Source organism: Palaemon carinicauda, chromosome 9 (assembly GCF_036898095.1).
Source record: "Palaemon carinicauda isolate YSFRI2023 chromosome 9, ASM3689809v2, whole genome shotgun sequence".
Classification (NCBI taxonomy): domain Eukaryota; kingdom Metazoa; phylum Arthropoda; class Malacostraca; order Decapoda; family Palaemonidae; genus Palaemon; species Palaemon carinicauda.
The window spans coordinates 108,708,490-108,852,668 of record NC_090733.1 but is presented as its reverse complement, the minus strand read 5'-3'; the positions used below and the strand labels follow the sequence as shown (position 1 = coordinate 108,852,668).

The window sequence follows — 144,179 nt, the reverse complement described above, 5'->3', positions numbered from 1 at the left end:
TTCACGACAGGCTCTACGAGCCTTCATGAAGCTGTACAGGTCTTTTACTACAGTCGCCAAATGCGTTTTGGCGAGCACCATGTAGTGGTTGGGGACTCTAGTGTCACCGGCCATGACGTCGAGCTGTACCTGGAGGGATATGGATGCGGCGAGCCTTTCCTCCGTGTCATGTTCCGACGAAGGAGATGGTCATTAAGTTTCGGGAGGTCTTTGTTAAACTGACGTCCAGCAACGTCAGGATCTAGTTTCCCTACCACGAATGTATGCTGGACATCTTTCCAGTGTCGAACATCGGGGGGAGTAATCAGGGAGAAGGGTCTGCACTCCTCCAGTGCAGGGCAAGGTTTCCCTTCTTCCACTGCCTTGTGTACCGCAGCGAAGGCCTTTTCCATGAAGGGGAGGATCGCATCGTCTGGTGCGACGTAGGTAGGGTGCTTCTTGCTCAGCGCCGGAAGCTTTGAGCAGGTAAAACCCCTACTTTTAACAGCATTGGCCAGCATAGCCTGGGCCTTCGGGAGATCGAACACAATCACCTCCTTCGGTTCGGTCTTTTCTTTAGAGGCAGGTTCGGATCGAAGTCGGACGTAACAGTCCGGATAAGCCTCAAAACTTGGGAAGAATTCCACTTCTTCCAGGGCAACCGAGCCGACCTTCTCACTGATGAAGATCCTGCCCGTTGTGATTGGCATGTGCTCGGCATACCTCCAGGGGTTGGCGTCCGAACTTGCCGGGAGGTCCTTAACCGAAATCCTTTTCGGCTCCTTTGAACTTCCCATGGTCCTGATGTATTCGTGTGTCTCATGGAGTTTCTTGACCATAAGAGCTTCGAGCATTCGGAACATCTCCTGGGCGCTGGATGGGATGGGGTCCGGGGTGGCGGAGGTAGACGGGAGTGATACATCCGTCAGTGTAGGAGTCGGGGTGGGGGTGGAAGGCGGAGCGACCTCCTGCTCCAACTCTGTGTATTCCACTTAGTCTTCCTCATAGTCCAGTTCTTCGGCCATGAGGTTCCTCTCCGTGGTCTCCAACACTTCCGACATACGTTCCGCGTTGTCGGTATCCAGGCGACACTCTTGCATGGACTGGGCCATGACTACATCGGGTTCCACCGTTATCTGGACGGTGGGGATCTGATCCTTGGGGACCACAGAGTCTGGGGATGCCTTCGGGAAAAGCAAGGCCCTCAAGTCTTCGGTGGCAAGGTATGGTCCAGTGGCGTTCTTCTGGAAGCCACGCACCCACTTGCGTAGCTTCTCTCGAGAAGCGTCCCTAACCTCCGCTGAGGGAGGATTATTGAACGCCTCGACCAGGCGGTCCTTGCAGACTGTACAGTTCTGCGGGTCCCAAAACTTCAGATCGCCTTTCTTGTTGGCGCAAGGGGAGAGGATCCTACACGCCGTGTGCCCGTAGAAGTGCGGGCGCTTCACTGCACAGAAGCCGTGGTCGCACTTCACGTACTCCTCCTGTAAGAGAAAGAGAACATGAGTATGGGGAAGTCATATTAATGACTTATTCTAAAGTTAAATATTAAAAGGTTAATTTTTAACTTAATTTTAACTTAATTTTAAGTGATATAAACATTGTGATGTTTGAGAGTGGAGCGGGAAATGAAGTAGATAGACACATACTCCGTGTAACCCGCCCGGCTGGTTACCGTAACCTTATCCATAGGCAATTTGTTTGTGACCGAGGACACAAGGCAGAATTCTTCATAGATTGCCAGGGAGGCAGGGGGAATTCTAGTAGGAATTACCAAGGATATAAATCTGGGACTGAGACCACTCAGACCATTGAATTGGGGATGTAGAAGATCCCATAGGGTAACGGTTTCCGGCAACCAGCCGTGCTAAGATACACACAGCATGCTGGAAATTTGTGATATGCAAGAAGACAGCACGGCTACTAATAGAACGGTAAGACAATACCTATCTATTTATGTAGTCAAACCATCTGGTTGCAATGTAGGGCTATCAGCATGAGTTGATAGCTAGGAAAAGGGGTGCAAGTCACTTTGGCGCCTCCGGAATGCTCCAGCAGACCGGCGGCACGCCGGAGGCCGCTCCAGCAGAGTTTCTGGCATTAGGGAAGACAAATATAAAAGTCAGGAGTAATGCCAGGATGGCGGCTGCCGGCACAACGGCGTAACGCCGGCGGGAGGTTGCCGGCTTGGTGACAGGGACAAGGGTGAGCTATAGCAGAACCGGACTGCCGGCAATGGATGCCGGCACTCCGGGGGCCGGTCCGATGGACGGACGACCGAAGCTAGGAGGTATGAGGGTAGGCCATCGGCTGTACGGCGACGGGAGGCGGCAGCCCTCCGGCACACGGAGGACTGACGGCCCGTGGGGCAAGGAATGTGTCACCAAGGGGGGAGGTCGGTATCACCGACAGTAGAGGCGGCAAGGGACCGGCACCAGGACAGTGAAAGAGACAGAAGGAGGGATGTAGGGGTACGGACACGAACCCCAAGGCATCCCACCTGAATGGGTGTACCCATGATAGAGGCTAGCCCTATCATCCAGTGGCAGGGGCCGCAGGCAGCCGGGAGCCAGTGTAGCCCAAGGGAGGGCTAGGGAACAGCCAAGAGGGGGGGAGAACCCCTGCGGAAAAAACGCATCCTGTGGCTAACCCCATAGGACACTATGAAGGGTATATGTACCAGAGCGGACTGCACACAGGGACTCAAGGTAGCCCTATCACTCCACCCTAAGGAGGAGTTGTAGGACAGGGGACAGATGGGTATAGGCTAACCTAAGTATAGGCTAGGCCATACAAGAGATAGGTGGGGAGGGGAGAAGAAGAAGGGTCTTCCATAGGGGAGGCTCTGTACCAAAGCGGCCACCAAGGAAGGGAGGACGCTCCCTAGCCTAAGGTAGGCAGCCTGTCTGAGAACGGTGCATGGGTACCGTTTCAGCAAGACACAGGACTAACTCCCCCCAAGCCTAACCTAGAGCAGGGATGTTACACCCTAAACCAGGAAGGTTGGAAGACGTATCGCAATGCAGGGCAGGTCAGATAACCTAGCCTCAGCAATAGAGGAAGGGCAGGCCGTTCCTCATTCTCGGACGCAACCCTAAGGGGGGATCATTCCCTCAGGGAGGACAGAGAAGCGATAAGTACTCTGGTATGAGCTTGATCCCCTTACGTGGTAGGGGGAGCAAGGCTATGCAGAGGGAATGCCCTAAGGCAGGGGGTGAAGGGAGCATATAGGGGGCCTACAATTAGGTTAGGTTAGAGAGGCACACTGTCAAACCTATCCCCTATATGGTCCCTGAAGGCGAAAACACTTGCATCACAGTAAACAGTATCATAAAATAATGCCACTATCTTCATAACTAAACCTAGGATCACTGTAATATATCATGCATGAACACTGATGATAGGCACTCTGGCCTAGGGGCTAGACTAGCGAACTGGTATGGGGTCAGGCGATGACCAAATAAAAGAGCGTCAAAACACGATATATAAAGTTCCTAGCTATGAAGACTAAATAACTAATAGTATCGATTAGTTAATGAGGCCGGAAAAGCTGTTGAGGCTAGCTAAATAAGGCATGCAAAACAACAGCGACGCCATAAAATGGCGGGTCTGGTAGCAGCACAGCTCTGCCAAAAAACATAAAATATCTCGAAAAGTAAAAGTTACTTTACGGTCAGAGCTTATTTAAACAATACTGGAACCTTGTACTCAACTTTCCAGAAGAAGGCGAGGCCAAGGGTAGAGACATGGCTAAGATGCAAGTCGATAAGATAAGCACAGGGAAAAATCCGTCTAGTAAGGCAAGCTACTAAGCGAAGGATGAGGACGGACGTGACGTCATTTAGCAATGGCGCCCGTTTGTTTACGTCTCGAGTACCAAAAGTAGCCACGGACGAGATTAGCTGTGGAACGGCTCCCCAGCTATTCTCCGCCCCTACACATCGAAGTGTTAACTCTATGTGGGGTGCAGATAGCTATGTGGCGCGTTAATACATGCGTCCCCTGTTGTTATACGATGTCTTAAAGGGAAACCTTTAGGATACTCGCTCCAGAAGTTAGAATTCTGTGATAACCTGTGGTTAAATTCTCTGGGAATATCTAGTAGTTTATATACACAAGGAAGCTACCAATAAGGAACCTTCCATCAAGACACCATGGCTTGAGCCCAAAAAAGTATTTATTCTTTACAGTGTATAATCTTTAGGTCCTGCTTCACAGAGAAATTAGAGTAATTTAATGTGTTCGGAGCTTGGCCGGTCACCGGAGGTGCCATGGGCGCTGTCGTTCATGACGCATGTGTTATTTGATTATCAGAACGACATTCCCGGTTGTAATAGCATTAATAAATTATGAAAACTATTTAGGCACAATTATACTAGTAAAGATATATATATTTATGCATACATTTTCCTCTTCCGTATGTCGATTGTATACGTTAAGAGTTTCGGCGATTTAGGTAACCGAGATCTCGCCTGCGCTAGGCTACCTAGCCGATGCGCTTTAGTATACTTTCATACATTATCCCCGTTTACCCTCGTGTTTCGTTTTATCAATTCAACGGGAGATAGTATATCTCCTGAAATTAGGCATATAACTCGATACTCGTCTCCTGTGGAGATTTAAGGGTAATCCCTCCTTCTCTCTGAGTGCTGCCATAGGCGATAACCCTATCTGGTCTTGCCATAGAGTAGTTCACTACGGCTTGACTAGTCTAGGGTGTTCTGTCTCCCACCCTTGCCGGCGAGTATCCTGGCTTTGGTTTTCGACAGAACCTCAGAGTATTCAGTCTTTCTGCCGGCGGCAGAGTAGTCACTCCCCTGCCAGCTTAGAGCTGTCACCATAGGAGGCTAAGCCTCCCTAGGCCACACCTGAAGTGGTAGTATGATGCTGCCACCTTCTCCCCTGCGGTCTAGAAGACTAGTGCTATTTCGGCAGACCCTAGGCTGAAGAATAGATATTCTTCTGCCGCCTAGGATGGCGCCGATACTGAAACAAAGTTTCTCCCTTGTGTGGAAGTGGCAGCAATCTTGCCGCCTTCTTCCACACTCGAGACAGGACCCTTTTCCCTGCCCCTCTCTGTCCTTTAGCGATGGCCTAGCTATTGCAATCCTGTGGCAGTCGTCCTACAATCTCACCCCTTGTCGGATAGATTGTGGTGCCGGCTGGGCTCCTACATAAGCAGCTGTATAGTCACTCAGTCTTTCCATTATGGACACAAGGCTCCGGGAAAGGTTGTGCCGGATGTGACGGCTGCCGGTGGGAGACCCCTCTACTGTTGAGTGTTCTTCAGTTCTCCCTTGGATTTCCATCCACATCCCTGAAGCCGGCTGAGATCAGCAACGGGTCTTGTGGCTGGATGGAAGCTTGAATGATGCATTCTCCCCTTCCATTTGAACCTTCATTCTGGAGGAAGGCAGTAAGGTTAAGTACTTACACCCTTATTTACTGTAAACATACAATTTAGTAAGGCAGCCCTTCACTCCATGCTTTCTCTCTCTCTGTCAGCTAGTGCCGCCAGGTACTAACCCAGCCAGCAGCATGCCGACTGGACCGGTGCCGTCAGGTACTAACCCAACTGGCGGCAAGCCAGCTGGACCGATGCCGCCAGGTACTAGCCACCGTGCCGCCAGGTGCTAGCCTAGCCAGCATCTGAACTACAGTATATGTTTATACAGTAGCCAGTATATTTGCAGTATAGTATATACTTCAGATAGAAAACTATACTATATATTATACAGTAGTATTTTCCAACATCCCTTGTGTATCCTTGCGCAGTCTATTGTTGAGACCAATCCTATATTGAAAGAAAAGATTTCTTTCTATACACTGATAGTTAATCAGTTAACGACTTACCCCACAATATTAAAGAACTTAAGAAGGGTCAGTGTTAGTATACACCTATTCTATCCTTAGAGGTTAGAACCCTTCTCTTTGGGTTTGTCTGACATGGAAACTTTAATTTTGGGGTAGGTCACAGCAATTGGCTGGACGGGAAACACAAGTATGTGGCTTTCCTAATTCTCTTCTAGCTTAACTATCCTAAGCTATAATGGTTAAAATATTAATAATAATATTTTGCACAATTTGTTTATCAGGTGAGATAAACAACTGCATACTCATTTAATTTTCCTCTCTTTACAGGAGGATCAAATGAAGTGCGACGTCATCTTCTGCAACCACAGGAGTAGGGACTTCTGTGGTACGCAAAGCGTACAGGTCTCATGCCCCCTGCACAGCGACTACCGAAACTTTGTGGTACTGGGACCCCCAAGACTGCAACATCTGCCGGACCTTGGTGACCGATGGTTTCGACGACCCTAAGTCAGACTGTACCTACCTAATGAAAGGGTGCGCGACTTGCTGTTCCCAAAAGCGGGTAGCGAATCTGTCGTACCCCAAGTACGACACGGACCTCCCTGCGTCCAGATTGCTATCGAGACGGATGTCAGTGAGGCATTGCAAGGCATGGACATCCACCAGGAGGAAAGGATGTCTGAAGTGTCCACGGACGCTGAAAAGGATCTGCTGAAAGATGATCCCAAGGAGGAGTCTACTCTACCTCCAGATGAAGATGATGAGGTTGAGTCAGAGTCCCTTCCGTCTGTGGCGGCACCGGAGCCGTTACTCTCAACATCTTCCTCTTTTGCCCCTCCATCAGGCGACATGGCCCAGGCCCTGGCCTATCTTCCGACCCTAATGGAGAGCATTCGCTAGCAAGGTGAAGCTTGGGAAGCGAAACTCGAGAAAGAGCTCCGTGAAGCTCGACTCTCCGCCTCCCGAGGGCATACAAGCGACCCAGAGTCCAAGACCTCCCATCCTGCTCCGAAACCAATCCCTGGAGGTATGCGGAGTTTATGCCAATAACCAACGGCAAACTCTACATATCAGAGAAGATGGGAGCCGTCCCCCTAAATGGCATTCAGTTCTGGCCAAGCTTTAATGCTTACCCAGACTGCTTCATCCGACTGAAGCAGGAGCCAGCGTCGAAAGAGGAGACGGAACCCAAGGAGGTCATGGTATTCGACCACGATAAGGCACAGGCTCTCTTGTCAAGCAGCCTGAAGAAGGTGGGCTACACAAACTCTTAAAGTGTCAGCCCTGAGCAAGAAGCATCCTACCCTTCTTGCTCCTGCTTCAATAGCCTTCCCCTTTACATCAAAGGCTTTTAAAGCTGTTGCCAAGGCAGTGGATGCAGGCAAACCATGTCCTACACTGGAAGAGTGTAGACCTCTGTCGTTAGCCCTGCCCATGGTGGAGGATAAGGAGTGGAAAGAAGTCCACCTAACCTTCTCAGTAGGGAAGTTGGATGCAGATATCGTGGGACGACAGTTCAGCGAGAATCTCCCAAAACTGTCAGACTTTCTCTTGCGTAGGGAGCAAGAGACGAAGGAGAGACTGGCGGCATCCCTATCCCTACAGAACTGCATTGAGATGTGTGCAGGCATAAAGAGCACCCCCAGACATGGACATGGTCACGGTCAAAATGCACATGGCCACCTTAGTAAAGACCTGTACGCCTTTATGAAGGCCAGGAGAGTATGTAGAGAGTTCATGTTCACTGCAGCAACAGTGAAACACGAACCCAGGAAGCTGATAGCTTCCAATATCTGGGGTAAGGACCTCTTCCCAAATAAAGTGGTCAAGGAGGTAGTCGATAGAGCCGCCACAGAGAATAGGTACCTTCTCCAGAAGTGGGGCATTTTGTCTAAAAGGAAGTCTTCCCTGGATGCGGGTCCCCAACCTAAAAGGAAGACGAAAAAGCCTAGACTATCCTCTCGGCCAGCCCTACAACATCCCACAGTCACCATGACTGCGATGCCCCAAGTGGTTGCCCAACTACAAACCACATTCCTGGTGTTGCCTCAACAGCTGGTTGCCCAGTCACCAGCATTCAACCCTGGCTTCAAGAGGCAAACCATTACCTTTCGTCCCAAAGGTAGAGGCTCCAGACGGGGCTCCTCAAGACACCCCTCAAGAGGTAAGGGAGGACGCGGTCAGGGAGGTAAATCCTCCGGACAACCGAAGCAGTGAGATGCTTCAGGTAGGAGGGAGGCTTCAACAATTTCAGGATCGTAGGACCTTCGATCCTTGGGCCCACAGCCTAATCAAGAATGGACTTGGATGGAGCTGGAGCAAGCCTCCACCATCTTTTCCTCAATTCTTCCAACACTCCACCCCCTTATTGGAAGAATATACCCTGGAACTATTAAGCAAACGGGTAATAAGGAGGGCAAAGTCCGTCTAATTCCAGGGAAGGCTGTTTTGTGTTCCCAAGAAGGACTCGGACAAACTCGGAGTCATTCTGGACTTGTCGCCACTCAACAAGTTCATCGAGAACGGCAAGTTCAGGATGTTAACCCTTCAACACATAAGGACCCTGTTACCAAAAGGGGCGTACACAGTCTCAATAGATCTGGCAGATGCTTACTGGCATATTCCAGTCAACCGCCCCCTCTTCTCCTACCTAGGATTTGAGCTACAGAAGAAAAAGTAAGTCTTCAGAGCCATACCCTTCGGACTAAACATAGCCCCAAGGATCTTCACGAAACTTGCAGACGCAATCGTTCAACAACTACGCCTAGAAGGTGTTCAGGTAGCAGCGTACCTGGACGACTGGCTGGTGAGGGCAGCATCCAGGACGGCTTGTCTGCAAGCATCCAAGAAAGTGATCCAGTTCCTGGAACCTCTGGGATTCAAGATCAACTTCAAAAAGTCTCGACTCTCTCCAGCTCAGAAGTTTCAATGGCTGGGAAACTATTGGAACTTGAAGTCACATCGCCTCTCCATTCACCGAGGGAAGAGGAGAGAGATTGCGGGGTCTGTCAAGAAACTACTGAAATCCGACAGGATCTCAAGATGCCAACAGGAAAGAGTACTGGGCTTTCTCAAGTTTGCAGCAGTAACAGACCCAGTGGTAAGAGCACAGCTGAAAGAAGCATCAGGAGTCTGGAGAAGATATGCATCAAACGCTCAAAGAGATCTAAAAAGACCGATACCGACCTTACTACAATCACTTCTCAAGCCATGGTCGAAGGCCAAGAACCTAAAGAGGACTGTACCCTTACAACCACCTCCATCGGTAACCATCCACACGGATGCTTCGACGGAAGGATGGGGGGTCATTCCCATCAAAGGAAAGTCCAAGGGACTTGGTCTTCTCTGATCAAGACCTTTCACATCAATATTTTGGAGGCCATGGCAGTCCTCTTGACATTGAAAAAACTCTCTCCTCGCAGATCAGCCCACATCAGGCTGATCTTGGACAGCGAAGTGATAATGAGATGTCAGAACCGATAAGGCTCGAGATCGCCCCATATCAACCATGTGATACTGGCCATCTTCCGTCTAGCGGAAAAGAAGAGATGGCACTTATCAGCAGTTCACCTTCAAGGGTTCCACGATGTAACAGCGGACGCTCTATCCAGGCTCAAGCCGATAGTCAGAATGGTCCCTAGACACACTCATTCTCCTTCATCTTGCAACAAGTCCCGGAACTGCAGATCGACCTCTTTGCGATGAGCAACAATAAGAAACTACAGTACCTCGATAAGTAGCCCCATACGAGGACCCTCTAGCGGAGGCCACGGACGCCATGTCCCTTAATTGGAACAAATGGACCCGGATTTACGTGTTCCCTCCGACCAATCTCCTGCTGAAGGTCCTCAACAGGCTGAAATCCTTCCGAGGAACGGCAGCTCTAGTGGCTTCCAAGTTGCCCAAGAGTAACTGGTTCCCAATGATAATGGAACTGAAGCTGAGGGTGGTCACTCTACCGAACCTAGCACTATCTCAACGGGTTCAGAAGTCAACTGTCTTCGCTTCATCACAGAGAACCCAAAACCTTCATCTCATGATTTTCTCACCTTAGCGGTTAAGAAAAGATTTGGGATCTCAAAAGGCAGTATAGACTTCTTAGAAGAATACAAGTCCAAGTCAACTAGAAGACAATATGAATCGTCTTGGAAAAAGTGGGTTGCTTTCGTTAAAGCAAAAGGACCGAAAGAAATCTCGATAGACTTTTTGTCTGTCCTTCTTTATCCACCTTCATGAACAAGGTTTGGCAGCCAACACGATAACTACGTGTAAGTCGGCCCTGACTAGACCTCTTCTATACGCCTTCCAAGTGGACCTGACGAACGAAATCTTTAACAAGATCCCGAAGGCATGTGCTAGACTTAGGCCTGCAGCTCCTCCGAAGCCCATTTCATGGTCCTTGGACAAGGGTCCTACATTATGCTTCAACCGTGAACAATGAAGATTGTTCTCTTAAGGATCTAACCCAAAAAGTTATTTTCCTGTTCGCTATAGCCTCAGGGGCTAGAGTTAGTGAAATAGTGGCCCTATCCAGAAACGAGGGCCATATTCAGTTCAGAAGTGGGAGAATTGAATCTTTTTCCTGATCCAACCTTTCTCGCCAAAAACGAGCTACCCAGTAAGAGATGGGGTCCCTGGAGAATCTGCCCTCTGAAGGAAGATGTCTCTGTGTCCAGTAGAATATCTAAAGGTCTATCTTCGAAGAACTTCAGACTTCAAGGGAGGACAGCTCTTCAAAGGAGAAACTTCAGGATCAAACTTATCCCTAAAACAACTGAGGGCGAAGCTCACCTACTTTCTTTCGTAGAGCCGATCCTGACAGTACATCCGCAGGTCATGATCCAAGGAAAATTGCTTCATCACTGAACTTTTTTCAGTATATGGATTTTGAGCGTCTTCGCTCATATACAGTACTGGATGGAAGTCATCCAGAGTGTTCTACAAGCATTATGCGAAGCAAGTGCATGAACTGAAGCATTATGTGGTGGGTCAGGTAGTGTATTAAAACCTGCCGTCTAGTACTGCGATGAACAGTGAATTGATTGGGACTATCAAGTAGGGTGAAAAGGTGTTGACACCTTCCAGTGCAATACCTTTCAAGTGGGTGTCACCATGGTGACACTAAAGACTGTCTGTTAAAAGTTGTATGTATAATTCCCGTAATATATATTACACTTTTTATTCTATATTTATTAATTTATCGTAAATAAATGTCTATTAGAAAATAGTGTAATTGCATCTTATTTCGCCCCACAATTAGCGCAATAAAAATAACCAGAGTTCTCTTGCTTATTTACCTAAGTAAACCTCATATTATTGTATATTTACAAACAATGAATACAGGTATAGTTGATACTTATTGTTCCGGCAACATATACAAACCGTGAGACTTTTATATATCTAGTTAATACTTATGTTTGTTCCTACAATATATGTAAACCTTGAGACCCCTTTTCTACTGTCTAGTATGATTCTTTCCTGCAGGGGGCAGGAAGCCCTAACATTGTCTATGATTAGTGGTAATGACGTATAACGGTAACGTCTTATGTCTCAATGGTCCGGATGTCCATAGAAAAATTGTCCCAAGGCTAAGGCACCTATGAAAATCCACAGATACCGTACTTTCTAGTAATTCTCTTCGTAAACTTCCATCAGGACGACATGGCTTGAGCCCAAAAAATGGATTTCGAAGCGAAGCGAAAAATCTATTTTTGGGTGAGATGGCCATGTCATCCTGATGGACCTGCCCTCCTTTTTCCATGGAAAAGGTTTAGGCAAGATCCCTCCCGAAATTACTATATCTGTAGCACCATGCTCAATGTTACAAGGAATGAGCGCCATTTTGGATACTCATAATAGTAAGGGAGGAAGGGTAACCTTGATAACGGCTCCCCTTCAGTTTCGCCACTCTTCCCCCTCGAAACGAACACGCTATTCGGGGTAAAGATTGCCATGTGTCGTATCAAGATATACGTCCCCTGATATTATGCGATATCCTTAAGAGAAATTTTAAGGATACTTGCGCCAGGAGTTAGAATTCTGGAGACCTATGGTCAATTCTATGAGAGTATCACTGTAGCCAAATATCCCTTAGAAAGCTGTCTATAGGAAGCTTCCATCAGGACGACATGGCCATCTCACTCAAAAATAGATTTTTCGCTTTAACTAACGAGAAAAAGGGCAGAGGCGAAAGTAAGAACGGGGACGCCGCTCATATATAAACACTTCTCAATAATAAAAACAAAGGTTACACTGCCCAATCTCGCTAAAACTCATGGATAAAGTACTTAACTTCGATGGGGTATCTTGGGAATCGGCCATCGAGAGAAAGTTGATGATAAATCCAATGGAAAACACGAGAAAAAAACACGTTGGACTTATATGAATCAGGTGCTTGAAAGGAGTGATGGGCAAGCGTGGGTAGAGTTAGTAGTACTGGTCTGCGAGGCAGGGGAGGTTGAACTGCACCTCACTATTGAGGGATTTCGAAGAGGAGAAGTCTAAATGGTACGAGACCTTTGGTATTTCGCCCCAGTCTATACCGACACCATTAGGTGAGCGAGCTAGTTCAACCTAGCATTCCTATACATTTTTTCTCTGGTAATATTAGCAGTTATATTCCTTTGAAATGGTGCATAAGGAGCATTTCACTGGGCGGCACAGGGATTGAGCCCAGAAAATAGATTTTTCGCTTTGCTTCAAAATCCGTTTTGACAGCCATTTTCTAATATGTTCTTTACTTTTGTATTCTGCTGTTATTCTATATATCTCAATATAACGCCACCACGCCTGCCCTAAGTGAAATTGGCAACACTTTATTTCGGTATCAGCAAATACACTTATAGTGACTTATCATTGCCTGTTCGAAATCCGAATAATTCTATGTAGGATTAAAAGTCAAATTTATGCTGTTGCATATTTCAATGACCTTGTGCCACAAGTCACCATAACACTTCTCTATTTTATGAGATAGCAGTACGTAGATCGGCGGTACATATTTCCATTCTTATATCCATTACCTGTAAAATTGATAAAAAATATTTTGGGCAGTATTTAAAAGTTCCTTCAGCAAATATATCTCACTTCGTTACACAGACATTCTAAATTACTATTCGTGGTAAATATACCAATGCCTTTCTCTTCATCATTGGCAAGAAGAAAATTCTTGTTCTTTCGTACTTCATATTCCGAAAGATATGCACGAACTTCATGCCAGTTCATTGGCAGGACCTAAAGGTCAATTCTCTGGAAATATCACTGTAGCCAAATATCCCTTTGAAAGCTACCTAGAGGAACCTTCCATCAGGACGACATGGCTTGAGCCCAAAAATAGATTTTTAGATTTGCTTCAAAATCCATTTTTTAGCTAGATATGAATTTTTTCATTATCGTAAAAAAAATAAACCCTAAAAATAGGGGGGGAAAAAATATGAAACAAAAACTGGAAAAAAAGGCCACATTTGATTGTTTTATAATACCTTCCAGTTATATACCACATTTCAATGCTATATCTTTAAAACTAAGGGAGAAGATGGAATTTTAAGGTCAATAAGTATAGCTTTTAGATACAGACGTTCAGTTTTTCTTTGTATTTTTACAAAGACATTATTAATAACTCATGAATATTATGAATTTTATGTTCATTTTTGGATATTAGCAATCCAAAACAAAAGTTATCTATCATAATTTAATCATAAATGAAGATCCCTTTGCTCAATATTTTGCTTCTTTAGGCGAGACGCTTGCTCCTTCATCATTTCCCTCCTTCACTAACTCTGGTAATTTAGCAGATATTACCCACTAATGAACTCTTATTAGAGCAAATTTTCTTCTTCCTTATGTTAGCAAGATGTTGAAATTGTCTTTTCCTCTTTGGCATGATGAAATTCTTGCCGAAACTGAGAAAGACATAAAAACGAGTGAATGTCAGAGGTCAAGCTCAAACGTGTACTCTATGAGGTTTATGATAGGACTGAAGGCCGAAGGGTGTAATTACCATGTAATACATTGTCTTGTGACTCTTGGAATCTATACAGATGCCATTGCTCACAATTTTGTTTTATATTAACATGTAATAATCAAAATTTACGATAGCAGAAGAAATATTGCATTTTACTGTAGGGAACAATGTTTTTGGTTTGAGTTAATTTTACTAAGTAAGAGGAATTTTGACAAAGTAGTTTGTATATGCATTCTTCATTGCCGTACAAAGCTCAGTGAATTTTTTCAGGATTTTGTTTTTTCTTCCTATACCGCCATATATTGGCATACAGTGAACCCTCGTTTATCGCGGTAGATAGGTTCCAGACCCGGCCGCGATAGGTGAAAATCCGCGAAGTAGTGACACCATATTTACCTATTTATTTCAACATGTATATTCAGACTTTTAAAACCTCCCCTTGTACGTAGTACTGTTAACAAACTACCCTTCAATGTGCAGAACACTTAATGCATGTACTAACGTACCCTAAACTAAAACAGGCACAAATATTAAAGGCGACTTTATATCATGCGTTTCCTAAACACGCCAAAAAGCACGATAAAAAAATGGCAACCAATGTTTTGTTTACGTTTATCTCTGATTATTATGAAGAAACAAACGCATTTACACATTTGTGTATAGGTTAGTTTTTGCATTGACTATATTGATTATTCAGTACAGTATGTTGATTTGGTTATTACTAATGTTTTACTTAATTTTTCTTAGGACTTCCAAATGAAATGTTTTTCTTTATGACGCCGCCTGAAACGACGGCGTCATAAAGTACGCTCAGTAAACAAACTAAGGAATTTAACGTGCATGATGAAAGTGATAAATAATGATATTACAGTAAAAGCTTTTATAAAATATGTTATTACAAAAATTATTTACCGTATCTATATAAAATCATACATACGTAGCAAAGCAGGAAAACAATCTACGAGAGAGAGAGAGAGAGAGAGAGAGAGAGAGAGAGAGAGAGAGAGAGAGAGAGAGAGAGAGAGAGAGAGTTGTTTTACATACGTAAATGTAAATTTTAAACAAAAAAGAATAGCCCCATTTCATGTAAAATAGATTACAAATATTTTACTTTATCATATTACAGTAGTCTGTAAAATACTGTAAAGTTCAGTACAGTATGTTGTTGTTATAGTCGTGGCGATGAAATTCTCACGAAACAAAAACACGCCATTTGATTACAACAGCTGATTCTCTCTCTCTCTCTCTCTCTCTCTCTCTCTCTCTCTCTCTCTCTCTCTCTCTCTCTCTCTCTCTTCGTGTTATACAATACTTACATTTAGATGAAGAAACCAAAATTAGTTTTCTTAGTGTCAATTAAATACGAAACAAAAAAATTAGGCCGAGTCTACATCCATTTCAATCGTAGCTAAAAATACGGCATCCGATTTCATCAGCAAACCACTATTTTTTGGGAAATATCATTTTATTCTAGAAAATTGCCACTCTTTAAATAGTTAATTGCACATTAAGAAAGCGTGTTCTTTTGTTTTTAAATTTCGGGTGTGTTCTAACCCTGGATAGGTACGATGGGTCGTTTGCGACCCCGAGCGTCAAAAAAAAAGAGGTTTTTCTCACGTGACTCACCCCCGTGACTGAATTTGTGGGTGATCGACCTGCAGGAGGTGTCTCCCCTACACGCTCTAGTAGTGTCCAGATGTGCATTGCTGTAGCTGTACTCCTTCCCCGATTTCTGAGACGCGTCGGGGTCGAGCGCGACCGAGTTTACCCTTCTAAGGTAGTTTGCATAATTATCAAAGTTATTACGTATTATGAAATTGTCGTAGAATGGTGCAACTTGTATAGGTTATCAGTTGTGGAAAGTCTTGGTGGATTGTTTGGCTACCATGTGCATGATTTTTTTTTTAGTTAAAATGTCGTTCATCACCACGAGGACCATTTTACCGCGAGTGCCCCTTTTTCATTTTTTTTCATTTTTTTGCCAAGTCATTTTTCCGTAAGATATTGCCAAATAGGGTCGTAAAACTTTTGCTTGTTTAGTGTTGGAAAGTGTGTCTAGATGATCTGGCTACCCATGCATGACTTTGTTTTTGTCAGATACGACGTAGTTATTGGTATATTGGGTATTTAACTGCGGTTACCAATTTCTGTTTTTTTTCAATATTTGTAAAAATTACTACGTAGTAAGGAATTGCCGTATATTATTCATTTTTTTTTCATGTTTATGTGTTAGAAAGTGTGCCTTGATGGTTGGGCTAACACGTGCATGTCTTTTTTTTTATCTGAGATGCCGTATATTAGAATGTCGGGCATTTTACCGCGAGTGTCCCTTTTTCATTTTTTTTCATTTTTTTGCCAAGTCATTTTTCCGTAAGATATTGCGAAATAGTGTCGTAAAACTTTTGCTTTTTTAGTGTTGGAAAGTGTGTCTAGATGATCTGGCTACCCATGCGTGATTTTGTTTTTGTCAGATACGACGTAGTTATTGGTATATTGGGTATTTAACTGCGGTTGCCAATTTCTGTTTTTTTTCAATATTTGTAAAAATTTACTACGTAGTAAGGAATTGCCGTATATTATTAATTTTTTTTTCATGTTTATGTGTTAGAAAGTGTGCCTTGATGGTTGGGCTAACACGTGCATGTCTTTTTTTTTATCTGAGATGCCGTATATTAGAATGTTGGGCATTTTTCCGCGAGTGCCCCTTTTTATTTGTTTTGCATTTTTCTGCTTAGTCATGTTACCGTAAGGAATTGGCAAGTAGTGTCGCAAAACTTATATTTTTATAGTGTTGGAAAGTGTTTCTAGATGATCTGGCTACCCATGCCTATTTTTTTTTTAGCCAGATATGGCGTATATATAAGTATGTGTTCGATTTTCCTGTGATTGCCATTTTTTCGTTTTTTCCCATTTCTTTCAAAATTACTACATACTAAGGAACTATCACAGGGTAATATTTCATTTATAAGTTTATTTGTCGGAAAATGTGCCTTGATGGTTTGCCTAGCACGTGGCTGAAATTTTTTTTTTCTGAAATGCCGTGTATTAGAATGGCCATTTTTCCACGAGTGCCCCTTTTTATTTGTTTTGCATTTTTTTGCTTAGTCATGTTACCGTAAGGAATTGGCAAGTAGTGTCGCAAAACTTATTATTTTATAGTGTTGGAAAGTGTTTCTAGATGATCTGGCTACCCATGCCTATCTTCTTTTTTTAGCCAGATATGGCGTATATATAGGTATGTGTTCGATTTTCCTGTGATTGCCATTTTTTCGTTTTTTCCCATTTCTTTCAAAATTACTACGTACTAAGGAACTCTCACAGAGTAATTATTCATTTAGATGTTTATTTGTCGGAAAATGTGCCTTGATGGTTTGCCTAGCACGTGGCTGAATTTTTTTTTTCTGAAATGCCGTATATTAGAATGTTAGCCATTTTTCCGCGAGTGCCCCTTTTTATTTGTTTTGCATTTTTTTGCTTAGTCATGTTACCGTAAGGAATTGGCAAGTAGTGTCGCAAAACTTATATTTTTATAGTGTTGGAAAGTGTTTCTAGATGATCTGGCTACCCATGCCTATCTTTTTTTTAGCCAGATATGGCGTATATATAGGTATGTGTTCGATTTTCCGGTGATTGCCATTTTTTCGTTTTTTCCCAATTCTTTCAAAATTACTACGTACTAAGGAACTATCACAGAGTAATGATTCCTCTAGATGTTTATTTGTCGGAAAATTTTGTTTACTTTTTTTTTTGATTGAATATCATCAAATTTTTTTAGCTAAAATATTATATTGTTTTACATTTTTTTTTTTTTCGATTTTATTTCCCTTCAAAAAAATTTTTTTGGGTCAGAATTTTAATTTTATAGTCGTAAAATAATCGACAATTATCCAGCAACCCACCGTACAATTTTTATGCATATCCAATAATAATTAGATTAGTAAATAACACCTTGAAATTGACATACCCTTCCTACATTTCAAGTGGCAGATTAGGGAGTCTGAGTCAGTGTGGTTGGCGGCCATTTTGTGGACATATCCGAAGCGTAAGCTGCCCTATCTATATATATTCTTGTTTCCTATAGAATTTGTGATATTTTGGTATATTTTTACCTGCATAAATATCATATTATATATTAAATATATGTATTTTTTTACGAAATTTCTAAGTACTCAAAAAATTACCTTTAGATATGGCCCCTGATATAAATGTAATTTACAAAATAATGAAGATTTTTTTACATATTTCTATTTTAGGATAACATATGTTTATTCCCTAAAAAAATTAGCCACTTCCTATTTCATTTGGGTACCCAAAAAAATTCATGAAATTTGGACAAATTTTTTTGGCCAAAAACAGTTACCCTTTTTTTCTCATTTCAGATCTTCACCTCCATGGGTCTGACTTCATCCAAAATACATCAAGATGTGTCCTAAACATTCAAGAATCAATTCCTAAAAGGATTTGTGTATATATGTATAAACTTTTTTTTTATGAATTTTTATGTCAGGTCTTTTTTTTTTCTACTTAATTTTTTTAAAATATTTATAATAAATAGTTTTTCTGCAGATGAGTAGTATTTATCTTTACAGTTGTTTTAAGCATTCATTGAAGTTTTTTTTGGCAAAAGAAAAAAGGAGGTTACTGCAAAAACTGATTTTTCAAGAATTTTTTTTGGCGTCGGGGTCGTTCGCGTCCGAGTATACCCTTAAAGGGGTGACCGAGGAGCGTACCTATCCAGGGCTAAAAATCGAGTATTGTTGACTTCTTTTTGTTTTACTTTTGGCTGTGATTAGATCAGCTGTCATCTAGCTGCCGCTCTTGAGTGTGTACGAATACACTAACAAAGTATCGTTTATACCATTTCTTAACTTATTCAAACCGTCTACAGTATACAGTTGATATTACATAAGCACCAATGTGTTATAACCTATCAAATTTTTTTGTTTATTACATTTAAACCCCCCTCTATCTCTCTCTCTCTCTCTCTCTCTACCTCTAGCTCTCTCTCTCTACCTCTCTCTCTCTCTGTGGGCTACTTTTCACTACCTCTCATTCCTTACCTCTCTCTATCTCTCTAACAAATGATATCTTTGTTGCTCCTCAAAGTTTCATTTATATTGAAAATCAATCATGATTCAATTTTCCTTACTTTCTCCAATCTCCAATATTTCCGGAAAATCCGCGATATATGTATATACATGGGTTATGAAAAAAATCCGCGAAGTGGTGAATCCGCGATGGTCGAACCGCGAAGTAGCGAGGGTTCACTGTACTGGCCGGCCCTTAAACCATCGCATGTAATTTAACTAGCGTAGTCATCTCAGGATTTCCCTTGAACTAAACACCGCCAGTATTTACTCTGACATTTTGAGCTATTATATAGGTATCAACTGAATAAAACTATTCAGAAGAGTACCTGTTGGCTAACCACATTCTTAAAACTGATTAATAAACTCCACCAGTTTTCAATATAAGAATACATCCCCTATTAAAATGTATAACCTAATTTAAAATAAAAACTACAAACATGACGAGAACTGAAAAGACAACGGAAATATGGCTTATCCAAGGTTAGATAGTTATCATTAACCGCAAGGATAACTTGATACTTAACTAGAAGTGGGGGGAGGGGTTATTTTGCTAGGAATAAAAAAATGGGAGTTTTTATGATAAAACAAAGTTTTATGAATACTTACCTGGCAGTTATATATACATAGCTAATAATCTCTACTTTCGGCAGAATTTTTATATACGCGGCAACCGCCTTGTGGTGGTTGGGTGGTTACACCCGTTAAAGGGTTGTACGAGGAATCATTCCCGTTTTCTGTTCTTCAGTTCATCTATGCCCGACCTGTCTCCTGAGGGGAGGTGGGTGGGCCTTCGAATGTATATATAACTGCCAGGTAAGTATTCATAAAACTTTGTTTTATCATAAAAACTCCATTTTCATGAATAGAACTTACCTGGCAGTTATATATACATAGCTGATTAACACACTTGGAGGAGGGTGATAGACAGTAAACATCGTTGGGGAAACACCCAAAAAAGTTGTAGGATAAAAAACACCTTGATTCCTCACCTGCTAAGGTAGCTGACTTCAAAGGTTCCTGCCTCTTGAGTCGCTTTCCCTAAGGAGTGTCAGCCAGGATGTGACCTGCAGTGCTGAAAACACTCAATCGAGTCTGTCAACGGGGTAAGACCAACAATCTGACTAGACTTCAGGACTACCTATTGCCCAATATAAAAAACTACAATCTTACCAAAACCAACCACCTAACCTTTGCAAAGTAGATAAAAATTATCTAACTAGACTGAGGTGACTGTACACAAGTCGAAGTCCTCAGACAACCATTAAAAACACCAACCCACGCACAAGTATACAAAACTAAGGTTGAGGGGAGGTAGTAACTCCTTTGCCTAATACAGAAGCCGTAGCTACGTATGGGCCCAAGGTATAGCATTTCTCATAATCCACTCTAACCTCACTGAGGTAATGAGAGGCGAACACAGAGTTGCTCCTCCAGAATGTCGCATCCATGATTTGTCTGACCGACATGTTCTTGCGGTAAGCAAGCGAGGTCGCAATGGCTCTCACTTCGTGAGCCTGCACTTTTAAAAGTCCGAAGTGTTCCTCCTCACACAAGAGATGCGCTTCTCTTATAACTTCCCTCTGGAAAAAAGACAAAGCGTTCTTGGAAAGGGGCTTCTGAGGATCTTTCACAGAACACCACAAGGAGCTAGAAGAGCCTCTCACATTTTTTGTGCGAGACAAGTGGGCCTTGAGGGCTCGTACTGGACAGAAGAGCCTCTCTTGCTCCTGACCCACTAGGTTAGTCAAGTTAGGAACCTCAAAGGTCCTTGGCCAGGGCTTTGAAGGGTTCTCGTTCTTGGCGAGGAAGTCTATTCTTAAGGCACAAACTGCCCCATTCAGATTGAAGCCTACCTGCTTTTCAATTGCATGGACTTCACTGACTCTTTTAGCTGTTGCTAAGGCCAAAAGGAAGAGGGTTTTCTTCGTAATATCCCTAAGAGGAGCTTGTGAGATGGGCTCAAATCTCTTGGTGTACAGAAATTCAAGAACCACATCAAGGTTCCAAGAAGGGGGCTTTAACTGGACCTACTTGGTTGTCTCAAAAGACTTCAAGAGGTCATGTAAGTCCTTATCGTGAGAAAAGTCCAAGCCTCTATGCCGACAGACTGAAGCGAGCATACTTTTGTACCCCTTGATTGTGGACACAGCCAGCTTAGCGTCCTGCCTGAGGTACAACAAGAAATCAGCAATCTGGCTCACAGAGGTAGTGGATGAGGAAATCTTGTGCTTCCTACACCAAGCCCTAAAAGTCTCCCACTTGGACTGGTAGACCCTCTGTGAAGAGACCCTCCTCGCTCTGGCGATAGCTTGGGCTGAAAATCCTCTCGATCTGACGAGCTTCTCGATAGTCTGAAGGCAGTCAGATTAAGAGCGAGGGGGTTTTGATGATACCTCTCGAAGTGGGGTTGTCTGAGCAGCTTTGGACTTGCAGGAAGGCTTCTTGGAAAGTCCATCAACAAGTCCACCACCTCCGTGAACCATTCCCTCATCGGCCAGAAAGGAGCTACCAGGATCATTCGTCCCGAATCGAGGAGAGCGAATTTCCTGACTACCAGATTGATGATCTTGAACGGGGGAAAGGCATGTGTGTCCATCCCCGTCCAATCCATCAAAAAGGTGTCCACTGCTTTTGCCTCCTTGTCCGGAACCAGGGAGCAATAGTTGGGGATCGTCTTGGTTAAGTTGGAGGCGAAAAGATCGATGAGGGGTCTCCCCCACAGCCTCCAGAGACTCTGACAGACCTGTTGGTTGAGGGTCCATTCTTTGGGAAGGACCTGCCCTTTCCTGCTGAGCATGTCCGCCCTCACATTTCTCTGTCCCTGTACAAACCTCGTCAGCAGATCTATCTTGTTCTCCTTCGCCCAAAGAAGGAGCTCCATTGCTGTTTCGAACAGAGACAGAGAGTGAGTCCCCCCTTGCTTTCTGATGTAAGCAAGAGCTGTGGTGTTATCCGAGTTGACCTCCACAATCTTCCCAGACACCGAGTCTTTGAAGGCCTTTAGCCCCAGAAAAATGGCCATCAGCTCCTTGTTGTTGATGTGCCATTCCAGCTGATTTCCTTCCCAATAGCCTGAGACCACCTTGCTTCCTAGTGTTGCCCCCCAACCTGACTCTGATGCGTCAAAAAACAACACTAGGTCTGGGTTCTTCTTGTGTAAGGAGATCCCTTCCCCTAACAAGGCTGGATCCAGCCACCACTTCAGAAGATTCTTGACTTCTGCTGGAATGGGGAAGGAAAAGGAGTCTTTCTGCGTCTTTCTGTTCCACGTTTTCGAAAGAAAGTGCTGTAGAGGCCTTAGATGGAGTCTCCCCAGAGAGACAAACTGTTCGAGAGAGGATAGAGTTCCCAGCAAACTCATCCACTCCTTCGCTGAGCACCTCTTCTTGTCCAGGAAACTTCTGACTTTTTCGAGACACTTGGTCTGTCTTTCCTGTGAGGGAGAAGCCCGAAAAAGAACTGAATTCAGAACTATCCCCAAATAGAGAATAGTCTGATTTAGCTTGATCTGAGACTTCTCCCTGTTGATGACCAGGCCTAGCTGTTGAGCCATCATAAAAGTCTTTCGTAAATCCTCCAGACATTTCTCCCTCGATCGTGAACGAATCAGCCAATCGTCCAGATAGAAGGATATCCTTATTCCTTCTTGATGCAGCCAGCCTGACACATTCGCCATTATCCTGGTGAAGACTTGAGGAACCGTGCTGAGACCAAAGCAAAGAGCTCTGAATTGGAAGCACTTGCCCTGCATTACAAATCTCAGGTACTTCCTTGAAGTCGGATGGATGGGGACATGGAAATACATGTCCTGCAAGTCGAGGAACACCATCCAGTCCCCTGGACGTACTGATGCCAGCACCGACTGAGTCGTCTCCATGGAGAACTTTGTCTTCTCCACAAAGACGTTGAGAGAACTGACATCCAGGACGGGTCTCCATCTGCCCGAGTTCTTGGAGACTAGAAACAGGCGATTGTAAAAGCCTGGGGAGGATAGATCCCGAACCGGTTCTATCCCTCCCTTGTATAGCATTTGGTCGACTAGGTCTATTAGGGCCTTCTGTTTCCCTGGATCTGTGTACCGGGCTACTAAGGCCAGCGGAGCATCTGCGAGAGGAGGTTTCTTCAGAAAGGGGATCTTGTATCCTTCCTTGATGACTGAGAGGGACCAGGTGTCCGCCCCTCTCCTCTTCCAAGACTGCCAAAAACCTGACAGTCTTGCGCCTACTGTCTGGAGGAGACGAACTTAATTTTCTGGAGCGAGGTCTGAACAAACCCCTGGTAGATCTTGGTCCTGACTCTTGCCTTCTTCCTCTAAAATCTGGTCTTGAAGAAGTAGTCCTGCCCCGAAAGGGCTGCTGGAATTTCTTTTCCTCTCGTTTCGAAGAAGAAGGAGTGGTTGCCAAGGGCTTACGAGCTGAATGAGATAATAGGTCTTGGGTGGCTTTTTGGGCCAGCGAAAGCGTAATGTCTCTAACCAGGGACTCGTGAAAAAGATGTTGAGACGGGGGCGTAAAGAAGCTCAGACTTCTGCGCAATGGTAACAGACCTTGAAGTAAAAGAGCAAAGCAGGGCTCTCTTCTTTAGGATCCCAGCTGAGAACAGCGCAGCCAACTCATTCGTCCCATCTCTGAGGGCCTTGTCCATACAGGACATAATACTGGTAAGGTCCCAAGTTCCTTCCATCTGGTCAGTTTTCCTTGCCAGAGTCCCCAGCGACCAGTCTAGAAAACTAAAAACCTCAAAGGCTCTAAAAATACCTTTGACGAGATGATCCAGCTCCGACATCGACCACATGACCTTGGCTGAGTTTAGAGCATGCCTTCTAGCCGAGTCCACTAAGCCAGAGAAGTCATCCTTGGAGGAGGAAGGCACTCCCAGACCCAAAGGTTCCCCAGTTTCATTCCACATACCATCTTTTGAAGCAAGACGAGCTGGTGGAAACGAGAAGGAAGTCTTAACTGCTTGTCTCCGCTCCTTCATCCAGTCATCAATCTTCGCAAGAGCCTTCTTTGCGGAAATCGACAGTTTCATCTTGATGAAGGCCGACTGTTTCTTGGCCTTCTTTCTGTTAAATTGGGATTGAGGAGATTGAGGGGCAGCAGGTTGGAATTCCTCTCCTAAAAGTTCAAGAAGGGAGCGAGAGAGAACTTTGTAATCTCCAGCAGCGTCGGCAGGTTTATCATCATCATCAGAGACCTCCTCGAGGTCCTGATCCACATCTGCAACATCCTTCGAACGAGAAGAAGGCTCCTTAGAATCCGACAATGGCAAATCAAAGGAATCGTCCTGCAAAAGATGGCTTGCATCCTGGAGCCCGGCGCTAGAAGAGTCCTTGGAACGAGAGGCAGTATCGTCCCGAAGAGGTAGGCTGGTATCGTCCTGGCGCCGAGAACGAGAGGCGGTATCGTCCTGGCGCCGTGAGCGAGAGGCGGTATCGTCCTGGCGTCGAGAGCGAGAGGCGGTATCGTCCTGGCGTCGTGAACGAGAGGCGGTATCGTCCTGGCGTCGTGAACGAGAGGCGGTATCGTCTTGGCGTCGTGAACGAGAGGCGGTATCGTCCTGGCGTCGTGAACGAGAGGCGGTATCGTCCTGGCGTCGTGAACGAGAGGCGGTATCGTCCTGGCGTCGTGAACGAGAGGCGGTATCGTCCTGGGGTCGTGAACGAGAGGCGGTATCGTCCTGGCGTCGTGAACGAGAGGCGGTATCGTCCTGGGGTCGTGAACGAGAGGCGGTATCGTCCTGGCGTCGTGAACGAGAGGCGGTATCGTCCTGGGGTCGTGAACGAGAGGAGGTATCGTCCTGGCGTCGTGAACGAGAGGCGGTATCGTCCTGGGGTCGTGAACGAGAGGCGGTATCGTCCTGGGGTCGTGAACGAGAGGCGGTATCGTCCTGGGGTCGTGAACGAGAGGCGGTATCGTCCTGGGGTCGTGAACGAGAGGCGGTATCGTCCTGGCGTCGTGAACGAGAGGCGGTATCGTCCTGGCGTCGTGAACGATAGGCGGTATCGTCCTGGCGTCGTGAACGATAGGCGGTATCGTCCTGGGGTCGTGAACGAGAGGCGGTATCGTCCTGGGGTCGTGAACGAGAGGCGGTATCGTCCTGGCGTCGTGAACGGGAGGCGGTATCGTCCTGGCGAAGTGAACGGGAGGAGGTATCGTCCTGGCATCGTGAACGGGAGGCAGTATCGTCCTGGCATCGAGAACGAGAAGCAGTATTGTTCTGGCATCGAGAACGAGAGATAGTATCGTCCTGGTATCGAGAACCAGAAACCGTAACGTCCTGGTATCGAGAAGAAGTATCGCCTTGCGAAAGCGCACATTCATCATCCTGGCGCAGAGAGGGAGAAGTTTTCTTAAGAGAAGAACTCCGTTCTCTCTTAGAAGTAGACTTCTTAATAGGTAACGAGTCGTCCTTACGTCCATCAGACTGGGTGTGAGGGCGGCTAAATGCTTGCACTAACGTAAAAAGTTGTTCCTGCATGACAGACATAAAGGATTTAGCAACATCAGCTGGGTCTTGCGGTCCCGAAGGGGAGGGTTGACGAATAACACTCGTAGAAGGGGGAGGATCTTCGGCTATAAAATCCTGACTTGCAGGCTTAGGCTTCGCCCTTTTCACAGGCACGGAGTCGAAATCGTCCTCCGACGGACAAGGTTCATAGCTGCTAGAACCGGGAGAGAAAGAACGAGACAGTTCGTCGTGGTTCCATCTCCTCTTTGTAGGTCTTGACGCTTCAAACTTCCATTTACGTCTGGGAGAATTCGGAGAAGAAATTAACACATCCGACATGTCTTTTCCGTGACGGTCAAGAACAGCCTGGGAATCGGCAACAGGGCTGTTTGAGGCGACGGCTGACCGAGGGTACGTACCTCTCACCCCCTTTCGGTTGTCGACGTACCTTCTCCCTTGGTCCTGGGAGCTTGGTAGAGGTCTAGGCCTAGGGTAATGACAGGTTCGGTCAGTCGCCACCTCCACTGCACTAACACAAGCACTTTCACTATTCTTACCTTTAAAGGCCTAAAGTTGTTATTTAATGGCCTTCAACTCGGCAGCCAAACTAGCGTACCGAGGGTCATCCGCAGATACGGATCCTGTAGAAGGGGCAGGAGTTACTAACTCAAGGGAAGGATCAACTTCCAAAGAGGAATCAATTATAGGTTCAAAAGATAAATCTACACTAAGTTCATCTTCCTTTCCACTAACAGACTTAGACTTAGACCTAGAAGCTCTCCTAACTCTATCGAGCTCTAGTTTACACACATAGTGCTTCATAATCGACCAATCCTTTTCATCCAAAACTTTACATTCCCCGCACCTATTATTAAGGGCACATTCAAAACCCCTACAATTCAAACACACGGTGTGAGGGTCTACCGCCATTTTCGGTAGTCTCACCTTACATTCTTCATTCGCACAGACACGGTAATGACTTTTTTCACTCATAATGATAACAGCAAAAAAGCAAAGAAATAACAAAAACACGATTGCCAAATCCCCAAATCAGAGTACTTCACCAAATAGCAGACTGGTACAGCGATACAGGGAAAGCGAAGAAAAACTCTTAATGACGGATCAACGTGTTGTCGATCCGGCCGGCAGAGATGAACTGAAGAACAGAAAACGGGAATGATTCCTCGTACCAACCTTTAACGGGTGTAACCACCCAACCACCACAAGGCGGTTGCCGCGTTTAGAAAAATTCTGCCGAAAGTAGAGATTATTAGCTATGTATATATAACTGCCAGGTAAGTTCTATTCATAAAATCGTAATTTTTGGATAGATGTCAGCATTTAAATAGCCATGAACATCAGGAGAGTTTATAATAAATAATTATGATAATGGTGGTGTCTGTCGAAAGAGACACCAGCACAATTTCATGAACTCATCTATATGTAAGCCCAAAAACTGATGAGTCTTTAAAATAAGGCATCTACATAATATGGCAAATGGGGTTGTGATGATTCATAATATGGCAAATGGGGTTGTGACAAAACTGCTAGGAATACGGTACAGTAATGTTTGGAAAAATGGAATGGCTACCCTAAGTTTTCTTTAAGCATTCTGCTAAACCATGGTAAAACCCCAAAGAAAAGAAAAGCATTGATTTCCTTACTTATGATTTAAACTGAAGTGGAAACATTGTATATTGATAATAAAGGATGTGTATAGAAGAAAGAAAAAATAAAGAAAAGGTAGCCAAGCACTATCAATCATCACGAGGGAACATATAATATATGAAAATGTTTCTCTCGACAGCTGACAACAACAAGGGGTTAACTAAAAGAAATAATTGTATCCTGAGTGCTATTTCTTTGGATTTTAAGACATGTGCACTACAATAAATACTATGTACATTTATACAAATACAATCAAAATAATTGTAGGCATAACAAACTTATTAGTACAGTATTTAAATGCATATGCTCATCTCCATGCAGTCTGGTATTCTATAATATGCTCTTATTGATGTACTAAACTTCAACATACAAGTGAGGAAACAATCCTCGGCTATTATATTTGCTTTCATACAAATTTTAAAAATTCAGTATTTCTTGTGCCTTCTTGCAATAGACACACAACACTCATATTTATTCTACAAAAGTGTGGAAACTTGTAAAAAAATTCATGTGAAGCCTTGTAATGTGACAACCTTTTTAGGCACATGCAACATCAAAACATTCACTTAATCTGAGGTATTTGAATCTTTACATATTATTCCTCCCTTTGAAATATCACAGTAAATGGGTATCTAGTAAAGCTACAAGTAAAGTTTGTGGCAACTAATTGACAAATGGAAAGATGATTTGTCTAAATTCTTTGTTGCAGTCTTAAGGGCCACATTAATTGTTACTATGAAAGCTCCTTTTAAATAATTCCAACTACATTTTATGAAAGTAAACAGAATTTGTAACAATTAAAAAATTTAACTAGAGTTTACATTTTAAAAGACAAAATAAAAAGAAACCATAGTACTGTAGCTCTTCTGACTTTAAAATATAATAAACAGATAAGCCACTGGTATCCCAAACTTCATTAGTGTAATATCAACTACAGTACAGTACTAAAAATCTAATATTAAAGTGTGGAATTTTAAAACTGCAAACAAGTGATATTTAATAACATACTGTCCTATTATATCAGTTCATCATTATCAAAGTACAGTAATTTCCTTTTTTGTTTTTTAACAAGGATATCATTTATGATATATTAAAAAATTGTCTTAAATATTGTACTGTTACAGATTTTTTTTTTTTTTTTTTTTTTTTTTTTTGCAAAGGACAATAACTTAGTCCAACATGAATTGTATGTGGGCTTCACATATACACATATGCCTAAACATTGCCGTCCTCTATATCTAAATGGGTTTAAAAATGAAACACTCGTCATCTAAAAAAAAATTTTTCAACGGCAAGAAACTCTGAAATCATTTCAAATCTTTTAGAAAATAAGTTTACTCATTATGAAAATACAGAAGTGCATATGGCTTAAACAAAATCAAACTCATTAAAGTTTGTTCTGTAAATAATTTTAATTGAAAACATCCACTTATAATCATCTGTCTTTCTCTGCATCATTAGAACAATCATCATTCACAGGCTTCTTAGTTTCTAAGTCATAACAGACATGGGAAGTATATACATCATACATAAGGGAAATGGTATTGTCATATAGGACACGATACTTTGTAGGCAGCCAGTAAAAGTTTATCACTTGAGCAGGAGGCCAAATGACCCACTCTGCTGCATAAAGCCTCCAAGATTTCTCTCGGAGGTCTGTAACTAAATCTTCAAAGTCACCTCCCTTGAAGAATCCAAGAGAAACCAAGAAGAATACTAAACATACTGGTGAAAATAGCAACTGATCTACCAGTAACTTCTTTGCAACCACTTTTACAGTTCTTCCTGGAAGTTTTTGATCAAGCAACTTGTACCTGGTGAGAGAATACATATTGTTACTGAAAGTGGTTTGATAATTTCAAGTTGACAAACATTTTATCAAAATGGCTATTCTTAAGAAAATGCTCAATTTTACATGTACCAAAAATTCCACTAAAAAATTCATATTTAACATTTATACTTTCCAACTCAGACTCCAGTTTTGCATGTACCACAAATTCCAAAGTTTATTTGGTAGAAACAACAGCATATATGTAAGGAAAACAATTATAACCTACGCTGCTACCCTCCAAACCTATACCCTTTCAATCAAATGATCACAGGTCTAGAAAAGAAAATTTGTAGGAAAATTCTATAAAATCACTAGATGGCTCTTTAGTACAGTTTAGTACTCCTAACATTAAAAAAAAACAGATTTTGAGCGTAGTGAAAAATCTATTTTTGGGTGAAAGAGCCATGTCGTCCTGATGGAAGTTCCTTCATTAGTAGCTTCCTAAGTTATATGTGACTACAGTGATATATCCCAGAGAATTTACCGAAGATACCCAGAATTCTAACTCCTGGAGCGAGTATCCCTTAAATTTCTCCAAGGGATATCGCGTAAGGACGTATCTTGACACATCTCATAGCTATTTACACCCCAAATAGCCTTTCACTACGAGAGAGAAAGTGGCAAGAAAAAATAGTCGAGTCGTTAAACACTCGACTCTCCTAATGTACTGCAAAATAGTTCGGCCATCCGCCACTACGCGGCGCCACCAAACCATTCTTCCATAGCTTTGTAAGTATTTTTACAGATGCAGTACCATAGGGAGGGATTAAGATCCTTTAACCAAAGGAGGGTGGGTCCATCAGGACGACATGGCGCTTTCACCCAAAAATAGATTTTTAAATATTTAACTTAGCCGGTGAATATATAATAGCTGCAACTCTGCGGCTCGACAGACAACATACTTAAAAAACTCGCGAGCGATCGCTATGCAGGTTGCGGGTGTGCCCACCAGCGCCAACTGTCAGCCAGATACCACTCTCGGATGTAAACAAAACCTTCAATTCTTCTCTGTCGACGTTGACGACAAGACGTACTTTTACTCGCTGTAGAACCTGGAGTTTTCCCATCATATTTGGTGAAGTACTTTAATTTGGTTTGAGCTTTCGCAGTACAGGTGTTTTTCTTCAACATAAACCCTTTAACTCTTTTTTTGATTCGGATTATTTGTTGATGACTTAGATCGTTTTTGGAATTTTCTTTGACTATTTCAAAATGGCTGACCCTTCTCAAGTTCCTAAGTTTCAAAAGTGTAATGCTAGGGACTGTAATAGGCGTCTTCCAAAGGCTTCTCTCGACCCTCACACTGTTTGTTCCAATTGTCGGGGTAAAACCTGTCAATTGGGAGATCGGTGTGAGGAATGCGTGGGCCTTTCGGAATTCGATTGGATCGAATTTGATAAATATACACGCAGACTAGAGAGAGATAGGGTAAGGAGAAGTTCTTCTAGGTCCGTAGATTTTTCCTCTCCACATGCCCCTGAACCTAATCCTTCCCCTGTAGTGGTTGTTCCTAACCCCCCTCCTAGCACTCAGGAACCGTATATGCAAGACATGTTGCGTGCTATTCATGCCTTGGGGGAGAGAGTTGAGGCTTTAGCAAGTGACCGTAATCAACTCATGGCGGACGTGAAGGAACTCAAGTGCCAAAGTGCCACGGCAGAAAGTGGGAAAGTGCCTAGTGTTACGCAAAGTGTTGTGAACAGTGTTGCGACCGAGGGTTCGTCTGTTCGTGCCTGTCCTTGACCTAGTCCGGGACCTCTTGCAAGCTCCCAAGCCCAGGGGAGAAGCAATGTCGTACGACTTATGGGTTCGAGAGGCCTTGATCAGCGAACAGACGTTCCCTCTTTGGTATCAGCGTATCTCGTCAAGATCGCCCCTACCATAAGACGAGAGAGCCCATTTTTACCTTGTCGTCCGAAGGCGTTTCACGTAAGAAACCATGGAGCAAGGTCTCTAGACCTTTGAAACGCAAGTCGGTCCCTTCAGGACAAGTCCAACGTCCCGGATGTAGTCACTGGGACAGTTCGGACCCGTTGCCGTCATCTGATGACTGCTCGCCGCCTAAGAAAGGCAAAGTTGTGCCGTCTCAGTCGCTAACCCCGTCTGTTACCGCACCCGCTTCCGTAGACCCTAAATGGGTGTTACTGCAAGACATGCAGTCTAAGCTTGCGTCCCTTATGGAAGACTACAACGCAGAGAAGGTTTCCGTTGAACCTAGCCGTTTTTCTCATGGAGATACTGGCCGTCAGCCATCCAAGCGTTCTGTTGTGCGTCCTGTTGACGTTGATGTAGCTTTCTCGCGTCAACCAGTTGGGGTTTTACCTCCCCCGATGCGATGCCGTGTGGATTTCCAGCCGCACGTTGACGTTAGGCAACTCACTGATGCGACTGGTGACGTTCAGGACGTTTACCAACCATCAAAGTTGACTTGTTTTGACGCGGTGCGTCAACCTCCGCAACCCAGTATGGTGTTGACTGCACAACCCAGACGGTCTAAACAGTCTTGGGTGGACGCTGTGCGTCCTCGCGCACCTGTTGTTGTTGACAGTTCCCAGACTGTTCAGCAGTTTCAGGACGCTGCGTCCTGCTCCGTCACGTATGCACCAGTGCGGCCGGACGCTGCGGGTCAAACGTTGCCTACCCCTTTGCCGTTTTCTCATCAGTTATCAGATGAGGAACTTTCAGATGAGGACGTTGCTGAACCACAGCCTGAGGATCAGCCTTCAGATTTAGATGAGCCTAAAGCAGTTCCACCATCTATGGACTTTAAAAAAGTCATGCTTGTTTTTAAAGAGTTGTTCCCTGAACACTTTATCTCTGTGGCTCCTCGTTCGCCGCCGTCTGAGTTTGTTTTAGGCGTTCCTGCTGCCATGCCAGCCTTTACGAAACTCGTTCTCTCTCGCTCATCCAAGAGAGTTTTACGGCTGTTAGGCGATTGGTTGGAAACCAAGAGGAGTTTAGGGAAGACGGCCTTTGCCTTCCCCCCATCTAAACTCTCGTCTAGATCGAGCGTCTGGTATGCCACGGGAGAAGTTCTCGGCTTGGGAGTTCCTGCCTCTGCCCAGGGCGACTTCTCAAGTCTTGTAGACTCTCCCCGCCGCCTTGCCATGAGACGCTCGAAGATTAGTTGGTCATCCTCGGACCTGGACCACCTTCTTAAAGGCATCTTTAGGGCGTTTGAAGTTTTTAACTTCCTGGACTGGTGTTTGGGAGCCCTGAGTAGGAAAATCTCATCTGCCGATAGGGATGTTTCCTTACTCATTATGTCCTGCATGGACAAGGCCGTCCGCGATGGATCCAATGAGCTTGCCGCTTCATTCACGTCAGGAGTCCTAAAGAAACGAGAGTCTCTGTGCTCTTTTCTATCAGCAGGAGTGACGCCATGTCAAAGATCTGAGCTACTCTTTGCGCCCTTGTCTAAGTGCTTGTTTCCTGAAGTCTTAGTTAAGGAAATTGCCTTGTCTTTAGTGCAGAAGGACACCCACGATTTAGTTGCGTCCTCGGCTCGCAAAGTTCCCCCTTTGCCTGCCTTGTCTGCTAGACCTAGGATAGACACTCCAGCGTCCAGGTTTATTCCGCCCTTTCGTGGCAGAGCCCCCAGCAGGGGAGGTGCTCGTGCCGAAGGGAAGAGAGGAAAGAGGAAAGGATCCAAGTCCTCGCGGGGCAGAGTCTGACTGCCCGCAACTTCAGACAGCAGTAGGTGCCAGACTCAAGAACTTCTGGCAAGCCTGGGAGAAGAGAGGCGCAGATCAACAATCTGTGAGGTTGCTCAGAGAGGGGTACAAAATCCCTTTTGTACGCAGACCTCCTCTAGCGACGTCCCCCATCGATCTCTCTCCCAGGTACCGAGAGGAAGCAAAGAGACAAGCCCTGAAACTGGAAGTGTCTCTTTTACTAGAGAAGGGAGCGGTGGTCAAAGTCTCGGACCTTCAATCACCGGGGTTTTACAACCGTCTCTTCCTAGTATCAAAGAAGACAGGAGGTTGGAGACCGGTGCTAGACGTCAGTGCTCTGAATGTCTTTGTCACAAAGACGAAGTTCACCATGCAGACCACAAAGTCAGTCTTAGCAGCGGTCAGAAAGGGAGACTGGATGGTCTCTCTCGACCTAAGGGACGCTTACTTCCACATCCCCATTCACTCAGATTCCCAACCTTTTCTGAGATTCGTCTTCGACGTTGTGGTGTACCAGTTTCGGGCCCTGTGCTTTGGCCTAAGCACAGCTCCTCTCGTGTTTACGAGGCTTATGAGGAATGTGGCAAAATTCCTCCATTTATCGGACATCCGAGCCTCCCTTTATTTGGACGACTGGCTTCTCAGAGCCTCTTCCAGTCATCGCTGTCTGAAGGATCTCTATTGGACTCTAGATCTGACCAAGGAATTGGGACTCCTAGTGAACTTGGAAAAGTCCCAACTGATCCCATCCCAAACTATTCTGTATTTAGGGATGGAGATTCACAGTCCAGTTTTTCGGGCTTTTCCGTCGGCCCCCAGAATAGATCAAGCCCTGCTCGTCATCCAGATGTTGAAGAAAGAACGTTGCTCAGTCAGGAATTGGATGAGTCTGGTAGGAACGCTATCATCCCTGGAGCAATTTGTCTCGCTAGGAAGGCTACACCTCCGACCTCTACAATTCCATCTAGCTTTTCACTGGAAAAAGGACAAGACGCTAGAGGCGGTCTCGATCCCGATTTCCGAAAAGATAAAGACTTGTCTGACTTGGTGGAAAGACAATATCAGTCTACGAGAGGGTCTTCCCCTAGCAGTTCAGAAACCCAACCACGTTCTCTTCTCAGACGCATCGGACTTGGGCTGGGGCGCGACGCTGGACGGTCGGGAATGCTCAGGTCTGTGGAACTCGAGTCAGAGGAGCATGCATATCAACAGCAAGGAGCTTTTGGCGGTTCACCTGGCCTTGATAAGCTTCGAGAATCTCCTTCGAGGCAAGGTGGTGGAGGTCAACTCGGACAACACCACGGCCTTGGCGTACATTTCCAAACAGGGAGGTACCCACTCACTGACTCTGTACGAGATCGCAAGGGACCTGCTCATCTGGTCAAAAGATCGAGGCATCTCCCTAGTAACGAGGTTCATCCAGGGCGACTTGAACGTTCTAGCAGATTGTCTCAGTCGGAAAGGTCAAGTAATTCCAACCGAATGGACCCTCCACAAGGATGTGTGCAAGAGACTTTGGGCGACTTGGGGTCAACCCACCATAGATCTCTTTGCAACCTCGTTGACCAAGAGGCTTCCAATCTATTGCTCTCCAGTCCCAGACCCAGCAGCAATACATATAGATGCCTTTCTCCTAGATTGGTCTCACCTAGATCTTTACGCATTCCCACCATTCAAGATTGTCAACAAGGTACTGCAGAAATTCGCCTCTCACGAAGGGACAAGGTTGACGTTAGTTGCTCCCCTCTGGCCCGCGAAAGAATGGTTCACCGAGGTACTTCGATGGCTGGTAGACTTCCCCAGAAGTCTTCCTCTAAGAGTAGACCTTTTACGTCAGCCGCACGTAAAGAAGGTACACCAAAGCCTCCACGCTCTTCGTCTGACTGCCTTCAGACTATCGAAAGACTCTCGAGAGCTAGAGGCTTTTCGAAAGAGGCAGCCAGTGCGATTGCTAGAGCGAGGAGAGCTTCTACCATTAGAGTTTACCAATCGAAGTGGGAAGTCTTACGAGACTGGTGCAAGTCAGTTTCCGTATCCTCGTCCAGTACCTCTGTAGCCCAAATCGCTGATTTTCTCTTATACCTGAGAAAAGTTCGCTCCCTTTCAGCTCCTACGATCAAGGGCTACAGAAGCATGTTGGCCTCGGTCTTCCGGCATAGAGGCTTAGATCTTTCCAACAATGAAGATCTGCAAGACCTCCTTAAGTCTTTTGAGACCTCTAAGGAACGTCGTTTGGCTACACCTGGGTGGAATTTAGACGTGGTCCTAAGATTCCTCATGTCAGACAGGTTTGAGCCTTTACATTCAGCCTCCCTGAAAGATCTCACTCTTAAGACTCTTTTCCTGGTATGCTTGGCCTCGGCTAAAAGAGTCAGTGAGCTTCATGCCTTCAGCAAGAACATCGGGTTTTCGTCAGAAAAAGCCACTTGTTCTCTGCAGCTTGGTTTCCTAGCCAAGAATGAGCTGCCTTCTCGTCCTTGGCCTAAATCTTTCGATATTCCTAGCTTATCGGAGATCATAGGCAATGAACTAGAAAGAGTATTATGCCCTGTTAGAGCTCTTAAGTTCTACTTAGCTCGTACTAAACCTTTACGAGGCAAATCTGAAGCGTTATGGTGTTCGGTTAAGAAACCATCCTTACCTATGTCAAAGAATGCTTTGTCATATTTTATCAGATTGTTAATACGAGAAGCTCATTCACACTTGAGTGAGGAAGACCGATCTTTGCTTAAGGTTAAGACGCACGAGGTTAGAGCTGTAGCAACTTCCGTGGCCTTTAAGCAAAATAGATCTCTGCAAAGTATCATGGACGCGACCTATTGGAGAAGCAAGTCAGTGTTCGCGTCATTTTACTTGAAAGATGTCCAGACTCTTTACGAGAACTGCTACACACTGGGACCATTCGTAGCAGCGAGTGCAGTAGTGGGTGAGGGCTCAACCACTACAATTCCCTAATTCCATATCCTTTTAATCTGTCTCTTGAAATGTTTTTAATGTTTTTATGGGTTGTTCGGAAGGCTAAGAAGCCTTTCGCATCCTGGTTGATTTGGCGGGTGGTCAAAGTCATTTCTTGAGAGCGCCCAGATTAGGGGTTTGATGAGGTCCTGTTGTATGGGTTGCAGCCCTTCATACTTCAGCTCCTGGGAGTCTGTCAGCATCCTAAGAGGATCGCTGGGCTCCGTGAGGAAGACAGACTTACAAGGCAGAGTAATCGTCTAAGTCGACTTCCTTACCAGGTACCTATTTATTTTGGTTTTGTTATATTGATAACTGTCAAAATGAAAAAACTCTTAGCTTATACGATGTAAACATATTTAACTCTGGTCTCTACCCACCTCCTTGGGTGTGAATCAGCTATTATATATTCACCGGCTAAGTTAAATATTTAAAAATGATATTTTAATTATAAAATAAATTTTTGAATATACTTACCCGGTGAATATATAAATTAAACGACCCTCCCTTCCTCCCCAATAGAGACGCAGTGGGACGAGAAGAATTGAAGGTTTTGTTTACATCCGAGAGTGGTATCTGGCCGACAGTTGGCGCTGGTGGGCACACCCGCAACCTGCATAGCGATCGCTCGCGAGTTTTTTAAGTATGTTGTCTGTCGAGCCGCAGAGTTGCAGCTATTATATATTCACCGGGTAAGTATATTCAAAAATTTATTTTATAATTAAAATATCATTTTTCACTACGCTCAAAATCCGTTTTTTGGGCTTAGGCCATGTCATGCTGATGGAAGTTTACCAGAGCATTAATGTATCTGTGGATTTAATTGTGCCGTTATCTCGAGTTGACTATTTCCTAATTGGACATAAAGACCAAAGACACTTGATGTTACCGCAATACATCAAACAACTGAGAATGTCATATGCCAGTTCTTCCTGCCCCCTACAGGGAAAGTCTGTATAGACTCTAGGAAAACACCCGAGGATTGTGAGTTCAAGGAACAATTTAGCAAGCAGAAGTATATTGTCATATATACGTAAAGTGTAGTTTGTACCAGGTGCTGAATAGAGTACTGTACCTCCCAGGTCTGGATCAGTCAGACAAGTTTATGTTCGCGTAGGAATCATAATACAGTAAACAAACATAGTACAACCAAACCTACCTGTTTGCATGACAAGGGAGCTTGTCCCTCAAGATCCAAAAGAGGATCAAGGATGCTCTGAATATAATCAAATAACCTTAAGGCGAAAGAGACGCAAAGATTCCTTCCATAGTTTATTTACAAGAAACACAGGAGTTATGATTCAATCATATAGACATAAAAAGCATAATGGTAATAACAAAATAAATAGGTTTCGTCTGCAAGAGAAACATTGCCACTCTATGAAAAAGGAAATTTCATTATGTATCTTATTACTAAAATCATTACGCATAAATATGCTGGCACTCATGTCAAATATTATGCTTAAGTTCACTTAACTGAGTAAGACAGTTTATAATGTCCATATCGACACAATATCATGATATACCAAAGTCTATCATGTACACCCTTCACTAACAGTCCCAATTAATGCACTGTCCTTCGCAGTAATCAAACTACAGGCTTTATTACACTGCCTGCAGCCACCACATGAAGCTTTATTTCTTGCAGTTGCTTCGCATAGTGCTTGAAAAATACTCTGGAAGACTTCCAACCAGTATAAGCATGCAGATTATCAAACGACATAGTTTGGAAAAAATTAGAGACGAGGCAACCTTTCTCGGATCATGACCTGCGGGTGTACTATCAGGATCTGCTCTGCGAATAAAGTAAGTGATTTTCGCCCTTATCTGTTTCAAAGATAATGTCGAACCAGAAGTCTCTCCCCTAAAAAGCTGGCCTCCCTTAAAGTCTGAAGTTCTACGAAGATAGACCTTTCGGCATTCCACTGGACAGAGGGATGCTTCTTCCTTCAGAGGGCAGATTCTCCAGGGGCCCCATCTTTTAGTGGGTAGCTCGTTCTTGGCGAGAAACGTCGGATCCGTAAAGAGATTCAGTTCACCGTTCGATGTAAACTGTATGTGGCCGTCATCCCTCGAGAGGGCCACTATTTCACTAACTGGCTCCTGAGGCTAATGCGAATAAAAATATCACTTTCTGAGTCAAGTCTTTCAGCGAGCAATCTTCATTGTTCAAGGTCGAAGCCAGATGAAGCACCTTATCCAAGGACCATGAAATAGGCCTAGGAGAGGCTGCAGGCCAAAGTTTAGCACAGGCTTTCGGAATCTTATTGAAGATTTCATTAGAAAAGTCCACTTGGAAGGCATAAAGAATCGGTCTAGCCAAGGCAGATTTGCATGTCGTGATCGTATTAGCCGCTAGTCCGTGAAGATGGATGAAGAAGAACAAGCAGAAATCCGTAGAAATCTCTTGAGGTTTCTTTGCCTTAACAAAGGCCACCCATTTCTTCCAGGAAGATTCGTATTGTCTTCTTGTTGACTTTGACTTGTACTCTTCTAAGAAATTAATACTGTCTGCCGAAATCCTGAACCTTTTCTTAACCGCTAAGGTGAGAAAATCATGAGATGAAGGTTCAGGGTTTTCTCTGATGAAGCGTAGACAGTCGATTTCTGTACTAGCTGAGTCAGAACTGGTTCCGGCAACGGGATCAGCTTCAGGTGTAGTTCTGATATCAACGGAAACCAGACACTGCCTGGCCTCTTGTGGGCCACTATCGCTGCCCTTCCCCGAAAGGATCTCAATTTGTCGAGGGCTTTCAACAATAGGTTTGTTGGTGGGAACAGGTAAATCCTGGACCATCTGTTCCAATCCAGGGACATTGCGTCCGTTGCTTCCGCTAGAGGATCCTCGTACGGGGCTACGTACCGGGCCAACTTCTTGTTGTCGCTCGTTGCGAAGAGATCTACTTGCAATCCTGGGACTTTGCTCAATATAAACGAGAATGATCCTGCGTCTAGGGACCATTCGGACTCTATCGGGTTGAACCTGGATAGAGCGTCCGCTGTCACATTGCGGAATCCTTGAAGGTGGACTGCTGTTAAGGCCATCTCATCTTCTTGGACAGATAAAAGATTGCTAGTATCACATGATTTAACTGAGGCGATCTCGAACCTTGTCGATTTATGCATCTCATAACCACTTCGCTGTCTAGAACCAGACGAATGTGGATTGAGCGGCGAAGTTTCAGTTTCTTCAGGGAAAAAAACACTGCCACAGCTTCCAGGTAATTGATGTGGAAGGACTTGAAGAGAGGGGACCAAGTTCCCTGTACCTTTCGATGATGAGAATGACCCCCCCATCCTTCCTTCGAGGCATCCGTGTGGACGGTGACTGCAGGAGGGGGTGGTTGCAAGGGTACTTTTCTTCTTAAGTTCTTCACTTCCGACCATGGCTTGAGAATCGATCGTAGACGACTTGGTAGTGGTCTTTGTAGATCTCTTTGATCGTTGTAAGCAAATTTTCTCCAGATCCCTGATGCATCTTTTAATTGTGCACTCAAAAGTGGGTCCGTCAAAGAGGCAAACTGGAGAGACCCCAACACACTCTCCTGTTGTCTTCTTGATATTCTTCGAAATTGAAGAAGATTTTTGACGGCCCCTGCTATCTCCTTTCTCTTTGCCATCGGCAACGAGAGGCAATGTGACTGTAAGACCCAGTGAATTCCCAACCACTGGAACTTTTGAGCTGGAGACAGCCGAGACTTCTTCGAGTTTATCTTGAGCCCTAGATACTCTAGGAACTGGATCACTTTTATGGAGGCTTGCACGCATTCTTCCTTGGATGCTGCCCACACCAGCCAGTCGTCCAGGTAGGCCATTACCTGAACACCCTAGAGGCGTAGTTGTCGAGTAACTGCGTTCGCAAGCTTTGTGAATATTCTCGGTGCGATGTTCAAACCGAAGGGCATGGCTCTGAAGACATATCTTCTTCTCTGGAGCTTGAACCCTTGGTAGGGGGAAACCTGACGGTTGATTGGTACATGCCAGTACGCATCCGTCATGTCTATGGAGACTGTGTATGCCCTCTTGGGCAGAAGAGTCCTTATGTGTTGAAGCGTCAGCATTCTGAACTTGTAGTTCACAATGAACTTGTTGAGTGGGGATAAGTCCAGAATGACCCTGAGCTTTTCTGAATCCTTTTTCGGAACACACAATAGCCTTCCTTGAAACTTGATGGACTTTGCTTTCCATATTACTTTCTTGTCCAGTAATTCCTGAACATATTCTTCCAAAACTGGGGTTGAGGGTTGGAAGAAATGAGGAAAGCTTGGTGAAGTTGAGTTCCAACCCCACCCTAGTCCCATCTTGATCAGGCTGTGGGCCCAAGGATCGAAGGTCCACCGATCCTGAAAATGGAGAAGTCTCCCTCCTACCGGCAGTATCTCACTTTGAGTGCTGGCACGAGGATTTACCTCCTTGGCCACATCCACCCTTGTAGCCTCTTCCTCTGAAGGGGCGTCTAGAGGAGCCCCGAGACTTTGGCTTAAAGGAAGCCGATTGCCTTTCAAAAGCTGGGGTGAAGGCTGGTGACTGTGTCGCCAGTGTTTGGGGCACCAGTTGAAAGGTGGTGGTGGGTTGTGCCACTGTGTGGGACACCGTGGCCACAGGAAGCTGTTGCTGTTGCTGTCTTGGATGAGAGGGCAACCGAGGTCGCTTAGACTTGTTCTTCGGCTTGGGACCTCCTTCAGCGGAAGATTTCCTTTTTGAGGACAAGCCCCACTTGGAGAGAAGATTCCTATTCTCCGAGGTAGCCTTATCTATGACCTCTTTGACCACATCACTAGGAAAGAGGTCTTTTCCCCAGATATTAGAAGCTATCAGCTTCCTGGGTTCGTGTTTTACGGAGGCGGAAGCAAACACAAACTCTCTACAGGCCGTCCTAGCTCTGATAAAGTTGTACAGGTCTTTAGTTACTATAGCCAAGTGAGCCTTGGCAAAGACCATGTACATGTCTGGGGTATCAGGAATGCTAGCCATCGTCTCTAGCCTTGTTTGAAGAGACATAGACGCAGCCAGGCGTTCTTTAGTCTCATGTTCTCTTTTTAAGAAAAACTCTGACAGCTTTGGGAGGTCCTCGTTGAACTGCCGTCCAGCGATATCGGCCTCCAGCTTCCCGACTGAGAAGGTAACATGAACGTCCTTCCAGTCTTTATCGTCTGAAGGAAAAACAAGGGAGAAAGGCTTGCTTTCTTCTAGCGTGGGACAGGGTTTACCTGCCCTCGCAGCCTTCAGGGCTGCTTTAAACCCTTTATCCATAAAGGGAAAAGCACGTTGAGGGTCAGCAATGAACGATGGGTATTTCTTGCTCAATGCCGGCACTTTTGAGCTAGTAAATGCCCTCTCTTTTAGCTTTGACGTAAGCATCGCTTGCGCTTTAGCGAGCTCAAAGACAATTACTTCTTTGGGCTCCATCTCTTCTTTAGCTGCCGGTTCATTTTTGAGTCTGACATAACAGTCCGGGTAGACCCCTCTGCTGGGCCAAAACTCAAGTTCTTCCACTGGAACGGTACCCAGTTTCTCCGAGAGGAAGATCTTGCCTGCTGACATAGGCATGTGCTCCGCATACCTCCACGGGTTAACGTCGGAGAACACAGGAAGGTCCTTAATGTTTAGCTTCTTTGGGGTTAGGCACAAAGAAACTAACTGCTCAATCTCTGTCCGGAAAGTAGACTCTTTCTTGGTAGACTTCTGCAAGTCATATACCATGGACATTAAGGACTGAAGAGTACTAGTAATAGTCTCCAAATGAGGCGGTTGCGAGGAGGTTGAGGGTGCTGGATCAGCCACCGCAGCCGAAGAAACCGAAGCCACTTCGACGTTCTCCACATCACTAGCAGGAGGGACAACTGCCTCCTGATCCAACTCTTCCACGAGGAGATTCTTCTCAGTCTCCTCAGAGACGACAGGTTCTCTAGGCTTCTGAACCTGAATCTGCACCAAAGGGATTGGAGGTTTTGTCTTGGGAATGATGGAATCATCACAAGCTCCGGGGAAGAGACAGTCCCTCATCCTAGCATTAGGAAGGTATGGGCCCCGAGGTGTTCTTTTGAAAACCTCTTACCCATTTACGCAGCGTAGCCCTAGCTGCATCCTTAGATTCAGCAGACTTTTGTTCATCAAAAGCCTCCTTTACCAAATTCTCACACACGGTACATACCTCCGGGTCCCAGTACTTGAGAACCCCTTTAGTGATGGAACAGCGGGCATGAGACCTACACATGCCATGTCCGTAGAAGTCCTTGCTGCGGACCCTACAAAAGTTGTTCCCACACTCGGGATGCTCCTCCTGTAAATAAAAGAAAAGCAAATGAGTTTTCTGTGAAATCTTCAGATTTCAGCATAACATCAGTTATTATATTTAGCTTGGATAGGGTAAGCTATAGAAGGAAAGACACCTACATGTGTTTCCCGATCAGCCATTTGCTATGACCCCCCCCCCCATACTGAACTAAAAAATTCATAAAGAATTAAATAAGAGGAAATATCTAAGATATATAGTGTCTTCTTGACACATCCTCTTAAAATGTTCAATATAGTGGATAATTTAAAATGGATATAACCATTACTATAGAAGATAATCATCTCTCTATATGATGGTCTCACAAATTGCTGTACAAGAACCACTTGCAGGCTGGAAAAATTGATAATAATTTTTTCTGGGTACAGCAGTTGCTGGCTGCAGTATGCCGTCAATGTTGCTGTCCCCGCCGACACTGCCGGCCCCGCCGACACTGCCGGCCCCGCCGACACTGCCGGCCCCCCCCCCCCCCGACACTGCCCCCCCCCACCCCACCCACCCCCCCACCCCCCCCCCCCCCCCCCCGACACTGCCGGCCCCGCCGACACTGCCGGCCCCACCGACACTGCCGGCCCCGCCGACACTGCCGGCCCCGCCGACACTGCCGGCCCCGCTGACACTGCCGGCCCCGCCGACAATGCCAGCCCTGCCGACAACGTCAGCATGATGGGCTAGCTAGCTTATGCCGGCAGGCCAACGTCTTGTCGAACCTTCCGGTAACTGCGGGCAATAAAATAATATTATAGGTGTCCGACAATGTCGGTCCTGCCGACAATGTCAGCCTTGCCGGCATTGTCAGCATCTTGGGCTAGTCCAGCATATGCCGGCAGGTCGGCATCTGCCAGACCTGCCGGCAACTGCCGGCTAAATAAATATAATATCGTTATTTTTGGATGGAAGGCATAGGACAGTTGCCAACAAGCTACTCAGTTGCCGGCAGACATGCCTAGGACCTTACCAGCAGCTATCGATCAACGATGTCCAAGGAAAGGGTTAACAGCGAACTGTTAGCCTAGCCATCCAAAACTGTCGGCAGAATTAGCTGCCGACGTAGCCCATGATTGACAGTAGGAGAAAAAGATAAGGATAGAAGATGGCAAGAGATCAACTAAGACATCTACATCCTGAAAGAGTGTGCCAGTGGAAGAGGGAAATAAATTTGGGCTTCCACTCAACCATATCCCATCTTAAGGCATATGGAAGACAGTCCAAGGGAGGACTCTAAGGTACACTCACAGATATGAGGTTATCTGCCAGCAGCGTACTAGCTGCGGACAGAAAAACTCATGCCAGGTCCACAGACATAAGGGTGTTGGTTCACTCAACACGAAAGAGATAGCGGGAAAGGGGTGAATAGTCCATAAGTAAAGTAATACCCTAGGGCATTACCTAACCTCAAGGATTCTGTCCTCATAGTAACCTCAAATAGGGGAATACAATTCCCCAGCTTGGGTTAGGCAATGAGAGAACGTCCGAAAACGAACTCAAAGAGAACAGAATCTTGTACCAGGGATCAAAACAGGGAAGAATCCTATCTTCCAGTTAAGAACCCCTAATACAGGACTGTGCTAGACCATAAGGAGGAAATTGTGAAACAATAACCCACCAAAGTCTAGGGAGGCTAGCCTCCTGAACAGCAACTAGCCCTACTGGAATACCGACAAGCTAACTCAGTTACCGGTATAATTCCAGGTAACTAGATGCTTAACACAGACTTACTCTGATGTCCCGTCCTCAACTCCAAACTCAATGCTGACAAGCTACTCAGTTGCCAGCCCAGAGAAAAGGATAGAGAAGCGAAACGCCCCAGAGAATTTACCCAACCATAGGTAACAGTAAATTCACCGAGGATAGCCTAGGTTAATCAGAGGGAAAGGGAATTACTCTTATATCTCATAAAGATAGTATTGACTTAAAGGGGTATATGAGATAACTATCTCACCCCCAAAGACAATACAGGAGTAAAGGGGACATATAAAGTATACTAAAGCACTAAAGCTATTAAGCTAAGGAGCATAGAGAAACGTTCTACGTAACTCTAGTATACTATTATAGAAGAGGAAAAGGAAATAGTAATATCTTGATTGTATAAGATATTGCCTGAGCTTCAATAAAACTTTACCAGGAAGGTTATATCATGCATGAGGTGTGATGGTGTCTAGGCTACTAGCCTAGCACTCGTGAGGCTCGTATTAATAGCCAAATTCACAACAACAATGACATAATATAAAAATCCCTAGCTAAAAATCTAGATAGCTAAAGTTATTAAAGCAATAAGGCTGGGAATATCGTTCTTGCCAACTAAATGAACAAAAGAACGATCGCGTTCATGACACCATCCGGCTGGCAATGGCTCTTGTTACGTTAATTACAATATCAATCGAAAAGCAAAACTGGCAAGAGCCTACATTTACACAATTAAAAGATATTACTTAACTTTCCAGATGCTGATGAAGTGGGAGAATCGATCATAAGCAAAGAAAATCCTCGAAAATAGCGAGATAACACCGAAAAAATGCTGTCACCAAAGCTACAAAAGAAAGAATGGTTTGGTGGCGATGCGTAGCGGCGGATGGCCGAACTATTTTGCAGTACATTAGGAGAGTCGAGTGTTTAACGACTCTCCTATTTTTTCTTGCCACTTTCCCTCTTGTAGTGAAAGGCTATTTGGGGTGTAAATAGCTATGAGATGTGTCAAGATACGTCCTTACGCGATATCCCTTGGAGAAATTTAAGGGATACCCGCTCCAGGAGTTAGAATTCTGGGTACCTTTGGTAAATTCTCTGGGATATATCACTGTAGTCACAAAATAACTTAGGAAGCTACTAATGAAGGAACTTCCATCAGCATGACATGGCCCAAGCCCAAAAATAATTACAAACCTTTACTTTTGGGATTTTCAGTTCATTATACAGTACTGCTCTTATCCTTTTTATTATCTAATAAGCTATGTAATGCTGTGTAAAGTCCTTAATATGAAAAAAAAAATATTAAAATGTTTTACAGAAAATGTAGGTCTAGGTTTATGCTATAACTTCCTTTAGGCATCTTGTCACTTATTTGGGAAAACTAATTCCATGCTTGAGAAAATTTCCATTTGAAGACCACTCCATCTTACGCACTATAGCTCTCACTTCTTTATTCTATCACTAGGCCAAATTATAATGGCAGAAACAGAACTGTAAGAAGAAATACAGAAGTCTCCTTGTGTAAAAGTAGTGTACTTTTTTAAAAGAATTTGTATATATTAAAAGCATTAGTAATATAGGGAACAACTGAATCTTGATTTTTCATTGCAATGGCTACCTGATCAAAGAACATCATAAAGTTTTAAGAGCCCCAAGGTCTCCACCACCAGAGCCCTAAGTATAGTAAATTCACAAAACAAATTCATGCAACAGTACAGATAAAGATATGTCTCCAGCTTCAGGTCTTCAGAAGAGCTTGGAAAACCTCAATAATGATTTTTAATGAGGCATTTCCTGACTGCTGTGCATACCAGTACTTTTAAACACTGAACATCTTGCAAGTGAGTCCATGACATCTACATTTTCTATAATAGTAACTCCTTGGAACAGATTCAAGGCTTTTCTGGCATGGTCTAAATAGCTTATCTGTGCAGTTCAGATATTACAAATTTCAATATGAAATTGAGATTTAATAAATTAGGAAATTCTTTAATAGAAACAAACCTTCAAGATATTTGGATCCTCAGTCATTAAGGTAATAATCTCAAACAGTAGAAAATTCTTGCTCTTAGTCAAGTACAAGGGAACATCAGCAAAGAGTTTGGAACTATTTCAGATACAACAGGGTAAATCTCACTCATTTTAGACCAGAACTTGGTCAGGGAAAGTGTTTCAAATGGATTTTTTGCATGTCTCTTTCATCAACTCCTAAGAGTTCTTCTTGTGCATAATCTGGGAGAAGGTGCATATTCACAATGAATGGGTCTCTAATAAATTTCTATTCCAATTCCCTCCGTCACACACACTTTCTCCCTCTCTCTCAGTAGATGTAACTAAATATGTTATTTTTATTAGTAAAATAAATTTTTGAATATACTTACCCGATAATCATGTAGCTGTCAACTCCGTTGCCCGACAGAATTCTATGGAGGGATACGCCAGCTATCACAATACTAGAAGGGGGTGTACTTACCAGCGCCACCTGTGGCCAGGTACTATAGTACTTCTTGTTGACACCTCCTCAATTTTTCCTCGGTCCACTGGTTCTCTATGGGGAGGAAGGGAGGGTCGATTAAATCATGATTATCGGGTAAGTATATTCAAAAATTTATTTTACTAATAAAAATAACATTTTTCAATATTAAACTTACCCGATAATCATGTAGCTGATTCACACCCAGGGGGGTGGGTGAAAACCAGTGTACAAGATTAAAGGATAGCTAAGTATCCCATATTTCATATAACAGTTATCTCAAATAACAATGAAATAATAAGTACCTGGTAAGGAAGTCGAATTGAACCGTTACTCTGCCTCTTTTTTAAGTTCGTCTTCCTTACTGAGCGCAGCGTTCCTCTTGGAGGCTGAATCAACCCAAAGGTGCTAAAGTATATAGGGTTGCAACCCCTACTAAAGGACCTCTACAAAACCTCTAACCCAGGCGCTTCTCAAGAATGAATAGACCACCCGCCAAATCAAAAGGATGCGGAAGGCTTCTTAGCCTACCGTAACAACCATAAAAACAACAATAAAAGCATTCAAGAGAAAGGTTAAAAAAGGTTATGGGATTAAGGGAATGTAGTGGCTGAGCCCTCACCTACTACTGCACTCGCTGCTACGAATGGTCCCAGGGTGTAGCAGTTCTCGTAAAGAGACTGGACATCTTTAAGATAAAATGATGCAAACACTGACTTGCTCCTCCAATAGGTTGCATCCATTATGCTCTGCAGAGAACGGTTTTTATTAAAGGCCATCGAAGTAGCTACGGCTCTTACTTCGTGGGTCCTTACCTTCAGCAATGCAAGGTCTTCCTCCTTTAAGTGAGAATGGGCTTCTCTAATCAGAAGCCTTATATAATACGAAACCCCGTTCTTGGACATGGGCCTCGAAGGTTTCTTGATGGCACACCATAAGGCTTCTGACTGTCCTCGAATAGGTTTAGACCTCTTAAGATAATACTTGAGAGCTCTGACAGGGCAAAGAACTCTCTCTAGTTCGTTACCTACCATGTTGGAGAGGCTAGGTATTTCAAACGATCTAGGCCAAGGACGTGAAGGAAGTTCGTTCTTTGCTAGGAATCCGAGCTGAAAAGAACATGTTGCAGATTCGGTCGTGAAACCAATGTTCTTGCTGAAGGCATGAACCTCACTGACTCTCTTAGCTGTTGCAAGGCAGACGAGAAAAAGAGTCTTGAGGGTAAGGTCCTTGAAGGAAGCTGACTGGAGAGGTTCGAACCTAGGTGACATAAGGAACCTTAAGACTACGTCTAGGTTCCAGCCTGGAGTGGATAGACGACGCTCTTTAGACGTCTCAAAAGACTTAAGAATGTCTTGAAGGTCCTTGTTGGAAGAAAGGTCCAAACCTCTGTGGCGGAGAACTGAAGCCAACATACTCCTATACCCTTTAATCGTAGGGGCTGAAAGGGATCTCTCATTCCTAAGATGTAGAAGGAAGTCAGCTATTTGGGTCACAGAGGTATTGGTAGAGGATATTGAATTGGCTCTACACCAGCTCCGGAAGACTTCCCACTTAGATTGGTAGACTCTACGAGTGGAAACCCTTCTTGCTCTGGCAATCGCACTGGCTGCCTCCTTCGAAAAGCCTCTAGCTCTAGCGAATCTTTCGACAGTCTGAAGGCAGTCAGCCGAAGAGCGTGGAGGTTTGGGTGCAACCTGTCTACGTGAGGTTGACGTAGAAGGTCCACTCTTAGAGGTAGAGTCCTGGGGATGTCGACTAGCCATTGAAGTACCTCTGTGAACCATTCTCTTGCAGGCCAAAGGGGAGCAACCAGCGTCAGCCGTGTCCCTTCGTGCGAGATGAATTTCTGCAGAACTTTGTTTATTATCTTGAACGGTGGGAATGCGTAAAGGTCGAGATGGGACCAGTTCAGTAGAAAAGCATCCACATGAACTGCTGCAGGGTCTGGAACAGGGGAACAGTACAGCGGAAGTCTCTTGGTTATGGAGGTGGCAAACAGATCTATGGTAGGTTGACCCCACAAGGTCCAAAGTCTGTTGCACACACTCTTGTGGAGGGTCCATTCCGTGGGAATGACCTGATTCCTTCTGCTTAGGCGATCTGCTGAGACGTTCATATTGCCCTGAATGAACCTCGTGACCAGAGTGAGGTTTAGACCTCTTGACCAAATGAGGAGGTCCCTTGCGATCTCGTATAGGCTCCTCGAATGGGTCCCTCCTTGCTTGGAGATGTAAGCCAAGGCTGTGGTGTTGTCTGAGTTCACCTCCACCACTTTGCCTAGCAGGAGGGACTTGAAGTTCAGCAGGGCTAAATGAACTGCTAGTAGCTCCTTGCAGTTGATGTGGAGTAATCCCTGTTCCTCGTTCCACGTTCCCGAGCATTCCCGTCCGTTCAAGGTCGCACCCCAGCCCGAGTCCGATGCATCTGAGAAGAGATGAAGATTGGGGGTCTGAATAGCCAACGATAGGCCCTCCCTGAGAAGGAGATTGTTCTTCCACCACAGGAGAGTGGTCTTCATCTCTTGGGTGATTGGGATAGAGACTGCTTCGAGAGTCGAACCCTTGTCCCAATGAGCTGCAAGATGGAATTGAAGAGGGCGGAGGTGGAGTCTCCCTAGCTCGACGAACAGGGCCAGTGATGAAAGGGTCCCTGTGAGACTCATCCACTGTCTCACCGAGCAACTGCTCCTCTTCAGCATGCTCATGATGCACTCTAGGGCTTGGCTTATCCTGGGGGCCGATGGAAAAGCCCGAAAATCCTGACTCCGAATCTCCATTCCCAGGTACACAATGGATTGGGAGGGAATGAGCTGAGACTTTTCTATGTTGACTAACAGACCCAGTTCTCTGATTAAGTCCAAAGTCCAGTTGAGATTCTCCAGACAGCGACGACTCGTGGAGGCTCTCAACAGCCAGTCGTCTAAGTAGAGGGAGGCTCTGATGTCCGATAAGTGTAGGAATTTTGCTATATTCCTCATCAGATGAGTGAACACCATAGGAGCTGTGCTTAGGCCAAAACACAGGGCTTGGAATTGGTAGACAACCTTTCCAAAAACGAATCTCAGGAAAGGTTGGGAGTCTGGATGAATAGGAACGTGAAAGTAGGCATCTTTCAAGTCCAACGAGACCATCCAGTCCTCCTGCCTGACCGCTGCTAGGACCGACTTCGTCGTCTCCATCGTGAACGTCTGCTTGGTGACATACGCGTTGAGCGCGCTGACGTCCAGCACCGGTCTCCAACCTCCTGTCTTCTTGGCCACAAGAAAGAGACGGTTGTAGAAGCCCGGGGATTGATGGTCCCGGACTATAACCACTGCCTTCTTCTGCACAAGTAGCGACACCTCCTGGTGCAATGCTAGCCTCTTGTCCTCTTCTTTGTAGTTGGGAGAGAGGTTGATGGGAGATGTGGTCAGAGGTGGTTTGAGGCAGAATGGAATCCTGTAACCGTCCCTCAGCCAACTGACAGACTGGGCGTCTGCACCTCTCTTCTCCCAGGCTTGCCAGAAGATCTTGAGTCTGGCTCCTACTGCTGTCTGGAGATGCGGAGAGTCAGTTTTTCCCTTTAGATGTCTTGGAGCCTTTCCTAGACTTGCTCCTGGAAGAGTCTGGACGGGAGCTTCCTCGGCTGGGGGCTCTACCACGAAAGGGCGGTATGAACCTCGTAGCAGGGGTATCAGCCACTGGGGAGCGATAAGTCCTGGGGACTGAGGTAGCAACCTTAGACTTACGAGCCGATGAGGCTACAAGATCGTGTGTGTCCTTTTGTATCAGGGCAGCAGACAAGTCCTTAACCAGCTCTTCAGGGAAGAGGAACTTCGAGAGCGGAGCAAAAAGGAGTTGTGACCTTTGACAAGGTGTAATGCTGGAGGAAAGGAAAGTACACAGCTGTTCCCTTTTCTTCAGAACCCCTGATACAAACATCGACGCAAGCTCACCAGATCCATCTCTAATGGCCTTATCCATGCAGGACATTAATAGCATGGCAGAATCCTTGTCCGCAGGAGAGGTCTTCTTGCTGAGGGCTCCCAGGCACCAGTCTAGAAAGTTGAACATCTCAAATGCTCTAAATACGCCCTTCAGTAAGTGATCAAGGTCTGAGAAGGTCCAGCAAACCTTAGAGCGCCTCATTGCAGTTCTCCGAAGCGAGTCTACCAGACTTGAGAAGTCAGCCTGGGCAGAGGCAGGTACTCCCAAGCCTGGTGCTTCTCCTGTGGCATACCAAACGCTCGCTTTCGAAGTGAGCTTAGTCAGAGGAAACATGAAAGAAGTTTTGCCAAGGTGTTGCTTAGTCTGCAGCCACTCCCCTAAGATCCTTAACGCTCTCTTAGAGGACCTTGCTAGGACTAGCTTAGTATAGGTGGACTTAGCTTGCTGAATGCCCAGCGAAAACTCAGATGGCGGAGAGCGGGGAATAGCAGAGACAAAGTGGTCTGGGTAAACCTCCCTAAGCAGAGCCAAGACCTTACGAAAGTCAATAGACTGTGGAGAAGGCTTGGATTCATCCACGTCTGACGAGGGATCCAGGTGTGCCTCCTCATCATCAGAAGCCTCATCACCAGAGTGTAGCGAAGAGATCGGACAAGAATGCTGAACAGCAGAGTCAGAACGAGTAGGAACAATATTAGTGGTTTCCTCTTCAAGTATCTGTTGAGGGAAAACCTGAGGCTCAGACTGCAAAGGCTGAACAAAAGACGAAGCAGAAGGAAGGCGCATGGGTGGAGGAGGCTGACTCCTAGCATGAGTGGTTGAACCCAAGGGTTGCGCTTGCTGAGCGGTTGGCGGAAGCGGAGTAGCAAGTTCCTGTTCCTGTGGTGTGAGCGGAGCGCGATGAGGTAGAGGCTGCGCAGAACAAGGTAAATGTCTCGCAAGCTGAGGCTCCTGAGGCGCAAGGCTAAGGAGTTGTGGTGCTAGCCTTGTGGAGGGTTGAGCTCGCTGCAGCGAGAGCTGAGGAGACTGACTCATGGACGGGAGAGGTTGTTGTACCTCAACCGAGTGTTGCATCACTGGTGGAGCAGCAAGTGGAGGCGGAGGAAGAGAGGTATAATCTTCCTGATCCCATTGTAAAGGTTGCCTTAAGGAAGGCGGAGGCTGAACACCACTGGGAACAGCAAACTCAGAACGTGGCTCAACATCGTACGCCTGGCAGGTGGTACTGCGATCAGGCGGAGCGAGCGCAGGCGGAGCGAGCGCAGGCGGAGCGAGCGCAGGCGGAGGGGGTGCAGGCGGTGGAGGCGCAACACTCTCAGCCCGACACTCACGCATCAAGTCCGAAAGCTGTGCTTGCATGGACTGTAGTAGAGTCCACTTGGGGTCGGCAGAAACTACAGTAGGCTGAGGTAAAGCCTTAACAGTCGAGCTCTGTTGTGGCAGAACCTTACTCCTCTTGGGCGGAGTGCAGTCGACTGATGACTGCGGCGAGTCAGAGCTGAGCCAATGACTGCAGCCTGGCTGAGCACTCGCGGACTGGACTCTGCGTTTAAGTGGTCTCGAGACCTGAGTCCAACGTTTCTTCCCTGACAGTTGATCAGCGGACGAGAAAAAGACGGGCTCAATCGTCTGCAGGTGGGAGAGACGGTCTTTGGAAGACACGCCCGCAACCACCGAGGATACTTCTGTGCGCCGAACAAGGCCTGCCGAACCCTTATGCCCTTCGACATTGCTTCTCCCCTGGGCTTGGGAGCTTGCAAGAGGTCCCGGACTGGGAGGACGACTGGCTCGCACAGAAGTATCCTCACGCACCACACTGGCACTGACACTAGCACTTGGCACTGCACTGACACTAGCACTCGTCACAGCACTGGCACTAATTCCACCCACTGCACTCTTGACCTTAAGTTCCTTGACTTCGGCCATCAGAGACTTATGATCACTTACCACTGACTCTACTTTATCGCCTAAGGCCTGAATAGCACGCAAAACAACAGACATATCAGGCGGAGGGCAAATAGTAGGTTCGGGGGTAGCCACTGCAGGGGTAGGAAAAGGTAGGGGATCATGAGGTGAGGAAAAAAGTGAAGAGTGAGAAGAACTCCTCCTAACTCTACCTCTCTCTAACTTAGTTGAATATTTCAAAAGACGGACAAATTCAAGTTCCGAAAGTCCGGCGCATTCCTCACATCGATTTTCTAACTGACAGGGCCTGTCCCTACAGTCAGAACAAGCGGTGTGAGGATCTACCGAGGCCTTCGGAATACGCCTATTGCAAGACCTACATCGTCTATGGGAGGGGGCTTGCGAAATGTCAGACATCTTGAATCCAAAGAGTTAGCCAAAGGGGGTTCCAAAATCAAGCAAAAGATCGTTAACCGTTAATCAGGACTATATAAAAGCTATCTAGCTAATATAAGAAGGTTTCCAGTAAAGCGACAGCCGAAATCTGAGAGAATACTTCACCAATTAGCCGTGAAAATACTCGAAGATCATAAGCGTATCCCAGAACGTCTTGCCGGAAGCACGACAGAGGAAAAATTGAGGAGGTGTCAACAAGAAGTACTATAGTACCTGGCCACAGGTGGCGCTGGTAAGTACACCCCCTTCTAGTATTGTGATAGCTGGCGTATCCCTCCATAGAATTCTGTCGGGCAACGGAGTTGACAGCTACATGATTATCGGGTAAGTTTAATATTGAAAAAAATATTTTTTTGTTTTTGTTAACCATCTAAGTACCCCTAGAAATCTACTTTTGAACCCCTGGGGGCTTACAAACCCCACGTTGAGAACTCCTGTAATACACAAAGGGTTGTAATAGCAAATAAGGAAGAGTGGCTGGAAGAGAATTTTGCCTTTATATGAGTATTGTATATCATTGTTACCTTCAGGATGCAATGAACTATGAACCCTATGTTGAGAGGGCAGCAAAAAAGAGAGAGTATCAATAGCCCGGTTGAGATAAAGTAAAAAGGCTAATTGTATCTTACTAGTAAACAGAGCAAACATCCATGTTGTATGATTAAAGCCTGTACTATTCCAAGCAGCAAACTAATATGGGGTGAAATTCTAAAAAGCTCTTGACTATAGAATGGTAAGATTTTAAGCTAAAGCCGTCAAATCTTACTACTGTATTAAAGAAATTAGAAATAGTGATGGGTAGAGAACAGATAGGTCATTTGATAAAGCTGATAAGTGATGAGAAAGGGAAACAAACGAATAGCCAGGGAAATTACAGAAGATAAAAAGGTGGCAAGTTGATGACCAGAAGTAAGGTTCAGAATAACATGGAAAAAGACACAGATGAAGATAAAACCAGATCATAATTTAGGCTAGAAGTGCACAAGAGAATGAAAAGTGGGTGGAATTCACTTCAGGTCAAACTGTATAAAAAATGTTGATGAGATGATGCGTCGAGTAAGTAACTGGTTCATTAAAAAGAAAACAATCATTCTACAGTAATTGAATTTCTTCATACCAAACTATTTTCCACCACTGACAAGTATTAATGTGATACTTGTTTACTCAACACAATAAACTAGCTTCATGACTCTCTGTAGGCTTGTTCATTGAAAGTTTCTTGTTCAATCTTAATACCATTAAAGATAGAAGAGAGAACTTGTACAGTAATGATTTATACCAACTTTTGACATAAGTGACTCAAATAATTGAAAAAGAGAAAGAAGTTTGCTTCTTCCATGAAAACATACACTGACTCAAATAATTGAAGAAGAGAAACAAGTTTGCCTCTTCCATGAAAACATACAAATCAATTCTAGAGTTATCAGAGCCAATAACTGATTAACATGGCTTGCTACATGATCTATTTTTTATTAATTGTACAATTCCAGACTGAATATCCTTTATAGATCTCATCCAGGTTACTGGACCTTGATAGGTAGTGTTCTTTCACAAAACATGTAATTTGGAGACAGTGATTCTTCATAAAAATAACCCCGACGTCAGGATATAACTTTCATAAGAACAGGCAACAAATTGAATATGCATAATGGCTGCAGCAACAGTATAATTGAATAAAATAAAAATAAAAGTATCATAGTATAAAGATTTAGATACCGGGGAAAATGAAGTAATAAAGAGAATGAGCATCTATTTGTAATGTTAGTTAAAGCATTAGCATTACAAAATAATCAGTAATGGTCAATATCAATTGAAACAGGAAGTGAAATGTACTAAATACAACTATGATAATCCATACTTCTAAACCTATTTGTACGTACCAATGATGGCAAAGGGCACCCACTGTCATACCACTGCACGTTATGTGTCGGGTCCGGGCAGCATCCCAGGACTTTTGCTTTTCTGCTGCTATATTATATTGTTGTTGAAGAACATCACCAGCACCTATAATTAGTACAATACTGTATCAATCATTTACATCACATCAACTGAGTATTTAACACCACATATTACTTAATGTTATAAAGATTATTTTTTATACAAAAATAGCTATCGGCTATTTGTATTCTGCATGCAATAACAGATCCTGGGTTCCTAGGTAGGAAATGGCCTCATTCTTTATGCCATTTTATCCATAAATTGGGAGAAATAATAGGTTTGAAGGGAAAAATTTCATAAAAAACGGGCTGAATGAAAAATGGGAAATTCGTCTTTTTTCAACTGCATTTGGTTTCATGACAAACCACCTGCTTCTAATTCCACCTTGCTTACTCAAAGGGACATAATTATTAGCCAAAATCATGTACAATCTTTGGGACACTGTGTACAATTACAATGACCTTCCCTGGCCTTTGGTCTTTATTAAAAACCTTCAAACCTTTAGGTGAAATGGATCGAGTTTCTAATAACCCCCGAGTGGCTAATCGAGATCTGCAAGATCCACGTGAGACTGATTTGACTCCCTTAAGCCTATTTCTCAGACATGCAAAGAGTTGGGCTTGTGAGATAAAAGCCCTTGATACGTAAAGTAACTTAACAGGTTGAGTTTCTTACATAATGAATTATGATGACCACCTTAAGCTTCATGATAGTCTGGAATGCTGTAACTTGGGAGCACCACACTGCCACTGGATACTTCTGAGAGGGAAAATAGTGGCACAGGAGTGCAATTACCTACCAAATGTGACAGAGGCCATAAGCCTCTGAGAATCTTGAATCATAGAGAATGCTCCCATGGATAAATGAAAGAATGGTAACTTTGATGAAGCTGAAACCTTAGGTTAGATCAGAAGACATGAGTGAGCTAGTTGTCTTAGTTTAGCTCAAAGATTCTGGTTCTTTTGGCACAGTATATCTAATGTATCATCTTACATTAATTACATCAAATAAACTTTCAGCTTCTTATCTTTGTAATTTATACAATTGCCATGTCATATCAAATGTGGATCCATGATTTTACTAGTTTTATCTTGCTATATCCAAAGTAACTTGCCCATAATACTTGTGTTATCTCAAATTAGCTACTCACCTATGACTATTTTCTACGACCAGAAAGAATGAAAAGGTGCTTAATTGGTAACTAAACAATAGGTTACTAGGCAATTCCACTGCTGGATAGTTACGTGCTGCTGCAAAGCAAGCTTCACTCAATCCACATCAAGAATTCTGGAGTGGATGAGGTGGGACCTTTGCATAAATGATTTGGGTTTGTATATCTAGGAAAAATAAATTGTATTAAAAATTTGAAGTTAATTCCTATTTGATACAATCTTCCGAAATTTAAGTTGAGGTCAACCATCCCCCTAAACTAATAGATAAAAATGACACCAAGGAAAAGACAAATATAAAACCCCATATATCAAGACCCTCCCCAAAGAAAAATCTGGGAAATAGTGTTAGAGAAAAAATTGCCAATGGTAATACAGTACTTCATCCAAGGTGGCTTCTGAAAAATAGACAATAGTTTTTTCTCTATTTTGCAATGGAACTGTCAGGGTTTAAGGACCAAATATGAAGAACTTAAGCTCTTCATTCATGAGCACTCCCCTATAATTGTATGTCTACAGGAAAGCAAGCTTGATGCTATTACTCCTTATCCTCGAGAGTATGTTAGCCATATGATAAATGAGCCATGGCGAAAGTCTTATATACGTTCATCGAGATGTTCCCTAAACATCTTTGTCTATCTGTACCCCTCTGCAGGCAGTGGTTGTACAAACAAATATATGGAGAAAATACACAGTTTGCTCTCTTTATTTGCCTCAAAATGGTAACATCTCTTCTGATAATTTAGTAGAAGTGATTCAACAACTCCCTCAACCTTTTCTCTTAATTTAAATGGTAGACCTTTTATCAAATGCAAAGGGTAATAATATATCATCAGTTGTAGAGAATGAAGATGTAGGACTCCTTAATACGGGAGAGCCCACACACTTTTATATCCAGACGGGTACCTTGGCATGTATTGACCTATCAATTGCAAGCTCTGACTGCTTTCTTAATTTAAATGAGAAAATATTAGATGATTGGCATACTAGTGATCATGCACCAATCATTATAAACACCAACAATAATCCAACTTTACAAAAATAGTCACAATGGGACAATGAAAAGACAGATTGGGATAGATTTCTGGAACTAGGCAAAATTGAAGGAAATGAAGAACAATTTGAAAGTGTTGATGATTCCATAGACTTGCTGAAAGGAACTCTCCATACAAGAGGAGTCAATTCGATTTCCAAAACCACAGAGTTATTCAAGCGGCGACCAGTCCCCTGGTGGTTTTCAGAACTAACTGCCCTACACAGAGCCACAAGAAAATCTTTGACCTGATTGCGTAGATGCTGTACAGAAGATAATTTGATAATACTGTATACAAAAAATGCAGAGCACAGTTTTGTCGTCCCATGAAAGAAATTAGGCACCAGTCTTAGTTATCTTTTGTGTCCTCAGTCAACAGCAGAACACCACTATCTTTTGTATGGAGGAAAGTAAAGTAAAAAAAGATAGCAGGAAAATTTACCCCCAACCCACCACCAGTGTTGAGGGTGAATGGTCAGTATGTGACTGGGCAACTGAGGTTAGCAATGCCTTGGCCCATCATTTCTCCAATGTATCATGCAGGTGTGAAATAGCTCCTGGTTACCAGTATAGAAGCATTGAAGAACAGAAAATGCTTAATTTTACAACAGAAAAGGAGGAATCCTACAATGCTCCTTTTACTGAAAGGTAATTTGATTCTGCACTTGCTACAGTACTTGTAGTGATACAGCCCCTGCACCTGATGACATTCCATATACAATAATTAAACATGTACCTGTTAATACTGTGGCCGCTGGGGGCATAGCAACAATTAGAATAGCGCCAACGTATCCTTGCGTATCGTGAGAGGCGAGTCAAAGGGACGGGACGAGGGGGCTGGGAAGCCCCCTCTCCTGTATTTTATATTCCTGTGAGACATCAAAGGGATGGAGCTGGGGGAAGAGTGACGGCTCCCCGCATTCTAGTTTTGGGGTGTCTGAATGTGGGTGGATGTAGTATGATAGAGAGTAAAAGATGTGAGATTGGAAGTATGTTTAGGAATAGAAGGATGGAATAGATTGGCTCTGTGTGAGACAAAGTTAAAAGGGAAGGGTGAAGTGATGTTTGGTGTAAAGACAGACCGAGTATCTGGGATTAAGAGAGGAAGAGCAAGAGAGGGTGTGGCTTTATTGCTGAGTGAATGGATGACAGTAAAGTGGTGGAATGGAAGGAGATATCATCTAGATTAGTGTGGGTAAGAGTTAGGTTGGGTAGGGAATGTTGGGATTTTGTTAGTGTGTATGGGCCAGGTTGTGAGAAAAGTGAAGAGCGGAATGAATTAACTTAAGAGTGTAGGAGGACTAGATAGAAGGAATGGCGCTGGAGAGGTAGAAGGTGTCATTGGGAAGTATAGCATACCAGGTGAAAATGAGAGCGGTGAGAGCCTGGTAGATATGTATGTTGAGCAAGAGATGGTTATAAGTTCTGTTTTTTTAAAAAGAAAGATAACAAGTATATATGGGTAAGAGTGGCAAATGGAAAGGGCATTAATGGATTGTGTTGATAACTAGAAGAATGTTTGGAAGACTGAAAGACCTGCACGTGTTTAGGGGTATGGCTAACGGTATGTCTGATTATTTTTTGGTGGAAAGAAAATTAGTTATAGCAAAAGAGTGAGGGAATAGAGTGGGGGGATGTAAAAGGGAGGTAGTGAAGGTTGTATAGTTAATAAAACCTGAGGTAAAAAGTGAATATCAAGAAAGGTTAGAAAGGGGATATGACAGAGTGAAAGTGAGAGAAACTGGTAATTTAGAGGAGGAGTGGAAGTTAGTATAAGAAAATTTTGTTAGGGATTGCAAGTGATCTGTGTGGCAAGAGGATTGTTGGAGGAAGCATGAGGAAGGGTAGTGAATGGTAGAATGAAGAAGTGAAGACAAAAGTGGAAGAGAAAAAGAGGGCCTTTGAAGAATGGCTGCAGAATAATAGTGTAAAGAAGTATGAAAGATATAGAGGGGAAAATGTGGAAGTAAAACGTAAGGTAGCCGAGTTAAAAAGGGCGGCTGACTGGAGGTGGGGTCAGGGATTGGGTTGTTCATTTGAAGAGAATAAGAAGTTTTGGAAAGATGTGAAGAGAGTAAGGAAGGGTGGTTCGAGAATTGAAGAGACAGTGTAAGATGGAAATAGAAGGTTGTTAAAAGGAGAGGAGGCGAGGAAAAGGTGGGCGGAATATTTTGAAAGTTTACTGAATGTTGAGGATAATAGGGAGGAAGATATAATTGCTGTTGCATGTGTTGAGGTGCCAGTGATGGGAGATGAAAATGTTACAAGAGAGGAAGCGAGGAGAGCACTAGATGGAATGAGAGTAGAAAAAGCACCTGGTACGGATGGTGTGAGTGCCGAGATGTTAAAGGAATGGTTGAATGGTTGGTGAGATTGTTTAATATGTGTTTTATGTTGTCAATGGTACCAGTATACTGTACTGGGTGTGTGCATGTATTGTACCACTATATAAGGGTAAGGGAAATGTGCACGAGTGTTGTATTTCAAGGGGTATTATTTTATTGAGTGTGGTTGGAAAAGTGTATGGTAGAGTACCGATTAATAAGATTAAGGATAAAACAGAGAATGCAATCTTAGAAGTACAGGGTGGTTTTAAAAGAGGTAGGGGATATATGAATCAGATTTTTACAGTTAGGCAGATATGCAAGAAATATTTAGTAACAGGCAAGGAGGTGTATGTTGCGTTTATGGATCTGGAGAAAGCGTATGATAGAGTTGATAGGGAAGGGATGTAAAATGTGATGAGGTTGTATGGAATTGGTGGATGGTTGTTGCAATTAGTGAAAAGTTTCTACAAAGGTAGTAAAGCATGTGTTCGGATTGGAAATGAAGTGAGCGAGTAGTTTCCAGTGAGAGTGGGGCTGAGACAGGGATGTGTGATGTTGCCATGGTTGTTCAACTTGTTAGTTGATGGAGTGGTGAGAGAGGTGAATGCTCCAGTGCTTGGTTGAGGATTGAAACTGATAGATAAGGTTGATCATGAATGGGAGGTAAATCAGTTGTTGTTTCCAGATGATACTGTACTAGTTGCAGAATCGGAAGAGAAACTTGGTCGATTAGTGACAGAGTTTGGAAGGGTATGTGAGAGAAGGAAGTTGAGAGTTAATGTGGGTAAGACTAAGGTTATGAGATGCACGAGAAGGGAGGGTGGTGCGAGGTTGATTGTCATGTTGAATGTAGAGTTACTCGAGGAAGTAGATCAGTTTAAATACATGGGGTCTGTTGTTGCAGCAAATGGTGGAGTGGAAGCAGATGTACATTAGAGAGTGAAGGAAGAATGCAAAGTGTTGGGAGCAGTGAAGGGAGTGGTAAAGAATAGAGGGTTAGACATGAATGTAAAGAGAGTTCTGTATGAGAAAGTGATTTTATCAACTGTGATGTAATGGATTGGAGTTGTGAGGGATGAAAGTGACGGAGAAACAGAAATTGAATGTTTGAGATGAAGTTTCTGAGGAGTATGACTAGTGTATCTCGATTAGGGTTAGGAACGAAGTAGAGAGGGTGACACCGGGTGTAAGAAATGCTTTACCAGCTAGAGTGGATATGAATGTGTTGAGGTGGTTGGCCATGTTGAGAGAATGGAAAGTGACTGTTAAAGAACATGATGAATGCAAGAGTTGATGGGAGATAGGAGGATAAATGTGAGAGAGGCAAGAGAGCATGCTAGAAATGGGAATGAATGGCGAACGATTGTGACGCAGTTTCAGTAGGCTCTGCTGCTTCCTTGGGCGCCTTGGTAACCGCGGCGGTAGAAGCAGTAGGGGATTCAGGGTATGAAACTTCATATGTGGTGGGTAACGGGGGAGGGTTCCGTTTTGTTCATTTGTTTGATGTCAGCTACCCCCAAAAATTGGGGGAAGTGCCTTTGTAAATAGAATAGATAGATTATTAATAGAATATGGGATGATCACGGTTATCCAAGTGTTTGGGAACTAGCCATTATTTTAGCATTTTTAAAAACCTGGTAAGGATAGTTTTTAGCAACAAACTATCCACCAATTGCATTGACATCTTGTTTATATAAGATCATGGAGAAGATGGTCAATGTAAGACTAGTGTGGTATATGGAGAAGATTTGGAAAAATGCACTCAACGACCGATGTGTTGGTACAACTTGAGTCCTCTATTTATGAAGCCTTTGCTTCCAAACAGCACCATGTAACAGTTTTTACCTTGAAAAGGCATCCTTAAACCCATTCATAATATGGGATTGAGAAGTGAGCTACCATTGTTCATTGAAGCATTTGTTTCACATAGATTTTTTTTAAGTTGAAGTAGGTTGTTTAATTTTGGAGTATCCTTCGCCTAGAAGAGCTGCTTACCATAGCTAATGTTTTAAATAGTGGCCTGTGAAGGTGGTCTGCCTCTTCTAGACCCCTGCACTAAGTATTTAGGTCACCAAGTGGTTCTTGCGATGCTTCCCCTGGGGATTTATATGCTCTCATAATAGTTTCTTGCAAGCAAAATAAAATAGTATTCTTAGAGATTTTCTTTTTGGAACAACCAGTACTCACGAACAGATGATGAATTGTAGGACTGAGAGGGGCTGCCCTCTTCAGGTATTTCCTGATTGTACTTACGGGATAGAGTAAATGATTATACAAATTATCAATTACCTTTTTGAGAGACATGATTGTGAAAGTCAAATCTAGAGTGAAGTATAGCCGGATTTTGTGTTTTACCCACAAACTCAGGAACAAAAGAGACTGGTAATTCTCTCCACCCCTTGGAATGTGAAGTAAGATAGGATAAGCCATATAATTCACTTACCCTCTTTGCTGAGTCTAGGACAAGAAGGAAGAAAGTCCTTAGGGTAAGATCCCTGTCTAGAGCTTTATGTAAGGGTTCGTAAGGGGACATCTTAAGAACCTTAATCCCATTCCAAGAGAGACGTTCAAGTTCCCGAGGAAGGCAGGTCTGTTGAAAACTGATGAGAGTGGAGATTTCCCAAGTAGAGGAGAGATCAAGTCCCTTCAGTTTAAATACCTAGCTCAAAGCTGAGCAATAGCCTTTTATTGCAGTGACTGAGAAGGACTTGTCGTTCCTCAGGAACACTAAAGTCAGCATTCAGGGGAATAGTGGGCTTGAATGGAGCAATGGAAGACTGGTTAGCCTTATTAATAACTGCAGCTACTTCTGAAAGTAGGAACATTGTGGGGAAGCCCACCGAGTTAGATTTACTTAGACACAGGGCATCTCTGGAGGACAGCTACTGTATTTGGTACATCTGGCCAAATCAGTATCATGTCTCTTGAGGATGCAGTTGCCCCACAGGGAAACTGTCTGGTGGAGTAGAAACTCCAGAGCTATGACTCCCAATCTCGAAAGATCTTCAAACTGAGTGACAACGTTCTTGTTCTTCATATTTTGTCATTGTGAAACTGGACAGGGCTCTTGATCAGTGCAGTGATCCAGCCAAGAGCAGGCCTGAATGGCAGACATGGCTGCAACTTTCATGTTCTGCATTTTGAATTCAGAGAAAGTGGAAGGTAGATTGGCTAACTTGCCGCTTGGTACATTGGGTACCATACCAGATTGGCAATGTCAGGGTCAACAGGTAGGGAATGATCATTCTGATGTGGTTCCTGTTTGGGCGCATAGTGAGGTTCCATCTTAAGAACAGCACATAAGTCCTAACTTTCCCAGATATCATTACGCGAATGATGAGATGAGGGGATGGAGAAAGACTGGGAGGAATCATATTCGCTCCTCTGGTAATGTTCTCTACCTCCGTAAGCATGAGAGGGAGTAACATGGAATTTTATCAGAGCTTGACATATGAGAAGAATAGTACAGTATCTTTCAGAGGAAGGCCACTTATGACGCCTCCTATGAGGACCATGTTTGCGATGTTTTTCAGTTTTGTCATTGATATGATGTCTCGAAGTTGGATGCATAGCATCCAAGCGAAGTAAATGAGTTCTAGAGGTAAAGGTTACCCAGTAATCAACCTAGGTTAACATAAATACATAATTGTGAGTAACCTAAGCACGTCTATGAGATTGGGCACGAATAGCATGATCAGATCTTGTATCTCTAGACTGTGGAATGATGTCAGAAGAAATGATAGGGGAATTCTAGGCCGAGCATGGAGAATTCTTTCGAGAGAGCGATGCCAAGGAACCGTGGGTGTACGAGGCAAACTAGAGTTGCATGAACGAGTGGGTGAAAGATAAGGATCTTCGAACAGGGCCGCCTCAGTACGGGGGGACACAGCAGTCTTGATTCGAGTGTGGCATTTTCAGGTAAGAACGAGGAGAGACTTTTGATGCTTTCTAGAGTGATAACTCAAGAAGCGTAAAGTCATCCTACTGGAACTCTGCCATCAAGGGCTCGCCACTAATCATGATAGTGGGAGGCGAAGGAGATCTACGTAAATCAGTGTAATCAGGCACTAAGGACACACGGACTGGATCGCTCGGGTTCTGAGTCATGACATGAATAAAATTGCCATCAATATCAAAAGTGATCATATCTTGGCTGTTATCCTCAGTTACTGGAGTCCATGATGGCTCCGTTAAAGGAGGAACGGGATAGGGAATATTGTGTCACAGAAACGAGCTTAATTATTATTATTATTAATAATTGCTAAGCTACAACCCTAGTTGGAAAAGCAGAATGCTATAAGCCCAGTGGCTCCCACAGGAGAAATAGCCCAGTGAGGAAAGGAAACAAGGAAAAATAAAATATTTTAAGAACTGTAACAACATTAAAATAAATAATTCCTATCTAAACTATAAATACTTTAACACAACAAGAGGAAGAGAAATTAGATAAAATAGTGTGCCCAAGTGTACCCTCAAGCAAGAGAACTCTAACCCAAGACAGTGGGAGACCATGGTTTAGAGGCTATGGCACTACCCAAAACTAGAGAACAATGGTTTGATTTTGGAGTGTCCTTCTCCTAGAAGAGTTGCTTACCATAGCTAAAGAGTCTCTTCTACCCTTACCAAGAGGAAAGTAGCTATTGAACAATTGCAGTGCAGTTGTTAACCCCTTGGGTGAAGAAGAATTGTTTGGTAATCTCAGTGTTGTCAGGTGTATGAGGACAGAGGAGAATCTGTGAAGAATAGGCCAGACTATTTGGTGTATGTGTAAGCAAAGGGAAAGAACTGTAACCAGAGAGAAGGATCCAATGTAGCACTGTCTGGCCAGTCAAAAGACCCCATAACACTCTAGTGGTAGTATCTCAACGTGCGGCTGGTGACCTGGCCAACCTACTACCTACTTGACATCTTGCTAGCCAAGAAAGAGGACGAGGAAGGAGAACAATTTCCTTCATCGTATTTCTTATGGCAGGAATATTTCTTCCACTGGGAGAACACGGCCACTCCCTGCAATACTTGCATGGAGATTCTATGGAACACCTCTCACCACCGCAGTTCGGGATAAGAGGATGTGGATCTATCTTAACCTGACTCATGAAAGTGCTACGAGGGCGACCATCACGACCAGGGCAAGTCCACATTACACTATCATCACTAGACATAATGCACAAAAAAGCACAAAAACCAATGCAAGGTTATTAGTGTGGAGTGAGTTGTGATCTTAGAGTAGCAAGAGATGACAGCCTCTTAACAGCACGACCAGAAGGGTGGAGCTTGCCTCGCAGCACAACGTAACTCTGACCAGCAGTCTTTCTGGTCATAGAAAATTGACATAGGAGTAAATCTGTATAAATTACTTGGAAGTTTGTATCCATATAGGAATAAATAAATATATAAGGAAGCCATACACAAGGGAATATAATATAAGTTGAGTGACACGTGATGGCCAAGTGCTAGTGTGGAAGGGTCACAAGGCCAGATTCAATATGAAATGCTTATGTCACTGTCTTATTTTCAAAATTAGCAGTCTGTGATACAAAACTATTTTAATGTCTTTCATAAATTACCATTATCGTTATCAGTACAAGTACTAAATTAAATTTAAATATAACACTGTCTAACTCATCTCTTTCCTTATAACTTTTAATGGTGATACATAAATTACAAATAATGGATGATAGGTGGTAGAAATGGTAAAAGAAATATCTAAATTGGTAGAATATGGGAAACTGTACGATACATTGATGAAAGGCATTAAAAGTCAGGAATTTTATAGATTTCTAATAAATCTAATCCAACAATGCAAATTATAAACAGCATCATCATCCTAGTTTTGTAGGTTCTCCACAAGAATTTCAGAAGTTCAAACTTGGAGAAAATGCTTTATGTTTATCGTGCTAATATGAGTCTTATTTCATTTTATCTTCATTTTTTGTATGTAAAGATTATTCTTTAGAATTACTTTACCAGTACTGGTTTGAATTCCATATTGCGGCCTTTGGGGTTCTACCACTGTATTCTTCTTTACAAATAAGAATTGTAAATTTGCATAACCTTTAGTGGCAAATAAACCATCAAATTTGTAAAGGGTAAGGAAAAAGGGAGGAAATATATACCATTAATGAATAAGTAGAGCAGCATTATATTTTAACAAGGTGATGGCAGCTGAAAATGGAAAGCAGTAATAATATTACTGTACCTCTTTAAAACAGCTTGGTAACCATTATTTTAATGCACTCAATACTAGTTTACTTTACTGCCGTTGGCAGATAAAATTGAATAATAGTTTGTTTGGCATCAAGTGCACAAATATTTAATGTACAAACTTGTAAATCTTAGGTGATAAGGAATTAAAATTATTATTTTTTACTAATGTATGTCAAACATAGAATTTATCAAAGAAAAACGCTTGAATAGTCACTTTACCTGACAACGTTAAGGATATTACAACATTTGTCATAAAAAGATGCTTGTTGAAAGCAGCATTTACTCTACTCCGAAGACGTGTGGGAATGCCCGTTGGCTTCAATAAAAATTTTTTTAAAGCCGAAAATCCTGGAGACATGTCTGCAGCGGAAAAAATCATTAATGTAATGATGTAAAAATAACAATTGTCTTGATATACTGTCTAGAAAGTAATGACTTACGCAGCATTACAGTCATAAGCAAAGGTAACCTTGCTTAGGAAAATGGAATAAAATGACAAATTCATAGATAATTTGTATTTTTCCTAACCATACAAACCTTAGCTATTTAATTAGGGTATTACTTTCGGCGTAGCTGAAATGACGAGCCATTAGATTTTTAACGAGGGTTTACAGTACTACAGGTACCCCCTCGCTAGCTAGCTACCCCTCCCCCCCTCACACACCAGTGAGTAGCTCACTTTGCTTAGAGGTAGGACTTCCCGGGGGACAGGGCTGGCGGGCAAGTTTGATTAAATAGCTAAGGTTTGTATGGTTAGGAAAAATACAAATTATCTACGAATTTGTCATTTGTTCCGTAACCGAAATACAAACCATGCTATTTAATTAGGGTGACTTAACCCTTACGTAGGGTGATAAGTCCCAGCCGTACTGGCTTTAGCTTTTGCCTGGGGACTCGGTATCTGAGTGTTAGAACTCAAGATAAGGAGTCCCTGCACCTCACAAGTGCCTTGCTCTGCAAGGACCGCGGCCTATGTAAGCTAGTGTGTGAAGGAGTGAAGTGTGACTCGTCCTAGGAAGTTGACCTGGAGTCCTTTAGATGGAAATCTAGGTTAGGACGATCCCAATACCACCACGTAAGGGTATGGGGACGTGACAGTATTAACTTAATACTAGGAAAACAAGGAAACATGGTTTACCTGCAGTGGTTTGAGGTCAGCTGTGCAGAGAACCCAGGATGCTGCTTTACCCAAGAGAGAGGAGAACGAAGAAAAGAATACGGGCCAGGCATACCTTTTCATTCATGCAGACTAAAACCAGGTAACAATGCCCTCAACCTTCTGCTACTTGTCCATTAGGGAGCCTGAGGTTTAAACCAGCTGTTGTGCAGCCACCACAGGGCCGATAGAGAATGTATCGAGCCTCCTGTGGGTCACGTCTTGCAGGTAGTGGGCTGTGAAGGTCGTTTGATGCTTCCAAACCCCTGCTTGTAGAACCTGCATCACAGAGTAATCTCTCTTGAATGCCAGGGACGTAGCAATGCCCCTGACATCATGTGCCCTAGGGCGACGTGACAGAGGAGGGTCAGGATTCAGGGAATGGTAGATAACCCTGCGAATCCAAGCTGAGATTGTATTCTTAGTGACCCTCCTCTTCGTTCTTCCTGTGCTCACGAACAATGCTTGCACCCGAGGACGAATTGCAGCTGTTCTCTTAAGATAGAGCCTCAGACTCCTTACTGGGCACAGTAGAAGATAGGAGATAGTCTGGGTCATCTGTTACAGAACGGAGACTCGAAATCCGGAAGGAGTCGAACAGGGGGTCCGGCACTCCTGGATTCTGAGTCTTGGCTACAAACTCCGGGACGAATCTGAACGTTACCTTCCCCATCCCCTTGAATGGGCGATGTCATACGAGAGACCATGAAGTTCGCCGACTCGCTTGGCCGAGGCCAGAGCAAGCAGGAACACCCTCTTCCAAGTCAGGTGGCGATCAGAAGCCTGGCGTAGTGGTTCGAAAGGAGGTCTCTTAAGAGATCTGAGGACTCGAACCACGTTCCATGGAGGAGGTCTCACTTCCGACTGGGGGCAGGTAAGTTCATAACTTCGTATGAGTAGAGAAAGTTCCAGCGAAGAGGAAATGTCCATTCCTTTGAGCCTGAAGGCAAGACTTAAGGCTGAGCGATAGCCTTTCACTGCCGAGACTGAAAGGCGCATTTCTTCCCACAAATACACGAGAAACTCCGCTATTGCTGGAATAGTGGCATCGAGTGGAGAGATACCCCTTCCACGACACCAACCACAGAAGACTCTCCACTTTGCCTGGTAGACCCCTACGGATGACTTTCGCAGGTGTCGAGACATCCTTTCCGCAACTTGTTGCGAAAAGCCTCTCTCTGTGAGGAGACGCTGGATAGTCTCCAGGCGTGAAGTTGTAGCGATGCTATGGCTTTGTGGAAGATGTTGGCATGTGGTTGTCTGAGTAGCTCGTGTCGAGGAGGAAGTTCTCTCGGGAGTTTCGTCAGGAGCTGCAGAAGGTCCGGGAACCACTCTGCGTGATGCTATAGCGGAGCTATTAAGGTCATCGAAAGGTTTACTGTACCGATATTCTGGTCTTCTTGAGTACTCTTCTCATCAGAGAGAACGGGGAAAGGCGTAGACTTCGATGTTGTCCAACCGTTGTTGAAAGGCATCTTGCCAGAGTGCCTTGGGGTACGGGACTGGGGAGCAGTACAGCGGGAGCTTGAAATTCAAGGCTGTCGTGAACAGATCCACCGTCGGGGAACCCCACAAAGTCAGGACTTTGTTGGCTACTAGACGATCTAAAGACCACTTGGTACTCACTATCTGAGTTGCCCTGCTCAGACTGTCGGCGAGCACATTCCTCTTGCCTGGAATGAAGCGAGCTGATAGTGGAATCGAGTGGACTTCGGTCCATCTCGGTATCTCTACTGCAAGATGGGATAGCTGCTGTGAAAAGGTACCTCCCTGCTTGTTGATGTAAGCCACTACCGTGGTGTTGTCGCTCATCACCACCACGGAGTGACCCGCCAGGTATTGTTGGAACTGCTGAAGTGCCAGATACACAGCCTTCATTTCTAGCAGGTTTATGTGGAGGCACTTTTCTAATTCTGACCATAGGCCTGAAGTCCTGTGGTTCAGAACGTTGGGCCCCCACCCTTTTTTTTGAGGCGTCCGAAAACAGCATCAAATCCGGGGGGGAGGACGAGAAGATCCACTCCCTTTTGTAGGTTTTCCTCTGTTATCCACCACTGAAGATTCGTCCGTTCCGCAGGACCCATTGGGACCAAGATGTCCGGGGAATCGTGTCCTTGATTCCACCGGGACTTGAGTCGCCATTGCAGGGATCTCATCCTGAGGCGACCATTTGGAACTAGACGGGCCAGAGAAGAAAGGTGACCGAGGAGATGTAACCACGATTGGGCTGGGAGTTCTTCTCGTCTGAGGAAAGGAACTGCGACCCTCCTCAGCCTTGCTATCCTGTCGTCTGATGGGAAGGCTTTGTGGAGATTGGTGTCCAAGATCATAACTAGATATACCAGTCGTTGAGTTGGAAGCAGGGAAGACTTCTCGAGATTTACCATGATCCCTAGATCTTGGCAAAGTCCCAGAAGCTTGTCTTGGTGTCGAAGAAGGGTCAACTCCGAGTCTGCCAGGATCAGCCAGTCGTCCAGATAGCGGAGGAGACGGATGCCGATCCTGTGTGCCCAGGAAGAAATCAGTGTGAACACCCTGGTGAACACCTGAGGTGCTGTGGAGAGACCGAAACACAGCACCTTGAACTGGTAGATCTTGTTGTCTAGGCTGAATCTTAAGTACTTCCTTGAAGATGGATGGACTGGGATCTGGAAGTACGCGTCCTTCAGGTCCAGTGTACACATGAAGTCTTGTGGTCTCACCGCAAGTCTGACCGTGTCCGCCGTCTCCATGCTGAACGGGGTTTGTTTGACAAACCTGTTCAGGGCTGAGAGGTCGATGACTGGTCTCCAGAATCCAGACGCCTTCTTTACAAGAAAGTCGACTGAAGAAGCCTGGGGAACCGTCGACGATCTCCTGGAGAGCGCCCTTCCTTAAAATGGTCTGGACTTCTGCCCATAGGGCTTGGCTCCTTGCCGATCCCATGGCAAAGGAGCTCAACGACACTGGATCCGCTGTCAGGGGAGGTAGAGAAGTTATGAACGGGACGCGATATCCCTGACTGATTACGGAAATCGTCCAGGAATTGGCCCCGAGTTGCTGCCACCTGTCTGTGCAACTTTGAAGGCATTCCCCCACTGGTGGGCATGCAGGGGGACTGCCAATCCTAGCGTTTGCGGCCTTGGCCGCTCCCTCTAGGATCCTTTCCTCCCCTGGAGGACTTTTTGCCTTCGCTGCCACAACCAGTTTCGTTGTCTTGGACGGGCAAGGTTGTTGAGGTGCCGGAGGTTTAGAGGGCTTTGATGTAAGAGCCCTATGAAGGAGGGAGTCCTGGTTGGACTTCCTCCACCTCTCGGCTGCCTGTTCCAAGTCTTTAGGCTCGAACAGGTTCTTCCCTAGAAGGGAAGAATGTCTGAGCCTGCTGACCTTGACGGCTGGGACCTTCGCATGGAACCTCTCTGCTACCGCATCACGACGTTTCAGGATTGAGTTGGCCCACAAGTTCGAGACTTTGTGGGCCAGAAAGTCAATGGTGCGGGTGCCCGAGAGGAGGAAGGTCTTCGGGGCCTTCCTGGTGCTCTCCTTAGACAAATCTTCGGATCGCAACAGGATGCCAAGAGATCCCAGCCAGATGTCAAGCCACGAAGTAGCCTGCATGGCACACTTCGCGACCTTCTCCTGGCTTATGATCTCTGTCGCCGAGAAAGTCACTTGCCAGCTAGAGAGTCTCTCAAGAGGGACTCCCTTGGTAAGCTCTTCCACAGAGTGGTGCAGGGGAAGAGCTAAACAAGCCTCCTCCGTGATCTCGAAGTACCTCCTCTGTTGGACGCGAGGAGGCGGGAGGAGTTTGTTGGAGGAGGCGAGCTCGGAGAGCTGGCTCTCGACCTTATCCCTGGCACTCTTCATCCCTCGGGACCAGGGCAAAGCTGCACTGGCCTTAGCAGGTTTCTGAGTGCCAAAGACTCGGTCCAGGACTGTGTCCTTGCCCTCGCAAGGAGGAATCTCAGGATTGGGAATCCTGTTGAGATGCCTCATCAGGGTCAGGACTTGCCAGAAGGCATGCTCTGACTCTTGTGGCTCCCCTCCTGGAGAACTGGCAGCGAAGTCTCCCGTCCCCAAAGGTTCTTCTTGGGGGGACACGTGGACGTTCTCCGCGGGTCTTGTAGGTTCTGGACGGATCCTTGAGGATGACTTGGGGACTGTCTTGGAATCCTTGGGTTCCCTCCTGGGAGGAATACAGGACTCCAACATCGACGTCTGAGGTCTCTTCTTTGCTCCAACCTGGGACGATTCTCCAGCGCGAGGTGGGGTGTCTCCCATTGGTGCGATGGGAGACCGCCTCACCTAGTAAGACTCCCCTGAGGATGGAAAATGCTCGTCCACGGGAGAGGGAGAAAACGTCTGGGGGGGAGAGGATGCCTTCCTCAAGGATGTCCGAGGAGCCAGCTTGACCCTCAGAGAAGTTACCACGGTTTCTACTCCTCTCTTTCTCTTCAGTGGGGTCGGAGCTGCCATAGTTTTGAGACCCATCTCAGCGAAGGCAGGTTTGACAGCCTGTACGACAGCTCTGATGAGGGATCCAAACTATGGCAGCTTACTGACAGCAGCGCTGTCAGAGACTCCCTCTGAAGGGAGGGGCATCGGGCAATCCTTTGGAGTAGACACGACTGCTGGACCTGCCTGGAAGGAAAGGGAAGAAGAGGAACATTGGTTCCTGAATCCATCTGGTGATTTCCCTCCCTCCTGCGAGCACGCTTGCGGGGGGGGGAGACGTAAGGATGACCTGGTTGCTCCCGTTCCTGTAGGCTCGCGCGGTAGCTTGTGTTGTGCCTCCCGATGAGAAACGCGCTGGGGATCGCGCTGGCGCTCGCGCGATAGTACCCTACTAGGATCGCGTTCTGGCGATTGGTCGCGCGTGCGAGCGGGGATGATGGCGAGAGCGCGCGGGGATGATGGCGAGGGCGCGCGGGGATGATGGCGAGGGCGCGCGGGGATGATGGCGAGGGCGCGCGGGGATGATGGCGAGGGCGCGCGGGGATGATGGCGAGGGCGCGCGGGGATGATGGCGAGGGCGCGCGGGGATGATGGCGAGGGCGCGTGGGGATGATGGCGAGGGCGCGCGGGGATGATGGCGAGGGCGCGCGGGCGAGCGATGGCGCGCGGGCAAGCGATGGAGCGTAGGGCGTGAAGGCGAGTGACTGCGCACAGGTGAAGGTGCGCGCGGGCGCGTAGGAGATCTCAGAGATGGCAAGAGGGCCCGTTGGCGCACTGGCGAGCGATGGCGCACAGGCGATGGAGCGCGCGGGCGCTCAGGAGATCGATGGCGCGCAGTTGCACGATCTGGAGAAGCAGGAAGCGCAGGCGGGAGTGCAAGCGCTTGCACGCGCGATGGAGATTGTTCGCGAGCACGTGGGCGCTCAGGATCTCGGCGAGCTCTAGGTAAGCGCCCACGCGCAGGAGTGTTACCCCTAGCGCGTGGGCGTGCAGGAGGGCACACAGCAGGAACTGGTGTCTGCGCGCGATGGCGCGTAGGCAATGGCTGACGAGCTGGCAGGGTCCTATGGCGCGTAGGCGAACGCTGAAAAGAAGGAGAAACTCGGTTCTTAATTCTTGCGCCCAGATCCGGAGATTGTGGGCGCGCAGGCGAATGATGGAGTGCAGGCGAACGCTGGCGAGCAGGAGATCGTAGGCGCGTAGGGCACGCATCAAGATGAGGGCGCGCAGATGTACGCTGGCGAGGAGAAGATCGCTGGCGAACAGGAGAGCGCTGGCGAGCAAGTGAGCACTGGCGAGCAGGAGAGCGCTGGCGAGCAGGAGAGCGCTGGCGAGCAGGAGAGCGATGGCGAGTAGTCTCAGCTGCAGATGATGTTCTGAGCAGAGAGGACTTCACCGCAGGCGAGCGCTTGTGCGCAAGCGCGCAGGAGAATGTTGGAGCGCAGGGGATACCTGGCGCTTGAAGGACTTGCTCACATTGTGAGAAAGCCCCTTTTGCCCCGAAGGGACCGGTGCCCGTTGGAAAACGGGATGTGTGGGCGCCCAAAGCGCGTCAGCAGCCAGGAACGGAGACGGCAGGTCCGAAGGTCTGGCAGGCGAAGGAGAACGATCAGCAGAGGGGTCCGAGGATGCAACTGCAACGGTCGTTGCACAGCGAGGAGGATCCTCTGTGGGGGATTGCGACGGAGAAGAGCCGAAGAGGCGCCTCCTAACTCCCTTGTGAGGAGAAGGAAGGCCTCTACGGCGAAGAGGAGGGCGAGCCTTCCGACAGATACGTCCTCTGGGGGCGGCAGGCAGACCATCGTCAGTCCTCCAAAGAGGAGTCTCTGTCAGTGAACTCCCCCGAGGGGGAGATTCACCTGTAGGAGAGACCGTTGGACTTAGCTCCTCCCTCAAAGGATGTTTGGAGGGAGAAACTAAGCCTTCAGCTGCATCGGGAACCAAGGCCGGGGTTTGACCTAACTCGTCGGAGGCCCCTGCACAACAACGTCGACGATAGACAGAGGGTCAACCTCTGCTACCACCGGCGACTGTTTGACAGCAGCCCCCAACTGGATTAAGTCAAACAAGGCTTCCCTGGAGGGCGAGCCCTTAAGCACCAAGGAAGCCCAAAGCTGCAACAAATTATCATTAGCAACAGTGTTAGTAGATAAATCCTCCCCCGGGGGAGGAGTAGGAGCTGCCTCGCTATGGTAGGCAACTGCCTCTCCCGAACCCCGAGGTCGGTCAACAAAAGAACGGCCTATGCTACCGCTCGAGCGGGAGCTTCGTAGCAGATTCGGGCTACGGAAGAAGAGTCCTTGGAATTTTCTTTCTTCAAGGAAACCCTTGAAGGAGAAAGATCCCTTTTGGACTTCTTCTTCCGGCACCGGTAAAACCTCTCCCACTGGGAGGTAGACCACTCCCTACACACTTTGTCTCTATCACACCGTTGGCCCCTGCAGAACGGACATAAGGTGTGAGGGTCCGTTTCGACCGCCGACATAATGTACCACAAGGGCGGTCAGGTAATACGGAACCCTTCCGCATGATGGTAGAGGCCAACTTCCAAGCACACACTGCAAAGAAAAAGCAAAAAAGATTAAGGCTGTCAATAAGCGAGGGTGGGAGCAGACACGTCTGTTCATCACCTGAGCCAAAAGCAAAGTGAGCTACTCACCGGTGTGTGAGGGGGGGAGGGGTAGCTAGCTACCCCCTCGCTAGTAAACCCTCGTTAAAGATTTAATGGCTCGTCATTTCAGCTATGCCGAAAGTAATACCCTAATTAAATAGCGTGGTTTGTATTTCGGTTACGGAACAAGTTCTTTTTACCGCACAGCAGTACAGTATATAAAAACTATTATAAAACATGACAAATTTGAAAGTAGAGGTAATTTGTAATTTTCCTAAAGAAATGAGGGAATATACTTTGGGAGAAGCTGAAAGACTAGCCATAACACTTTTAGTGAGGCAGAACTACCCAAAACTAGTTACGGTGAGGGGTAGAGGGTAGTACCGGCTACCCCGCTCATGCACACACACCTGTGTTCTTTCATCACTTTTGATTGCAGGCAGGACTTGCAAGGGATAGGTGCTGGCAGAACAAATTTGTATAAAGAGCTCAAGGTTTGTACTGTATTGTTAGGAAAAATACAAATTACTTTCAAATTTCTCATTTGTTCCTTTACTAAATACAAACCCTGTTGCTCTTTACTCTATAGGGAAGACTCATCCTAAGGTAGGTGGAAGTCCTAACCAACTGGCTGATTTTTGACCCGAGGTGTTCCTCCATGCTACGCACGAGCTCATTACGGACTTGCCCTGACCCCTCACTAAACTTCATGCATGTGCACGCGTAGCGACATGAGCAACCTGTGTGATTGTGTAATAACTAAACAATATGACTTGTCCAAGTAAGAATTCTTGGTGTCCTAGGACTTCCTTGAATAAACCAATGGACATTGCCCAATTCCCACCTCGCTAGGGGAAATGGGGATATAATAAATATATGAACATATATGAGGTTACACAAGGAAAATGGTTATTACCTGCAGACAGCAGAGGCCAGCTTAAAGCATACCGTAGGGCTGTGCCCCAAGAGAGGGGAAGATGAAAAAAAGAAGAAGCCAGTTACTCATCATTCATCCCACATTTAATCCTGGGTAATGTCTGCCTTCAACTATCTGCTACTTGTTAACTCAAGGAGCTTGAGTGGTCGTCTGACGCTTCCACACGTCTGCTTGTAGAACCTGCAAGACAAGAGTAATTCTTCTTATATGCTAGGTACGTTTTTATGCCCCTAACATCATGAGCTCTTGGTTTCCAGACTTGCAGAGGAGAGGATTCAAGGCTTGATCTATGACCTTACAAATCCAGACTTAAGATTGTATTCTTTGTGACCCTCCTCTTAACCTTCCCTATGGTGACAAACATTCTGTCCACTCGAGGATGAGCTCCTGAAGTTCGTTTGAGGTAACACCTCAAGTGACCTCACTGGGCATAGTAGCAGTTGATCTGAGTCATCAGTTACATTACAGACTCTCAAACCGGAAGGGACGAAGCCAGCCATTACCTGTCCCCATCCCCTTGAATGGGAGATGATGTAGGAAAGACCGTGCAATTCACCAACTCTCTTTCCCGAGGCCAGGGAGAGCAGGAAGACCATTTTAAGCGTCACATGAAGATCTGGTGCCTGAACCAGTGGCTCGTAGGGCGCTCCTTTCAGGGATCGCAGTTCACGTACAAGTTCCATGGTGGCGGTCTAACTTCCGCCTGAGGACAGGTACGTTCGAAACTCCGTATGAGGAGAGACAATTCCAACGAAGAGGAAATATCAACTCTATTCAGTCTAAAGGTGAGGCTCAAGGCCGAGCAGTTGCCTTTCATCGCCGAGACTGATAGGAAATTTCCTTCCGGAGGTAAAGGAGAAACTGGGCTATCTCTGGGATAGTGGCATCAAGAGGAATGATACCACTTCCACGACACCAACCACAGAAGAGTGTCCACTGTTCCTGGTAGACTGCGGCTGAAGATTCCCAGAGGTAATCAGCCATCCTTTTCACAACAGGTTGCGAAAAGCCTCTCTTCGAGAGGAGACGCTGGGTAACGTCCAAGCATGAAGTCATAGGGATTCTACGGCTTTGTCATAAATATTCATGTGTGGTTGTCTGAGTAAATTGTGATGTGGAGGAAGGTCCCTCGATACCTTTGTAAGCAGATGTAAAAGGTCCGGAAATCATTCGGCATGGTGCCACATCGGAGCTATGATGGTCATTGACAGTTTTTTGGATGACCTTACCTTGTTGAGTAATACTCTTAATAGGCAAAAGGGGGAATGCATAGACATGTATGTTGTCCCACTGTTGTTGGAAAGCATATTTCCAAAGTCCTTGGGGATCTGGTATAAGCAAGCAGTATATCGGAAGCTTGTTGTTCAGATATATTATGAACAGGTCTGATGTCGGCAAACCCCACAAAGTCAGAACTCTGTTGGCTACCTGATGATTCAAAGATCACTCGTAGCCAACTATAGTATCTGAGACGCTCTGCTCAGATTGTCTGAGAGAATATTTCTCTTGCCCAGGATGAGACAGGCTGATAGGGCCAGGGCGTTGTCTTACGTCCATCTTTGCATTTCCATAGCTAGAAGACATAGATGCTGCGAAAAGGTACCTCCTTGTTTGTTTATATACGCCACTACCCTGGTGTTGTCGCTCATCAACACCACAGGCTGTCCTGAAAAATTCTGTTGGAACTGTTGGAGGGCCAGAAAGGCTGCCCTCATTTCCAGGTTTATGTGGCAATATCGCTTGGACTCAAACCAGAGTCCGGAGGCCGTGTGATGAAACATGTGAGCTCCCCACCCTTTTTAGATGCGTCTGTAATGAGCATCACTTCTGGAGGGGGGGAGGAGGATCTACCCATCTGAAGAGGTTAGCATCTGATAACCACTACCTTAGGTGTCTCTTGCTCAGGCCCTATTCAGACCTTGGGTCCTTGTGCTGAGCCTAACTGATCTTTATCTGCCACTGGAGACAGTATGTGTAGCCATCCATTGGTCACCAGGCGCTCCAAGGAGGACAGGTGTCGTATAAGAAGAACCTACCTATGTGCTGCTAGCAAGTCTTGAAGCTTGAAGGGGCCTTCTCCAGTCTCTCTATTCTGCTGTCGGGTGGATTGATTGATTTGTGAAGTTTTTGGCCCGGAGCCAAGCGCCGTAGCTGCAAGGCCATTCAGCGCGTATGTATCTTAGCATAAAATATTAATATATAGATTAAAGTAAAATATGACAAATTTGTAGATAATTTGTATTTTTCCTAACTATATAAACCTTAGGTATTTATTTGGGGTTATACTTTTGGCGGAGCTGAAATGACGAGCCATTAAAATTTAGCGAGGGTTAACTACCCACACCTGGGATTTAGTCACTTTGCTTGGAGGTAGGACTTCAAGGGGGATAGGGATGGCGGGCAAGTTTGTATAAATAGCTAAGGTTTGTATAGTTAGGAGAAATACAAATTATCTACGAATTTGTCATTTGTTTCGTAACTGGAATACAAACCACGCTATTTATTAGGGGTGACTCACCCATTAGGAAGGGTGGAAGTCCCTGCCAATCTGGCTGTTGGCTTTGCCCGGGGTCTCCTCATCTGAGTATGTTAGTACTCAAAAATAAGGAGTCCCTGCCCTCGCTAAAACCTTGCTACGCAAGGTCCACTGCCTACGCAAGCTGTGTGTTGAGACTTGCAGAAGTGTGACTGTCTAGGTAAAGTTATTCCGAGTATATGTAGGAAAACCCTGATGTAACCAAGACTTTTCCAATACCACCTCGCCAGGGTATGGGGACGCAACAGTATTAGCTTAATACTAGGTACACAAGGGAGCATGGTTTAGCTGCAGTGGTTTGAGGTCAGCTTATGCAGAGAACCCAGGATGCTGCTTTCCCCACGAGAGGGTAGGATGAAGAAAAGAATAAGAGCCAGTCAAATCTTTTCATTCACGCAGACTAAAACCGGGTAACAGTGCCCTCAACCTTCTGCTACTTGTCCAATAAGGAGCTTGAGGTATACAACCAACTGTTGTGCAGCCACCACCGGAGCGATAGAGATCGTATCGAGTTCCTGTGGGTCACATCTTAAAGGAGAAAGGTTGTGAAAGTCACCTGGAGCTTTCACATCCTTTCTTGTAAAACCTGCGTCACAGAATAATCTGCTAAGAAAGACTAGGGGCATAGTTATGCCCCTGACACTGTGAGTCGTCATGTTGAGATGATGTTTCGGTGATCCTCCTCTAGTCTCTCCCAGTGCGGATGACAAGAGAAGGGACCCGGGTGGGCTGTTGCCGTTTTCTTTAGGTAAAGTTTCATACCTTACCCTGGGTACAGTAACGGATGATCTGGATCGTCCGTTACCGAGTGGAGACTTGTGTAGGATCCGTCACCTCTGGAGATTGTGTCTGGCGACATACTCAGGGACGAAACTGAAAATTGTCTTTCGCCCTTCTCAATAAAGGCGATGTCGAAAGAGAGACCATTAAGTTCCTTGACTCGTATGGTTGCTGTCCGAGTGTGTAGGAACACTGTGTTCTTAAATCAGGAGAAAATTTGTTGCCTGGTGAAGTGGAACATAAGGAGGTCTCTTTAGGGATCGGAGAATTTGAACCATGTTCCGAGAGGAAGGTCTCAATTTCGACTGGGAAAAGGCAAGTTGTATGTCCGTATGAGTTGGGAAAAGTCTATCGATGAGAGGGTGTCCCTTTCTTTCAGTTTGAAGGTGAAGGATCAAGGTTGTGATCATCTTTACCTGTTGAAACTGAATAAGGGATCTTTTCCTCTTGTATATACTCGAGGATTCCGCTATTGCTGGAATTGAGGTATCGAGTGGAGGAGACACTTTCACATGACACCAACCACACAAGATGTTATACTGCCTTGTAGACTGATGCTGAAGAATTCCTCAGATATCTAGACAATCTTTTCGCAAAAGAGGTATTGGGTAGTCTCCAGGCGTACAATCATAGCAAAGCTATAGCTTGTGGTAGGTGTCGAAGTGGGTTGTCTGTGATGTGGAGAGGGTTCTCTTGGAGACTAGCAGGAGCTGCAAAAGGTTTGGAAACCGTTCTGCATAATGCCATAGCGGAGCTAGGAGAGTCCTTGAGAGGTTGACCGATGTTCTAGCCTTCGAGTGCCCTTCTCCAGATAAAACAGGGACGAAACGTAAACGTCACTGTTGTACCCAACGTTGTTGCCAGAGAGCCTTGGGGTCTAGGGCTGGGGAGTAATGGCAGCCTGAGATTCAGGAGCGTTGTGAACAGATCCCAGGTTGGAGGACCCCGTAAAGTCGAGACTTTGTCAGCTACAAGGCGATCCAAAGTCCATTCGGTATACCTTATCAGAGATGCTGTGCACAGATTGTCGGCGAGCATGATCTTCTAGTCTGGAATGAAGCGGGCTGATAGTGGTACCGAACGGACTTTGGCCCATCTTAGTGTTTATACTGTTAGATGGGAAGAGGTTACGAGCAAGTTCCTTCTTGCTTGTCGATGTGAGTCTCTATGTGGTGTGTGGTGTGTCGTCCATCACATCACTGAGTGGTCTGTTAGGAACCGATGAGGCTGCTGAAGGACCGGAAAGTTGGCCTTCATTTCTTAAGAAATTGAAGTGAAGGTACTTTCGGACTCTGTCCAGAGGGCTGAAGTCGTGTGGTGCAGCACTAAGGTCCCTCCTCTCCTCTTTTGATATGTTCTAAGCACAACCTCAAGTCTGAGGGGTGGGGAAGGATGAGAAGGTTATGCCGCTCTGTAGATTCTCGACGACACCCATCCCTTGAGGTTTGTCCAAACTTCTAGTCCCATGGGGGTCAGAATGTTTGGGGGATCGAGGGTCTGATTCCAGTCCGACTCAATTCCCTTTGGAATGGGAGTCGTTCTCGTTTCCAGAAGGTTTTGTGGAGATTGGTGTCTAGAATTATTCCCAGATACCCCAGTCTTCTGGGAGGGAAGTAGGGAAGACTACCGCAGGTTTACCCTGATCATTGGATCTTGGTAAAAAGACTTCAGAAATTCCGGTGTTAATGCAAGATTGCCACTGAGTCTGCTAAGGTCAGTCATTCGTCCCGAAACAGAGGAGACAGAAGCCGATCCTGTGAGACCAGGATGGGTGTAGTGGAAAGACCGAAGCACAGTGCCTTGAACTGGTGTTTCTTGTTTGTCTAGACTGAATCTTCCAACCTTCCTAGATGGATGGTTCGGACCTGCGAGTAAGTGTCCTTTAGGTCCAGTGTGAAAATGACGACCTGAGGTCTTAGCCCTTGTTCAAACTCCAACATGGTGTGGACATCGACCCAAAGGGACAGTTCCTCGCGGATCCTTTTGCATGGAAGATTGTCGATGCTGGAGTCTTGACTCGTGTCGTAATGGATCAGGCACGATACCCAGTGTAAGAATACTTCTCTAAGAGAGAGTTCCTTTAACTAACAGAAGGAAGGCAACGCTTAGCCTTACCATGCGCCCTGATGGGATTGATGCTATTCCTTAGAATAGAATCAATCTGGCGAATGTTAATCAATGGTTAATTAACCGTTGGGTATCGGGGTTACTGTGCAGTTGGAGAGTGCTCACAAGTAGTTCCCTGTCGACAAGCCGTTGTTGAGGGTTGTCGAACGTTTGCCGATCACTTTAGAGTGATGGCGAACGGCCAGTAGCAAGAAGTATGTTGTATACGTACCTTCTGATCTAGAAAACTACTGTACAGGAAGAAGTTGACTAGTAAGACTAGTAAGTTCAAGTCACGAACTGCTGGCGAATTGCCGATTACCAATGAATTGGTGGTCTGTGAGCCGATGGTGAGTTAGAGATCAACAAACTGATTATGGTTCCCCCCTGGTTGGTCAGAGATGAGCAAGCTGAAGATGGGCTGGTCAGAGATCAGCAAGCTAAGTTCAATGATCGAAGAAAGATGAGCTGCCCATCGGTGATTTAGTGATCACCAAGCTGATGACTGGTTATTGACTAGCAATCAGTGATTGGAAACGCTAGCAATCAGTGATTGGAAACGCTAGCAATCGGAGATCGTTAGTCATTGGAGGAACTAGAGGTCAAAGATCAGCATTGAGCTAGCAATTGGTGATCTGGTGATCGGCGACCTAGCGATCAGTAAACCGTGAACTAGCCATCAGCAAACAGTGATCTAGAGATCAGACTGTTGATGCTTTCCTGTTTGCTGACGGTGGTCTGTCAAGGGAAAAATAAACTTCAGAAGAGACAGGGACCAAGGATTCCCCATTTCGATTCCCCTTGTAAGATGGAATCTTTGGGATCTTGAATCCTTCTGTGAAGCCTTATTCCTCTTTTCCCAGTGGAAATGTTGTGTTTGCGGGGAGGAATGGGGGAATGGTGACCTATCCAAAAAGTTTTATTCCTTTTTACTGCCTATTGCGCGAGTTTGTAGGAGAGTACTGGAGCGATGGCACACAGGATGATGCTGGTGCTCAAATTCTGCCTGGAGAGCAGGCAAGCACTGGCTCTTAGGCAAGAGCTGGTGCATTGGATATGCGAGCCCTGATTCTTTGGCAAAAGCTGGCGCATTGGATCTGAGACCACAACTGCGCAGGAGGGCGCAGGAAAGTGCGGAAGAGCGCTGGCGCAAAGTGAGTCACTGTGTAGTTTTGTGCATTCTCCCTAGAATGCACTGAAGCATGTAACTGGTTGTGCAAGGGCGGGTGAAATGGCGCGTGCGTGAGAGTACTACGTGGAGACTACTGGCGGGCGCGTGCGGAAGACCATTGGCGCAGGAGATCATCGGCGCCCGCATGCAGAAGACCGTTTGCGCGCGCGCGAAAGATCATTGACGTGCGTGCACGCGGAAGGCCATCAGCGCTCGCGCGGGAGACCATTGGCACCCAGGCATGGAATACCGTTGGCGCGGGCGGAAGACCGTCGGCAGATAATGTTGACTGCTCAAGGCTGAACGGTAGCCTTTCACTGCTGATACTGATCAGAGTTTTTCCTACCTAAAGTACAAGAAAATCACTGAGAAGAGTGATACCCCAATTATGACGCCAACCCCAAAAGATGTCCCATTTTGCCTGATAGACGGCAGAAGATGACTCTCAGAAGTATCCTGACATACTTCTCGCAACTGGTTGCAAAAAGCCTCTAGCTGCGAGTTCTTGCTAGATAACCTGCATGCTTGGAGCCATAGCAAAGCTATTGCTTTGTGGAAAATCTTTTTTTAAGTGTGGTTGTCTGAGTAAATTGGGAAGTGGAGGGAGCTCCCTCAGTGCTTCTGTGAGCAGATGGGGGTCTGAGAACCACTCTGCATGCTGCCACATTGGAGCTATTAGGGTCATCAAGAGATCTTGCGATGCCCTTCCTTGTTCAGTAGCTTCCTTACTAAACAGAAGGAGGGGGAACGTGGAGATGTCCATGTTGTCCCACTGGTGTTGGGAGGTATCCTGCCAGACTGCTTGGGGATCCGGTACTGAAGAGTAATATACTGGAAGCTTTCGGTTGAGGGACGTTGTGAACAGGTCGATCATTAGCGTATCTCACAAAGTCAAAACTTTGTTGGCTATCTGATGTTTCAAAGACCACTTGGAGCCAACTATCTCCATAGCAAGATGGCAGAGGGGCTGTGAAAAATTACCTCCTTGCTTGTTTATATATGCAACTACTGTACGGTGGTATTGTTGCTAATCAACACCACGCTGTGTCCTGAAATGAGTTGATTGAATTGCTTAAGGGCAGGAGGTTCATGTGACACTTACTCAGTTGGACCAGAGCCCGGAGGTCGTGTGGTGCAACAAGTGAACCCCCACACTTCATTTGATGCATCTGTGAAGAGCATCAATTCTGGGGGATGAGAGAGGTCTACTTCCCTGAGCAGGTTGATGTCTCACACCCACAGCTCAGGTCTCTTTTGCTCTTACCCTATTGGAACCAAAAGGTTTGGTGGGTTGCTCTTACCCTATTGGAACCAAAAGGTTTGGTGGGTCTTTGTCCTAAGACCAGAATGTCTTCAGCTGTCACTGGAGAGAACAAGTTTGCAGACAGCCATTAGGGACCCATCACTCCAAGGAGGATAGGTGCCCCAGCATCCTTAGACACCTATGTGCTGGTAGCATGTCTTGCGACAGGCTCTCTATTCTTTATTTTGACAGAAAGACTTTGCTTAGTTTGGTGCCTATTGTCATCTCTAGATATATCAGATCTTGAGAGCATTGCAGTGAGGACCTCTTGTGAGTTACCAAGATCCCCAGATCATGTGCAAACCTTGAGAATTCTGTCTTGATGGAGGAGTGGGTGTCCCTCGAGTCTGCAAAACTTAGCCAATCATCTAGATAATGAAGGAGATGAATGCCGTTCTTGTGCGCCCAGGTAGACACTAGAAAGAACACCTGTATGAACAAATGAGGTGCTATGGACAGGCTGAAACACAGCACCTTGAATTGATATACAGTATCTTGTTGTTTAGAGTGAAACTCAGGTACTTCCTTGACGATGGATGAATGGGGATCTGGAAGTACACATCCTTGAGATCCAGCGTTATCATGAAGTCTTTCAGTCTGACAGCCTGTCTGGGCCGTCTTCATCTTGAACGGGGTTTGTTGGACAAACTCATTCAAGTCTGAGAGGTCTATGACTGCTTTCCAGCCTCCAGATGCCTTCTTTACAAAGAAAAAGTCAATTGTAAAAGCCTGAGGACTTGTCTAAGACCTCTTGGAGAGCATCCTAATTCAACATGGTCTGGACTTTGACCTGAGGAGCCTGTTCCTTCATGGATCCCATCATGTAGGAACTTTACACCGCTGACTGTAGGGTTAGAGAAGGGAGAGAGTGAACGGGATGTGGTATCCCGCTCTGAGGATGGAGAACAACCAAGGTTTGGCTCCGTGGAACGTCCACATATGCCACCTGCTCTTTAGGCTTCCTCCCACCAGTGGTCTGGTAGGAGGAATGGCCCCTAGTGGATCAGCCACGCTTTCTTTCCTTCACTCCTCTACCTTTAGAGCCTCTTGCTTGAAAGGGCTGCTTAGGTCCTTGTTTCTTTGAAGCTGCCTGCATAGGTCGTTGAGACCCTTTCTTATGTCCTGGACATTTCATCAGGGACAATTGCTGCGATGGTAGTGCCGAGGAGTAAGGGAGAGAAGTCATGGCCCAATAAAGGAGGAGGTCCTAGCTCGCCTTCCTCTATCTCTAGACATCTACCTTGATGTCCTCCATGTAGAAGAGGGAGGGAATGTCCATCGAGGAGTTGCGAAGCTTCATAGCTTCCCGCCTAGGCACCTGCTTCTGGGATTTTTGAGACAGCTGCGTCCCATAGTCTCAAAACCAAGTTGATCCAATGGTTGAGGATGTTGTGGGTGGAGAATTCCACCATCCTGGCGCCTGAAAGAAGGAAAGCGGACAATTGCCGCCTCCTTCTGGTCAGTGGAAAATTCTTCATTCTTGAACAGGTACCACATCGACCGCACCCATTAAGCTCCATGTTTGCGGCATCAATCGCAGAGAAAGCCACAGACAAGTAAGTAAGCTTATTCAGAGACATATTCTGGGTTAAAGCCAGGAATGCTGGATCTAAGGGAAAAGTGATGGATTGTCGTCGACGATCTCATAATGCTTCCTCTATTGTACATAAAGTAAAAGAAACAAGATGAGTTCACAAACCTGAGGGACTGCAAGACTCTTTCCAAGGGGGTGTAAGCCCTCTTCTTGGCCCCCTTGACCCTCCTTGATCAAGGCAAGGCTACCTTAGCCTTAGTGGCCTTGAGGGTGTTGTAGAAACAGGTCCAAGGCTGTGTTTTTTCCCTCAGCTAGAACTTGATACGGGTTCCCCAAAAGACTTGATCTTCCAGATACATGAGAGAACCTGCAGAAAGGTATAATTGGAGTCCTTCTGCTCCAAGGGGGAAATCTTCATCCTGGCAAATGCAGGCAACATTCCATTAAAGTGTTCTGAGCCATCGCCAAATGGATCTTCCGCCCCCGAACTCACAACCATAGGAGCCCAGGGTCAGTTAAGGTCATCAAACTGTTCTCTGAACAGAAGCCTGACACCTTAGAGGGAGGCTGCTGTGCTCTGGTCTTACGGAGGCAGACCTGGAATCCAAGACCCTTCCTTAGATATGGCTGCTCAGATGCCGGGTACCAGTTCTTCGGAATGGACTTAGTATCCTTCTGCTCGCATGACTGGACGTTAAAGTCCGTGAAGAGAGGAGGATTCTTGTTCTTCACTGGTTCCTTGGATCTTATATCTTTAAGGAAGGCCACGTCAGCGGAGAGAGACACTCCTATGGCTGAGGTCGGCGCTGCTTCTCCAGGGGAAGCAACGAAAACCTCGGCACCGCAAGGTTGTCCGAAATCAAAGGCCACCACTCTTACTCGACTGATCGAGCAGTCAGGGTGACAGAAACAAGTTGACAGCAATGTTTCTTTGCCTTTGAGGATGAACTCAAAGGGGAAGAATTCCTCTTGGCATTCTTCTTCCACTGGTACCGTATTGCTGCCACTGGGAGGGAGTCCACTCCCTACACTCATTTAAATGGAGTTTTTATGATAAAACAAAGTTTTATGAATACTTACCTGGAAATTGTATATACACTATATAGCTATAGTCCCTGACGTCCGGCAGAATTTTTCAAAACAAGCGGCAACCGCCGTGTGGGGGTTGTGCGGTTAGGTGGTTAACAATCCTTACAGGGTGGTACTTGGAATCATTCCCATTTTCTGTTCCTCAGATCATCTTTGCCCAACCTGTCTCCTGAGGGGAGGAGGGTGGGACTTAAAATATACATATAACTGCCAGGAAAGTAGTATTCCTAAAACTTTGTTTTATCATAAAAACTCAATTTTTATGAATAGAACTTACCTGGCAGTTATATATATATATATATACAGTATATAGCTGATTCACACATTTGGAGGAGGGTGACAGACAGCTAACATCGTTGGGAAAACAAAAATAAGTTGTAGGAAAAAACACCTTGATTCCTTACCTGCTAAAGTAGCTGACTTCGAAGGTTCCTGCCTCTTCAGTCGCTTTCCCTTAGGAGTGTCAGCCAGGTGTGGACCAGTCATGCTGAAACAGCTCAATCGAGTCTGTCAAACAGGGTGAGACCAACAACTTGACTTGACTTCAGCACTACTTAAGGGATTTTGACGTAGGAAAAATCTATTTCTGGGCGAGGGACCTGTGCCGCCCAGTGAATAAGCTCCATTTAGCACTTATTCCTAGGTAATTTACTGCTAAATATACCAGAGAAAAAATGTAAAGGAGTGCTAGGTTAACTAGCTCGCTCACCTATTGGTGTCGGTATAAAATTGGGCGTATAATCCAGAGGTCCCGCACTATTTAGATTCATCCACGACAGAAACCCCAATAGAGGAGAGCCGTTCAACCTCACTCGGTACTACTAACACTGCATCCGCTCAGAACCCAACTCCTTAGCACCCAAAGTTTGGGGACTCCAAGGGAGAGGAGCTGGGAGGGTTCACTGGGCGGCACAGGTCCCTCGCCCAGAAATAGATTTTTCCTACGTCAAAATCTCTTTTCTGGGCTCGAACCTGTGCCGCCCAGTGAATCTATACAAGAGAAATGTCACCAAACTTGCAAAATAAAGGAAAAAACATAAGCGTAAGGGAAATACAGGATGCTTTAATCAGAGATGAGTACCAAAAAACAATTATAAGGGTATCTTAAATATGAACATAAATCCACTTGGTAGACAATTGACAAATAAGGTAGGTATAATAATGCCGTGAGTGATAATATATACAGATACTCAGGAGTTTTAAAAATTTACAAATATAATAACAGTATTCAGGTGCGAGACCAACGAATACAATAGGGTATAAATGAGGCAGGTAAGAGGGAGAGATAAAGAGACAAGGCATTAACCTGTGAGTTACCTGGGAGTAACTACGCTCCCTGCAGCTACTGTAGAAAATTTTAGGGCTTCCAAATGTTTAAGGTAGTGTTTCTTGAACACTGACGGTGATTTCCACCCTGTATACCTGGAAAGGTCCGTAAAATTCATGTGGTGAAAAAAGTTCACCGAAGTAGCAACCGCTCTGATATCATGTGCAAGAGGAAAAGAGTCAGGGCTAGCTTGTTTAATAAAATACAAAATTTGTTGCCTGATCCCTTTAATAGTAATGGTACCGCCTTGTTCTCTAACGAATAGAGGCCCCGAGGAGTTAGAGGAGGTCCGGGATAAATAAGACCTAAGAGTAGTAACAGGGCACAGAGACGGGTCTTGCGTGAGGGGAACAATTTTCCAGGAGGACCATCTGTTCTGAGGGTCTTCGTTCTTAGCCAAAAAGAATTTGTTAGGTGAAAGAAGGACCTCTCCCGAAGGCAGGAACTCAATATGACCCGGGTCTCTCGACAAGGCTGCCAGTTCAGAAATTCTTGCCCCGGAAGCCAAGCTCACCAGGAAAAGTGTTTTCCTGAGAAGGGGAATGTAATCGCAAGAACTGTTAAGGGTATCAGAAGCCAATTTGAGTACATCATTAAGGAACCAGGTCACCGGGGTAGGACGAGTAACCGGTTTCAGTCTGGCACAGGCTTTCGGAATTGAAGCTAACAAAGAGTCGGTTAAGTCTATGTTAAAACCCACTAGGAAGATCTTTTTCAAAGCAGATTTAATAGTGATGATAGTATTGGCTGCCAGACCTGATTCTAATAAAGATCTAAAGAAAGTGACTGTAAGGTTCAAGTTCATACAGTTCACGTCTGAGTCTATCAAAAATTTTGCCAATTTTTTAACTGCAGAGTCATACTGGCGGATGGTGGAATCCCGTTTATCCGATTCTAGGAACAGGGTGTTTTGAGGATCAATATTGGCACCATGCATGGCCGCAAACTTCATAAAGTCCATAAAGTTAGGGCGCTCTGAATGTTTGAGGAAGCGTACACAACGCGTGTTTGTACTATCTGAGACAGAACCGGATTGGGTATCGGGTGAGGGTATAGTCTCAACTCTCGCAGGAGAGGATACCAGTTGCTCTTGGGCCAGTTGGGTGCGACCAAGGCTACTTGTCCCTTGAAGGATCTCAGCTTGTCTAGAACTTTCAGCAAAAGATTCACCGGGGGAAAGAGATAAATCTTTTCCCAGATGTCCCAATTCTGAGACATGGCGTCTGTGGCGTAAGCCTGAGGGTCTAGATTGGGAGCCACATATACTCTCAATTTGTGGTTGGACTCCGTGGCGAAGAGGTCCACTTGGAGACCGGGAACCTGAGAGAGAATCCACCGAAATGACTTTAGATCGAGTGACCATTCCGATTCTAGAGGGGAGGTCCGGGACAGGGCGTCTGCCACTACATTCCGGACTCCCGCCAGGTGGACAGCTGAAAGATGCCAACGATTCAAGGCTGCTAGGAGAATATGGCTACTAGAACATGGTTCAGAGGCCCTGACTTTGACCCGCCTCTGTTGAGGCAGCGGACCACCACTTCGCTGTCGAGGACCAGACGAAGGTGTTGTCTCTTGGGAAGAGCGAGACGTTTCAGGGTTAGAAGAACTGCCATGGCCTCCAGCACATTGATGTGAAATTGGCGGAACAAGGGGGACCAAAGACCTTGAACTTTCCTGAGCTGAGAATAGCCGCCCCAACCTGATAAGGATGCGTCCGTGTGAATGATTAACTTCGGAGGCGGAAATCGAAGGGGAACTGACTTTGACAGACTGTTTGCTCTTGTCCAAGGAAGAAGTCTTTCCCGTAGAATGGGAGGAAGGCGGACTTTCCTGTCCCGGAGCTTCCGGTTCGCCCTCGAACGCCAGAAACGATTGATATCTTTCAATTTTGCCTTCAGAAGAAGATCCGTCACTGAGGCAAACTGAAGGGACCCCAGAATCCTCTCTTGGAGTCGTCTGGAACTTACTTTGTCTTTGAGAAAGCGTTTGGTGTTCCTTGCAATCTCTAACCTCTTGGGTTTGGGAAGACACAGAGTATGAGATATAAGATCCCATTGCAGGCCGAGCCATTGGAACTTCGATTTTGGAAGAAGACGGGACTTCTTGAAGTTGATCTGGAAGCCTAGAGATTGAAGATAATGGATGACTTTGTGAGTGGCTTTTAGGCAATTTTGGGAGGTCTGACCAAATGAGCCAGTCGTCCAGATAGGCTACTACTTGAATCCCTTGATTTCTGAGTTCCTGAACAGCGACTTCTGCTAACTTTGTGAAGATCCTTGGGGCGATGTTGAGCCCGAAAGGCATCACCTTGAAGGAGTAACTTTTGTCCCCTAAGCGAAAGCCTAGATACGGACGGAAGTGTCTCGCTATCGGGACGTGATAATAGGCGTCTGTAAGATCGATAGAGGTGGTGACGGCCCCACGGGGAAGTAAGGTCCGCACCTGCGAGACGGTAAGCATTCGAAACTTGTCGCATTGAATGGACAAGTTGAGAAGGGATAGGTCTAGAATCACTCTTCTCTTGTCTGAATCCTTCTTCGGGACACTGAACAGCCGACCTTGAAACTTCAGGTGTTTCGTTTCTTGTATGGCGTTCTTTTGTAAAAGATCCTGGACAAATTCGACCAGGTCCGGAGTGGAATGTTGATGAAATTTGTTCGGAGGAGGAGGTCCTTGAATCCAACTCCACCCCAGTCCCTTGGAGATGATACTGAAAGCCCAGGGACTGAACCTCCATTTGTTGCGGAAGGCATAGAGCCTCCCCCCTACCTGCTGCACCTCAGTATTGGTTTGAGGAGTTGCCTCCACGTCCGCCTCGGAAGTTCTTTCCCCTGCGAAAAGCTCTTCCCCTGCCTTTGTTCTGGTTAGAACCACGGTGGTAGCCTCTACCTCTACCATAACTCTGGGAAGAGCTATGAGCCTCATAAGACTGGTTAAAGGCAGGAGAAGTGGCGGAGGCACCGGAAAGCTGGCTCTTAGGGAGCAGAACGGTGACATAGTCGTCCGAAGGAGCCTGAGAGGTGGAAGGCTGTGCAGGGGCAACAGGAGATGGGGGAAGAGGCAGCCGGAAATTGGACGAACCACTCTGCTGTTGCCTGAACTGGGTGGAGGTATATGGACGGAGCTTCTTCCTACCCCGGGCTTGGTAATTTGCAGGGTCATATTTACGTTTAGGAGTCAAACCCCAACGGGCTTTAAGGCTCTGGTTGACTCTAGTGGCCTCCGCCAAGACTTCCTCTACAAGAACCTCAGGGAAGAGATTTGGACCCCAACAGGAGGACCGGATAAGCTTATTAGGTTCATGCCTAATAGTCGCCTCTGCCAGGACATGTTTGCGACACCTGCGTTTAGCAGTAGCGAAGTCATACAGGTCATAGTATAATGACTGCAACGTAGCCTTGTTGAGAGACTTAAAAATACTCTCAGTATCGTAAGTCAAGGCTATCGACTCCGTGGAAGTGGCCAAGTTCAGAGTACGGCCAACGCGTAAGCGGGAATCATACTCCTGTTTAATGAGGGATTCCGGGAGACGGGGAAGCCGCTCACTAAACATTACTGAAGCACAGTCTGCTGCTAGCTTGCCAGAGGTAAAAGTGGTATGGACGTTGTCCCAACACTCAATGCCTGAAGGAAGAAGGAGGGAGATCGGATCCACCTCTCGGATGGGAGGCAAGGGCTTCTCCTCCAGAGCATATTGGAAGGCAAGCTCTGCTACCTTATTGACACATGGAGTCACGGTGTTTTTGTCCATTAAGAACATTGTGAAGGAGCTCTTATAAGGCGTCAACATGGTGTTGGTGCAGCCGATGTCATTCAGGAATCTGGCCCACACAGATTGGGCTTGCTCTTTAGGAAAGATGACTGTCTCTTTGGGGACCTTGTCTAAACGAACCAAAGCTTCCTCGGTAAGCCTGGCATAACCATGAAATGGAAATGCCAGACCAGGAGGAAAGAATTCAAAGTCCTCTAGGGGACGAGTGCCAAGACCCTCCAAAGTTAACATTCCGTCTGAGAACGGGGAATGAAGAGCCATACGCCAAGGGTTATTCTTGGCAAACGGCGGGAGCTTAGAGGCATCCGGGATGAGAGAGCTTTGGACTCGCTCCGGAGCACCTTGCTCTAATGCCCCAAGTCTCTGACCGATGTTAGAGAACATCGTGTCCATCTTAGACTGCATCTCTGCTACCAACTTAGCCTGCATCTCCGACACGATGCGAAGCATGGCTGATTCGGAAAGGCCCGGGCTAGCAGCCGGAGTGGCGGAATGAACTCCCGGGTCGCGAGACTTAGAGGAGGAGCCAGAAGCCTTAGATGACAGGTTTGTATTCTGCTTAGAACCATGAGAAGCCTTATGAGGCTCATGAGCTTTAGGTAAGGTTCTAGACTTATTCTTGGGGGGAACCGAGTGTGATCGTTGGGACGAATCACGGTCCCCAGAAAAACCATGAAAGGAAGAGCGATCAGATGAAGAAGAAAGAGAGGGGCTGAGGATAGGAATCTCAGCGCCGGAAACACCTGCCTCACTTACCACCCTACCTGTATCTGGATCATCCAATAACATGGGTTCCACGTCAAGGTTCATGGAGGCAACATTGTCTTCTAGATCCCCGGGGGCGTCCGACGGATCCTGCTCTGGATCAATGAACCCCGCTATGGTGGCATCAATGTGGGCAATGATGGGAGCTGCAACATGCCTAGCCACAGCGGCTGAAGACTTGGCGTTGGGGTAAATCAAGGAACAGTAGTCCTCGGAGAGGACGTACGGCCGCTTGGACTTCACGTTCCGGGCAAAACCACCAACCCACACTTTCAGTGTGGCCCGAGCCGCAGACTTTTGCTCCGGGGATGCCTGAAATAATAGTGGGAATTAAAAAGGGAAGACTCCCAGTGGTCCTTCAAGACCATAGATATCTTACTAAATAGTGTATGTATGCCAAAAAAGGTAAGATAAATAAGAAGGCAACATAGCCAACGGGACTCACCGAGTCAGATCCAAGGGTGGTAACGAGGTCAAAACAGACCACACAGTTATCCGGGTGCCATACCACGACATCCTCCAGCTGCACTCCGCAGAGGGCGTGAGACCGACAGACGGTATGGCCGCAGGGCTGATGTAGAACAGCTGCACAGGCCGTCGTCTGACAATGCACCATCTATAAAAAGAATAGTATATGAGAAACTGTAATTCTCTTAAGTAGGGGCGGGTCCGGAGGACCCGGGCCTAACATAAGCCTAACACAAGATTAGAGCTTAACTGTAATATTCTTAAGTAGGGGCGGGTCCGGAGGACCCGGGCCTAAACATAAGTCTAGCTTAAGACTAAAGTATAGCCATCCATTCCGGTCGAGCCGGGAGCATAAAAAAGGATGCAACAACAAGAAATTAAGACACATGGTGTCTGATTTCCCGGGGCGAGGCTAAGCCCCGGGCCGGGAAATAAAAGTATCCAAAACCAATTCGTATAGGAACTCCGGGATAGTGATCTGTCATATAATCATTATATATAATCATAGGAACTGTTATAAATTAATAGGGGGACGGAACTGTAGATAAGAACCGCCAACCGAACCCAGAGGGTTTCATATAACATAAACCAGTGTGATAAGTGAATATAAAATAGGGTGCACCGGGATCCAACTCTGTTGACCGGTGGCCAACCAGACTAGACAGAGACGAACCCGCCGGGACACCCGGAGGACAAAGTCCATAAACACTGAACTACCCCCTCTAAAAGGAGGGAAGGCAACGGTCCCCTAGGGGAGGGGGGGAGAGAAGCCTAGCCGCCCACCTAGCGAGAGGGGGAGCATGGGGGAGGATCACGTGATACGGAGCAGCAGGGCTACCAACTGACGATCCCCAACCAGACAGATCAAACGGAGTAATAGCACAATATTCATTATAATAGTGATAGCGTTGATAATATAAAATAAACACATAAAAATTTTTGGGCAAGGCATGCAACATAATAATAATAAATCACAAAAGACACACCTGATGGCTTAAAAAATAACATTGCCGCCTAGCAACGAAGGTCGGCAGCCATAACGATACGTAAATGATATCGGCCCAAAAAGTGAACCACGAGGGTTCTAAACGCTAAATAATGAATATCCACAATAACAAATAAAATTTAATAACACATATAGTAACACCGCGAGTGAAACTAAAAGCTCTCAAAACAGGAGTACTGTACCAACTGTAAGTGGAATCAAGCAAGATCGATATGAACGAAGAGAATAAACTCCTATAATTCAAATATTAAACGATCTAGGTTGCTCAAAACACAGCAAAACCAAGCTTGGTACTTAACTTAGACGGTGTCTCCAGGGAAACCGACGAAGAAGCCATAATCCAATGAAAATAAGTGGAAAAACGAGAGCACAACAAAAAAGCGGGTTACAACACAAGACGTGCTAAAAGGAGTTGGGTTCTGAGCGGATGCAGTGTTAGTAGTACCGAGTGAGGTTGAACGGCTCTCCTCTATTGGGGTTTCTGTCGTGGATGAATCTAAATAGTGCGGGACCTCTGGATTATGCGCCCAATTTTATACCGACACCAATAGGTGAGCGAGCTAGTTAACCTAGCACTCCTTTACATTTTTTCTCTGGTATATTTAGCAGTAAATTACCTAGGAATAAGTGCTAAATGGAGCTTATTCACTGGGCGGCACAGGTTCGAGCCCAGAAATGCCCCTTTTTTAAAAACTGCAACCTTACTCAAACTAACCACCTAATCTTGCAGAATAGATATTACTATCTAGCTAGACTGAGGGCACTGTACCACAAGTCAGAGTCCTCAGACAACCAAAAAAACCCAAACTCAGACACAGGCATACAAAAGTTAAGTAGCTACGTATGGGCCCAAGGTATAACACCTTTCATCATCAACTCTTACCTCTCTGAGGTAATGAGAGGCGAACACAGAGTTGCTTCTCCAGAACGTTGCGTCCATAATCTGTCTGGCATATTCTTACGATATGCCAGTGAAGTAGCAATGGCTCTCACCTCATGAGCCTTTACTTTTAAAAGATCGAAGTTCTCCTCCTCACACAAGAAAGAGGTGAGCTTCTCTTATTGTTTCCCTCAAGAAGAATGATAATGCATTCTTTGAGAGGGGCTTTAGCGGATCTTTCACTGAGCACCATAAAGAATTGAATGCACCTCTAACATTCTTAGTATGAGATAAATAAGCCCTGAGGGCTCTAACTGGGCAGAAGAGCCTCTCCTGCTCTTGACCCACTACATTAGTAAGGTTAGGAACCTCATACGTCCTCAGCCAGGGTTTAGATGGATTCTCGTACATACTGCTCCATCCTGGTTAAAGCCCACCTGCTTCTCAATAGCATGAACCTCGCTGACCCTTTTTGCTGTGGCCAGAGCCATCAGGAAGAGGGTTTTCTTAGTAGCATCTCTAAGGGATGCTTCTGAGATGAGTTCAAACTTCTTGCTGCATAGGAACCTAAGAACCACATCCAAATTCCAAGCTGGGGGTCTTAACTGAGCCTGCTTAGTTGTCTCAAAAGACTTCAAGAGATCTTGCAAGTCTTTATCCTGAGTTAAGTCTATGCCTCTGTGCCTACAGACTGCAGAAAGCATACTCCTGTACCCTTTAATAGTGGATACGGCCAGTTTAGAGTCTTGTCTGAGGGACAACAAAAAATCAGCTATTTGGCTCACAAAGGTAGTGGTTGAGGAAACTTTGTGCTGCTTACACCATGCTCTAAAGATTTCCCACTTCGATTGGTAGACTTTCTGCGAAGAGACCCTCCTCGCTCTGGCGATAGCTCTTGCAGCTTGCGCAGAAAAGCCTCTCGCTCTGACAAGCTTCTCAATAGTCTGAAGGCAGTCAGTCGTAGAGCGAGGGGGTTTTGATGATACCTGTCGAAGTGGGGCTGTTTGAGAAGCTTTGGATTTGGAGGAAGGCTTCTTGGAAAGTCCACTAACATGTCCAACACCTCTGTGAACCATTCTCTTGCTGGCCATAATGGAGCTACCAGGATCATTCTTCCTGATTCAAGGAGAGCAAATTTCCTGACTATCAGATTGATGATTTTGAACGGGGGGAACGCATAGGTGTCTATCCCTGTCCAGTCTATCAAGAAGGCGTCTACTGCTATTGCCACCTCGTCCGGGACTAGGGAGCAGTACATAGTTGGGGATCATTTTGTTTTGGTTGGAGGCGAAGAGGTCTATTAAAGGCCTCCCCCATAACTTCCACAGACTTTGACAGACCTGATGGTTGAGGGTCCATTCCGTGAGAAGAACTTGCCCTTTCCTGCAGAGCATGTCTGCCCTTACATTCTTGTCCCGGCACGAATCTTGTTAGAAGTTCAACGTTGTTCTCCTTCGACCACAGAAGGAGCTCTTTTGCTGTTTCGAACAGTGACAGAGAGCGAGTTCCCACTTGCTTTCTGATGTAAGCCAAACCTGTGGTGTTGTCCGAATTGACCTCCACTATCCTCCCCAACACGGAGTCTTTGAAGGCCTTCAGTCCTAACAGAATGGCCATCAACTCCTTCCTGTTGATGTGCCACCTTTCCCCAAGAGCCTGAGACCACCTTGCTTCCCAGTGTTGCTCCGAAGCGTCTGAGAACAACACTAGGTCTGGGTTCTTCCTGAACAGGAAGATAACTTCTCCTAAAATAACTGGATCCAGCCACCAAATCAGATGACTCTTGATTTCTGCTGGAATGAGGATGGAAAAGGAGTCCTCCTGAATCTTTCTGTCCCACACCCTTGATAGAAGTGTTGAAGAGGTCTGAGGTGCAGTCTTCCCAGAGAGACAAACTGTTCGAGCGAGGAGAGGGTTCCCAGCAAACTCATCCAATCCCTCGCTGAGCACTTCTGTCTTTCCAGGAATTCCTGAACGTTACCGAGGCACCTGGTCTGCCTTTCCTGGGAGGGAGAAGCCCGAAAACGAACTGAGTCCAGAACTATCCCCAAATAAAGAATTGCCAGACTCGGTTCGGTCTGGGACTTCTTGTTGATGACGAGACCCAGTTCCTGAGCCATCATAAAAGTCTTGCGTAGGTCCTTCAGACATTTCTCCTTCGACCAGGAACTAATCAACCAGTCGTCCAGATACAATATAGATATACTCCTATCCCCTCTTGATGAAGCCATCCTGCCACGCTTGCCATTACCCTGGTGAAGACTTGAGGAGCAGTGCTGAGGCCGAAGCATTAAGAGCCTTGAACTGGAAACACTTGCCCTGGATCATGAATCTTAGGAACTTTTGTGAAGTCGGATGGATGGGAATGTGAAAGTAAGCGTCCTGTAAATCCAGAGACACCATCCAGTCCCCTGGACGTACCGCTGCCAGCACCGTCTGAGTCGTCCCCATGGTAAATTTTGTCTTTAACACAAAGACGTTCAGAGCGCTGACATCTAGAACTGGTCTCCATCCACCCGAGCTCTTGGGTACCAGAAACAGGCGATTGTAGAAACCTGGGGAAGATAGTTCCAGAACTGGCTCTATCGCTCCCTTCTCCAGCATCTGGTTCACCAGATCCAGTAGAGCCTCTTGTTTCACGGCGTCCGAGTACTGCGCCACTAAGGAAAGAGGTGTACTGTATTTGAAAGCGGAGGCTTCTTCAAGAGGGGAATCTTGTATCCCTCCTTGATGACCGAGAGGGACCAGGCGTCCGCCCCTCTTTTCTTCCAGGCCTGCCAAAAAAGTGACAGCCTTGCTCTTACCACTGTCTGGAGGACTTGAGCTTCATCTCCTGGAGCAGGACCTGAACGAACTTCTATTCGTTCTACCGCCCATCTCCTGCCTTCTTCCCCTGAAGTCTGTTCTCGTAGGAGCTCTACCTCGAAAGGGCTGCTGAAGCTTCCTCTCCTCTCTCTTCAGTGACGAAGGAATCACTGGTAAAGGCTTCCTTGCCGAGCGTGGCAGGAGGTTGTGTGTGACCTTTTGCGCTAGCGAAAGAGTAATGTCCCTGACAAGGGACTCGGGAAAAATGTGCTCCGAGAGAGGGGCGTAAAGGAGCTCAGCCTTCTGCGCGACCCTAAATGCTCTGGAAGTGAAGGAACATGAAAGGGCCCGCTTCTTTAAAACTCCTGCAGAAAATAGGGAAGCCAACTCATTTGACCCATCCCTAAGAGCCTTGTCCATGCAGGCCATAATGCTAGTAAGGTCTTCTGTTTCTTCCAACCGTTCTGTTTTCCTGGCCAGCGTACCCAGAGATCAGTCCAAAAAAACTGAAGACTTCGAAGGCTCGGAAAATTCCCTTGACGAGGTGGTCAAGCTCAGACATAGACCACATTACCTTCGGCGAGTTAAGGGCATGTCTTCTAGAAGAGTAAAAAATGCCAGAGAAGTCCCCCTGGGAGGAGGCAGGCACTCCCAGGCCCAGAGCTTCTCCAATCTCGTACGACATGCCCGCCTTAGACGCAAGTCGAGCTGGTGGAAACGAAAAGGTGGTTTACCGCTTGCCTACGCTCCTTCAGCCAGTCATCAACTCTAGCGAGAGCCTTCCTAGCCGAGATGGACAGCTTCATTTTGATGAAAGCCGACTGCCTTTTGGCCTTCTTCCTGCTGAACTGCGACTGAGGAGAACGAGGAGCAGCAGGTTGAAACTCCTCCCCATAAAGCTCAAGGAGGGAGCGAGAGAGAACCTTATAATCTGCAGCCGCGTTAGCAGGCTTATCTTCATCCTCTGAGATATCCTCTAGATCTTGCCCTACTTCCAACTCAGTCTCTCTTGGGCTGAAGGAACTAAGTCGGAGGTTCCTTTAACAAGCCGATCAGTTTCCAATTGCTCATCTGCGTCCGAAAAAAGCAAATCATCGGATGCGTCCTGTTGGCGAGGGCTGAATGCGTCCTGACACCGAGGGATGCGTGTGTCCTGCCTTCGCGCGCCGGAGGCATCCTGGCGTCGCGCGCTAGAAGCATCCTTGAGGCGGGAGGAGGATGCGTCCTGGCGCCGAGAGCTGGAAGCGTCCTTGCGCCGAAAGCTGCATGCGTCCTGGCGTCGCGAAGCGGAAGCGTCCTGGAGAGGCAGGCTGGAGGCGTCCTGGCGTCGCGAGCGAGAGACGGAAGCGTCCTGGCGGCGTGTCGAGGAAGAAGCAGCGCGGTACCGCACGCTTGACGAATCGCGCCGTGGTTCCCTGGGAGAGGAGTGACACTGTTTGTCCTGCAAGGGAGAGATACTCCGTTCCCTCTTAGAGGCCGATTTCTTAATCGGTAAAGTGTCGTCCTTACGCCTGCCCGACTAGGAGGAAGGGCAGCTAAAAGCTTGCACCAGAGAAGACAGCTGTTTCTGCATAACTTTCATAAAAGACTTTGCGACTGCTGCTGGATCCTGCGTTTCCGAAGGCGATGGCTGCCGAGTAGCGCTGGTCGTAGGAGAAGGGTCTCTCGTCACTTAAAAGAAGAGGAGAATCCTTCCTTCCATCTCTAGGCTTTGACCTCTTCGATGGAACGGCGTCCCAGTCATCCTCGGAAGGAAAAGGTTCCGGGCTACTGGATAAGGGAGAGCGAGAACGGGTCTGGTCAGCTTGTTTCCACCTCCTCTTGGTCGGTCTCGAAGCTTAATACTGCCATTTGCATCTAGGCGAGGGGCTCGGGGAAGACACCATCACTTCCGACTCGCCTTTTCCGTGGCGGTCATGAGCAGCCTGGGAAAACGCAACAGGACTGCCTGAGGCGATGGCTGACCGAGGATGCGTATCTCTCACTCCCTTGCGGCCGTGGACGTACCTTCTCCCTTGGTCCTGGGAGCTTGGTAGAGGTCTAGACCTAGGGACGTGACAGGTTCGATCAGTCGCCACCTCCACTGCACTTTCACAAGCACTTACCACACACTCACTCTTACCTTTAAAGGCTGAAAGCTGGTCTTGAAGAGCCTTCAACTCCGCTGCCATCCTGGCATACCGAGGGTCATCAGTAGATACTGTTCCTGTAGAAGGGGCAGGAGCTACTACCTCAGGAGAAGGTTCAACTTCTACAGAGGAATTAATTACGGGATTAAATGAAATATCTAAGCTAAGCTCACTAGCAGATTTAGATTTAGATCTCGAAGCCCTCCTGGCTTTATCTAACTCTTAACTTACACACATAGCATTTCATAACCATTCCTTCTCGCTCAAAACCTCTCATTCCTTGCACCTTTTATCAAGCGCACATTCAAAACCCCTGCAACACAAACAAACAGTGTAAGGGTCTACCGAAACTTTCGGTAACCTCACCTTGCATTCCTTATTTACGCAAACACGAAAATGAAGTTTATCAGTCATCGTAAACAAACAAATGGTTAAAGAATAATCACAAATGCGATTGCCAAAACCCCAAGTCAGTGTACTTCACCAAAAAATAAGTCCGGTACAGCGACACAGGGAAAGCGAACGAAAAACTCCAATGGCTGACCAACGATGTTGTCAGTCCAACCGGCAGAGATGATCTGAGGAACAGAAAATGGGAATGATTCCAAGTACCACCCTGTAAGGGTTGTTAACCACCTAACCGCTCAACCACCACACGGCGGTTGCCGCGAGTTTTGAAAAATTCTGCCGGACGTCAGAGACTATAGCTATATATATATATAACTGCCAGGTAAGTTCTATTCATAAAAAGGAGATGTCTGTGAACAGGAGTGATCCCTGTATGCAGGAAAAAGGCTGTGACACTGCGTCTCCACAGCTGACATAAAGGTGCCGCAAAGGTGCCCTTCTATGCTAGGACAAACTCACATGGTAGATCCTCAAATACAAGCACTCTGAAAGAGAAAGGTTAAATCTTAAATTTTTAGGTCAGTTTGTATTTATTCGGAATGAGTAAATAAATTTAGAAGAGAATGACAGCACCTTTGTTCTCTACCGAGGTACAGTAAAACGAAAAGTGGCGTAATGTTACCAGTGCGGGTGTAGGCGGGGTGGCCAGTCTATCCGGCTAGTTTCAGCTGTCACCGAAATATATCTCCACTGTAAAGAGCAAAATGGTTTGTATACTACTGCCTGGACAAACTTAGCTTAATCTAAGAGTATATATTCACCATTGCACTGTTCTGAGATTCAACTGTTCACAGTTCAAGCAGTGAAAATACTGCATCCCTGGCCAGTTTAAGTCAGTTCAGGTAAGTGGGGGAGTGGAGACTAAGCCCATCTGATGAGTAAGGACACTGCATCCTATTTAGGGTAGGGAGAATAGATTAAAGGTTTTTATGTTTACTACTGGTGGTGCACAGGTAGATATTTCCTAGCCTCTGTTCATAAATTGGGTTTACTACATAAGAAATCAATATACAGTTAAGATTGTAACTGGTATAATCAAATAACTCTCTTCAACTACAGTATATATTAACACTAATACAGCCCTGATATACGATGAAACGTATTCATAACCAATCGACACTTTTTTAAGAATCACTTTCTTACTTGTAACTTTTATCTCAAACAAACATTTGCCACCCCCCCTAAAAAAAAAATTTATTGTTTCCCAGTTTCTCTGACCATTAGAACTGACCTACCATCGCAATCATCATCTAAATGCCTCGGCAGTGGTTTCTTCATAATTAGGTGAATATTTTTACTTGGCAACCACCTACTTTATTGCAGCACATTCTCAATGGTCATATTCCTATTAACAGGCCATTTTCATTTACACAAAAAAGCAACTGATAAATTTTTGTGTACAGTAGTCATAAACTATATTAACTGCCAAAACTGTGGTAGTACAAATCATCACAATTGGGAGTGCTACAAGAATTATAGTATTTTCATATTTCAAGGCAGAGTAATGGTGTCGTTGCTCCTACTGTTTGACTACAACATAATTTTTTAGCCATGGAATAATCCCTTTCATTAATCACTTTCTCTACGATTGAGGATGTTGGACTGTAGAGGATCACCTTAGGTATACACCTCCAAAAAAATGAGATAACATCTAGCATTCTACGGGAGATGGCAGGGAGGGCATTGTCCCCACAGTAAATAGGAACATGTATCTTAAGTTGGGTTAGGTAGGGATCCTTAGGTTTTCTTACTCTTTTATTTCACAGGGAAATAGATTTTTTTAGTATGAAAATAAGTATGGAATTACAAATGGCTGCTGTCTTAATATTACGAGAAAATAGGAAATAAGAATTTACTTTGGACGGGAAGCAGTTTGTTTGCAACAAAAGTTACCCATAAAGTGATTCAGGAAGAGGGTGTATGTATGATAGCGGCCACCTGTATGTATTATTATGTCTAACTTAGAATACGGCAGTGAAAGGGGGGTCGCAGGGGGGCGTTAGGCCCCCCATTACATATGTAGGTAAGGACACGGCTTGTAGGTTCGGTTAGGGGGGAAAGTTTAGGTTAATTGATGTCCATTTTTAATAAACGCGTGAGGAATTGGCCACTGATATACAAAGGCACCTCAGGAAGAAGAGCATCGAGAGGAGATTTCTCTTTGTATCATGTACTGTATATGAGGGTCGTTTTAGTGTTAATGTTTACAAATAAAAAAAAAAGTAAATCTGAAAAAGTATCAAGATTAGGAATATGTTTCATCTTATATTAGGGTGGTGTTACTGTTGATTTAGGTATACCAGTAGTGTAACATCACACATTTACATTAGATATCCAGTCACATTTGCAAGTCGCCTACACATTAAAAAAGTTACAAATGCACATAGCTTGTCGCCAGCTTAACCTAAATCTGCTATTGAATTATATAACCAAGTCTGGTGGGCCATGAATGAGGGTTAGATTTAATAAAATATGCTATAATAATATTATATATGATAAATATAAAGGCCTTAATATAATGATTTTCGAAGAACACTACTAATAAGATAGTTTAACATGATTACGTCATTGCTATTCCACATTACGCAAGCTTTCTCCGAGGCTCTACTATGAGTGTTTGTTAAAACCTTACAGATAATTAATATTTCAAAGTTTACACTTCATAAGAATGTATTAAGATATGATTTGGCACTATGCTTAATATATATATGCACTAGAATCTTACGTAAAATATGTAAATAAACTCAAATACACATCAGGATCTCCGGTGTCGATAAACGCGGAACAGTGACATCGTGTTCCGAGTCATAACATTTGTTGCCTTATCAGAATCTCCATTGTCGATTTACAATACTACACGGAATAGTGACATCGTGTGCCCGGTCTGAAGATTTGTAGTAAAACAGACTTCTTACTTATATAACAGCTCTTCAATCGGTAATCGCGACTGCTCTTCAGTTTGAGGGTACATTTCTATTTTTACTTATCTTTCGGTCTGATGCAGTAGTTTTCTTTAGTTTCATTCCATTTAGCAACAACTAGGCAGTCTCTTTTGAAAAGTATTTTGGGTAATCTTCAAAGTTGAAACAAAATATTCACATGACCATACTCCTACCTTATACCGCATATGTCTACCATGATGGTTGATTGAAAAATGCTTTTTATTTATTTATTTATTTATTTATTATTATTATTATTATTATTATTATTATTATTATTATTATGAGCCAAGCTACAGTCCTAGTTGGAAAAGCAGGATGCTATAAGCCCAAGGGCCCCAAAAGGGAAAATAGCTCAGTGAGGAAAGGAAATAAGGATGTAAGGACACCGCTCCCTTCGCCGTCCAGAAAATCAACAAACTGTTTATTTATTTGAATTCTCCTTTCGCCATACCGTGGTTTCCCATGTATATGTATTCCGCTCTATCAGAGCTACATTTTGACATATATATTATTTCATTACATGTTTCTGTTAACTCATAATTCGTATATTTGTAAGTGTAAGAAAACACATATATTTTGGCGGGCAATTCAATCTGATTTGGCGCCAGCGCCATCCTACCTTTCCGTCCGCACCTTGTAATATACTCCCACGCACATTTGAATAAAGTATCAGTTGATCTTGGTGACGCTTGTCTCACTGTCCTTACAACTGGTGACCCCGGAGTTGAAAGTAGCATCAGCGGTTTTGGCTTTGCCATTAACGGACTTATTACGGCCGTGCTACCTTCTCTATACTCCGTTACCTTAGGCGTGGGCCTGCCTTTGGTTCTCCCACACTTCGGTGCATGTAAGGCAGTAGGATGAGCTTAACCGACATATCAACTTCTCACCTCTTCGCCGACTCGTCGTCTGGCCACGATGCAGGAAGCAACACGCCCATCGCACCCAACGGCCTCGCCTCCACGCCCAAAGTCAAACTGCCGCCCTTTTCTCAACACAACACCGCTTCCTGGTTCCTGAGAGCAGACGTACTCTTCCGCGTCCCTAGACTCAGCGACTCCTGCGCCAAGGCTGACATCGTTCTCACCTCCATACCTGAAGAGGTATTCGATAAGATTTCCCCATGGCTCGACGCCCAGGCCGGCCAAGTTTCATACGACGACCTGAGAACGAAACTTATCGGTATCTACTCCCTCTCCGTCTCAGCAGGGGCACAGAAAGTCCTGGACCTCGCCGGCAAGCCCATGGGTGACACCTCTCCTGTCGAGGCGTGGGACGAGTTATCCGGCCTGCTTATGCTCCCCGAAACAGACAGCAACGGCCGACGACGTGAGATTAGCTTATCTCGCGAGATCTTTCTTCGACACCTACCACAGGACGTAAGGGCCCAATTGACAGACGCCGACACGCTCCCGTTGAACGAACTCCTGTCGAAGGCTCAGAAGCTCCACGAGGCCTCCAAAGCATCTCGCCTCGGAGCATCATCGTCAGCACCGCCTTCGTTCTCCTCCCTCAGCAGCTGCTCTTCCATAGACTCCTCGGCAACGGCCCCTGAGGACGACGAGATCAACGTTCTATCAAGAAAGAAACCGCCGCAACCAACACGACCGAACCCTAGGACTAACCCAGCATGGTGCTTCTACCACCAACAGTTCGGCAGCGACGCCAAGAAATGTAGAGCACCATGCAGTTTTCCTAGAAGATGATGCCAGAAGCATCCACCTGCCACCATCACAGCCGCAGTTAACCAAAACAAGAATGGTTTCTATATCCTCGATACCATTTCCAACCGTAGACTCATGGTAGACACCGGCGCAATGCAGTCAACGTTCCCACCTTCCAAGTCCGACCTAGACCGTGGTCCCGACAAAAACGCTCCCTCACTCATCGCCGCCAAAGGATCTCCCATACGGTGCTATGGGATTAGGACCCTCAAGATATCTATCATGGTCCGTTCGTATTCTTGGCCCTTCGCCATCACTGACGTCAATCGCCCCCTCCTCGGTGCGGATTTCCTCGCCCACCACGGACTCCTCGTCGATGTCGCTATCAAACGTCTCATCGATACGGGAACCTGCCAGTCCCACGCCCTAGAATACGGCCCTGCAACAATGTCCGTATCCGCCGTAACGACGCACTCCTACGCCGACCTCCTACGAGAATTTCCCGAGGTTTTCAAGCCTGAGCTCTGACACTCGCCAGGTTCCCCATCCAAGCACGGGATCTACCACCACATCACAACGACAAGATCACCTGATGGGGCCATCCGCGCTCAAGATAAGTGCGATTCCCCTCGGACCAGCAGGAGTAACTATTGTTTGCGACACCAGCACCGGCCGCCCACGTCCCTGGATACCAGCCTCCTGCAGAAGGAAAATATTCAATATCATCCATGGACTTTCACACCCCTCAGGACGCACCACCGCTCGCCTTCTGTCTGAAAAGTTCGTCTGGCCAGGGATAAAAAAGGACGCCCGGGAATGGGCGAAGTCATGCATCAACTGCCAGTCAAGTAAAGTCAGCCATCACACCGAATCGGGGGTAGGCGACTTCCCCCAGCCAAAAAGACGTTTCGGTCACATACACATCGACGTCGTGGGACCATTGCCCCCTTCTGGATCTGCTCGCTACCTGCTTACGATCATCGATCGCTCCACGAGGTAGTTGGAGGCATCGCTGATGACCGAAGCTACGACTCAAGCATGCGCCGAAGCCCTCCTGTCAAGCTGGGTGAGCAGGTTTGGCGTTCCTGACGACATCACGACAGACAGAGGCCCTGCTTTCCTCTCAGAAATATGGCTCGCTTTGGCGAACCTGATGGGGACGACGCTCCACAGCACCACGGCATACAACCCCGCGGCAAACGGCATGGTCGAAAGAACTCACCGCGCCCTCAAGGCGTCCCTGATGGCGAGCTGCACCAACGGGGACTGGAAATCACGACTTCCTTGGGTACTCCTCGGCCTTCGCACCGTCCCTCGCGCAGACGGCGAACCTTCGCCCGCCGAAAAGGTTTACGGGGAGGCGCTCGCAGTTCCTGGCGAATTCTTTCCCTCATCAACCGACGACACGCAGCTGGATCACCTAAGGGACATCGCCAGAAAGATCAGGCCATGTCTCAAAACTTACCAGGACAGAACCAAGCACTTCAAGCCAAAAAACCTGGATGACTGCGGATACGTTTTCGTCCGTGTCGACGCTCATCGACAACCACTAACTAGACCTTATCGAGGCCCCTACCGGGTAATTAAGAAGATAACGAAAGCCTTCCTTCTCGACGTCCATGGCCAAGAGGACTGGGTCTCAATAGACCGCATGAAACCAGCGTTTCTCGAAGGAAGCGACACCGCCTCCGCCGGACCTGGCAGATCCAGAGTGCCACCTCAAAATAAGGCGCCCATCGAAAGAAAAATCATCAAACGACGACAAGAGGAAGAGATCCTTACGCCGACCGCCGGCGCGCCCCTCCTTTCAAAAACAAGAGGAACCCTCCGGCGCCCGAAAAGATACGAAGATTGATCATCAGCCCTCTACGCCGCCCAATGTCTTGGGGGGGGGGGAGTACTTGTAAGGACACCACTCCCTTCATCGTCCAGAAAATCAACAAACTGTTTATTTATTTGAATTCTCCTTTCGCCACACCGTGGTTTCCCATGTATATGTATTCCGCTCTATCAGAGCTACATTTTGACATATGTATTATTTCATTACATGTTTCTGTTAACTCATAATTCGTATATTTGTAAGTGTAAGAAAACACATATTTTGGCGGGCAATTCAATCTGATTTGGCGCCAGCGCCATCCTACCTTTCCGTCCGCACCTTGTAATATACTCCCACGTACATTTGAATAAAGTATCAGTTGATCTTGGTGACGCTTGTCTCACTGTCCTTACAAGAAAATACACGACAAGAGTAGTTTTAAGAACAATAGACAACATTGAAATAAATCTTCCATATATTAACTATAAACACTTTAAAATAACAATATGAAGAGAAAAAGATAGACTAGTGTGCCTTAGTATACCCTTAAACAAGAGAACTCTACCCCAAGACGATGGAAGGCCATGGTACAGAGGCTATGGCACTACCCAAGATTAGAGAACAGAGGTTTAATTTTAGAATGTCCTTCTCCTAGAAGAGCTGCTTACCATAGCTAAAGAGTCTCTTCTGTCCTTACCAAGAGGAAAGTAGCCACTGAGCAACTACGGTGCGGTAGTTAACCCTTTGTACAGAGAAGAATTGCTTGGTAATCTCAATGTTGTTAGGTGTATGAGGATAGAGGAGACTGTAGAAAGAATAGGCCAGACTGTGCGTTGTATGTGTGGGAAAAAGAAAAATGAGCCGTAACCAGAGAGAGGGATCCAATGTAATACTATCTGGCCAGTCAAAGGACCCAATAACACTCTAGCAATAGTATCTCAATGGGTAGTTGGGGCCCTGGCCAACCTACTACCTACTTTGTATATATATATATATATATATATATATATATATATATATATATATATATATATATATATGTATATATAGATGTATATGTGGGAAATAATTCCGGGAAAGGCCTCCCCGTTTCTGATTTCCGGACTCGAGCCTGAAGGATAGAGCGCCAACACTCTCACACTTGACAAACTAGAGAACCACAACAAAGACGGTTTGCTTTCATTGCACACATTTAAGTCTAAAGATTACTCTATACCGGGACAGTCTCCACCGATATCACCTTGATGTTCAGACGCTACTCCAGGGCGCAGAATAGTAAATCCCAATCAAGTGTGGTTGGACTGAATTAGTTACGTTAACGACAGTTTCACAAAGCGTTAGGGGGAGCAGTACTGTAAAAGTCCAAACGTCCTAAGGACCACCGGGAGGTAATACCGTAGAACATTACAATAAAGGATTGACACCGATAGCTTTACAATGACGTAAATATAAACTTCCCCTTAAGTCATATCTCACCTCATGAGATAACTCATATAGTCATTTCAAAATGTAAAGGTTAAGCTAAAAACAGCTAATAATTTTAACCTAAAATGGCGTTTATTTCCATAAAGTACCACAGGAAATTTCACCTAACTGACACAGGAAAAACCAGCAAAACTACCTAATTGAAATTTGAATAAAGACTGCATGGCATATGAAAAATGAAAAATGCCAAGAAAATGGTCAAATCAATTAAATCGTAAATCAATAATCAAATGACTAATCAACCAATGAAAGTAAAAATGGTGACTGAAATAATACCAAAAGTTCTACTCACTACGTTGAACACATTCCTCTCGAGCAAAAAATTTCAAACTTGATAGAGGGGAACGGGAACACAACTTATAGTAACGGACACGCCACGAATGATTAAACCAGACAGTTTGAACATGACTTCCCAGCTAAATGTGCACATCGTCAAATAAAGGCTAGAAAAAAAAGGGGGGGGGGGACAGTTCCTTGGCCAAGGTTGAGCACCGTTAATTAGTACTCACGCTCTTGAGGGTTGATTGTAGACTTTGTAGAGAAAGCATCTTGTGAACTGTTAAGAACACGGTACATCTTCAGTTCTGCACTGTCGTGTTTTGTCTTTGTCAGCCTATCTTCTAAATAATGGCTCAAAGCAAGGCATACTGTTGGTTAGTAACTGGTTGACCAACAGGTAGTTGAAGCGACGCCTAAGTTGAAGCGGCGTCCAAGTTGAAGGGGTTATGCCTACGTCCGCCTCCCACGCTTCCTGTTTTTTAAGTGGCCCGCTCGAACTCTCCTGCCTGCCGCCGCTGAGTTGGTTCAAGCCGGCCGAGTTGTTCTTCTTCAAATTTCCATAAGTACGTGGTTCACTGAAGGGTGCTTTTTATAAATACAAGGATCATTCTTGAAACTCCAGGGGAAAGTGATTATAAAGAAATCCTACTGTCTGGCCTATAAAAATGAATATACATACAAAAAAATTAAGTGGCGTTTAGTGATGTTCAATAACACAGGAAAAAATCCTAGCTTAACAGACTTATAAATAGGTACCGAGAGGTAAATAGCAATAAGCTAAGATCAATGAGTTACGTAAATTAAAGAGTTACTTAAATACAAACCAATTGTGGTTACACATCCAAAGCTTCAAGAACATTTGGAACAGAACGCAACCAAGCGCTGTTTTTTGATAATTGTCGACGGCCAGTTGCATCGTCAGAGCAATGTACTGTGAGCTCACGGAATGAGATAAAATCATCTACAGAGGAATGAGGTGATGAAAGGTAAAGCATTACAGGGGAATGATGGACATGTTAGCAGCGATGAATATTTAAGGGTATAATAATGAAGGTTACAAAGGAAACAAAAAAAAAAACGAGATGCTTAAAACCCAGAAATTAACAAACAAAAAGTAAAAAATTGAATAACAGGGGTGACTAAAGTAAAGCGTGGAAAGAATTTCCACAGTATATATATATATATATATATATATATATATATATATATATATATATATATATATATATATATATATATATATATATATATTATAAATATATATACAGTATATATATGCATCTATATACAGTATATATATGCATCTATATACAGTATGTATATGCATCTATATACAGTATGTATATACATCTATACACAGTATATATATATATATATATATATATATATATATATATATATATATATATATATATATATATATATATATATATATATATATATATATATATATATATATACTGTGGAAATTCTTTCCACGCTTTACTTTAGTCACCCCTGTTATTCAATTTTTTACTTTTTGTTTGTTAATTTCTGGGTTTTAAGCATCTCGTTTTTCTTTTGTTTCCTTTGTAACCTTCATTATTATACCCTTAAATATTCATTGCTGTTAACATGTCACCTCATTCCTCTGTAGATGATTTTATCTCATTCCGTGAGCTCACAGTACATTGCTCTGATGATGCAATTGGCCGTCGATAATTTTTGAAAAACAGCGCTTGGTAGCGTTCTATTCCAAATGCTCTTGAAGCTTTGGATGTTTAACCACAATTGGTTTGTATTTAAGTAACTCTTTAATTTACGTAACTCATTGATCTTAGCTTATTGCTATTTACATCTCAGTACCTATTTATAAGTCTGTTTAGCTAGGATTGTTTCCTGTGTTATTGAACATCACTAAACGCCACTTAATTTTTTTGTATGTATATTCATTTTTATAGGCCATACAGTAGGATTTCTTTATAATCATTTTCCTCTGGAGTTTCAAGAATGATCCTTGTATTTATAAAAATGTATGTATACTGTATATATATGTTAATATATACTCTCTATTATATATATATATATATATATATATATATATATATATATATATATACTGTATATATACATATATATATATATATATATATATATATATATATATATATATATATATATATATATATATATATATATATATATTACTTTATAAGGTACAACCCTAGTTGGTAAAGCAGGATGCTATAAGCCCAAGTGTCCTTATATACCTGACAACACTGAGATTACCAAACAATTTTTCACTCATGGGGTTAACTACTGCACTTTAATTGTCCAGTGGCTACTTTCCTCTTGGTAAGGGTAGAAGAGACTTTATATATGGTAAGCAGCTCTTCTAGAAGGACACTTCAATATCAAACTATTGTTCTCTAGTTTTGGGTAGTGCCATAGCCTCTGTACCATGGTCTTTCAATGTGTTGGGTTAGAGTTTTCTTGCTTAAGTGTATACTAGGGTACACTTTCCTATCTCATTTCTCTTCCTCTTGTTTTTGAAGATTTTATAGTCTATATATGAAAGACTGATTTGAATGTTGTTAATGTTCTTAAAATATTTTATATTGTTCATTACACCTCTTATAGTTTATTTAATTTTCTCCTTTCCTCACAGGGCTATTTTTCTCTGTTATGGCCTTGGTCTTATAGCATCTTGCTTTTCCTTCTAGGGTTGTAGCTTAGCATGTAATAATAATAATAATAATAATAATAATAATAATAATAATAATAATAACAATAATAAAATTAATAATAATAATAAGGATGATGATGATGATGAGGATAATAACAACAACAACAACAATAATAATAATGATAACAACGGTGTCTTTCTCCTAGAAAAGCTGCTTACCATATGTAAAAACGTCTCGTCTACCCTTGCCGAGAGGAAAGTAGCCACTGAACAATAATTGCAGTAGTTAACCCCTTAAGTGAAGAAGATTTTTTTTTCGGTTATTTAAGTGTTGGCAGGTGTATGGGGAAATAGTAGAATGTGTAAAGAATAGACCAGATTATTTGTGTATGTATAAGCAAAGGAAAAATGAGACGTAACCAGGGAGGGATCCAATGTAGTACTATCTGGTATATATATATATATATATATATATATATATATATATATATATATATATATATATAGCCCTTGGAGCATGTGATACCCCTCTTACAGCTTACAAAAAAATATTGAATAAACCAAGAAGCTATGCAAAGCATTGAAATAAAAAAGAAACTTCCAACCCACTTAGTACTGTCAGTAGATCTAAAAAAACAAACATGCCATCTTCTGATATAAGGCTAGATGACGAGCAAGCATAATGCCTCCAGAGGCTTTGCAACTGTTTATCAACTCTAAGGCATTGCCTATCACTATATAACCTTCGTCTCACATAACAAACCTTAGCAAAAACCTCTCTCAAATTTTATACTTGCCTAATTTCATACAAATTCCACTTAAAACAGTTATCAGGCGCACATAAAGTGGAAGGAAAAGGAAAACTGGTAGCTAACCACCTACTAATCGGAAAAGAGAGGGAGACTTCCATCTCTCACCCCCTTCTAAAAGGAATATAAGTCATGATATCAAATAGATATAATGTTTTGGTTGTAAATATTTTATATCTATCAGCAAACAGTTTTAGATCATTCAAAAATTTAAGTTGAGGGTCACCATCCTCCTAAACAATCATATAAAACAGACAAAGAAAAAGTCCAATGTAAAACCTAATTTTTCAAGACCCTTAATGCAGAAGTCAACGGGAAATCGCATTGAAATTCATTCAGTGTGTCCCTCTTAATGAGAGAATGCCTTGACGCAGTCATGTGGTTTCTTCATATTGTTGAAGAATTGTGACGGGCAAGAGGGCTCTCGAACTTGGGGAAATTACTCCCCAAGTTCGAATCTAAATTTCTCTCCCTTTCCTTTATTCCCTCTGCTCAATATTTCTTCAACCTTCTCCTAATTTTATCAACTTTCTTTTGTCTTGCTGTCCTAACTCTATGAGTATTATTTCTCTTAAGTTATATATATATATATATATATATATATATATATATATATATATATATATATATATATATATATATATGTGTGTGTGTGTGTGTGTGTAGATGTATGCATATATATATATATTTATTTTATTTGTTCATTTATTTATTTATCTATTTATTTTTATTTTATTTAAATGGCGTGGATATCTCCACATTCGTTATTATTGCCTGCTTAGATGAATGGGAGAAGGCATCACGGTTGGGAGGTATTTGCATTCAAAGCTATATATGAAAGTATTGGATGATCTCAGCCATCCCAAAGATGGTTTGGACCTTTTTGGCGGAACTACTCTCAAGGGTTGGGTCATCGGAATCCAGGGGGATCCAATCCTTGAGGTGGGACTCTTGGCTTTTGGCTGGAAGCCCATCATTACAGATATGGGGAGGATGATTCCATATATCCTTGGTCTCAGTCGTAACAGGCGGGTTTAGCTTACACCTGTGCCTCTATATCTGTTTTGATGCTATCCTTTGGGTAGGGTATGGAGTGGACCATCTGGGAAGTATACTCTCATTGTGCCGATAGTGGAGAATGCAAATTTCCTTTCCAATGTATGATACTTTCTTAAAATTCTCAAGCAGGTAAACCAACAAAAAACAAAGAAAATCCCACCCTTAACTATGGACCCTTCAAATACTGACTCCCTATCCCCTGGATTTGCGGACTCCCCCTCGGCACTGTTGACGACCTCTGATAATGTGATAAGGGAAAGTTCTGTTGATGACCTCGGAACGGGAAAGGACCATTCTACTGATATTTCAAAACAGAGTAATTTGGGTAACACGAGGAAACTTTGTTTCAATAGAGACAAATTATGATGATCTATGTAAAGCATTTGAATGCTATGGATGCATAAAAGAAATAAGGATGAAACTTTAAGCTGAAACATGGGATTCATAGATATCTTACAGTAGTTATGACGAAGCATTTAGTGCAATAAGTAACTTGAATAATATTAAAATTAATAACTTGAATGTCGCGGCTGCTCTCTGCGATAAGGTACCAAAAGATTTGGATGTGTATAGGCCTGCCGATTGATTGGAAAAAGACGCAGATTTAGTTATGCCCTCCCAGAGAAAGCCAAAACCACCGATGTGGCTTATAGCTGAATCAAAGGGGGTTACAGGGAATTATTTTAAAATATGCTAATTGATTCAGAAAAAAAGTAGGAACTATAGCACCAGGCGATATATCTCGTTTTGGAAAAAATAGTTTCCTTATCCATGCTAAATCCAGTACACAGTCTGTAATATTGTCCAATATGAAAATAAATAATGAGGACATTAAGTTAGATGTCAAACCCCACCTAAATTTTAGCTACCGAAGGGGGTTAGTTTTTAACAGAGATCTATATGAATTTACAGAGGAGGAGATACTGGTCATGTGTCCACTAAATGTATGGAAAATTCACAAAGTCCCAGGTACATCAATGATAATCCTTATGTTCCAGGATGCTGATGTACCTTTTCATATTATTATTGAGAACGAAAGGATTAGAGTAAGACCATTCAAGCAGAAGCCACTGCAATGCTTTGATTGTTTTAAATTTGGGCACCCGTCTAAAGTTTGCAAAAATGAGAAGATGCGTGGTATTTGCTCCAAATCTTACCATGGAGTGTGCGCGCTTGGAGCCAGGTGTTTAAATTGCAGCTCGAATCATAAATCCACAGACAAGAGCTGTGAGCTATATAAGTTGGAGGAAGCTGCCCTCAACAAATCGAAATTAGAACGTTTAAGTGTGACCCATGCCAAAATACTATTAAATAAATCAAATACACATGCTAAGGCATTAAAATCAAACCAACCTAGTACTGCCAATAGCTAAAAAAAGTATACCATCTGATAAAATGTCAAATAACGAGGTAACCATATTATCTGCTTAGGCTTTACTATGGTGTATTAACACTAGGGCATTGGCCAATGCTGTACAGCCTTCATCCCCCATTACAAAAAATAGTACAAACCTCTCTCAGGCCATGTCCTTGCCTGATCTGATGAAGGTTTCCCTTAAGACCAACTTACCTGATGTACCTGTAGTGGGAAAGGTGCAAAAAACTAGAATCCCACCATCTATTAATCGTAAAAGAGAGAGACCTCCATCTCTCTCCACCCTCCATTAGAAACGTTAAGGTTATGACATCAAATGAATTTGATGTTTTGTCTGTTGATGTTTCTAATGAACCAGAAGATAAACTGAATAAATCAGAAATTCAAGTTGAGGTCCACCATCCACCTCAACAAATAGATCAAAAGGATACAAAGAAAAACACAGACGTACAACCCAACATAACAAGACCACCTCTGAAGAAACCTACAGGTAATAATGTTAGATTAAAAACTGCTAACGGGAAGACCTCATCCAAGATGTTTTCCAGAAATAATCCATAGTTTTCTCCTCCATTTTGCAATGGAACTGTCAGGGTTTGAGGGCCAAATATGAAGAACTTAAGCCCCTAATTCATGAACATTCCCCCATAATTGTATGTCTACAGGAAAGTATGCTTGATTCTAAAACTCCTAGTCCTCGAGAGTATGTTAGCAATAGAACACCATATAATCAACAAGCAGGGAGCCATGGTGAAAGTCTCATGTACATTCGTCGAGATGTTCCCCAAATACCTATGTCTATACGTACAACCCTGCAGGCAGTGGTTGTACAAATTGATATAGTGAGAAAATATTCAATATGCTCTCTGTACTTACCTCCAAATGATAATATTTTATATGATGATTTAGCAGAGGTCATTCAACAATTCCCTCAACCATTTCTCTTACTGGGAGATATGAATGGTAGACATCCTTTATGGGGTGATGTTTTGGCAAACACAAGGGGCAATATTATCTCATCAATTGTGGAGAATGAGGATGTGGGACTCCTTAATACAGGAGACCCCACACACTTCCATGTTCAGACAGGTACCTTGTCATGCATTGGCCTTTCAATTGCAAGCTCTAACTGCCTTCTTGATTTTGATTGGAGGACATTAGATGATTGGCATACCAGTGATCATGCACCAATCATTATAAACACCAACAAGGATCCGCCTTTGCAAAGATTGCCACGATGGAATCTTGACAAGGCAGACTGGGTTAAATTTTCTGAGCTAAGTGAAATCGAAGGGAGAGCAGAACAGTTTGAAAGTATTGATGATGCCATAGACCTACTGAATGGAGCTCTCCATACAGCAGGAATCAATTCGATTCCCAAAACCACAGGACCATTCAAAAGACGACCAGTCCCGTGGTGGTCTTCAGAATTAACAGCCTTGCACAGAGCCACCAGAAAATCCCTGACTAGATTGCGTAGATGCCGTACAGATGAAAATTTGATAACATACAAAAAGTGTAGAGCACAGTTCCATCGTGCCATGAAAGAAGCTAGATGCCAGTCTTGGGTGGCTTTTGTTTCCTCCATTAATTGTAGAACACCACCATCTTCTGTATAGAGGAAAATAAAAAAGATTGCAGGCAAATTTACCCCGAACCCACCACCAGTGTTGAAAGTGAATGGTCAGTATGTGACTGAAGGAAATGAAGTTAGCAATGCCCTGGCTGACCATTTTTCAAATGTATCGTGCAAGAGTGTAGCAGCTCCTGGTCACCAGTACAGGAGCATTGAAGAAAAGAAAATTTTAAATTTTGCAACAGGAAGGGAAGAATCGTATAATTCTCCTTTTACTGAAAGAGAACTTGATTCCGCACTCGCTACTTGTAACGATACAGCCCCTGGACCCGATGGAATTCCATATGCAATGGTTAAACATGTACATTTTAATACAAAGTTATTTATTTTAAGTATTACTAATAGAATATGGCATGATCATAGTTACCCAAGTGTTTGGGAACTAGCCATTATTTTAGCCTTTTTTAAAACCCGGTAAAGACAAGTTTTTAGCAGCAAGCTATCGACCTATTGCATTGACTTCTTGTTTATGTAAAATCATGGAGATGATCAGAGCAAGGTTGATGTGGTATCTTGAAAAGAAGGGTATTTTATCATCGATTCAATGTGGATTCAGAAAAATGCACTCAACAACTGATGTGTTAATAAGACTTGAGTCCTCTATTTGTGAAGCCTTTGCTTCCAAACAGCACCATGTGACAGTTTTTGTTTACCTTGAAAAGGCATATGATACCACATGGAGATATGGTATATTTAAAACAATTCATGAACTATGATTAAATGGAGAACTACCACTATTTATTCAGTCATTTCTTTCGCATAGAGTTTTTCAAGTGAGAGTGGGGGAAACTATCAGAGAGTAAGTGTCAGGAAGGAGTTCCTCAATGGAGTGTGCTGAGTGTAACCCTGTTTGCACTAGCAATTAATGGAATATCCTCAGTCATTCCCCAAGATGTTCTCTCAACATTATTTGTGGATGATCTCTCAGTATCATTTGCTGGAACTAGAATGGCAATGGTTGAGAGAAAAATACAACTCTCTATTGACAAAATTATGCAGTGGGCTGATATGAATGGATTTAAGTTCTCGACAAGTTAAACTACCATTGTCCATTTTTGTCGTATCCAGGGAGTACATCCAGACCCGGAAATATACATTAAAGGTCAACGGATACCATGTTTAAGTGAAGCTAAATTTTTAGGTTTGATATTTGATTGTAGGCTTACATGGGTTTCTCACTTAAAAGCGTTAAAAGCTAAATGTCTTGAGGCTCTGAATATTTTAAAAGTATTGTCCCATACATCATGGGGGCCAGACTACAATACTATTTTAAAATTATACAAGGCCTTATTTTTTTTCCAAAATTAGTTATGGATGTGAAATATACTCTTCAGCCACCCCAAGCCGGTTAAAGATATTAGACTCTATACATCATGCTGGTATTAGATTGCCTACTGGAGCATTTAGAACTTCACCTATCCCAAGTCTCCTTGTTGATGCTGTCGAGTTACCTCTAGACCTTTACCGAATGTCTTCCATTCTTCGGTATTGGTTTAGATTGCAAAGACTCCCTAACTCTTTAGCCTTTCAGACTGCAAGCCTTGTAAAACACGCATCATACTTTGAGTTGCACCCAAAATCTCCTCGACCTTATGGGTTTCGGGTGAAACAATTATTAAACAGTCTGGATATAATTAGAGGTAAAATACTTCCATTCAAGGTATCATCAACGCCTCCGTGGAAATTACCAGAGATATCTTTTTGTAAATACTTTATTGGAGTTAAGAAGAATATGACTGACCTAGAAGCCAGGTCTCTTTTTATGGAACATGTTGAAGAAAATAGAGGATCGACTTTTATATATACTGATGGCTCCAAATCTGATGCTGGCGCTGGATTTGGAGTACATAGTAAAGGTTTTAATTGTAGAGGTGCACTTCGTCTAACAGCTTCCATATTTACTGCCGAACTGTATGGCATATTAACTGCTATTGAGAAAATAGCGTTGGAGAAGGGGGGTAATTTTACAATTTTTAGTGATACAAGGAGTGTCCTTCAAGCTTTAGAAGTTTTTAATTCTAGCAACCCTCTAGTTTTAAAGATTTTAGAATGGCTTTTTATTATTGGACGGAGATGTATAACAGTTAGATTTTGTTGGGTTCCAGCACATGTAGGTGTGTCTGGGAATGAGAAGGCAGATTCACTGGCAAGGAGTGCTGCATCCGAGTTGCTACCAAGAAGGTATCCCATTTCGTGTAACGATTTCCCACCTAACATCAAGAAATTGCTTTGTAATAAATGGCAACAGCACTGGGATAGTCTAGATGGGAATAAAATGTGAGAAGTAACAACTGTCATATCTCCTTGGAGATATAACATGATGCCCCGAAAATGGGAGACTTCTCTTTATCGTCTCCGTATTGGTTACACTCGGTTGACACATGAGTTTCTGCTGAAGGGCCAACACCAACTGTACTGTGAAGACTGTCTAGTACCTCTAACAGTGAGGCATTTGTTGACCGAATGCCCCAATTATAATAACTTAAGGAATAGATATTCATTTGAGGCTCGAGGTGAGGGGGGCAGGTTCATCCTTGCCAAGATTCTTGGACATGATGTGTCCTACTATGCTAGTGGCCTTTTTAGATTTATTTCAGAAGCAGGTCTTCTGAAAACTATCTAACTTTTATAATGACATCCAACTTTTATGGTTTTAATTGAATATTCTTTATTTATTTTGTATATACAAACTAAATGATATCGGCGTCAATGACCTTAGATGTCAGGATGCCTGAAAACCTTAAATCGATAAATCAATCAATCAATCATTCAATGTGTCTTCCAGAAAATGAACCATAGTTCTTTCCTCCATTTTGCTATGGAATTGTCAGGGTCTAATCATCAAAAATGAACAGATGAAGCTTCCCATTCACGAGCTCTCTCCCATAATTGTATGTCTACAGGAGAGCTAGCTTGATTATAATACCCTTGAAGGTTTAAAGTCCACTCATGAATGACAGAGGCAAGGAACAATGACATTGCCCTAGCAAGCAATACAATTCCCTAGAGACTGACCATATTCATATGATCAGCGCCAAGGCTTCCTCTCTATCTAAGCTAGGACCAGGGAGGGCCAGGCAATGGCTGTTGATGACACAGCAGGTAGACCTACTGTATAGACTCACCAAACCCTCCATCCTTAACTCACAAGGCTGGTGAGATTGCAGACGCTAAAGAAACTATCAAGTTTGAGGGGACTTGAACCCCAGTCCGACGAGCACCAGGCAGTGACGCTTCCAGTGGGGAGTACATTAGCTATGGGACACCATATAATCAACTAGTAGGAAGCCATGGCGGAAGTTCTTCGAGATGTCAACCCAAATATTTTTGTCTTAATACCCCACTGCAGGCAGTGGTTATACAATTTGATATTGGCAGAAAATATACCATTTTCTCATTTACTTGACTCCAAATGACATCTTTTATTGAAATATAGTCGAGGTGATTTAACAACCCCGACAACCTTTTCTTTTCTTAGGAGATTTGAATGGTGGACATCTTTTATGGAATGATGTTCAAGAAAACACAAGGGGCAAAATCAAATCATCGTTTGTGGAAAATGAGGATTTGGGGCTCCTTAATACAGGAAAATCCTCACATTTTTATATTCAGATGGGTACCTTGTCAGTACCTTTCAATTCCAAGCTCTAACTGCCTTCTTGATCTTGACTGGAGAACGTTGGATGATTGTCATAGTAGTGATCATGCACAAGTTATTATAAACACCACATTCTACTGGAGTGATCATACACCAATTATTATAAACACCAATAGTAATCTACCTTTGCAGAGATCTTCCCGCTTTGTGTAATGATGTGTATTGCTATTGGCTGAGCATCTGGAGGTTTTGTGATTATGTGACCGGGCAAAGTCTTATAGACATCGGCAGCTGTATTGGTCTGACAGTCCCTCTCTAGGTAGAATCAAGGTAAACTTGGGTAGTTAGAAAGCTGGGACTGTGTATTTTCTATAGAGACGGTTTCAAAATCCCCTTGGGGGAGCTCTATCTAACGTGGCCCCATCTAATATGGGTGTCCGGATAATTCGGTCCTGAACAAGTCGGGCCCGGGAACTTCGGTCCCGGACATTTTGTTACTTGTTCAATTCGCCCCAAAGACAATTCTGTAGTGCGTATTTAATTTTATCTATACTTAGTAGAAGTAAAGAACAGAAGAAGGTTAATAATATTTAGGTTATTAAAATGTATTTATTAGGTTTCTATATAACATATTAAATAAAATCAAAGAATTTTTAAAAAACCAACATTTATTACCATACTTTGGATAATATATAAAACATCAAAGTTTGACATTATGAGCGATTGCTTTTAAGAAATCTATTTGCTGGATAATAATTCTGTACCAGACGTATATTGCAATCTCTACTTCTATTTGAGGGCTTCCTCTCCATGTTTTAACTTTTGTAATTTGATTTTTGCTAATATTTCTTCACTCTTAAGTACTTCAACGAGTGTCGAAATGTTTGGATGAATGCTGGAGATTACTTTGATCAATGTACTGTGAAAACATTCCTAATTATTAATATTAAGCGATTCTTCGCCCAAACATCGGACAAGAACATTCCACGATTCTATTGAAAATTTAGGTTAGTCTCTTCATTCTGATCCTAAATACGTATTTTCAAAATAGGACACAAAAGGATGAGAGATATCGTCACAATCCGTCAATTCGTTAAAGGCATCAGCACCTATATTTGTAGGTAGAAAAGCTAGTGGTATAAAGCTTCTCAACTTTGATATAAGGTTAGTAAAATCATAGATTTTTTTAAAAAGTACGTTGTCTCGAATAAAATTTATAATTAAGAATTTCAAATGTAGTTTAGTACTCAAACAAAGGAATGATCAAACTAATCGTTTAGCAAAAAGTTCGATGTTTCAAGATTAGTTTGCTTTTCAAGTACCGTATTATCCGGGACCGAATTGTCCTAGTAGCAAATTGTCCGGGACCGAACTGTCCAGGCCCGAACTGTCCGAGCACCGGAGGAAAGATGTCGGGGGTTACTGGTTGCCTAGCCTTTAGCTAAACAATCTACCACAAGACTTGTCTTATCTCTAAGGTGAGGTTTCTTTGACAGGGGCTACGAGATTCTGATAAAGTTAGGATCTACTGGTGTCGTAAATTATTCAAAAAAGAATCCTTCGCGTGTTGTATTAATTGCATACTTAGAATCAAGAGAATCACCAAGAACAATTTCGAAGAAACTGGATTAGGGGATTGTGAGGACAAAGAAAGGGAGAAAATTAAGGGAGAGACAGAAATTATCTCTTCCACCTTTTATACAGTGGCTTTCAAAGATGTAAGGCTAATACGGCTGTCTTCTGTCCTATACTTAAGTACAGGTCGTAGCTTCTTTCTTGTGCTTTGAGCAATCGTGGGAATTTCATTATTCGCGCAACTTATTGATGCTATTATTAAACGATTGGAATAGCAACGGTAACTTGCAGAAAAAGTTACATTAGTAGTAATTATCGGGATTTCGCAGCTTTCATATGGAAAATAATAAGAATAACGGATGGAGAAAGAAAGAATAAAGTGAGTTGAGTAGATATAAACAAATAGGAATGAAAGGCAACGGCAGAAAAATTGAGTAATTCCAGTAGTGATAAAAGATAAAAATGAATTTTTGGAAAATTAAATTAAATAAGGTAATGAAAAATGGCAAAAGAAAAAAAAATGAGAGAAAGAGAGGAAGCAAGCTTAAGTAATGATAACTAAGCTACGAAAACAACAGAAACAAAACCTAAATAGTGGAGGGCAAGCAAAACGAGCCGGAGAAGAAGAGAGTACGAAAGCGTCGGAACAAAATGTCAACAGAAAATTCCTGCATTGTGAGGAAGTGTTCTTCCCCTGGGGAAATTAGGACATTTTGTCTTCATTCGAGTTTCCTGATATATAATGGATTCCAAGCGACGCTTTTCCTAATTCAAACCGCAGACAGTTTTTTTTTTCGTTTTTTACATTGCTTTTAATTTTGTTTTTTTTCGCATTCTTCAAAGTGTTTGTCTTAGGAGCATTTTAAACGTCGACTACTTTAGTGTGAGAAGGGTACGCCAGGTGCAGAATTCTGTGTTGACTTCTCACATAAAGATATTTTTACTGTTTACCAGTTTGATGAATATGATGCAATTTTCACAAAAGTAGCCTTGATAAAATTTATTTTAATAAAATACGGGAGGAAAAGATTTTCAAAATGTTATATTGGAGGTAGTAGGTTCCCTGGGCACCAGCCGCCCGTTGAGATACTACTGCTAGAGAGTTATGGGGTCCTTTGACTGGCCAGACAGTACTACATAGGACCTTTCTCTCTGGTTACGGTTCTTTCCCTTTGCCTACACATACACCGAATAGTCTGGCCTATTCTTCACAGATTCTCCTCTGTCCTCATACACCTGACAACACTGAGATTACCAAACAATTCGTCTAAACCCAAGGGGTTAACTACTGCACTGTAATTGTTCAGTGGCTACTTTCCTCTTGGTAAGGGTAGAAGAGACTCTTTAGATATGGTAAGCAGCTCTTCTAGGAGGACACTCCAAAATCAAATCATTGTTCTCTATTCTTGGGTAGTGCCATAGCCTCTGTACCATGGTCTTACACTGCCTTGGGTTAGAGTTCTCTTGCTTGAGGGGAAACTCGGGCACACTTTTCTATCTAGTTTCTCTTCCTCTTGTTTTGTTGAAGTTTTTATAGTTTAAATAGGAAATATTTATCTTAATATTGTTACTATTCTTGAAATATTTTAATTTTCCTTATTTCTTTTCCTCACTGGGCTATTTTCCCTGTTGGGGCCCCTGGGCTTATAGCATCGTGCTTTTCCAGCTAGGGTTGTAGCTTAGCATTTAATAATAATAATAATAATAATAATAATAATAATAATAATAGCCTACTATACGATTACTATTTAGATTATGCAATATCTTTATCTGTTTATTAATTCATTTGTTATGTGAGTCAAGATAGGTATCACAGATGACAATGAAATACTATAAAATCACACACACACGCACACATTATATATAGGTATATATATATATATGTATATATATATATATATATATATATATATATATATATATGTATGTGTTTATATTATATATGTATATATATATATGTGTGTGTGTATATATATGTATATATATGTGTGTATATATATATATGTATATATACATATATATATATATATATATATATATATATATATATATATATATATATATATATAATGAGTGTTTGTGTGTGTGAAAACCAGAGGTAAAATGAAAATATTGAGTGAATTCTGACCAGTTTCGTCTTTGACTTCTTCAAGAGGACTGATTTGTTGAGAGAAATTTTTACATGTATTGTACAGTGAAAGCATGAATATGCACACAGACATTTGTAGAACATAACCTCAGAAAAATATGCCACCAGCGAAATCCCAAAATCCCAGGAAATTTCGGGTGTTTGAATGGGCATTTCAGATGTCAAGGTACTTTTCCTTAAGGCCTTCAGATAGTTACCGACGATTTCTTTATATCAATATGCATTCATCTTCAATAATTTCTTTAAACTTATCCATGTGTATGAAAAAGACAGTCTTGCATATATACTTACACTCATGTAATCTACATGCATATACACCATTACAAATTTACATAATTGTCCACATGTGTACATGCATATACACATACATAAATATATGCACTTATAACCCTATCCATATAAAGATGGATATATTTACTCATAATTTACAAGGTAATGCATATATATACATACATACATATTGGTGATTTTAATGCTCACCATAGGGAGTGGTTAAGTTCTCTCTCTCCTACCGATCGCCATGGCTTAAGAGCTTTAGACTTTGCCTCTGAATCAGGCTGTGAGCAAATCATAAATGAAGCTACTCACAGGTCTGGTAATTGCTTGGACCTTGTATACACTGACTCCCCTGGCGTTATAACTGGTAAGGTTGGTTCTCCAGTCGGGACATCTGATCATGCCTTGATTTCATTATTAGTGAAGACTGAACAGCCTGTCCCTGATATATCATATTCTTGTAAAATTTATATGAAATCCCAAGCAGACTGGAATGGGATTTTACATGATCTTTTGTGCTTGAATTGGTCACAATTATATAATAGTGTAGATCCTGTTGTCCCTTTGAATGAGAATCTAGTCAACATAATTGATAGGCGTATCCCTTCTCGTGTGCTAAGGTACCGAGTGAAGGACAAACCGTGGTTCAATGATGATTGTAAACGTGCTTTTTTGGAGAAGCAGGAGGCCTATCAACTTTGGAAGGGTAACAGATCAGATTTGACCTGGAACAACTATACTCAGCTTCGAGCTTTTGCTCAGAGAGTTTATGCCTCAACTGAAAAGGAGTACAATTTAACCATAAAAGAAACACTTTCTGGTACAACTCAGGAACATAAATGGTGGTCTACCCTTAAATCTGCACTCTTTGGTGTAGATGCAACAGTTCCTCCTTTACTTAAACCAGATGGCTCAGTCACTCACTGTCCAAAGGAAAAGGCAACCCTTTTGGCTGATGTTTTTGACAGTAAACAGAGTAATGAAAAACTTGAACTTCCTCATTCCTGTTTTCCTGAGGCTAAACTAACTAGTTTAGCTTTTCGATCTCGTGAGATTAAAGCTCTGTTGATGGACCTTGATGCTTATGGAGGTGTAGACCCAAATGGTATTTTTCCTTTGTTTTTTATAAAGACAGCAGATTTCTTAGCTCCAAAGTTATCTGTTATTTTGCGCAAGTTAGCAAGAAGAGGAGCTTTTAGCACTAGTTGGAGAATTGGTAATGTTACTCCTCTATGTAAATGTGTTTGTGGTAGCTCAAGTCCCACTGATTACCGCCCAATTTCCATAACTCCCATATTATCTAAAGTTTTTGAACGTCTTCTGGCAAAACGTCTTAATAGGTTTGCTGAAGGTAATCATCTACTCCCTAGTTTGCAATTTGGTTTTCGTAAAGGCCTTGGAGCATGTGATGCCCTTCTTACAATCTCCAATGCTGTACAGAAATCCCTTGATTGTGGTCGGGAAGTTCGTATGATTGGCCTTGATTTTAGTGCTGCCTTTGACCGTGTTAATCATGAGGCCCTTGTTTTCAAACTGAAACAGTTGGGAGTGGGTGGGTCGTTTCTTAGCATTATTATTGACTTTTTAAGTAATAGATCTTAAAAGAGTTGTTGTTGATGGACACCATAGTGATTATAGGAATGTGATATCCGGTGTTCCACAGGGTAGTGTTCTTGGCCCATTACTTTTTATACTATATACACATGACATGTGGTTTGGCCTAGAAAACAAGCTTGTTGCATATGCAGATGATGCTACTCTCTTTGCATCAATTCCATCCCCTGAATGTAGATCTAGGGTTGGTGAATCCCTTAATGGAGATTTAGCTAGAATTAGTGCATGGTGCAAATTATGGGGTATGAAGTTGAATCCTAACAAAACTCAAAGTATGATTGTAAGTAGGTCAAGGACGGTGGTTCCTCAACATCCGGATCTCAGTATTGATAATGTTTCTTTAGATATGTATGACTCTTTCAAAATTTTAGGTGTGATTCTCGACAGTAAATTTACTTTTGAGAAACATATAAGGTCTGTGTCTTCTTCAATTTCACAAAAAATAGGCTTATTGAGAAAGTCTTTCAAGATTTTCGGTGATCAATCTATTCTGAAGAAGTGTTTTAATTCTTTCATTCTACCTTGTTTTGAGTATTGTTCTCCTGTCTGGTGTTCAGCTGCTGATTCTCATCTTAATTTGTTGGACAGAAACTTACGGTCTATTAAATTTCTTATGCCTGATCTAGATATTAATCTCTGGCACCGTCGTTCAATTAGTTCATTATGTATGTTGCATAAGATTTTTCACAACTCTGACCATCCTTTACATTCAGATCTCCCTGGACAATTCTATCCTGTTCGTAATACTAGGCAGGCAGTTAATTCTAATAGCCAGGCCTTCTCCATCACGAGGCTCAATACTACGCAGTACTCTAGAAGTTTTATTCCAGCTGTGACCAAGTTGTGGAATGATCTTCCTAATCGGGTGGTTGAATCAGTAGAACTTCAAAAGTTCAAAGTTGGAGCAAATGCTTTTTTGTTGACCAGGCGGACATAGTCTTTTTATAGTTTATTTATGACATATTTGTTTTTGATGTTGTTGATAGTTTATTATATGACATGTCTGTTTTGACGTTGTTTCTTATTTTAGAATGATTTATTGTTAATTTGTTCTCTTCATTTATTTATTTCCTTATTTCCTTTCCTCACTGGGCTATTTTTCCCTGTTGGAGCCCCTGGGCTTATAGCATCTTGCTTTTCCAACTAGGGTTGTAGCTTGGATAGTAATAATAATAATAATAATAATAATAATAATAATATATATATATATATATATATATATATATATATATATATATATATATATCACGCATATATATATACATATATATATGTATATATATATATGTATATATATATATATATATATATATATATATATATATATACCCTACACGCAAGTAGCACAATGCATATTGTCATAGGTATATACAAGTATACATATATGTGTATGAGAGTGTAGTTAAGAAATAATCTTTATATATATATATATATATATATATATATATATATATATATATATAATGTGTGTGTGTATATATATATATATCTCTATATATATGTATATACATATATATTTATATTTATATATACATACATACATACATACATAAATGCATACACAGTACAGTGACAGGACAATTTACCTTTAGCAAATTCGTCATAGGTTGGCTCAAGGTATCTGGTCAGTGAGTAGGTGACCGTAGATAATTCTCTATATGGATATTTCTCCTCAGGTGTATGTTGCTGTAAAGCATAAGAAGAGAAGGGGATGCTAAAATATAGATAAAACTAATAAAGGTCATTCACTTTATTAAAAAAAAAAAGTTGTTAAAAATCCTTTTAAGTTCATTGCACTTTTTCATAAATAGTATTTATTTAAATCGTACCCCCTGATATTGCTTAGTTTGCGTTTATAAACATTTTTGTGTTTTTCTTCGTTGATGTTCCTCATCTTATTACATTGATTATGTAATTTTTTAGAAAGGGAATCTTCATTTCTCACAGGATTGATAAATTTCCATAAATTTGAATATTTGGTAACAGATGCTTGCAGCGCAGTATGGAAACCATCTACTCCATTGTTGGTTTTAGCCAGCTGATATAGGAATCTTTCATACATATTCTAAAGACCGATATATAAAGTAGGAGAGAACTCGACGTCTACGGGGTCTCCTGCCTCTCTCCCAAGACCTACACATTTTCTGTAGGTCTTTCTCTTTTCCCATTCACGGTCTAGATGAATGCGTTTCAAAATATAGCACAAGTACTTGTAGTAAAACGTCATAATCCAAAAGCTATATAAATGCACCGATGGTTTCTGTAGGTGGGAGAAATACAAGTGCCATAAACACCTCACTTGCGTGTTAAAATCCCGATTAGTTTTATATTGCACCTTAGGCTCAAAATCTGTGGCCTTTCTTATGTATTTCTAGATCATGCACCTTTGCAGTCGTACCAAAATCAACATTCTTTTTTTCGTTATACACCCAACTATCTTAGTTAAAACCTTAACCCATTTTGTAGACATGTAAATTTTCCCGGAATCTAGGTATTGGAATTACTCTTACTTCTCAACGTCTCCATCTTGTAATGTTAATTGATAAATTTGAAGTTGATATCATAAGAAAACGTCATTCATCTTTTAATTTCCCACATGCGACGCTAATATAAAATTCTTGAAGATAACTGGGGTTTAAGCGCACTTTCTTTCATATTTGTTATTTTTGCTTTTTACTCCTGGAGAGAACAGAGATGAAAAGGCTTAAGTGGATTATGGGAATATCACTGCTTGAAAGACTTCAATTTCATTGAGAGATTGGAAAATAGTGAAATAAGAAGGACAGACACCGTAAAGGTTACAGAGGTGATAAGAGTGTCACGACTGAGATGGTGTGGGCACGTGTTGAGGACGGATGTTGGGGAAGGAGTGGGGAGGGCTTGTGAGGAACCTCTTAGAGGGAGAAGAGCGAGAGGGAGGCAGAAAATTAGATGGCGAGATAAGGTGTAGGATGATATGGAGAGAAGAAGTTTGGTGGAAGAGGATGCCTTTGGTAGAAGGCATCGGAGAGGGCGCATCAGGCAACCGATCCCTTAATGTAGAGATAACGACGTGAAAGAAGAAGAGATTCGATGAATGTCTATGATCGCTTACAATTTTACAATCAGAAATCACTACGCTATTCGGTAATGTATGAACTCTTGCCATACAATTTATATCAACGCTTCCAATAAACCTTTCTTCCATATTTTCTTTCTTGCCTACAGATAAAGTTAGAGTCATCAACTAGCTTGTCAAAACCACTGCTGCTCTTAATAGTGTAAGACACCATAACTGATTATGGGTTAACTTTTACAAAAATATAATGTAAATATTTTAAACATCAGGAGTAACCTCTCAAAATGAGTTTTTTTCTGTTTAATTTTCGAGAAGTATGCCTTACAGAGAATTGTCCTAGATTCATACAGTATATGTACATTACATGTAGTACACACACAGACTTTTATATATATATATATATATATATATATATATATATATATATATATATATATATGTATATGTATATATATATATATATATATATATATATATATATATATATATACATATATATATATATATATATATATATATATATATACATATATATATATATATATATATATATATATATATATGTGTGTGTGTGTGTGTGTGTATACATATATATATGTATAAATATGTATATATATACATATATATATATATATATATATATATATATATATATATATATTATATATATTATATTGTATCATGTCATTATTAGTTTTAAATCATCCAATTTTTCCATTTTTTGTCATTGGTTCAATGTTGTTTCGAGTTTTGCAAAGAAATATTATCCATCCCCTGTGTTGTTCTATTAAAAGAAAATGATCTAAGTCGGACTCAACTAGATGAACTCAAAAAACGCTAATGGTTATTCTATAGACAACGGACAACTCTTCCATTTAGTTGAGATTCGGTCGCTAATTTCAGAAAATTTACCGTACATTGATCATGTCAGCTCGCCACACGTTTCCATGTGCTGATTTTTTTCTTATTCAATTGCATCTTTTTTATAGATGTTTTTGTTAATGTATCGGCTATATACAAGTGCATCTACTGAGAAATATTACTGCTTGTCATGTTTAATTTGTAGCTTAAAGTGACATTAGGCTCACGGTTATTACCATCTTAAAAAATGTTTTGATTAACAGAGATCATTGAAGACTTCAGTCATTTGAGTCGTCATGAATACTTAAATACATTAGTTTTTACTTATTATAACAGTTGTTAGTGAAGCAGCAAAACTTGAAATAATTGAAAAAAGTGAAAATCTTAAGTGACATAAAGAGCAGGCATATCTTAGACAAGGACCTGATGCACATGAGAAATAATGGATATTAAACACACCTGACATTACGTTTTAGACATATATATATATATATATATATATATATATATATATATATATATATATATATATGTATATATATATATATATATATATATATATATATATATATATATTATGCATATATATATATATATATATATATATATATATATAATATTCCGTTCTGAGTGGGAAGGGTTTGCGTATCGCCTTGATCAGCAAACTGATCTAGTCAGGGCCACCTATACTAGGCTGGTTTGCTGTCTGTGAGCGATCAGACGAAAATATTCCACCATCACCAAACCGTACTGGCTAGTGTGGTGATGCAAACTGGCCAAACTTCAAACATGAATAGACATGTCTGAGGCCTATGTCTTGCAGTGGACTAGAAACGGCTGCATTTGCTGTTGTTGTTTTGTATGTATATATGCATATATATATATATATATATATATATATATATATATATATATATATATATATATATATGGATGCATATATATATATATTACACAGACATATATATATATATATATATATATATATATATATATATATATATATACATATATATATATATATATATATACAACATTGCCCGAAAACTCATATCTAAATGTTAAAAAAACACCAACATTTTCAGTAAAGTGGGGGCTATAATCCCTCAGCCCCCCACCCCCTTGCTCCTACGCCCCGGACATAACCATATTGGTAATGAGATCATTAAGGAATCAATGAAAATTAAAAAGTTCAGATAACATACGAATGTTATCCCAAGATTATACCAATGGACGCAAATTATTATTATTATTATTATTATTATTATTATTATTATTATTATTATTATTATTATTATTATTACAAACTAAGAAACAACCCTAGCTGGAAAAGCAGGATGCTATAAGGCCCTAGTTTTCCAATTTGGAAAAATAGGACAGTGAGGAAAGGAGAGTAGTAAATAAATAAATTTATTGAGCATATTTCCATTGGTGACATAACAGCCTCGTCCAACTAATTAGAGACTTTTCCAGTGAACAGAATCTAAAAATATACCGCTGTCGTCAAGGCATTCAGATGATCAACTCGAGATATTTTTAGTCATATTTCAAGGAAATTTTAATGACTTCCTTGTCGTAATATGATAAATTTGCGTATTCAAAAGTAAGAGATATGATTAAAGTCTCTCTCTCTCTCTCTCTCTCTCTCTCTCTCTCTCTCTCTCTCTCTCTCTCTCTCTCTCTCTCTCTCTAAATATACAGTAAGTAAAGGTTGTAGGAATTTAATTGTTGTTCTTTTATCACAAGTTTCAATTATATTAATTTGAATAAAGTGTTGTTTCTGTAGGAAAGATAATGAATTTACATAAAATATTTTGATAATTTTGAGTTTTTGTATTTTTTAACCAATAAAAAATCACACATTCATAATGTTCTTCTAAGATATCGGTACATGATTATAGGAAATGTTTTTTAACACTTCTCTATTAAAAAAGAAAAAAAAAACCCTTTTGGAAATTAAACTCCAGTCAAACAAAAATTAAATTCTAATATAGAGTAGTTCACTTGTTAAAGTTAATGACTAAGTCCTCATAGAATTTTTTTTCTTCTAACCGCACAGTTCTGAAAAGTTTAAATACTTTATAATGAGAGCTGAACTTATTTCAGGTTCTCGTGTTCTTTAAAGAGCTTTTTGTTTGAAAAGGGTTAATTTAAGCGTGAAAATGGTATTTTTTAATAAATTTAATTGATATGAAAGTGTATGCAGTAATTTCGTCTGTATAAAATCTTTATCAAATCTAATTAATATAGACCAAATATAGTGGGAAGTATTATGTAAAGGAGAATAAGGATAATCTCCTCTACATAATAAAGTTATTATATATATATATATATATATATATATATATATATATATATATATATATATATATATATATATATATATATATATATATATATATAGCCCTATATGAATTCATTTTTGTATATTTAGTATATGTAAATATATGAACATATATGTATGTATATAGAATATACTGTATGTTTATCTACAGTATGTTTGAATGTATCTGCATGCTGGGAAAAATCCTCTTCTGAATGATTTCTTACTTCATGAATAAATTGAAAGCGCATCAAGAAGCGCGACGGAGAAGACTGAGATTATGTTGGTGATTTATTTATCAGTCCATCAAACATGAATTCAAATAAGAATTAATCTTTTAAGACATTAATTAGGGTTTTATTGTCTCACTTTCCTATCCAACAGAAGCGGTGATTACGGGGGCAAAGTTAATGGGAATTACCTATTTATAATGTGAATGAAGTGATGAAAGTGAAAAGCTATTAACCTACATGAAAAAGTAATTAATTGGATTGTTTTTACGACACATTACTGGTTTAAAATATTAATGTTGTTTAATGTGAAAACTTTAATAGACTTGTTCAAATTTAAGCTTTCTTTGGATTTTGCATAGATTTAGGTCAAAGGCCACTCATGAATGGCAGTGGTAAGGTACAGTAACATTGTCCTGGTTAGCAAGACAATGTTCTAGAGACTAGCATATATACATATGATCAGTGCCCAAGCCCCCTCTCCATTCAAGCTAGGACCAGGGAGGACCAGACAACGGCTGATTACGACTCAGGAAGTAAAACTATAGGCTTCACCAACTCCCCCCTCCTTATCTCACAAGAATAGCGAGGTTGCAAACACTGCAAGAAATTATCGAGCTTTGGCGGGACTCGAACCCCTGTCCGGCAAATTGCCAGTCAGGGACGTTTGTAACTACGGAGGTTAATGATGCACGTGTTGTGGATTTTTTTTTTTTATTTTTTTTATTTAAGGCTGTATGAAAAAAGTGGATGGAAAAGAATTGAAACTCCGTAGGGGTTGTGTTAAGCTACTAGAAACGTCCCTGTCTGGTAATCTGCCTGACTGGGGTTCGTGTCACGCTTGAGCTCGAGAGTTTTTTTGTAGTATATGCAACCTCACCATACTTGTGAGCTAAGGATGAGGGGTTTGGTGGAGCCTATACACTGTTAAAAAAAACCGTAATTACAATCGGAAATTCTCCATAAAAATGTACTGTTATCAGCCGTATTTCATTAAGATACAGGCGATCGTAATTTCACCTTACTTTGATAATAACTTTTACGGGTTGGTGACAGTAATATCACTCCTTTACGTCATTATATCCGTTTTTAAAACGGTAAAAATCCTGGAATAAAAGTTGCCAGGCATTTACCGTTTTTAATACAAATTTTTAACCGTGTAGATTTACCTGCTAAGTTATCAGCAACCATTGCCTGGCCCTCCCTGGTCATAGCTTTGGTGAAGAGGGGCTTGGGTGCTGATCATATGCATGCATGGTCAATCTCTAGGGCATTGTCACTATCCCTTGCCTCTGCCATTCATGAGCGACCGTTTAAAGAGAATGACGGACTTTCCTTTTCAAGTATAAATGATCTCAAGAATCGTGGAAGTAGAAAAACCGGGAAGAAAGTAGCGTTGATTGGTTGATGGAGGGGAAACAAAAGCTGATCGTATTATCCATCGGTAACAAGATTTTATAAATTTCACCTCTTGGGATGATTGACAATGCCTTGCATTATTTGTTGTGTTCTTTTTTTTTCTTTTTTTTTTAGGTCATAGGTAATCTTTTAATCTTGTTAAGTATTTTTTGCCATTTTTCCTCTTGTTTTTTTGGCTCCTTGATAATATATCCTTATTATTGTAGGTTCTATTATCTTTGAAGCTTTCGGGATAATTATGTAGGTTTATATTGTTGATGAATAAATCATATATATAAGAAAACTTGAGTATAAACAGACGCGTGTGGAATGTCTGAGGCCTTTGTCCTGAAGTGGACTATTATAGCAACGGATGATACACACACAAGCGCACAGATAAGTGCACACACGTGTATATATATATATATATATATATATATATATATATATATATATATATATATATATATATATATATATATATATATATACATATATATATATATATATGTATGTATATATATATATATACATATATGTATGTATATATATATATATGTATATATATATACATATATATATATGTATGTATATATATATATATATGTATATATATACATATATATATATGTATGTATATATATATATATATGTATATATATACATATATATATATATACATATATATATATATATATATATATATATATATATATATATATATATATATATGTATGTATATATATATATATATATGTATGTATATATATATATATATATATATATATATATTATATATATATATATATTATGATATTTCTGTCTATCTATCTATTTATCTATATGGGTCTGGGTCAAATTCCCGACAGCCTTAATCCCGACACCCAGTATCCCGACAGCCACAATCCCGACTTGCCAAAACCCCGTCAGAAGTACAGTCAAATGCAGAAGTCTTGTCGTCTCCCCCTCTGTCACCCCCAATATCTATAGATTCCAGAATTTCAGGTGTAGAAGAGTTTGGTTGTGGGGGGGGGGGCAACAGGCGTTAGCCAGATATCAGGCAGGGGGGTGGGCAACGAGCTGGGGGAGGACGCCAGGAAGGGGGAAGTACTACTTGTTTGAGCTGTGAGCTGTGATGGCTGGGAAAACACAAAACATTATGTATGAACGTAAATTCAATATAATTTCTTAGTTCCTAATTATATAATTATAAAAATACTTACTTGAAATCATGAAGTATATTTGATGTGATATTTTCTATACCATTCTCGTGAACAACATTTTTACAAATATTATCGTTTAGTTTGACATTGTATTTTGTCCCGACTGAAAAATCTCTCTCAAACACAAGCTCTCTCTCTCTCTCTCTCTCTCTCTCTCTCTCTCTCTCTCTCTCTCTCTCTCTCTCTCTCTCTCTCTCTCTCTCTCTCTCTCTCTCTATATATATATATATATATATATATATATATATATATATTGAAAGAGTGGAATTCTAAAGGCGTAAAATGTGGGATATGGCAAAGTAGGTTTTTAGGTGTTACGGGGGAGGCATTTTGTTTCAAAGTAATTCACCATCGACTAATCAGTACCATAATATTTTTGGCAAAGAATCCAAATTATAAATACATTGTATAGACTCATTCGTTGTGGTATTCGATATAATATTCTAACAGAAAAGTTATTGCCTAAAATAATGAACTTTGGTAGTTTGGAACTTTTTTCCAGACTGTAAAACCTTACTTATACCCAATTCACGAGTCCAGTAACAAATCATTTTCATTAGATAGAATACCTACAATTGGTATGCAACAATTCAGCATATAAGAATAAGTATTTCAGGAAACACTAGTGTTTGGTTAAGCAGTCATTCATCAAGACAGTCGACATACTGACCAATAAAGAAAAACTAACATAGAAACACTTAGAATGTCACCTTGGATTTCCTTTATAATATTCCCACATTGATCACTCCTTTTTGGAAAAATGTCATCTATACAGATGAAAAATATTTTACATCAGTGGAAGCATGCATAAGGCATTGCTGGAGGTGACGGAATACCCGCTATGATGAGACAAATGTTCAGAAAAGAGTTATGAGTGGAAGAGTTCGAATTAGTTTGTGGAGTTGGATGATTATTTGGAAGGTTCACCAGCAATGATTATGTGGATGTCCTTCCCGCAGTGTGAGCCATGGCCATTCCCAATCCACACCCAATCGTTCTAGTGCACGATAATAGCACCATCCATACCAACACAATAGTTAGAACTTGGTTAGAGCATCACCCAGAAATCCAGGTAATAAACTGGCCACCAAAGGGGAGCAACCTCAACCCCATTGAGAACCTATGAGCAATAATAGTTCGTCAATGGGACGCGAGAGAGCAACGAACGTGCTAAGCCATCTAAACAAGAGCGCGTTTGAATTGTGGGTGTTAATACTTCACTCTGCTTGGGCTTATAGCGTCTTCCTTTTCCAAGTAGCGTTGTAGCTTAGCTAATAATAATAATAATAATAATAATAATAATAGTAATAATAATAATAATGATAATAATAATAATAATAATAATAATGGTGGATGGACATCAAACTAAATGGCGTTTAGTTTACATTGTATATATGAATGATTCTTGAATTAGAATTAAAGTAAAGAAAGAAAAGTTTTCTTTACTTTTCAGTAAATATTTATATTCAGTAAGCTAAGCAACTGCATTTGGTCACTGTAGTCTAGTTTTTACACTATACTCCTGGGGTCATATTATAATCTAAATAAAGACAACTATGAAATTGTGATATCTCTTATCGACCATCTTTAATATTAACTTAATATAATTGCTTGTTAACCAGGAAATTACAGCTGGAACCAGAGCTTATTCAGTGGGAATATAGAATCAACATGTATTCCATACCATAGTAGCAATTAAAACAATATTGTATTTTGTATAAGTGAATGCAGACATCCTAATCTGCCCAGCTTTCACACAATTTGTCTCATTGCTATTGACATGTAGTCAGTAACTATCATAGATATATTCTGTCATGCAAATATTTCAAGCATTAAGTGACTTGTCTTCATAGAATCTACAAAATGCAGTAGAATACATTTGTGGTGGCACAAAAGTTCATACCTCAATATAAACCGTATCTTAAAAAAAAAAAAAAAAAAAAAAAACTTAACGAGACTAAGTAAAGCCATTAATACACCTAACCGAACCTTACGTAGTGTAAGCTAGGGAGGATATAAAGAAATATGAAGATTATTTGTAGTTTCTCTCTGATGATTGACTGCTCACACAAAAACTAGTGTTTCCTGAAATACTTGTTCATAAATGTTGCATTGTTGCATACCAATTGTAGATATGCTATCTAAGAAAAATGAGTTGTTATTGGACTCGGGAATTGGGTATAAGTAAGGTTTTTCAGTGTGGACAAATTTTCAAAACTATACCAAATTTCATTATTTTAGCCAATAACATTTCTGTTAGAATGTTATATCGAATAGCAACAAGTGGGTCTATGCAACGTAATTATAATTTGGAATCATTGCCGAAAATATTATGATACTGATCAATTGAGTGAATTACTTTCGCTAATCATCGATAATTTTTGTCAACAAGTTGTTCGCGAGAAGGGTATAGTAAAAAACACAGCAAAAATAAGTTACATAAAACTAGGATAGGATTGTGTGATATTATATTGAATTTGCGTTCATACATATAATTTTGTGTTTCCCTGGGCATCACACACCATACAGCTCTAACAAACCGCTCTTCTACACCTGAAGTTCTGGAATATATAGAATTTGGGGTGACAGTGGGGAACTGGAGACGACAGGACATTTGCATTTGACTGTACATACATGCATACAGAGAGAGAGAGAGTGAGAGATTTAAACGGTAAACCAGTTATAACAAGGCCTTTAATATAAATGTGTGTGCTTTGGTTTGTTCTTAACGTTAAAACACCTAACTTGCCTATGATAATTAGTGTTTCGGTTGGCTGTTAACCTTTCATATTTGAACTATATCTCAGTGCTAAACCACCCATAGAAATTTGCTAAAAGATTCCTTCTCAAAAAGGAAAAGATGAAAATAACGTACGTGGATACCTGATGGGTATAGAAATAAACCCAAAAAATCATACTACTGGTGCTGTGAATTTAAAGAATCTAATGACTGCAAAGGAAGAGCAGTCACCAAACTTGTGAACGAAGAACATTTTCTAATAAAGTTTGGAGAGCACAACCATGCTCCTTGTGCAAGTGCTGCTAGTGTACTTCACTTTGATGGCTGCTTTTCCGGTCCCATACAGCAGGGGAACCCCACTCTCTACAGGACCTCCACTGTCGTTTTCCCTTGTTCGTTCAGATTATTTAACATTTCATATCACATATTGTTCATTTACTGTTAAATCGTCACTGTCAAAAGACTCGTAAAATAAGAAAGTCTTCAGTTTCCTCTTGAAAGCCTTAATGTCTTCAATCATTCGAATGTTTCGTGGGAGCTTATTGTATAGTCTCGGGGCCGCATACTTAAAGGCTCTGGAGTCTAAAGTAGACATACAGTATATGTACTATGCATTTCAGACCCCGTGTTATACTGTTTTTTGCAAATATCTTCTATACAAACAACGGGATCAATGTGACATTTTGGCACAGCTTCTTTGACACAGTCTGCTAATTTATGACACTACACTGCGATGCCAAGTGTGATTCATTAATGAGCTTACTCTTGGCTTTCAAGCATAAGTTGGCGAGAGCTGAGTAGGCATTCGGACAATGGATTTCCGTGACGTAGGTGTGACACGTATAACAAGCTCTCTCTCTCTCTCTCTCTCTCTCTCTCTCTCTCTCTCTCTCTCTCTCTCTCTCTCTCTCTCTAACATAGAAACCTACCACTGGTGCATGCTCCATTCATAAAGTATATATATATATATATATATATATATATATATATATATATATATATATATATATATATATATATATATATATATATATATATATATATATATATATATATATATATATATATATATATATATATCAGTTTCTAGAGCATTGTACTCCTAGCGCATTGTCACTGTTCCTTGTTTCTGTCATTCGTGAGCGACCTTTAAACTTAAACTTTTAAGAGTAATGCTTATTTGAAGAAAGCGAAAACATTAAATTGGATCTGTCTCCACTAAAACCGAAAACGTAGTTTCACTTCCTCTCCTGTGTCGGGGTCGGTGTATTGTTTTCTAGGAACACCGCGTGTCTAAGCATAAACAAACGTCTTTTGTATGCGCAGGATAAAGCTGGGATTGTTTCATGTTGGTGTCGTACACTTTTTTTCTCTTTTTTTTTGTGTGAACAAAAAGAAAAGAATAGTACAATACGCAGTTTGAAGATTCACCAGTGACACTGTTTGCTATTGAAGAAAGTGTATTTGTTTTCAAGCTGTATGTCTAAAGGATTTGTTTTAAGTTTAGAATTTTAAATAAAAATAGGATGGTCGTTTATAATACGGTGCTATTTTCATTTAGAATAGCTAAATAAAAAACAATTTATCGGTGATTGGGAATAAAACTTGCTTTGCAAATTTTTGATGTACAATTACCTCAACGAATATTCAACGTTAAAGTAGCACTGAAGAACCAAACAAGAGAACAATAGGTAAAAAATACATTATTATTCGGTTGAAAACTTCCCACACACCAACATTGCTTTGAAAAAGAACGCCGACAATTTTAATGAAACATCAAAAGGAAACTCCGACTCTTCCGGGGGGAGACTTTCATCTGTTGCTGGGAATGTTAACTTCGTCATAGTAATTTCGTCAAAGGGGCACAGTTCTCTCTCTCTCTCTCTCTCTCTCTCTCTCTCTCTCTCTCTCTCTCTCTCTCTCTCTCTCTCTCTCTCTCTCGGAGTGAAAGACTTTTAAAAAAAATTTTCCTACGTCTTGATTGTATAGAGAATGGGAGATTGGTGAAGAGGGGAGAAAAATTGACATTTTAACATCAAAATAAAAAGGAATAACGATTGTTGGATGGGAATGAAATATAATTAAGCAGAAAAGGACGATCAATTAAACAAACACACTAAAAATCAAGTTGACTAAAGCTGTAAGAAATGACTGCATTCCAATATATCTATAAACAATTATCAAGTTTATTTAAGCTTCTGGATCGTTGGTTAGCTTACATCACATGTCATATAAGATACTGGAAGGGTAATCACATAGAAAGAGAAAAAACGGAGAGAAGGATTTAGAATAACTATCTTTTATAAGCCAACCTTGACCCACATGGAATAATAGTATAATTTGAGAGATTTTGGAACTCAAGGTTCGAAACCATGTCTCTGAGAGAGGTATTTGTTTTTTAATTCCTCTCCTGTGTCTGTATATATATATATATATATATATATATATATATATATATATATATATATATATATATATGTATATATATATTATATATATATACATATATATATATATATATATATATATATATGTATATATATATTATATATATATACATATATATATATTATATATACATATATATAGGTATATATATGTATATATATATATATATATATATATATATATATATATATGTATATATATATATTATTATTATTACTATTACGACTAGCAAACTACGTAAATTCCTGAGCTCTCAAACTCACCTGCTTTACATTACATAATCTGATACACAAGAGAAAACTCCGAGCTCTGAGAATAACGCGCAACTTCCAGTCGAATATGTATATGAACACTGAATATCTAAAGGTCTCTTTACGTTACACTGGAAACCAAACTGGGTGATTAATCTACTTTTAACGGGAACTGTTCTTAAATCAATCTCTTACTTCAGTTGTTAGTCAGGGGATACGAGCAAAGCACTGAAATAAGTATTGGTGATCGAAATAATACACTTTTTACAAAAATATATATATATCTTCTATAAAAATAACAATTCAACAGTAATACCAAAAATAAATCACTAAATTAAAATCTGAACTAGACATTAGACTAAGGAAAAAAAAAATTTTACCATCGCTTGTTTCACTAGAAATAGATTAATGAAAATATTTAATTTTGACAATTAATGAAAAAAATTAACACTTCAACACTATAGAAAATGAATCAACTTTACACTCACATATACTTAGCTGTTACTCTTATGTCCAAAGGATCACACAAGGTTACCGAAGGGTTAAGCAAATATGAATACCCTTCACTGTTTAATCTAATATCACAGGGCCAGTCACAAAAACCAATTAATTTTTATAATATACCTGTACTCACATATACACGGCACTTCTTATAACTTAAACCACAGAAATTCTAATGTTTGAACAAACACTATTCACATTTGAGAGAAAACGCTATGCACGTTTGAGAGGAAACACTATACACGTTGGAGAGGAGATATGTAGTGGCTGGATAGATGCTGGTCAGAGCACTGTCGGATGATGGCTCTTTCTGAGGGCCAGGCTGGATCTCTCAGGTTCCTATGTATTGCTAGTGCCTATATATATCATCCTAATTCATTCTGGAAACTTCTAGTAAAGTATTCGCTTAGCGTGGAGCATGGCTCTAGCGGCTTCAAGGTTGCCAACTTGGCGTTATGAAAGTAGGGTACTATCATTGCTTGGCGAGGTAACTCTCTCAGCTAACTCCGCCATTAAAAAAAAGAATAAGTTCTTGTCGAGAACCCTCCAGCAACTTCCAACCACGTGGAAACATGATGCAATTCCTAGCGTGTGTGTCATGCAGCATACATTTTAAGAAGATTACATAAAGATTCGTAACAAAACTGCATGGAATGAAAATTTAATTCTTTAAGATGACATAAATCTACATATACGGAACTGAATGAAAAAACAATTAGATAAATGACGAAAGTCTTATGTAATTTACATTCATTACTTAATCCTAGGTGATTGGAACTCACCTTACGAGCTGTCTATCTCTTAAATACACAAATGCAATACGTGAATGAAATAATCTACTCTCATGTAGACCAGCTTTGTAAGAATTATATATATATATATATATATATATATATATATATATATATATATATATATATATTATACATATATATACATATATACATATATATATATACATATATATAAATATACATACAGATATATATATTCATAAATACATATATATATATATATATATATATATATATATATATATATATATATATATATATATATATATATATATTTATATATATATATATATATATATATATTTATATATACATATATACATATATATTTATATATACATATATATATATATATACATATATATATATATATATATCTATAGATATATATCGATGTATATATATGTATATATAGATATATATATATATATATATATATATATATATATATATACATATATATATATATAGATATATATGTATATATATATACTGTATATATACATATATATATATATATATCTATATATATATATATATATATATATATATATATATATTTATATATATATATATATATATATATTTATATATATATATACACTGTGTATATATACATATATATATATGTATGCATATATATACACAGTATGAATATATATGTGTATATATACACAGTATAAATATACATATGCATATATATATATATATATATATATATATATATATATATATATATATATATATATATATATATATATATATAAATATATAAAACAACTAATGCAACCTTTCTAGTCCACTGCAGGACAAAAGCCTCGGATTTTATTTTAGTCATGTGTGGGGTTGGTAATTTTCACCATTATGCTGGCCTCTGTGGATTGGTGATGGAGTAAGGTTTTAGTCTGATCGCTTACAGAAAACCAACCTAGTATGGGTGCCCCTGACAAGTACAGCTTTGCTGATCATGGCGATACACAAATACTTTCACCAGGTTAAGCTATCCCTATTCAGAAAGGGATATATATATTTATCTATCTTTCTATCTATCTATCTATCTATCTATATTTTCATGCAGGTGTCTTGGCTAATAAGGTAGCCGGCTAGCCACTCCTCTGCTACTAGTTTGGTCCACGACTCCTTTTTACTATTATTCGGAATAGCCATTGCAATAAGTTGTACTACAAGGGTTTCCTTTATCCACCACCTAAAGGACTTGTCTCTCCCCCAGGACACAATTCTGATTAGAGATGAGGATATTCAGAGGAGATGGTTTGGGCATGTACAGACGATGGAATAGGACAGATGGCGAAAGATAGTGCTGTATGGACGAGTGGGCGGAAACAGACCGAGATGACGACCAAGAGATTCATGGGTGAAAACCTTCAAGAAAGCAAATAGAGGCGAGACATTTCAGCGACTGGCACAGATGGCATTGGATAGGGACCTCTGGAGAGAATGGTGACATCAGATGCAGGACCCAACCCGGAGAATACCGGAAGGGATTTAGAGACAAGAGATATATATATATTTATTTATATTATATAATTTATCTATATTTTTTGATAAAGTTTCTTCCAACTGAAGCTTTAGCTTCATTCATCACTGGTTTGTGTTCACTGCCTTCTTTATTACACAAAACCTGCTTCAACAACCTGTAATACATGGAAATATTGCTCAAGCAGATCCTCGCCTTTGCTTCCTCTTGCATGTCAGTACCTAGCATGGTTTAATTTTGTGTAATATTTCCTTTGATTAATTGATAGCTTTCATCTTCCTGATTTCAAGTTCATTGTGTAAGCCTCAAGGGATGCCTAAAGTAGGCTTGTGTTAAATAATTTGGGATAAAAGACAGAAAATACATACATTCTTTCATCTCGTAAAAAAGTAAGTCAAGAGAATTTTTAGATTGATTTTTGTGCGCTATATACTTGTCTGTCTCTTCTTTTTACTTTTTGAAAAATTTATTTAGATACGTGAGTGCATGCATTATAATATTTATACGTACATACCCTCGCCATCCCTATATTCGTCATATTTCTATATTATTACATCTGAGTTCAGATGTACTCTCGTATATGGATGTACATTTTTCAAGGACTTTTGTGAAAAATATTCAGGAATTTTGTTAAAGTGGAATAAAAATTAAATTCTAAACAAGAAATATTAAGTATTGGTATTTTTTTACCCGTTTCGTGCTTTCAATTTCGTTTGAATGCCAAATTTATGCATAAATGCAGCGTAAAATTTCCCAATGGACGCCATTAAAGGGATCAGCTAATAAGAACACGATTGGCTGCCGCTCTAAATTACCTTCGGATAATTTATGATGACTCCGAGAAAGGAAGGCGTGATGGCCACACGATTAGTTCCACTTCATCTCTTATTGGAGAGAGAGAGAGAGAGAGAGAGAGAGAGAGAGAGAGAGAGAGCTACATCATTGTTAATGTGAGATTCTATTACTATTGCTAAAGGTATTAATAATTCAATAATTTCATATACAGGACAGTTCCGAAGATGAAGGCTAAGAATAGAAAATAAAAGATTGTACGTCCATGTTATTGTAACGATAGTTTCAAGACATCATCAGTTATGATGTATTACACATCAAAAAATGGTTTAACAAAATCACCGAGTGTTTAATTACCTTTTTTCGTAAAAATTTTCCCGTGAATCAGAGTATTTCATCATGATACAACAATGAAACTAACCAGCGAGATTAAGTATTAATAAAGAGAAATTCGGGTTGTTTGAACTGTTTCACTGACAATATCCATTGCTATTATTATTATTATTATTATTACAGTGTTGGAAATTTGTTATTGGGCAAATCATCACAGGGGGTATTAACTCTTAACACCAAGGCTAGCAAACACAGGACAAAACGCTCGTGTGTGAAATTAAATTGGCAAGCGAATAAACTAATTGAATTGGAGAATTGGAGCGCTTAGTTCCTCTTCAACTTACAAAATATGAATCCTTACTATCAGTTGGTGCATTTTGGGATATTCTGAGTAGATATTACTGCGGTTGATTCATGCTTAAAACTTAAGAATGTATTTATGAATACAAAACTCCTACATTGATGAACGTTTGCGAAGACAATCATTCCTTTTTAACCCTTGATATGAACTTCAGACGACGTGTTGGAGGGGCGTCCTAATTTCTAATTGAGTTTGCCAAGATGTTTTGTCGCGCTGAACTGATACGGAATTTCATTTCTCATTCCTCCGCAACTTCTACGGTGCAGAGCCAAGGAAGCCGAAAAAGCAGGATGGTGGCATTGAGAGGGACCTTGAATCGGAACAAATGTTCCAAAAACGATTTTGATTTTCTTAAAATCTTTCTTTTGCTGACTTTGATCGAAAGTTTTTGTTGGCAACTTTTATCAGTTTTATCGCACCACTTCCTTCGCCAGCTATTCATACAATTGTTTTCCTAACTCGAAGTTGGATGATTTTGTTTTTCTTTCCAGGTCTTAGATTAAAGTTTTTATGGACTCCATATAGAGGTCTTTGTCAACAAACGTTTGCTATGAGCCGAGTTTACTCTGATTCTTCGTCGGGTTTTCGGAGAACGTTGGTAGTAAAAGAAATGGTGATAACTATTCAGTAAAACCAAGTAAAAAAATACATAATCACACAGGAGTAATCTTTGAGATAGTATGTGTTCAAGAATATGAAAAAAAATGAAAGTGAAAGAGGTTCTATTTCAAGTGTGTGAATCATTTCCTAGCTGGGTTCAGATAACTTGAAAGTGTGATTGCGCTAGGAGATCTGGATGTAAATGTAATGTAATCCCCGTGTAGCAAGAACTGCGCACATAAATGAAGAAGAATGCCTTTTCTATATTTTCTTCAACGCAGCGCACGCAGTAACTACCATCTAGCTTCATTCAATTTAAACGACAAAAGCCGTTGAATGTAACACGCTATTTCAACTCTCCTTTTAATTAATGTTATTGTATGGTCAATTTTTAAGCCAATGTCAACCTTATTTAAAACTAAAAAACTGTTGAATATACACACGTAATTGTAACTCTTATGTAACTCCTTGTAGGCCTTTGAATACCTGTGATGTCGCTAAATAAAGTTAGTTGTTCGAAAGCTGGTCCTTGATTCGTACCTCTTTCAGGTCTGGAACATTTGCCTCATATCCTACTTTACTTCCATTTCCACTTTTTTTTTTCCATTTTTCTATCCAGCTTCTTTTAATTTGAACTATGTAGTGTAACTGAAGGATTTCTACATAGTTACACTTAGGTGCCGAATGGTCTCCCAATTCAAATCGCCGGTCAATGTAACCCGAATTCATAATTACAAATCGACTTGGCTAAACAATAAACAGAAATATCAAATTTCATGGGAGATAGAACCTCTTAGGGGAAAAAAAAATGCCATATCGTATAGGTAGACCCCCAAACCTGGATAAGAGAAATAGCAAATATGATTTCATGTGAAGAAAACAAGACGAAAGAAGAAGAATTACGTATGATTTCCTGCCTTGCTCTTGACTCCCCAGAACCTTTTGAGTGATGAGACTGGGTACAACTTAGTCGTGGATGCGGAAGCAGGTTCGCGACACAAAAAGGAAAAACGTTCCCGATATGTATGAAATATATATATTTGGCATCTGGGATGCCTTAAAACCATCAAGTCGATGAAAGTATTTCATTATGATAATTCACTTGGGTCTCTTCACCTCATTCTACCCTCCCCCTGTCCAGACATGACTATCCTCCCCTTCCCCCCCTCTCCCTCCCCTGACCCTCGTGACCCCCTTCCGATTGACTTGATCAAAGGAATTGCATCGAACGATAACGGAACAGCCATTTCGAGATGGGGAAAGGGATGATGCTTTCAATATTTGGATTAAAATGTTCACGGAAAGTTTTCGAAGCCTTGCTTCGTTCCTTCGTAAACAATTTATTTCTTTATGCTTGATTACTTTCTTGTAAAAATTTAGATTCTGGTGGTATGATTCATTCCTTAAAGAATATGTTATATTTTACGCCATGAAGAATTGCAAAACTGTTCATTAGTTTAAAGGGGAAGGAAATAATATATATATTTTTTTTTTCCAAAAGATTTCAGATTCGTTTTTCTAACTTACATGAAGTAGAAAAAGTCTAGATAACACCACCCTTCAAATCTGTCCTGTAAACATTAGCTAACATTTATTGAGTGAGGTTAATAACACTTTTTTTCTGCATTAATCGTTCTATTATAAGAAAATTGTATCTAGAGGGAAGCCGCCTTCGTATTTAAACTGCTGATTCTAGGATGAGCTTCATGTGCAGAAAACTTCCGCAACATACCCTGTAGTCGCTTCTTACTGCTACACAAAGCT

General features: G+C 42.5%; 1 protein-coding gene across 4 annotated transcripts; it reads right to left on the bottom strand.

Annotated features, from left to right (window-relative positions):
• Nucleotides 1–26,773: 26,773 nt before the first annotated feature.
• LOC137647045 (mpv17-like protein 2) lies at nt 26,774–106,721 on the bottom strand. Of its 4 annotated transcripts, none has more exons than XM_068380188.1 (5): nt 100,785–100,857; nt 98,821–98,953; nt 65,062–65,202; nt 54,049–54,172; nt 26,775–28,775 (listed from the first exon to the last, which is right to left on the bottom strand). In XM_068380188.1, the coding sequence occupies exons 3-5, from the start codon at nt 65,198–65,200 to the stop codon at nt 28,397–28,399; spliced, it is 642 nt and encodes a 213-aa protein (XP_068236289.1). In that variant the 5' UTR covers nt 65,201–65,202; nt 98,821–98,953; nt 100,785–100,857; the 3' UTR covers nt 26,775–28,396. The 4 variants fall into 4 exon arrangements, with proteins under 4 accessions (XP_068236286.1, XP_068236289.1, XP_068236288.1 ...); XM_068380187.1 differs by lacking the exon at nt 98,821–98,953 and adding an exon at nt 98,682–98,749 and having other exon boundaries at nt 100,785–100,853; XM_068380185.1 differs by lacking the exons at nt 98,821–98,953; nt 100,785–100,857 and adding an exon at nt 106,479–106,721 and having other exon boundaries at nt 26,774–28,775.
• Nucleotides 106,722–144,179: the final 37,458 nt, after the last annotated feature.

What these genes read in the sequence shown, in the direction of transcription:
- LOC137647045 (XM_068380185.1), bottom strand. Translation starts at nt 106,545, where the DNA reads ATGTACCGTGTTCTTAACAGTTCACAAGATGCTTTCTCTACAAAGTCT. An exon ending in AATATCCTTAACGTTGTCAG is followed by an intron (nt 54,173 to 65,061) that starts GTAAAGTGACTA and finishes TACTAATTATAG; the next exon opens with GTGCTGGTGATGTTCTTCAA. An exon ending in GGTGCCCTTTGCCATCATTG is followed by an intron (nt 28,776 to 54,048) that starts GTACGTACAAAT and finishes TTCTCTCACCAG; the next exon opens with GTACAAGTTGCTTGATCAAA.